Raw genomic sequence first — 144179 nt, forward strand, 5'->3', positions numbered from 1 at the left:
GCAAAGCTGCTGCAAGTGATTGGGCTGACCGCAGTTATTTTTCAACCTATTTTTGAATTTCTTTTTGAATAGCTGGAGTTACTACAACATTGAAGGTTGTTTGCAGACAGGGCGAATTTTGAGGTGTCTTTGGAGCTGATGCAATGTGACATATGCTGATGGTAGATGTTGGTGTAGGTTTAGAGGACAGTGGCTGAGGTAGTGTAGTTCCTGATGCTAGTATTGGTGATAGTACTATTATAGATTCTGGTTCTTGAGATGATGATGGCTCAGGTTCAGATGACGGTGTTTTGACCGTATTAGCAATTTGCAACTTTGACTGATCGATTTTATTGATGTCGAGTGGAAACAAGCCAGTATTCTGAAACCCAGTGACTATTTGGGTACTTGAAAAAACTTCACCAGATCTGAAAAGTCTTTTTTACAAGTGAATAAAACATTCTTTTGATAAGTTGCTAAAATTTGTCTCTGCATAAAACTGTTGAAGTAATTTGCGCCAAATTCTTTTGGCATGTCAATAAACACCGGCATCTAGTGGCCACAGAATTGAGTGAGTTGGTAAGCAAATTAACAAGATATAGTTTTCGATGCATATAAGTACGAACCGATAAGTGACATGTGTCACATGTCCATCTATGAATACCTAAAATTAGATAACTATAGTTAATTTGATATAATCTATTGTGAATGTAAATTTAGATATAATTAGATAACTAAAATTAGATTGAACTAATTACCTGGAGTTTTCTTAATGGCGGGAACATACACGTTAGTGAGCCACGGAACAAATTACTTATCCATCATCCATCCAGATGGAGATATAGCGTATATGGCATCATCTGGATTACTTAAACACCAATCTCTGCACAGACAAGCTATATTTTGCTTAACTTGATCATCAGAGAAGCCAATATCATCAAAATTCCACAAATGACATGAAGTATTCTCGTTGATACCTGCTACGTTGAATTCTGCTTGCAATGTGTTGAAATACATTGCTACTATTTCTTGCGTGCAAGAAGCGACTCTGAGTGATAAAATATTTCCTATGGCTCTGATGCTCAATCTATGACTCCACCGGTTTATAAAATGGTTATACCAATTTCTTCCTGGTGTACTATTAGTAAACAAATGAGATTGACCTTGGAATTGCAAATAGTCGGTAACAAGTGTGATGACGTTATTGTAAGTTCTACTAAAGCCCTCATCGGATAATTTGATGAGCACAGCTACCAAAACTGATTCAAGTTGTTTTGACATTTTCGTGCTTGAATTACTGCCAATTGTTTCACCTATGCCATGGACACGCCTGTGAAGAGTTGCTAGTGGTATGCTAAATGGTTTAGCAGATTAGTTAAGTGAAAAATTTACCGCTTTGTACTTTAACCACTGCAAGCGCAAATTGCTCTTCGGTGAATAGTTTTTCTTCTTTCTTTGCATGCAAGTTGTTTCGAGGCATATTTTATATTAAAATAGATTTAACAATAATCCATTTGAAATTTATGCACAAAAAATATAGAGATAGCTTGGTCATTGAAGACTTTAATTAAAAAATAATAATAATAAAAACTGCATTTAACTTGCATTCATTCATTAGAATCATTTAATAAAAGCAGTCAATAAAAGTCATTTAAATTCAGAAAATTTATTTTTCATTTAAATTCAGAAAAATTTGATTGAAAAAATTTATAGTTGGAGATTTTCTGGTCACTTGAGATTTAATAAAAAAAAAGCCGCAGTTAAGAAGTGAATTTATTTATTTTAATTTAAGAATGAAATTCGCTAATAAGTAAAGCAATCTTCACTTATCATTAGCGTATTTCACTCAACCCCACAATTCTCCTTTTCCGTTTTTTACTCTTTTATTATTTTTTACTTTAATTACCTTTTTACTTTTTTTTTTACTAACTTTTTTTCTTATATAGCAAATTGAATTTTGAAAAAAGATTATTGTTTAGCGTAAAAAGTTATACCGGAAAACTTTTTAAGTTTAATGATATCAAATTTAATTTCCGAGAGTTTTAAATTCATTTTTCAAAATAATAAAAAAAAAAAACGTATAACAGAATTTTTTTCATCAAAAATAAAATTTGATATCATCTTACGCAGTAAAGTATTCTCTACAACGTGATTTAAAAATATTTGCAAAAAGATTATCGTATAGCTTAATAAAATACGCAAATCTTGGTTTTTTGCAAACTTACTGATGCATTTTGATACTTTTAATGTATTTTGGTATTTCAAGAATTAAGTTTTTTTTCACAATAATGAAGTACAATAATTTAAAATGTTTTATCAAAAAAAAATTTGAAAAAAAGATTTTTAGCTAAGATGTAAGACTTCAGGCATAACTGTCCGTTATACCCCACTGTACTGATATGCCCCGCTCTACCTAAGTATAATTTTTGCACAAAATATGATAAAATATCACTAAGTTTGAATGGTTTAAATTTATTTAAATGACTACGCAAAAAACGCCTTGAAGCAAAAAGTGGTCAAAGGTGCAACAGTTTCCCCTAACTTTTAACACATACAACTGTAGATTTTTCATTAAATAAAAAATATTTCGATAAAGTTAGTATTTATTGTGTTAATAATGTTAGCGATAATGAATTGAAATCAAAACTTTTTTTAATGTTGCCATAGCTACTAATACTTATATTAATTTAAATTTCTTATCACCAATATTTATTATTTCTGTTATTATTATGATTTTTTATGTAAAATATTGTTTTTAGTAAAATGAAGCAATGTGTTCTAAATTTAGATTAGATTAAAGCGTAATTACAGATAGTCTTTGTAAATTGCGATGTTAAAACTTTCATAGAGTACGAATTGTTTAATCTCCACTTTTCGAAAAACTTGAGTTAATGATTGTATTATGTACCTCAGAACAATGTTTATCTACTGTAATGAAACCTAAGTTGCAGAGAAAACATATTTTTAACAGAAAACATATTTTTAACAGAGAAAGTAAAAAAAAATCTTTTTATATTCAAGTCTCCTTAATACTTTTTTTTTAACTCGTTTTATTTCAAAACTCAAAAATGTGGAAGCAGAACAAAAAAACCTAACGAAATGTTTTTATAGAGCTAATAGTTCTTTCGCAATTTCGCAATCATCGAAACCAAATGTACCCGAATCCGGGTATAATTATTGTAGTCCTAAGTGTCGTTACGCTAGTTATCAGAATCGTATTGCTTTAAGCAGCGAGACAGCTTTAAAAAAATAGTAAATTCATTAAAACTGGATTTAGTCTTACCTTATCGAAAAGGGCGAAAAAAATTATTTTTATATTTTTTGACACACACAAGCAAAATATATGTTTTTTAATCCAAATTTCTAATACATATTCTTTTTAAATAGTTGAAATGTTTTTTAGTCTAAATAAGCTTAAAAACCATTTTACTGCCAAGCAACTTAGGCAAGCAGCACATGGCAATAACGGACTTTTAATGCTTTTTATAAATAAGTATTTAAATAAAATTATTTCAAAAAATGACAAAATTCTCGTTTCAGAAACTATTATTATTATGGTAAAAATCGATTAGTTTGTTAAGTTAAGGTTTAAAAAGTTTTGTTAAGTTTAATAAGGATGTTAAGTTAAGGTTTAAAAAAAACATTAAAAATAATTACTTATTAGTAAAACCAACTTTTTCCTTGGCTTAAATTTTATAAAAGTTGTTCATTTGAAATTTTAATATAAGTTTTGAAAGCTTTATATAAGTTTTTAAAGTTTGAGTAAATTTTTTGAATCTGGTTAAAAACTGTAGCAACAAAAAGTTTGATACCAAAGTTAGAAGCCTAAATTTTTTATTTTAATGGGAGAGGGCCCAAGCAATATATTTTTTATTTAGAAAAGCTGATATCTTTCCATATTCTCTGGAAGCTCATTGTTACTATGCAACTAGATTTAAATAAAAAACATTTTTTTTTTTATTTAATCTTATTGGTTTCTGAGTAATTAGTTTTATTTTTGCTTAGCTGTTTTTGATGTAACACAATTGTACTGATACAATACAATGCTTAATCTAATCATCAACCAATCATAATAGTATAACCGTTTCTATTTTTAAATGAGTTTATTAAAAATATTTTTTGAAATTTTTATAAACTGAAAGTTTTTAAACCATGGGATAAAATACTTAATTATATATATATATATATATATATATATATATATATATATATATATATATATATATATATATATATATATATATATATATATATACATACACAATATACAGGTATCTACACTAATTAAGATCGGATATTAAAATAATAGGGGTTCCTCCTCTAAAGGAAGGGGAAGAGAGGTGTTAGTTTTGTGGGGAAAGGGAAGGGACTTGTTACTGAAGAACTACAATGTTGTAACGAGGGGGTGGGGAAAGAGTCAAAAACGGTCAAAAATTGTGTGACGTAATTTATGGACAGCCCCTAATGATGTTTTATTAAGTACGTTTATTTTATGTATAATAATATTAATAAGTAAGCCATTAAGCGAGGTTTTAATTTTTTTTTTAAATAATTGTCGGTCTGTCCGTTCAAGACCGTCTATCTATTACGTCTGTCTAGTTTTTCGCAATAAAAAAGCTATATATATATATATATATATATATATATATATATATATATATATATATATATATATATATATATATATATATATATATATATATATATATATATATATATATATATATATATATATATATATATATATATATATATATATATATATATATATAGTATTAAGGTTTTAAAAAAAGTTTATATATTTACTCAGTAAGAGGAGATTTTTTATAATCTGTTAACACATTTATACACTTTAAATCAGTAATAATAAATTGCGTACACGCCTCTAGTGTGGCAAACTAGCTACGTACCACAATTGATTTGTCGTGTACACGCCCCTAACGTGGCTAATTAAATAGCCGCTAATATTATGTACATAAACTTAGTGAGGCAACTAACCAAATTAGCAGCGCAATTGCACTTTGAATAACGTAGTATGGACAATAATAACAGTAATAATAATACCAACAAAAATATGATAAAACCATTTTGTAACTAATACTATTATTATTATTATTATTATTATTACTATTATTATTATTGCTAATATTATTATTGCTATTATTATTGTTATTATTATTTATGCTAACAATGGGGTTGCACTTTTCTTTTATGGCTAAATACTCATTTTAAAAAATTACAGTAATTTATAAGAATAATTATAAGGAATAAGACCACCATCAGTTGCATTCTATAAAAATATAAAATATACTTCAATGAATTCCATTTTTTTTTTAAATTCATTTAAATTAGCCTGATTTGTCTACCCTATTAGTATACAATAAGTAATTCGCTGTCGTGCGAATTACTTCGTCGTCGTTGCTCAGTTGCGTGTGACATCGCAAAACAACGAGTACATTTTTCATGCATCATTCAGGAATTAATATAACGACCAATAAACATTTAGTAAAATAAAAATGTCAAACATGTAAAAAAAAAAAAGAAAAAAAGAAAAAAAGAAAAAAAAAAAAAGCAGTAATAAGCAATACACATTTTTTATAAAAAAAAGTTTACCCATCTTTTGCTTAAAGTAAACAGTAAACTGGTGTTATTATTAACTACATATACTAAATCGGTTAATTAAAACTCTAATAGTTAAACAAATTTTAAAATTGTTGAAAATATTACAGTACAACTTAATTTAGACACCAACTTATACTTAAACTTCCACACTGTTCCAGAGCACATGTTTTTTCTATGTATTTTTAAAACCATTTTTAATAAAAATAACAAAACTGCGATTCTTATCTTTAAACAGCTGAGTGTCCACCAACTTTGTAATGGTTACATTAGCTAGCATAAAACAAATTAAAAAACCCCAAAAGTTAAACATTATCAACTCAAACATCATTAAATCAAAAATTTGTAAAGACAATAATTGAGATATTTTTAAAAAATAATTTAAATTTACTTTTTTTAAAAGCCTGCTTTATTTTTAAAGAGTTTACCGTTAACAATAAATAATCTTTCCTTTAAACAAGAAATTAGAGAAAACAACTTTTTTTTAAAAACTATTTTTATTGAAATGGGAGTTTCTGACAATATTCTATAAATAAATAAATTGTTTTTTTTATTGTATTTTTAAGCCTATTAACTTTTTTATTATTTACACATTACAAAATGTTAACATAAGTTATGATTTTCATTTACCCATAGCTTTCTTCATTACCCAAATCTCTTGCGTGTTGCGCATTATTGTTAGAAGCCCAGGTGAAGTTTATGTCTAAATCTAAAGACGACCCTCCGACTAGCTTTATTTGTTAAGCTCTAAAATTAACTTTTTTTATTTCAATTTATTTATTTATTTTGTGTATTGTTTACTGCGTACTACAGTTTGTTTTCCTTTATTATGTCACTGATTTATTTCACTCAATTTCTATACTTTGAGAATAAAAAATAAAATAAAAAATAAAAAGTATAAATATTTATACCCACTATGCTTACGATTACTTATTACCGTCAACTACTTGCTACCTTAACTTATGGCTACTTCAAACTGCGGTTACTACAAAAGGTGGCAAATGGAGGTTACTAATTGCTTCCTTCATTACGACCACTAAAAAAAATAAAAAATAAAAAAAAATTATTATCGTATTACTAAATTGTTTTCAATGGCATAAATAATTTGAATAGGTTTATTTTTTTTTTTTAAAGCAATGAAATGTTATTATTCTATTGACAATATTTCAAATTTGATAGTCAAAATGAGCTACGTTAAAAATAAATTTTTTGATGCTAAAAAAATTAAAAAGAAAATGTTTCCAATAAGTTGTTTTCTTAATAATTTCAACCCTCTTTTATTATTTTTTATAGAAGTCAATACCAGAAATTAAACAAACTATAGGGCGTGTAGAAAATGTAAAGATTTTCAACAAATGTTAAAGATATGATTTAAAAACTGTGATGTAAAAAACTATAATGAAATTTTTATTTTGAAAGATAGCAAATATAAGTTTCAATTTAAAGAGATTCAAAAAAAATTTTAAATTAAACTTTAAGAGTTTTCTCATAAAGCTTATATCAGCCTTCGTGTATTGTTCCCTCAATATACATAATAAATAAAATGTATGACATAATAAATAATAATGTAATATATTAAATGCTAATATAATAAATGTTTCAGATTATTTTATTAAAAAAAGTGAAATAAGAAAGCAGCTTTAAAAAAAAGTAGAGACGGAAAAAAAAAAAAAAATTACAGACGCAGTTCGAAAAGATTAACCGCTCAAATGATTAATAATTATTAATGCTCAAGATGTTTCAAATTCTTTTAAAAAAGTATTTTAAGCTTAAGAATTTTCTATTTCGAGCGTCTTCGTAGAGCATTTATGTAGCCACCAGCTATCAGAACGCAATACTGTATACGGACGCGCTATTATTTTTATTCTGACTTGTTTCGTACGAATAAACTACTTAAGCAGTGAAAGACGAACCGGATATTAAAAACTGTTGCTAATTTTTTTTTTATTAAAGAAAGCAACGTGATTTGTATTTAAAAAAAAAAGTATTTTTTTTCTACTAACGCAACCAATACCCAGTAATACACTAATACACGTACATCTAAATTCTTTAAATAACTTATTTGATAAGAACTTTTTTTTATTGAACAAAATTGGTTCTAATATTATTTCTACTACATTTCATACTCTGATTAAATCTATTTATCTTTAACTGCTATAATCAGCATTTTAATTATGTTTTATTAATTTATATATTTATGATTCATATTTCTTACCATATTCACGCGAAATTACTACATACACGCATTAAATTGAATAATAAAAACAGAATTGTAGGTAACAAACAATGTTTAATTGCTATGAGTAAAAAACAAGTAAGGAAAGCGGGGCAAGATGGCAAACATTTTGAAAGCCCTAAGTTATTGCAAAACTATCAGTCATGAAGCAGTAATGCTTTGTCAGTATGTTCATTTTATCATAATGATTCATTGTCTGCATGAACTTTTAGTTAAAAAGTAGATAAACTTGAAATAAAAATTAAAATAAAAAGTTCATAAATGTCATCTGGTCACGTGACCGGGTAAGATGACTTATTATGCAATTTCTGACTCCAAATTTATAAAAATTCAAAAATTACCAACTAATCTAACTAAAGAAACATAAAATAAACACGCGTCGAAAAAAAATATTCTTAAAAAAGTTACACTCAAAGGACGCCATTCGTTATGAATAACCGAAAGCAAAGTATCTTTTTTTGAAGTAAACTTATGCGTATAAAATTGCATTAATTAGTATTTTAAAAAACCATTTGACGTTTTAAAATACAAAGTGTACTATAGTTACGTTTTCATCCAATTTTTAAGTTTTTTTATCGAGTTGCTATATGAAAAGCCATCTTACCCCATTCGCCATCTTGCCCCGCTTTCCCCTATACTATTCAAAGTACGACTCGTAAACTCGACAAATTTAAAGTTCCGTACTTATATCTAATCTGTTAATCTACAGTTATAGACGTATAACTGTAGACCTACATATTTCTGTTTGTTTATGTTTTTATAGTTATATTTAAGATTAATTTAATTGTTTTTTTATTGGTAGTTTTGGATTAGGGTAAACTATCAAGTCTTAATTTTAGAAAATTTAAGGCACAAATTTTAAGAGATATCAAAAACTGTGTGTCTTTATTTAAACTCTCGCAGTTTGTAAAGATAAAAATGTAAAAATGTGCAACGGCAGAAAAATGTTATCAATTTAAATTTATTTTTATTTTTTTAAACCTTCCATTATAATGTGTATATATATATATATATATATATATATATATATATATATATATATATATATATATATATATATATATATATATATATATATATATATATATATATATATATATATATATATATATATATATATATATATATATATATATATATAAAGTTAGGTAAACGTTTTTTCGTAAAATCTATAAATAAATTTTACAAATAAATGAACACTTACGGCATTAGCGTTATCGGGGACATTTTAGTGTATCCGTTAATTTTTTGTCCCCGTAAGCATCGTTTTTTTGTAAAAAAAATGTCCCCGTAAGCAACTTTTATAGAGAACGAAAAGTACTTACATCGACTATCAAATAGCCTGACTCGCAGCGGAGTGCTGCTACATCGACTGAGGTTTTGGTTTGGGTCAGCATCAAGGTCAGGCTTAGAATTAGGGTTACGGCAAGGTTTAAATATGGTTATATTACTGTAATTAATCGTTTTTGTAAATATATGAAAATAAAAATGAAATATAATATATACTAAATAAATAAAAATAACAAAAATAAATATAATATACTTATAATAAAAATAAATTTAAATATGAATAAATAAAAATAAAAATATGATAAAAATTAAAAATATATTATATTTATAAAATAGTATAGAAAAAAGGAAAAACAAACAACATTATATATATACATATATACATATATATATATATATATATATATATATATATATATATATATATATATATATATATATATATATATATATATATATATATATATATATATATATATATATATATATATATATATAACTTATCATTAGAGTTAATAAAAATATAGAGTTTCATAAACTTGCAAAAATATCAACAGCAAAAAAAAACAATTCAATATATATATATATTTTAACTCGATAGTTTTTAAAAAAAATGTTATTTAAATAACTTATTTTTAATAATAAAGATTTTTTTTTTCAAGCGGAATTGTTTTTTTATTTGTTGTTGTTATTTTGCAAACTTATGAAACTTTATATTTTTACTCTAAAAAAAAGTTTGTTAGTGTCTAATAATTGACTAAAGTAATAACTATGCGACTGCCAACTATAAATTACAGTTTATTAAATTTTAGAAGTTAACGTTATTTTTTGTTCAGGAATCTCGCGATTGCCAGTTTGCGCGTGTTTTCACACTTACAGTCATAGTAAGTGGAAACCATGTCAAAATAACAACAATATTTTAATAGATTAATCAATATCAAAAGTTTTTGCGAGTGGTTTCTATCGGTATAGAGACTTTGCGCTAAACTTGAATTCGATTTTTAAGAAAACTAAGGGTTTGGATCATTACAAATATTGAACACTCCAATTATAATTATATTCCTGAATAAAAATTAATTATTAAAAAACTAAACAATTTTCTATAGCTAAATTTTGTAAAACACTAAAATTAAACGATCTCCAAAAGTAATTTAAAAAAATTATGAAATATAAGTAATCTAATTAGGAAATAAAATAAAGCAAAAATTATTCTTAGAAAATGCTGCTATGAAAATTATTTTAAATTGGCTGATAGTTGAAAGTTCTTTTAATTTCGTTGCAGGATGGCAAGTTGTCAAGTACTTTGAATAAATATAATTTCTGAAATCGAGATATAATCAAAATGCAAAAGGATTTTCAGAAATAAAATTAAATCGAAAAATTTGTTTTTTGTACATTCTTTTTGATATTTATATACTTTTTGAACAGGCAGGGACTCAGGGCTGATCCCTGATAAAGTCCTACCTCCACTTTAAACCTGTCTGTCATTCCTGTCTAAAATAGCAGCGGTTTTAACTGCTTTTTGAATAAAAACAAAACATAGTAAAAAATTTCAATATTTTAACAATACTAAATATTTTTTTGTAATTTAAATTTAAAAAATTTTGAATTTTTAAGGTTTGAGTTAATAAAATTGAAAAAATAACGAACTAATTTTTTTTTTAAATTTGACCTTTTAATGATATGTTTTGATAATACCAAAACATTAAATTACAAAAGTTAGCTCCAATTGTCAGGTTGGTTTTTTTTTACTTAATTGATAGTATTTTTTTGAGTTAATTTAAAGTGCTCATTTACCAAGTAGTCTGGGTAATTTGAGCACTTTTGCTACTTTTTCAAAACTTCGTGTTTTTAAGAAAAAATTTCGAGTGCCCAATTATCTAAGTGGATCCCTAGGGTCCCTAAAAATTTTTTATTCGCAAAAATTTTGGATCCAGCATAATTATTTTTGAAAATATTCCAATTTTCGCTTAAGGTGCTCATATTATTCTAATTTATCCTATATATCACGCATAAATAAAAATTTTTCAATTTTTTTTCATGAAACATACAGAAAGTTATATTGATAATTGATATTGTAAAAATAAAAAAATGAAAAATAAAAACTAGTATTCAATATTTAATTTAAAATGAAAACATCTACTTTGACCGAACTTTCAATACCATCTCGTAAGTTTGGCCGCTATATACTAATAACGTATCACAAACTTAACTTCACAAATAATGAAAACTAATTTTAAATGTTGTTTTATTATATAATTATGGTACAAGTTCAGATAATATCAGTAAATAAGGAGGGCGTTGCCCTGGGCTCATCAAAAAAAGTCTATTAGGGCAACAAAGTAAACAAGAAGGAGCATTTAAAAAAGGCCTTTTTAAATATAAGTGGTAGTTATTTAACTTTTATTGTAATTAGTCAACTATTTTATAACTTTTGCCATTATCACATTTGCTACGTCACTGGTTAATAAAGTTAAAAATATATTTTTTAGTTAATTTAAAAAGGTTTTTTCAATTAACAAAAAAACACTACTTTGCTTTAAATGAGCTTTGTATGTTTATTGGCAATTCTTGCGCTATAGTAGAACAGCAAGATCCACGCGACCAATCGTCACAAGATTCGCAACGCATCTTTAATTGTCATTATTTTATCTCCAAAAAAATGTCACAAGCTTGATATTTTTTAGTACTCAAAGAATCGTCTGTTAACTTTGAAATTATGAACAAATTTTTTATTACAAAAAATACCTATTGTAAAAATGTCAAACTTTACTTATAAATTTACAGGTGAAGTTAACGGTAAACTTTACATTCAAAACACTTATTAACATTTCACAATACTACTGTCAATTGTCTCCTTCGTTGGTTATCCGTGAATAACGTGAATGAAGTTAAAATATTTTAAAATTTCACTAATTTTTATAAAAAAAGTAGTTAATTTTCAAAAACTAATAATTTTTTTTTGTAAATAAAATTAATTTGGTGATTCTTATTAATATTAAGATTAAACTTGATCATTTGTTTTAATAATTTGCTTATTTTAGATTTTAATAGTATGCATTTTTCAAATTGTTGTTTTGCTGAAGAATTGTTTCAGCAGGTTCCATATCAACATTTTTTTTTTATTGATTCATATTTACGAACTAATTAAATATATTGTTTGAGAAAAAAAAGTTTGTAAAATTTGAGTTTTTGAGTTCATGCTTTTTCTATATTTTTTCTTAAATGGCCGAAGTTACATGGTGACCGAACTTAGGCGATTTTACGATATATACTTTATTTGCAAGCCTATACTTAAACTCAAATTACTTTGAAAATTTTTGTCAAAGTTACCCCATTACCGGGTAACTTTGGCTTATAACTGGGTAACTTTTGCTCCGCCTTCTTAGCCTATGAGTATCACGGCGTATGAGCGTAGAGCGTATGATTTTCCTTCGTGCTCGGTACGAAGTAAACTCGTCTAGATTAGCTCTACTATTACAATGTTCTCGACTAGTAAATAAATAATCTAGTTGAGAGAAAAGGTGGCTCAAGAAAACTTAAACTTAATGCAGTTCCTACAATCTTTCACCATGTTACACCAAAATATAAACGAAAGAATCCAGTTGAGTGCTTTCCAACACCAAAAAAAAAAAAAAAAAGAAGCTGTATAGAAAGTGAAGATATTGTAGGAAATATTTTAACTGAAGGAAATGATAATGAACATGAATCACTTTGCACTACTGAGGTTGATAAAAATTTACTTTTACCAGATTTTAATGAAAAAGTGAAAAATTAAAAAAAAAAGTTATTTAAAAGAAAAAGGATAAAAGTCATTATTTAAAAGAAAAAGATAAAAGTCATTATTTAAAAGAAAAAGATAAAAGTCATTATTTAAAAGAAAAAGATAAAAGCCATTATTTAAAAGAAAAAGATAAACATTTTAAAAACAAAAGCAAGAATAAATGCTATTCAAAAGTATAATCATAAAAGGAGAGATAAGTTTAGAGTAGTTAAAACAATATTTAAAGAAGATCAAATATTATCCTTAGGTAGAAAAATATGGAGTTTATTGAATGTTCAAATGATACTATAAATGAAGCATTGGAACCCAAATTTACATGTGGGCAAAATGTTATGAAAACTTACTTCAATTAAATTTACCATACCCATCACTACGTACCCTACGACGAAGGTTAGAAAATCTGGAGTTCCAAAGTGGTATTTTAACAGAAGTCTTTGAGTTTATGAAAACTAAAGTGAATGTTATGAAAATTCATAAAACAAAATGTGCTTTAATTCTTGATGAAATGTCAATTACCTAAAGTGTTGATTATGATACACCTGCAAGTTCATATTATGGAGTTGTTATTTTACCTGAACATTATGGCCAATGTTGCTGTGTGGATAAAAAGAAAAAAAATGGTTGCTGAAATGCAATATAAAGAGCTGGAACTGCTTTACCCAATTTTTTTTTGAAAAATTTTTTCTTTGGTTTATGACACTTTAACCATTAAAGATAAGCAAGATGCAAATGAAGGCAAGCGAGTTCTGCTGACAGTGTTCTCTGCGCATGCTTACAGTGCATATAAGTTTTTCATAAAACGAAAATTATATAACTGAGAGAAAGCTGATGTATTTTTCGCTGATTTGTAACAATTGGCTTATCTTGCTAAATTGTCTAAAGAATCGGTACATTTGACGTTTGTCATGTGATTACCTGAGGTTTTATTATCAAGATTTCGAACAACGATGAACTCAATCAATACCATGCTACCCAAAGTGAGAGCTGCTTTAAACAACATTAGAAAATATGACAGTAATGCTATTGTCATTGTGTCAGCAAAGTGTTATAAAAGTTATTTTAGAATGTTACAATTGCAGAGAGTTAAACAAATTGCGAAGAATTGTTTATACAAAACGAACTTATCTCCAAAAAAAATTATTTGGTGTTTTAAATGTGCTGACAAAATAAATGTGGCTTCGAGATGCCTTAAGATGCAGGGAAACGAGTGCAGAAGCAAAGAATCTGCGCAACTAGGATTGAATTTTGCGCCAACAATTATGAAATCCGTTGTGAACGCCATTATTGACCATGATGAGTTGGTGAAGAATAAAACATCCGCTTACGTGGATAGCAACTTTATCGATAAGAATGTGACGAGTCTTAATTATGTCAAAAACAATTTTAAAAAGTATGCTTTAGAGAGCAAAGCAGGTGAACAGGTTGGCGATAATGTGGTATGTGTGTTGAGATTATGTGTGCGAAAAGTTAGTGAAAAACTGATGTGGTTTCAAGAAAATCGAGTTCAAGAAATCCTGTTAACTAGGAGAGTTTATTATTTTTTATTTTCTTTTTACGTTTTCTTTTTTTCTTCTTTTCAGTCTGTGGACAATAAGTACATCATTTACTAGTGTGTGGTTTGTTAAGAATTTTTTTTAATCTTTTGAAAAGTTTGACACAGAGTTGGAAGAATTAGGTTCATGATGAGAACATGAAGGTTGAATGAGGTTAAATGTTGAGAGCCAGCTTGTGGTGATTGGGCTGCGCGTGGCAAGGAGAGAAAGGTATTGACTGATGCAAGTTTTCAAGCGATGGGTACTGTTTTTCAAACTGGTAATACAACTGTGGAAGATGCAATATGGCTGTGAAAAGAAAGGTCTGACGTTTATATAAACATGGCTGAGCTAGAAGTGGTGGTGTGACAAATAAAAATGGCTCTGGCGTGAAAGCTGGAGAAAGTGAGAACTTTCTCCAGCTTCCACGCCAGAAATCTGTAATTCTGGAATTTTGACGCACTTGCTGGTAAATCAAGATTGAAGTCAAGAGCGACTGGTGAAATGTTGATACAAAGAAGAATAAGTGTGCTGCAATAGTTAATTAAAGAATACAATATTAAAGTTGATGTAAACCTTGTCCCTTTGGAAGATAACTTAGCTGAACCATTAACGAGAGCCTGTAGCAGATGGTTGAAAAAGGTAACTGGGCATGACCTGTTAAATTTTTGATGAACGAGGAACGCCGTCTGAAATACTAACAGACAATGAGGCGACATTTAAGAATCAAGAAGTTAGAAGTTTTTTTGATAGATGGGGAGTAAGTATTGTATTTCAACCTATTACCTTGAAGGGGACATAATTATAGAAAGAAACCATTGCACAATAAAAAGAATTGCAGAACAGTTGAAAGTATTACTGCCGGAAGCAGTATATTGTTGCTGTCAACAAAAATCGCGAAAGACCAATGAAAACAATATAGAGTTATTCAATTGGTATTTTATGGAAAACAGTGAAGACCAAAGTAAAGATGTTTCAAAAGCAAGAGAAGAGCGCATTGAAGCCAAAAATAGTCTTCAAGGAACAGATATGTCTTTGAAACAAATTGATTAAGAGCAATTCATCCTTAAAAAATATATTGATTATTATTTGTATGACCTTTAAGGGTCAAAGAGGAGTGTGATTGTATTACGTGAAATGCTCGAATATTCTTTTATGTCAAGTAGATTGTAAATTAAGTGGTTTCTTAATTGATAATAATAGTAAAAACTTTGTACGGTTTAAGTGTAATTATAATATTTTTACGCTGGTTTTAATAGTTATTTTCGAGGTTTTTAAATTTATATAAATTGTATGTTTGCTAACAAATTTGGAACAAGTTCAAAAACTGAAAAATTCTAGAGAACTTGTGAAAGACATGTTCTCGTTGATTAAAAAGAGAAAAGCTTCTCGATTTTAGTGTTGTGTTTATGCGAGAAAATTACAAGGCTCAATCAGTGGAGTTTGTTGGATAAAAATGTGCAAGTCACAGATCAAGAAAAGCGTCATTAGACATTTCCCAACCTTTTTTATTCAAAAAGATGGGCTGTGCTTCTGTAAGGATGTGGCCTCAAAGCTGTGTCGATTTACAACAGAAACAATTACCTCTCCATTTAAGAAGATTATAGAATGTGACGAGTTTGCGAGGCTTCTGAACAGGACAAAAAGGGCAACTTAGAACAGATCTGCTGCAGTTGTTCACGGCTTCTTAGCCAAAATATGGTGCAAAAAGTTATTCAAAGTCCTCAACGCTCCTCTCATTAACTTCATAGAAAACCTGAATTCAGATGAGGAAGACAAGCGCTTTTATCAAGATATATTCAGCTATGTAATAAAAAACGATTTTCTTTATGTTGCAGTCATAAAATCAAAGTACGTTCTTAATGTAAGAGTTGGGTTAAGTAAAAGCCTTCTAATTTTTTATAATTTGGTTAGTAACTCAATTAAATTATTTTCTTAAGATAAAATTTAATTAGTATTTCAAATGACAGCAAAACAGAATCAAGTTCATGATGCGATTTGGGACCCTCTAGTGGAAAATTAAATAATGATACCAAGACATCAGTCTTATATAAAAAGGTAAAAACTAAGTGAAAAACAATAAAACTGAATAAATTCCCAAAAAAATTTGATTCGGCCAGCCTTATGTAAATTTGGATCGAAATCAGTTCTGTCGTTGGCTAAATGAGAATGCCGCAACAACAACAAAAACTTGATCAAAGTAATTTATCTTGTTTTGAAAAATAGATTTTTGCATAGAATTTTTTTTATTTTTTTTTATGTTTTGTTTACATTTGAGGTAATATATATAAATTACATATTTTAAAAATATAAACGAGGCTTCAAAAAGAAGATTACAATGATCTAATCGTCAGAAGTCTTTCACAAAAGAGAGTACGCAAAATAATACAAAAACGCCTTTTTAAAAAAAGAGTAAGGTAAAGTGGTGTAACATTGACACATCTTTAAAAAATTTTTTTTTCTAGCAAGCGACAAAAAAAAATTCCAAGTGTAAATACTTCGAAGTGTTTACCAATTATATTCTGCCATAAATTGTTTAAAATTTTCGTGTAATATTTTTGATAGATAGTTATTTTTTGTTGCTGTAGTGTTGACAGTGGCACTACAGCAACATGTTGTTACCCTCTATCTGGGGTATCTTTGACAGAAGAATATTTTATGCTTTAAATGTGTCTTATAAGGGCACATTTAAAGCATAGAATATTTAACATAATAATTGGAATTTCGACAAATAAAATAGAATCCCAATATGCCCCACTGTCTGTCACCAATTTCAGCAATTGTGGAAAAGTTGCTTTATCCGCATTTTTGTATCGTATTGTATCATAAAAGGTTTTCAAACAGTTCTTCCAAGATGGTTTGACCGTCTTGAAAACGCCTACATCTAAAGGCTGTAAAATACTACTTGTATGGGCAGGTAAACAAAGTAGCTTAATGTTGTTTGCCATAGCTAAGTCTACAACAGTTTTTGATATAAGAGAGTTATCTATGCCAAATTTTATAAGCTTTAATCCTTTTAATTGGTTTGTTTCGGCGATAAATATCTTTTCAAATCATTCAATGAATCGGAGAGATTCCATCCAACCTATATGAAGAACAGTTGTAACATACATTGTTCGGACCGCTATTACACCAGGCGCTGTAAAGGTAAAGAACTTTATAAATAATGTATTGCAATAAAAATTGACCAGTTGCAGAATAACGTATAATAACCTGCACTGTGAACATTGTTTTTGTTTAAGTACCGACCGTTTTATGTGGATTCTTTAATCCACATTTGCAAAAAATTTCCTGCTTTCCTATGTCGGTTTAAAATCCTGTTTCATCTACATTGAATATATTTTTTAGCTTATTCTGTAAATGAATTTTCTCATTAACAACTGCTAGCTTTTCAAAAAAGTCATCAACTACGTTAACATTGCATGCATACGCATGGTTAGCAGGAAGTGATTGTCCAAATAACGTGTAAGTTCGTTTTTCCATATCTCCTTTCCACGCATCCAATCAATTCCAGGCTTGCCATTCTTCAAGGTATTTGCTCTACCACTTCTGTTTATGTAATCTAGCACAACACTCACAAAATTGCATCGAACTATCACAAAGCTCCAGTCTCTGTTTCTAAATTGAATCAACAATCGACGTTTTTTCTTCTCTTGCCAAAATTGTTGGGCGCCCAGCTTGTTTACAATATACTTTCTTGAGATGATTAAATAATGTTGTTCTATTGATATTGCACATGAATACTGTTTTACTTATGCTGACATTGTTTTCACTTACATCATTAATGACTTTTGTCATGGCTTCCCGATCATACGATCAGTTTATTGAACTTGGTTTTATTTAATTATTTTTGAGGCATGATATCATGTAATCATAAACTCTTAAAAATCCATCATTTATTTATTTGCACTTAAAGCGTAATGACAATAATCACACATTATGAGTAAACTTTGACAGACCTGTAGGTTAACTTTGACAACCCTGTCAATGTTACCCCAAAACCGAAATGTGCGTTTTGAACGAAAAATACTAAAAAATCATTTTAAATGCTTAGCATTTAGAAATAGGATCATAAAAATGCATTTAAAATTATATCACTTTATATTTATTATTTATATTACCTTATAACTAAAGTTTTTAAACATTAAAAAAATTAAGAATAAATTTATTTGTGTTCACCGTATTAGGGCATGGAAACCGGTAATGAGAAACCGGTTTTTAACGGTAATTTTTATTCCCAAAAATTACCGTTGCCGGTTTTTACTCAATCTATTACCGCGGTTTTAAAAATGATATTTTGTTAATTAAATAATTTGGTATTTTACTTTCATTTTAATTTGACAACTCCTAAAAGATGCAACACAGTGAGAGAAAGCAGTTCTTTGATAAAAAAGCAATAAACACGAGGATGACATTCGTTGCAGGAAACAATAATTCCGAGGTATGGAAGCACTTCTTACATAGCAAGGATCTGCAGCTGGCGAAGTACAAAACTTGTAGCAAAGAAATCAAGTGCAAAGGTGGATCTACCAGTGGTATGAGATCTCATCTCAAATTAATGCATCATATCGAGGCCGATGCTATGAAACAAGTATCAGCCAAAGTTGAACAAAAAGTTGGAAAAATTGATCACTTCTTCGTGACCCAAAAAGATTCCTTGGCAGTTGTCTTGTCCGAGTTAGTCGCCATTGATGGATTACCAGCGGATAAAGCTGTGACCATTGTTAGAGAAACGCTAAAAGAATTTGAAATTTGTTTGGACTTTGATACTGTGGCAGCTACAACTGATGGAGCAGCTGTAATGAAAAATTCGGAAAAGCTATTTTACCAACCCATCAATTGTGCTTGGCACATGGCATCCACTTAGCAGTCTGTGATGTTTTATACAAAACAACTCCGGTCCAAGAACTCATTCCTGATCTCGATGAAGAAGAAGATTTTGGACTTGATGATATTTCCATCTCTGATGACAGCGATTACGAAGATGAAGAAGGTGTTGGATTACAAGTAAGTATTATATATAATTATTCAAAAGTATAAGGCATCTAAATAAGATTATTTTTATTTAAAAAAATCATCTTAATTACTGACACTTTCAAGTAGTAGTTGAAGATGATCAACCCCCTGAAGTCCGTCAAGATCTAAGGCACATTATTTCAAAAGTAAGATGTTGTGTACGCCTGTTTCGCAAGCCCCCCGTCAAAAACGATGATATTCTTCAAAAGAACGTTCTTGCTAAGTTTAAAAAAGAATTATCACTTATACTTGACTCAAAAACTAGGTGGAACAGTTTGGTGGACATGATGTCTCGATTTGTTACGCTAAAGAAGCCTATCAAGATGTCCTTGATCGAAATTTCTAATGAAATAAGCTTCTCCGATGAAGAATTTAACACACTTGAAGAATTGATTGCAGCCCTAGAACCAGTAAAAGTGGGAACATAAGCTTTATGTAGACGAGATGCAACATTGATTTCAAGTGATCAGATTCTGAAGTTTATTTGCCTTAAATTGGGCATGCAGAATTCAACTTTCAGCAAAGAGTTATTAGAAATGTTAGTCAAAAGAATAAAGGAAAGAAGAAATCCTGATATAATAAATCTATTGATTTATTTAAACGATTCAGAGACCTTGGACAAGCAAGGGGAAAGTATGGATGTCTTTGACACTCCACAAATGAAACGAAATGCCCTTGCAAATACTGCTGCCAAATTATTCTGTCGTTTGTTTGAGGAGAGCTAAGAAGATGAAGATAAATCGGAAAAAGAATGTCAAGAAATACCCAATATTGATGAAGGACAATCTTCCTTGGCAGAACAATTGGAACAGTCTATCAAGGATGCTCTGAAGTGTCCCTCTAGTTCAAAGAGGATGTCCCTCTAGTTCAAAGAGGAAATGGCCGTTTTTGAGCTGACAAAAACTCGCACAAACAACTTAGAAATGCTGTATAATGCATTGATGGGTATACCAGTAACTAGTGTTGAAGCTGAACGTTCTTTCTCAGCCAGTGGTCTTTTTGTTACAAAACTCAGATCAAGCTTGAATGATAATACTCTTGATGTCTTATGCATTTTACGAGCTAATTTTCTGTTGAAAAAAGCTCAACAATCAGCAGTAATTTCTGTATTGAATGCCAAACAACTGTGTTAAATGTTATATCAGTCAATCTATAGAATTTGAGTTTATTTAAACTGTTTAAGATCTTTTTTTGTGATATTTAAATGTAATATCTGAAAGTGGATGTATTGTTTTGAGCTTAATATGAGATTAACTTTATGTGATATAAATCTGTGTTAATTATAAGTCGGTTTGCTACATTTCAAGCCTTTTTTTATTCCTTTAAAAAAACTTTAAATTACCGGTTTTACCGGTAATAAAAATGGCAAAAACCGGGGTTTTACCGTTACCGGTAATTATGAAAAACGGTAATAATTTCATCCTCTACACCGTATTGTGTCGTTGTTTATGTTTACAATTATGTGGATAAAAATAGCTATATATGTTTTTTTTGGTTTATATTTGTTAATCGTTGTACAGCTTTAAATAACAAATAAAAAAATAATAATATAAACTTACAATGATAAAAAATATAACAAATATAAACAAGGTATAAAGAAGATCGCAAAGATCTTGTCGTCAGAACTTTAAATAAGCATTTAATAAAGTTAAGATATAAAAATAATAAATTTTTACAAAGTTGCAAGATAAATAATCTGTGTCTGAAGAAAGATCAAGAGGATCTTCTCATCAGAATTTTATACTAGAGTAAACTAACAAATAAATATAAAATAAAAAGTATAAGAACAATAAATAAAATAAGTAGGAATAAATAAAAACTATTCATTCAACAGATTAGTTAGTTAAAATAATTTAAACAATAGTCAATTGGTGACTGGTAAAAACATTTAATATAACAAGTGTCAATGTTACCCACCTGTCAATCTAACCTCGTGTTACCTTACGTAAAAAATAACATTAAAACAAAAAATCGTACTTAAATAAATAAACATAAATTAATATAAATAAAATTTAAAAAAAGAACTCAAAACAATAAAACATTATTTTAACACAAGATAATTTTAAAATATTCAAAAATATTTTCGATAGAGAGAATGAAATCTTTTAATTTATTTTTAAAAACAGGATAAGTTATGGGTAAGTCGAAGTTAGTCAAAACAATTTTGTTTTAGAGATGAGCCGCACAATAACTGATATAAAATTGATCGAATTTTGTTCGACAGAATGGTTCATTTACATAACTATTATTTCTCATGTTAAAATTGCTTAATGGTTTCAAAATGTCCTTTATTTTTTAAAAAGGTTTTTAAAAAATAAAGGAGATAAATCATACTTCCACATATAATCAAAAAATAAATTTTTAGTTTATATATATCAGGGATATTCATTTGATCAAAAATATTGAGGACCCAGCCGGCTCATCAACGTCGATACGGCTCTAAATAGTAACGTCGATACGACGTCGTAATCGTGTCAAAAATGTAACAAACGCCGAGGTCGAAACTAACGACGTCGTTTCGATGTAACAAGAAAAGTTGATTCGACGCAATATCCACAATATTCGACACAACATTCAATATTAAGTGGTAAAGAGAATGTATAAATATATTTATATATTATTTAAAAAAAATTTTTAAAGTTTAATTTGAAAACTGTCATTCGAAATTATATTACCATATTGAGAAACTTAATAAGATTGTTCAATGCTATTTTTGACATTCAATTAGCAATTTATTGCTAATTTAAAACTAAATTGCTAATTGCTAATTAATAAAAACTAAATTGCTAATTGACATTCAATTAGCAATTTAGTGCAGCCGTGGCGCACTAAATTAAATAAGTGGTTAGAGCGCTTGCTTTATAAGCAGGAGATCCAGGTTCGAAACGAGCTCTGGACATATTTTCGCGTCACGGTAAGGAAGGAGGCGTGAACTTCCTGGTTAAATGCACTTCCGCGGTGCTCTGTGACAAGACCGTTAGGATTTCTTGGGGCACCTAAAAAAAAAAAAAATTTATGTAACTTGTTTTATTTCCCACCAGCTCTCGTTCTCACTTTCTTTAATACCATCTTTCCTGCACAATCTATTTTACTTAGTTTTTCCTTATTGCTGTATATCCAATACTTTTATCCAATACTTCAACATTAATCTTTTCATATTTGTTTCACGACTCTAAATTTTGTCGATGTTATTCCATCATTTGTGTTTATAGATTTTTTTAACTCAATATATTCAATATCTAACAAAATGCCTTATTGTTGAGTAATATCAATTTGATTTGAGAGTATTTATTTTCTATACTTTATTGTGAATATCTCATCCAATTGTATCCAGATAACATCTTCGTGAATGTTATTTTTATATTTTCTCATTTTAATATTAAAAAAGCCGACAAATAATCAAGTCTAAGGTAACTCTAAACATAATTCATAATTTGATAAAAAAAATTTCTTTTGCACAGAACAATTATTTTTTTAATTAATTTAAAACTCCTCAAACTTCTCTTCCCCATTACTCAACTCTCAAGAGACAATAAACTTAATAGGCGGTTTGAGTAAAATATTATTATATTAAAAATATTACTTAACTTTAAAAATATATATAAATACATTATAAACATATAATTGCAGGTCTAAACAAATTCACGCATATCATGCCAGACAGAAATTAACGACCAAAAAACGAAGCGTCTTTGAAATTCATAAGATTATTTCCATAACGTCACAAATCTAATAAAATCAAGGTGTTATTAAAAATCTTTATAAGTTTCATGGCAAGCTTCAAATTAAGAATTTATTATATACTAATTTTGATATAGAGCCTAATGCAATGGATGAATTTAACACATAGCAACTAGCAACGTAGTTATAAATTGCTCTCAGTTCTGTCAGCCATTATCTTATCAAAACAGTTACAAATTAAAGTAAATAAAATTTACCTGGCAAATCATTACAAGATTTTTTACATTTATTCCACTGAAATCCAACAACGAAAAAACAGGCTCTGAACTGCATTGGTTACTGTCATAATTTAAAAAATATTATTTAATATATAATTTTTAATATTTTTTAAAATTATGATGAGGCAGAGTCGTGGCTAAGCCCCGCCACTCTCCCAATATTAGGGAGCTTAGCAAATTTAGGGCGCCAATTGGCTAATTAAGGGGTCCTTTTGTAAATGTAAGGAACTTTTTTATTTTTAGTAACACCTAATGTAAAATTTATAAAGATTTAGGGGCCCTTATGAGAGTTTTTTTTTTTGAAGGTAGGGGGGGAAGGAGGGCATCGGACCCAGTAGCCACAGCACTGTGATCAATTAACTTAACCAAAGTTTTTTTCTGCAAAAATAAATAATTTAAAAAAAAAGAAAAAAAAGGAAACAAGGTTTATCAAACAATAGATATTAAAAATAAAGAAACTTAGAAATTGTGTGAAATTTTTACTTGTGAACAGTAACAGCCATATTTAACTGTTTGTGAAGAAAGTTAAGATCACAAGTCTAAAAAGCAACAAAATTAAAAAAATGATACTGCAATAAAAATATACAGAAAATTCATAACAAGTGAAAGATATACAGAAAATACATAACAAAAATACATAAAAAGTGATTAGAAGTTATATAAAAAGTTATTAAAAAATAAAATAACAAGTGATTAAAAGTAACATTTAATAAAAGGACAAAGAAATATAATACTTGATTGTCAATGAACAACCCACACGCGCATACGAAAGTGTTGTTTCTTTGAATTAGATTGTGTCTGTCAAAAGAACAACATATTTAACAAAGTTTTGAAACTAAAATGAAAATTTGTAGTAAAAAAAATAATTACTTTTTACAAATTGGACACATCACATTATCAGTAGTAAGTAAGTCAATAGTGGCACAAAGATAGCGCTCGTTAAAAGATACAGAATCTTCATACTTCAATAACATTAACTGTTCTAAAGAAAAAAAAAGGTTGATCAAACAAAATAGTTCAAATTTAACTTTTTTCAAAGTCTTAAAATATTGAACTATAAATTTTAAAGGTGAAAAAGAAAAAGGTAAACCTTCTTTAAGTAATTCTTGTTGAATAGTTTCAAAGACATTCAAAATATCTTCTATGTCTTCATACGTTTTATCAAATTTCTAATAAAAACACGAATATTTTAGTGATCATAAACAAATTATTCAAATGTAATTATTAAAAAAAATTTAATTAATATCTCAAAATTGATAAATTAAAAAAAAACATTGATGAAGTAATACAAATCGCTCATCTTTCATAGATGAAAAGTTCTGTGGAATTCTTGACAAATGCGGACTTTCAAGTGTCATTTGCTCCCATTCATGAATCATAACTTGTTGAACTAATTCTTGTGATGATGAGGGAAATCCTGGCAGTGCATTCCTAAAATTGTTAACCATTTCATCCCGACTGCTCTTAAGCCTCTTCAAACACCCCTATAATATATATATATATATATATATATATATATATATATATATATATATATATATATATATATATATATATATATATATATATATATATATATATATATTGCTGTTGTATGATTTAGTATTAAAAATACTAAACTCTTGATTGTTGTAAAGTGCTCAATATTTAAGAAAATATATATTTTTTCAAAAACAGAGCGTTTTATAATTAAATTTTAGAAAAAACAACTTTTAATGGAACTTAAAGTTTCATGCCTATCGGCAATCATCAGCCATGAAGTACAAAATCAAAAATATAAAAAACCATTTAAAAATTACAAACTACGGTAGAATGAGTTCTGACGTTATATTACAAGAAGACGTAATAGAAAACTAATCTCCGCGTTGACCAATTTTGGTTTTTGGTAACATTTTTACTAAATGGAGGGTTGTACCAGATTATGTTTTGTTTGCGGTTATTTTTTGGAACATTATTTATGCTTGGTTTATATGTCAATTTATAAATGTATCCCGATTGCTTTAATGCGTCATCATAAAGGTGTGTCGATTTATTAAAAATAACTTCACTTGATGAGTTGGCAGACAATCTTAGCTCAATATTTTTTGGAAGATTATTTTTTATGCTTGATGGATGGTTAGAATCAGCATGCACATAACTTAGGTTATTTTCAGGCTTGCAGTATGGTTGACAAGCATTAATTGACTAAATTACCTAATTGACAAGCATTTTCCTAAAAACCACCAACTACACATAATATTTAACAGAAACACAATTAAAATAAGCTACTCCTGTATGCCAAACATCAAATCTATTATCAACTTACACAACAAAAATATTTTATATGGTGATCTAAAATTATCAGAAAAAGCCTGCAATTGCATTAAAAAATCTCTTTACCCACTGAACAACATTTGCTTTTCTAACAATATCGTTTACCAAGCCACCGTAAGCTCAAATAAACCTCAATACAACGATAAAGTATACATTGGGATAAGCGAAACCTCATTTAAGCTACGTTATGCGAACCATCAAAAATCTTTTAACATAAGAAAATACAAAAACGACACTGAGTTGTCTAAGGAAGTATGGGAGTTAAAAGAAAACAATTTTACAACTTCAATCAAATGGAATATTATTAAACACTGTAAATCATACAATCCTGCGTCAAAAATTTGTAAACTTTGTTTAAATGAGAAATTCGAAATATTATTTTACAAAGGGAACAATCTGCTAAACAAAAGAGGCGAATTAGTTTCTAAATGCAGACACAAAAATAAATTTCTCCTTTCATTATTTGATAGCGGAGATTAGTTTTCCATTACGTCTTCTTGTAATATAACGTCAGAACTCATTCTACCGCAGTTTGTAATTTTTAAACGGTTTTTTATATTTTTGATTTTGTACTTCATGGCTTATGATTGCCGGTAGGCATGAAACTTTAAGTTCCATTAAAAGTTGTTTTTTCTAAAATTTAATTATATATATATATATATATATATATATATATATATATATATATATATATATATATATATATATATATATATATATATATATATATGGAACTCTTATGTTGTCCGAAAGTTTTTTCCATATTTTGTTGACAAAATGTAAAAATTAAAATGCAAGACCGGAATTTTTTTTTTTAATAATTGATAGACTGCCTGCCCCACCACTCAGTCAATGTAGCAGCACTCTCTTGCGGGTCAGGCTAAAAGATAGTAGATGTTGCAACACTCCGTTGCGAGTGGGGCTATTTGTCAGTCGATATACCAGCACTCCCTTGCGAGTCAGGCTAAAAGATAGTCGATGTAGCAACACTCCGCGCATGGTTTACAGTAAAAAAAACAAAAATAAAAACATTTTATTAAAAAAATTAAAAATAAAAACATTTTATTAAAAAAATAAAAACATTCAGAATGTTTTTAAAAACATTCTGGTCAATTAAATTTGCATTTTTGTGGTTTTTTTAAAAAACGATTAATTTGTAATTAAAAGTGACGTATGTGTTGGCGTAAGAATCACTTTTTTCCTTCCGTGCTTCCCAAACACAACAAACTACAGAACTATATATACATATATATATATATATATATATATATATATATATATATATATATATATATATATATATATATACATACATATATATATATATATATATATATATATATATATATATATATATATATATATATATATATATATATTTATATATATATATATATATGATATATGACCACTGATGTTATAGATTGGTTTTCTAAAATTAACAATAAAAATGAATGCACATTTATACAATTTGATATTATTGATTTTTACTCCTCAATTACAGCAGAAATTTTAGATAAAACAATAGAATTTGGAAAATCCCATTTAGAAATTACTGAGGACACTATCCGTATAATTAAGCACTGCAGAAAAAATTTACTCCATTTTGATAAGGAAACGTTGAAGAAAAAAACCACGCACGAATGCTTTGATGTAACAATGGGAAGTTACGACGGAGCAGAAATTTGCGAATTTGTAGGTTTATATATTTTAAATACCCTAGCTAAAATAATCCAAATTAATCAATTTTACTTTATCGCGACGACGGTTTAATAATAATGCATAAAAAATCAGGGCCACAACTCGATAAAATTAGAAAAGATATTATTAAAGTTTTTAAAAATATTGGCTTCCTAATTGAAATAAATATAAATTTAAAAATAGTGAATTTTCTTGATGTCACATTTAACCTCTCAGAAAGTTCCTATAAGCCCTACAAAAAACCTAATGACGAATTATTGTATATTAATGTAAATTCGAACCATCCCCCTCAAATTCTAAAACAAATTCCAATTTCAATTAACAATAGGCTAAACCAAAACTCTTCTAATGAAAATATTTTTAACTCCTCTAAACGCGTTTATGAAGATGCCTTTAAAAAAAGTGGCTTTCAAAATTCCGAGCTAAAATTTGAAAAGAAAATTGCAAAAAAGCGTAATAGAAATAGAAACATAATTTGGTTCAACCCCCCGTACAGCAAAAATGTTTCAACAAATATAGGTAAAATTTTTTTAAAATTAGTAGACAAACATTTTCCTCCCTCTAATAAATTACATAAGATTTTTAACAGAAATACCATTAAAGTAAGTTATAGTTGTACAAAAAATTTAGAAAGAATTATAAAAGGCCACAACTACTCGTTAATTAATAAAAAAGAACATATAAAAGAAAAAAATTATTGTAATTGTAAACAAAAAACCCTCTAAATGGAAAATGCCTTTCAAAAAATGTAATTTACAAGTGCATTGTTTCCTCACAAAACAACCCTGATAAACAATATATTGGCTTAACCGAGGGGGAATGGAAAAAACGTTATGCCAACCACAAACAATCGTTTAAACACAAAAAATATTCAAAAGAGACTATGCTGTCAAAATATATTTGGGATTTAAAAGAAAAAATTAAAAATTTTAATTTACAATGGTCTATTCTAAAATCTGCCCCTGCCTATAATAACATTTCCAAAAAATGTATGCTATGTTTGCAAGAAAAATTTGAAATAATTACTCATTTAAATCAAGAAAATTTATTAAATAAAAAATCTGAACTAATTTCTAAATGTAGGCACGAAAATAAATACCTCTTAAAAAATTATAAAAACAAATGACCAAATTAAACTATCCCCATTCCAAAGAAAATTATTTCATAATTACTTTCTGTAACTTCCCTTTAACAAAAAAATATAGTAATTAAAAATTTTTTATAATAATTTATAACTTCCTGTAAAATATTTTTTTCTATAAATTGAATTTTTTTTGAGATTTAGTAACTCTTCCTGATGATCCAGCAATGGTGAAACTTCAAGTCAAAGATAAAAGTTAGATAAGTGTTTTTTACTAATTAATTATTGCTCTGTTCTTTAAGAACATTGAGCACTCTATTTGTAAAATACACTAACATAATTTACATATATATATATATACATATATATATATATATATATATATATATATATATATATATATATATATATATATATATATATATATATATATATATACATACACACACACACATATATACTTATTTATAAATAAATATTTATATATATATATACTTATATATAAATATATGTAAGTTAAAGTATACATTTGAGATTTAGACTATATAAGCTGCTTAATTGAGCAACAAGTTTATGGCAAAAGAAATTAAATTTTCCACATTTATAAATTCAATTCAGTATAGGTAAAACTGGATTAAGTGCTGAAAGTGTACAATAAATGTGCAAAAAAAAAAAAAAAAATGCGATCAATTGAATGAAGTTTTTGACATTACAAAAAAAGATGGTGAATTGCTTTGCAGTGAGGGCAAAAGATATCATCTTCAGGTTGAAAGCAAAGGACAGGTTGGGTATACAACTATGAAAACTGCTAGTTAAAAAACTATACATCTATCCAAAAGAAAAAAAATGTTCTTGAAGCCTACTTTAACAACAGTAATGGCAGCATCAGGAACGCTAACTTCTGCATCCGAGTCTGAGGCAGAATATTAAGAGTCTGAAGATTCAGAAGAACAGCCCACAAGTACCAGCAAGAACTACAGCAAAACCAAAACTGCAACCAAATTAGTAACATTTTGAAAATTATCAACTAGCAAACCAGCAACCATTTGTCGACAGTTGCCTAAAGATGGGATCAACATTCTGACACCTCCACAGTCTGGTATGTTCAGATCAGATTAAAAACTTAAAGAAGAAATGAAGAAAACACTATATTTAGAAAGCTGGTCACTGCACTTTGATGTAAAACGCATTAGTCACCTAGAGTATAAAGTGTTAGTGTTGAAGAATAAACAAAGATAGGTTAAGCACTAGATCTACCAGATGGAAAAGTAAATACAGTTGTCAAAGGTATAATAGCTATTCTCACAGAATAAAATTTATTGAAGAGTATAAAGATGATTGTAGCAGACACTACGAAAGTAAACACTGGAAGGGATTGTCAGTCAGCTACAAAAGTATTTTAATGAATAGAAACTGAAAACCAAAGTCAAGAACATGATGTTGACAACCAATTCATTGGTTGTCAACATTATGTTCATTATTGAGTTCTTCACGTAGTAATGAACGAAGAATTTGGAGGAAACAACATGTCACCCAATATGGAATACTGCCTATCCGGGAACTTGTAAAGAACTACAAACAGCTCAGAAGAATTTCAACAATAGTAAAGAAGGGAGTACTGAAACAGCAGGATGGCCTGATTATATGAAATTTTTATTGCAATTAATTCAGGTATTCTGCTTGATTGAAGAGTCTGGAGTATTTCCTTAAGTAAAGTTTCAGAAAATACCTAAATTAAATAATGCAAGATGGAATTTTCAAGCAATACTAGCTATTTTGGCAAAAAAATTTTCTTCTTCAATTATTCAGACAAAAGAGACTAACTACTCAACATTTGTAGATTTGTAGATGGGCGGTTTTATCACAGAGCACCACAGTAGAGCATTTAAAAGGAAGTTCACAACTCCTTCCTTACCGATGTTACAAAAATTGCCCAGAGGTGGCGTTAAACTACAGAACTTCTAAGGCAAACATGCTAACTACTGCGCTACAGCTGCTTGTGACCTTTGGTCACAAAAAAAGACATGTTATTTTTTAATTTAATACATTCACAAAAAAAGAGCAGTAGTATATGTATATGTGTATATTTATATATATATATATATATATATATATATATATATATATATATATATATTTATATATATATATATATATATATATATATATATATATATATATATATATATATATATATATATATATATGTATGTATATATGTATATTTATATATATATATATATATATATATATATATATATATATATATATATATATATATATGTATATATGTATATGTGTATATATATATATATATATTTATATATATATATATATTTATATATACATATATGTTGTTGTTTTGATTAAGAGACAATAATCAACTCTTTTTCGATTTGAGAGTGATTAATATAAAGTGAAATAACCACAAAATAGATAAATAAATAAAAAATTAAAAGGTTAGATAGAAAAAAAAAAATTTTTTTTGATGGTACTTTAAATTTCATGCCATTTTCAGCACTTATCAGCCATATATTTAAATCAAGAAAAAACTGTTTAAAAATACAATAAAAAACCATTACAAAATTCTAAAAAAAAACAACAACAATGGAATGAGTTCTGACGTCAAATAATAAAAATAATAATAATAATAATAATAATATGGAAAAACATCTTTACTAATCGCCAGTGTCAAATTGGGAATAAAAGAATCTGTTTCTATGTCTGCCCTTGGAAACATTCTCAAACAACCTCCTTTTATTCAATAGATTAGTACTTGTATAATTTAGGAGTTGTTATTTTTGGTGAGACATAATTTAGAAGATTTAGATGCTGGATTATATGTTTTAAATTGCCTGAGAATTTTCCATTTAACTATAGGAATTAAATTAGCTTCTTTTAACTTTCATACCTGCTTTGAGAGCTTTGTATAACTTTTATATTTAGAAATGTTAAAAGATTTAATGTGATTAGTGTATCTTAATTTAAAAGGAGTCACACTTATACCAATGGAGGATTTTTCATTAGGAGAGGAATCACAATTAGCAGTGGTTACTGTTGCTTGATATACAATGTTACTTGTTAAACATTTACTGAACAATGGACAGAGATTTTTATTAAAGCAGTTACAGTTTTCTTGATTAGGGTTTGTATTTTTGCTTAAAATGTATTTTACACTTGGTATACAACTGTGACTAACTTTGAGTGTGTTCCTGTTGAAGATTTTATGCAGTTTGTTATAATTAGGAAAATGTTCATCAACTAGCTTCAAAAAACATTTTCTTATGTTGGTGCTAACATTATTAAATGGAGGGTTAAACCAAATTATGTTGCATGCTCTGTTCCATTTTTGAGTTGATATTGCTTTGGGATTATATGTTAGACTATATTTAAAACCAGACTTAAATAAAGCTTCATTATATAGAGAGATAGCATTTTAAAATTCTTTGTTAGAAGAATTTGCTCACAATCTAAGTTCAACCGAGTGTGCTATATGTTTAAGTGTACTTGGCAAAAGATTCGAATCAGCATGGATGTAATTTGAAGCATTATCAGGTTTGAAATAAGGTTTAAATGTGCACTCACTAAGATTAAGAGTTACATTGAGATAGTTGACAATTTTCATGTTGCACTGTATAGAAATCTGTAAAACATTGCATTAAAATATTTTGACAACATGTTTTTTTATTTTCGGGTTGCTTTTATTACTAAAAACTGCCTTGCCATCGCCATGGTATAAACCAACCAAAAATGCAAAATTAATAGTTTTTTAGAAGTGTTTTACTTATAGAAGAGTAGAAGTCAATAATACCAAAAATTAAAATTTTATAAAGGTGTTTATCTTTTAAGGCCTTAAACCATTTGATAACATTTCGAGTGTTTTTCCATCGGTCTGTATTAATTTTAAAAAGAATATCTTTACTAATTCTACCAACCTCGCTCCATTGTTTTTTTTAATTTTGTTACAGTTTTTTAATTGTATTTTTAAATGTTTTTTTTTTAATTTAAATATATGGCTGATGAGTGCCGAAAATGGTATGAAACTTTATCATTGCTTCATTTGCAACAAACAACGACCGACTGACAGATAACAACGAATTGAGGTACTTATGGATTAGAGCAAACTATGATGTCGTCTGAGCACGAATAATAGCCATCAATGGGACAAGTATCTTCAATTATTTTTCAGCTTACGACAACTATAAATTACTATTAGAAAAAATTAATGAAGCAATTGAAATCCACATGCCTGCAACTAAGTTACCCTTCAAGAGTAAAAAAGAACCATGGAACACCCCTGAAGTTATAGTAACTGTGAGGGAGCACAATGGCGCAAATATTTAGTAGCCAGTAGATGGACACATGAGGGAATTCGTAAGGAGCACAAAGTAGCATATAAAAGACTCAGCAAGGTGGTGAAAGCAGCAACAGTTGGCTACGAAAAAGAGATTGCAACACATTTCAACTATGACCCAAAATGACTTCATAACTAAGTTAAGCATAAGCAAATGAAAAATAAAATGGTGAAACCCTCAAAAACGAAGCAGGAAAAATAACTACAAGTATGCAAGAAATTTCACATTTACTTAACAACTATTTTCAGTCTGCATTTGTTGTTGAGCCTCTAGATCAAATGCCAAATTTCAGAGACCAAACACAAGCAAAGTGCAATTTAAATGAAACTACAATAACACATACAGCTGTACAGTAAAAGCTTGAAAAACTAATAGAAACAAAATCTAAAGGGTATGACAGAATGCACCCTCATGTACTTCGCTGCTGTAATCTCTGTACCATTAACAATGATCTACCGCAAATCTCTCTCCGAAGGCAAAGTACCCAATTTATGGAAACTGTCAATTATAACACTAATCTACAAAACGGGTAGCAGAAGGAAGCGCTCAAACTACAGGCTGATATCACTAACATCAGTATCATGCAAGATAATGAAGAGCTTCATTTATGAGTCAATCATGAAGCACTGCTTTAACAATGATCTATTCACACGAGCTCAACACGGTTTTTTTTAGCTAAGCGGGACTGTGTGTCAAATCTACTAGAAGCTTGTGACATTCTGACGGATGCAGTACATCATGGCTATGCCATAGGCTTGATATAAACTGACTTAGCGAAAGCCTTTGACAAAGTGCCGCACAAAAGACTTCTGCATAAACTTCATCCTCTACATAAATGACCTACCAGGCAACATAGCTCACCACATCAAGATATATGCCAATGATAGCAAAATTTTAGGTGTCATCAAAACTGAGGAGGACAAAGCAGGTCTCCAGCTGGACATTAACAAAGTAGTAAAATGGTCCAAAAAGTAGTTAATGCTCTTAAACTTGGACAAATGCAAATGCATGCACTTAGGTCACTCCAACAAATCAGTCTTTGTCTACACAATGACTGATCAGATGGGAATAAAACAAGAACTGGGTATGACTTCAGTCAAAAGAAATCTAAGTGTTCTTGCTTCAGAAGACTCGAAAGTCAAGCATTAAGTTGAAGCAGCAGTTGCAAGAGTAAACCAGATACTTGGTCGGCTTAACAAATCTTTCAGGTCTCATACTTTGGAAAGTCCTTTATAAATCGTATGTTAGACCACACCTCAAATTTGCCATCCAATTGTGGTTTTGAATGCTTTCAAGGCTCTCGAAAGCATTCAAAAGCGTGCAACAAAGCTAATCACTGACATCAAACATAAATCATATGAAGAAATACTAAAAATTCTAGGGTTAACCAAACTAGAAAATAGACTTGTTAGAAATGATTTAATTCAGTAATATAAGATTGTGCATGGTGTTAAGAAAATCGAACTTGTTGTGTCACCAGTCTATACGCAAACGCTTTCCCAGTATAACTTTTGTGGTAATAACTTATGACTAGTCAACAACTGTGTTGAAAGAGAAATCTTCACACACTGCGTAATCAACGCATGGAATGCTTTATTATTGTTAACTCCTTTTCATTGTTGTTAACTCCATTTCAACCAACACATTAAAAGTCGATTCGACGCACTAACAATATAAGCATAGACACATCGTGTGTCCCATATATTTGTATGGAGGTGCCTGGTGCTGCACCTCTTCATCAATATATTATAAACATTTTATCCTTCATGAAATAAATTAACTATAAATATTATTGATTGAATTAATATATATATATATATATATATATATATATATATATATATATATATATATATATATATATATATATATATATATATATATATATATATATATATATACAGTCAACATAAAAGTAACTAATAAATTTTACAATAACCTCCCTGAATCGATCTTTCCAGGCACCAGTAGGTGTTACAGATTCTTTAATTTTTAACTTTCTTCTTTCAGGTGTCTGATTCATAGCAGTAGTATCTTTTTTTAACTTAACTTTTTTCAATGGCAAGGAATGTTCTGTATTCTTTTAAAAATTTTTGCGTACAGCTTTCTGTTAGACAAAAACTAAAATACATTTATTTTGAGTAATATCATGTTAAATAATAAAAACTTTTTTTAAATGTGTCAGATTTTGTTAGTTTTAAACAATTGAAAGAACATAACAAAATATGAATTTCATGAAAATGTTTCTGATGTGTGAAATATTTCATTTTCTCAAATATGGCCCAGCCCGTCTCAGAATCCCAACCTTTATCAAGAGGTTTTTAGTCAGAAAATTTAAGAAATACTTGTTCTTTTTACCTTTTTTTTTCTGGCTATTTTCTGGGGAGAGGAATTTAATGAAATAATTAGAATAAAATCATAATTTATATACTATGATCAAATACATATAAACTACAGACACCAATCAAAAATCATAAATTTAAATTTATTTTTCACAAAAAACTTTATTTACCCAAATAAATCATGTTAAACAAAAGTAGATAAGTTGTAAAAAATAATAAGTACTAAGATAAATATTTACATTTTAAAAAATCATGTTTGTTTTTTAAGATTTGTTTAAATGTGTTAACAGTTAAACTAAACATATGCTCAGATATTGTACAGAGATGCCAATGCTGCAAAGTGTGTTGATAATTGGAACCCATCATCTAGTTAAGACAGCCAGAAAAGTATATTAGAAAGACTGTACTGATACATAAACTTCACCATAACATCTTGCTTGGTAAATTTCATTTAGTATACTAACTCAATAAAATGTATCAATAGAGTTTTTTATAAATTCACCTTTTTCTTTGAATAGCAGTAAGTAAAAAAAATACAATTTACCTTTTAAAGCTAACAGTGACTATGGATTCTGGGTTAAATTGATGATAGATCCTAGTTCCATGAATTGTCATACCAAAAAGTGATGCGCACTTTTATCAGCCATTCTTTTTCATTCATGAAGTCAAATACTTTATTACAAATGAATGTCAATTCATTTATGGATCGTTGAAAAACTGCCTCTGCAGTCAATCATTTTAAAGCGTGTACACAAAATAAATGTGAAGGAATAAGCACATCATTTTTTTTCAGTGGTTGTATTAAAATCTTTTTAATTGTTTTGTATTTTGTTTACAACGTGTTGTGGTTTCAAAAAAATATGTTAGTTTTTGGATTTAACTTGAAATTAGTTTTAAAAATGACAAAAGAAGAAGACGTAAGAAAAAAATTATGCACAAATATTTACAAAATATTAATACTAGCTACAATTCAATAGCAAAATCGTTGCAAATACATCCATACACCGTTAGTCGTGTTGCAAAAGTTAAAAACAAACACATTTTTCATTCTTTCAAAGCACAAAAAGTGCCCAACCATTCTGAAACTCAACAAAAAAGTGCAAGAACCCGCGGCAGAAAGTTGTATAACAATTTTATTTCTTAAAACTTCTTATTATTAAAGACCATGAAACTTATATCAAGTACAATCGTCAACGAATTCCTGGTGCTGTTTATTATATTGCCAAATATAGAGGAATAGCAGAAAAGAAATTTAAATACACAAAACATGACAAGTTCTCTAAAAAAGCTTTGATTTGGCAAGCTATTTGCAGTTGTGGCAAAAAATCAGCACCTTATATTTCTCAGTCCACACTTTCTGGTCAAATATATGTTAAAGAATGTTTACAAAAACGCCTTTTACCTCTCATTAAATCACACAATAACAGACCTGTGTTCTGGCATGATTTAGCTTCAATTCATTATTGTAAACTAGCTATGGAATGGTATAAAAAGAATAATATGAAATCTGTGCCTAAAATAGAAAATCCTCCTAACTGCCCAGAATTGAGAGTTATTGAAAAGTACTGGGCTATTATTAAAAGAAAAATGAAAAAAACAAAAAAGCTTTGCAGAAACATTAAAGAAATAAAAATATCATTTAAAAAAGCATCAAATAGTTTTGATTCTTATTCTGTGTCCAAGCTTATGGGTACCACTAAAGCAAAAGCTTGAAATTTTATTAGAATCCCACAAGAATAATTTTTTTTTTTTTAATGTTTGATTTTCTTATATTACTGTATTAAAATTATTACTTGGTTCGAAATAAAAATTGAGGAGTACTTTTTTTTAGTTGTTTTTCTACTTTCACATTTATTTCGTGTACACGCTTTATGTTACCAAAGCCACTAAATGGTTACTTGTAGCAAATAAATTCCACTTTGCACCAATATCAAAACTATCTTTATGACACAAAACAAGTGTCATGTTAATTGTTTCTCAACATAAAGCAAAACAATTTTATTTTGAGCTAGCTATTTTTGTTTGGAAGGTGTAATAAGTATTGACTTTTGTTCAAATGGTAATTTTAGATACCATCTTGAATCACAAACATTTACTTTTCTGCTGTCACCCAAAACAATACAGCAACCTTTAGACAAATTTTGCCTTTGTTGTCATAGATATATTGCTTGACATTTTGCAACGTATGATTGAGCTGTTATCTAGTTTATTGTTTTGGACATCACTCTGCATTTTTAATTGTTGTTTTGCATTTAATTGTTGACTGATTAATGCTGCACAGTCTGTAGTCTGCCACTGATTAAAAGATGCCTCCTCATTATTCTCATAGTCAATTAATGTGTATCAAGGAATCTGGGTTATTCCCAAATTACGTCATGCAACTTTCAATATTTGACCTCCTCCACCCTCATCACAACATTGTAACTTATTAGTAACAAGTCCCGCATAAGTTGTTACAAAACTTCTAAATCCCCTCTAGAGTGTGATATAATTTATGGATTTTTATGTTAATTTTATTACTAGGCATTTGTCAAGTAAACTCATTGTCATTGTAAATATTTAATTTTATTTCAGAAAATACTTTTCATTTTATTGCACCTGGAACTTCTTTTTTTGCCATTGTTTAATTTAGTTGGAGCGCAACAGATAACAGATGCTTTGCAGTGCCATGAAGTATGCGGGACGAACTTATTTTTTCATGACTAATGTTTAACACCTCTTCTGACTAATTCTTATTCATTAAATTTACCAATTATAGCCTTAAAAAAGCCCCAACAAAGATAATATCCAGGCACTACATTTGAAAACTAGTTTTTTAATTTTTTTTCTATACCTATTGTGATCACTTGACCACCTAAAACAAAATAAAAAAACAATTTTTTGCAAGTGGTTACCTATGAAGATAATTCTTTTTTCAATCTTAAATATTGCTATTAAGTTAATTCTAATCATTTCATTGTGTTTCAATAGCCATGAACAAATTTTTAGGTAAAGTTAACAAAAGTTTTAGTAAACTTATCTAGCTTGAAAACTGATTTAAGTTTGAGCTGGCTAAATTAACACCACAGTTCTGAGTGGACAAGAGGATCCTGGCTAATTGAAAAAAACTTCATACTTTAGATACTTCCTTGGAGTTAGAGGCTAAAATTTTAAAGGAATTTATATTTTGCTAAGTTCTCCTAATTTCTTACAAACAGAAAAGTTTGGGATATATGGTGACATGGTTTGGGTGGCATGAAATGTCTCTTCTTATTTTCAAAAAAAACTGCTCTGATTTAGGAACTTATCTAAAACATATCATTTCACATTAAATTTAATTTTTTTTTTCCATAACTTAAAAACTGTGTCATAAATTGTATAAAATAACATAATGGCAGAACTATAAATGACAAAATTGTCATCAGTCATAACTGCATTAATATGTTACATTATTATAAAATAAGTAATAAAATAAATACAAAAGAACACAAAGTAAGAAAAAAAAACACAAAACTTAATTTTTAGTAGTTAAATAAGAAAATTGCAGGTAACTGCAAAATTAATAAAAAAAACTTTTCAGAACTTCAATTTTGAAAATATTATTGAAAAAAAAAACTACAACATCAAATTAAAATATTTTTAAAACAATAAAATGCAAAAATAAATAAAGAATAAATATGTTTGGTATATAGCTAACATTATTTGTTATATTTATATATATATATATATACATAACATATAATTATATTCAACTGAAAAAAACTTTTACTTATTTAGTATATTAAATAGTGGCCCTTTTCAAAAATAACATTGATAATAAATAATAAGACATTCAATAAACTGAATTTTAAATTCAAATATGAAATGAATTATTAATTATGCTAAAAAAAACCATATACCACCAAATAATCTAAAATGTCAAGTTAAATGATTGATTGATTAAAGTATATAAACGATTCAATGTTATTCAATACAAATAGAAGCATTCAGTGTTCATTTTCATTTTTTTATTCAACTGTAACAACTTATATTTGTAACAATTTTATTTTCCTGGTCGGTAAATTTTGTAAAACTGTTTACAATATTAAAGTTATATTTTAGAATGCCTACTACTAATGGCAAATTTCAAGAAAGAGCCAATCATCATATGGATAATTAGTTGGCATAGAAATATGCTTTTCATTTAGTACAATATCCAGATTTTGAATTGTAACCACTAAAGAATCTTCTAAATTTATGATCAATTTATATTCTTCTTTTGTTATTAAATTTTCCTCATTGGAAACTTTATTTTCGATTAGTTCTTCAACTTGATCATTTTTTGCTTCTTTTATTAACTATGACATAGCAAAATACACTAATTAATTTAAATTAAAAACTTTAATAAATCTATATAGCACAATAAGATGTAACAATAATATTAATATCAGCAAAAGTAATAGCAATAATAATACACAAAAACAATTAGTTTATATAAAAATAACATTATCATTATAAAATGATTGTTTTGAACTATAATATTTTTGAATATTGATTACTTAAAATAAATTAATCAGCTATTAAAAACATTGAACAAACTAACCTCATTAGAACTAGACACTTTTTCTTCATTTTCACATGGTGACAGCAAAGACAGAGTTTGCATTGAATTTTTCTTTTCCATTGTATTAAACAAAAAGCCATCCATTCTCCAATTGTCCACTTCTGCATTTAAAACTACATTTTGGTTGGTTGAAAATATTTCTTGACTTTTTGAAATCTTATCTTGTGAAGTGCTTGACGAGCTAAGCTTGGAAGATCGCCTCTTTTTTCCAAAAGATAGTCTTTTCTTTAGAGAAAAAGATCTGTGTTTCTTTGGTTTATCAAAACTCTTTTCTTGACTGTCTGATTTATCAAACACTTCAGAGTTTGGACGTCGAGAAAAAAAGTTTTTAATAGAAGAACTTCGCCTAACCTTCTCATTTTCTGCATCAAAACCAATGGATGTTGTAACTTCTGGAAGCTCACCTCTGTTTTTTATGACAAAATTTTTTGATTTAAAAAGATCGTCACTGTTCGTGTCATTGTTATCAATCGTTTTTAAATTAATGTTTGAACAAATTAATGAACTACTGGATGCTGCATCATCAATTACTAAATTTGAATTTGACTGAGTTTCTGCTAGTGTATTATCATTAATACAACTATTTGAGATTTCTTTAGGTGTTGGCTCATTTTGGCTTGCATTCTCAACATATTCAACAACGTATTCAATAACTTCACCCTTTTTCGATCTTTTTGATTTCATTTGAAAATCTTTTAGTAAAATTTTGATTAAAACAATATTACTTTTGATTTTAACTTTTTTTTTAAATATAGCAAAACAAATTTAAAACAGTTACTTTTGTTTACAATATATACAAAATACAGTTTTTACAACTTTACAAGGTTGATTTATTTCTTTTTCTTTTTTTTTGATATGGTATAATTAATAAATTAACGCAATTTGATTTGAGGAAACTATCAGCAAATGTCCTCCATCACACTTTCATTAATAGAACCTTCTCAGTAAGTGTAATTTTTGAAATTAAGCCTTGCGGGAGAGATAAAATCTATCGTATTAAATTAAATATATTATGAATTCTGTCCGCTTAATTCAGTTAAAAATGTTGATAAAAACATGTTTTATAATTTTTTGGCTGGTTTATTAAAAAGATAAATAAAACTTTCGCATGTTATCAGTGACTTCAAACCATTTCATCAGAAAAACCTTAAAATTGAGACCATAATTCAAAATGAATCAAAAGTTATTGCGGTTTGAATTTTCACAAAACGTTGACTTTTCTCAGAGGAAGTGCTGAGTTTTTATAAAAGAATGTAATATCAATTTTTATATATTAAGGGATCGTCCATAAAGTACGGATGCTCGGATGGGTTGAGAGGGGATCTGCATATGGCGTATATGAGATGGGGGTAGGGGTTAATTATAAAAATAAAGGAAAAGCTAAATTAAAGAAAAAAAGATGATAAAATGTTTTCTAGGTTTGTTAAAAGCGTAGGTACTTTTAAGGAGGTGGAGGGTATTTAAAAAAAACGTAAGCAAAATGCAGGGTGGAGAGGGGGGGGGGGGGTAAATAGTTTTTGGAAAATGATTTATACACCTATATAATTTCAATAAATTGAAAGACTTCAATTTATTGAAATTATAAAATGGGTGGTTTGCCTAAATGAAAAAATGTTTAATTTAAAAAGACTTTTGACTGTAAAAAAACAATTATAAAATCATTAAATGAATATATAACAAAAAATGCCAATTCATTCGTAACAGTATTAGTTTATCAGTATCACTTCCATGTCATCTACGTTAGAAAGCAAAACGCTCCATATGTACTCGCTCAGGAATTTTTTTTGTGGATCTTACACCTGTCTTCGACAAATTCTTTTTGTTGAAGACAGGCCAATGAAAAGTTTTATCCGATATTACCATGAGGTTAAGAATCATCATCATCATCATCATCATCATCATCATCATCATCATCATCATCATCATCATCATCATCATCATCATCATCATCATCATCATCATCATCATCATCATCATCATCATCATCATCATCATCATCATCATCATCATCATCATCATCATCATCATCATCATCAACATCATCATCATCATCATCAAGTTTTGAGGTTATTCAACAAACAAAGTGATTTGTTTGATTTTTAAAAAACCTTGTTACAAGAATAAACTGCCAAACGTTAACATTATTTAGTTTCTCAACATTGGCTAAAATATCGTTAACTAAATTTTTAGTGCCATTTACAAATACGTTTACTATTAATTCTACTAAGTCCTCAATCGCTTCAACTTGTTCACGTTTTTTAAGCAAAACTTGCTGGTATTTTATGGACGTTCTGCTAAATGGAGAGAGAACTTGCTGTCGACTACGAACACCTTTTATTTTTCTAATTGTTCTTATTTTGAAGAGATTTTTTTCTAGTGTTGTCACGTTACAGCTATGAACTCTTCTTGAAAACTTCAGCTATGAACTCTTCATATAAAAAATCTTTCGGCTTGGTCGTAAATCTTGTATGCTTATGTACAGGTATAGCTAACACTGTAACATCGATATTGTGCTCAAATTTAAATTTGCTCTCCGTAATTATTGCTTCAGCGTCAATTCCTCTGAGAAATTTGGAGTTGGGTAAACAAATAAGCAAATCAGCATGATGTAATAAAGAGCTTTTGTATCAAAAAACATACGGCATGACAAATCACTGCAGAAAAACACCAGTGTTAAGACATCTATCCTTTCGTATCTTTTAATTTCTACTTTCCATAAAAATTTCTCCATTATTGATAGGTACCGTGTATGTTAAACCAGAAACGAATTCTAATCCTGAAAAGTGAAATGTTTTATTTTTACCATAATTAAAGTAATATCATAGCGTCATTACATTATCTTTTTATGAAACTAAATGGATTAAACTAATATTCGCTACCTTGCTATTATTAACTGATTTTAACTTGTTAATTTCAATTTATTTATTCTTATATGCTTATATTTATTTGTCTTATATATATATATCCTTATATTCATTCTTATATAGGCAAGTCAACCAACCATAAAATCTATATAGACAATATAGACTATTTAGACTATATAAAAGAATTTTATGTGTTTATATAGATTTATTCCAAATATAAATTATGTTGTTGTCACTGCTATTTATTTAAAAAATGGTTGCCGAGCCGGCGCTGGCCAGCTAGCTAACTACGCATATGATTGTAAAATAGAATTAAATTAAACTCTGTAGTACCCATAATCTTTTTAAGTTTCCTGATTACCCCAACAGTATTTCGATGCCTTTCTCTCTGTTTGTAAGTATGCTTTAAAGAAGAAGAAAAGTTTTCCTATTGGATTAAGCTGTGACGTGTATGCTGGCATATACTCTCATAGCTATGCTATGAGAGGCTATTGTTTGCCTAAGCAAACACCTCTTTCATTACTACAATGAAAGAGGTTTTTTATTACCTCTTTCATTACTTCAATGAAATTCATTTTGTACTTTCATTGTAGTAATGAAAGTACAAAAATGAATCTGCATTCCAGCCTCCAGTTTTTATTTTATAAGGCAGCACTGCCATTGTTGAAACAGCACAAATCAAACTAACACTCTTGTCACAACTTGCAGACGAGTGTAAAATTGCAAGCGCACCTCTTAGCGAATAACCATATGTGCTGTTAGTGTGCAAATTAAATCCAGTTTCATCCAAATAAATGTTTTTCATTTGAAATTCCGTTAACTTTGCTTGGAAATGCGTAGCGTGCATATACGGTAGTGGTGTAGTGGTAAGAGCGCTCGCTTTGTAAGCGAGAGGTTCGGAGTTCGACTCCCACCACGTCCCTGGAAGTACCGCGCTCAACTTAGTTTCTCCGCGCAGCGGCCTTGGTCGGCAAGGTTCGTGTTTCGGAGTTAAAGAGTTGAGAGAGGGTTGCACCACGAATAACATGTAAAAAAAAAAAAAAAATACTAAAAAACATTAAAAAAAAAAAAAAAAAAAAAAATGAGTAGCCTCCTCGAGCGTAGTGGCCCCCCTCGGGCCTTGGGGAGGTGAATAATCTGAAAAAAAAAAAAAAAAAAAAAAAATATACAAAACTCAACTCAACAAAACTAAACACAATAACTTGTGTTAAGTTTTGTTCTTCTGGTACATGCACAACACACTTTCTTAATAAATCTAAGCGTTTGAGTTTTTTTGAAATAGTAAGCTGAAATTGAAATTGAAAGCCTGCTGCAAAAGTCTGCTAAAATTGAAGCCTGCTGCAAAAAGATTTTCTTTTAAAAGAAAATCTTTTTAATAATAATATATTTACTTCTTTTAGTAATAATATTATTACTTCTTGTGTACAAAGATTGTTTTCTTGTACGCATAATTCATAAATAAGTTTTTGGTCTTTTACCTCGTTTTTTATCAGAAAACGACTTGAATGCTGTCATGCCGTTGAATTCTCCTCTGTTAAACTTAACAACAAGATTTTGAACTGTGTGCATAGATAAATTAAGAGAAGTGGAAATGCTTCTTGTAGATTCATTTTGTTCAACTAAATGCTTAAGCATTAAAATGTGCAATTTTCTAACATTTTTTCTTGTTTTATGATTTGCACAGCTATTTTCTCTTCCGTCCATAGGGTAAATATTTGAGTAATAATGATAATTATAAATAATTAAATTTAAATCTAGATAAATGAACATTTAGATAAATAGTAATTTAATCAATCAATAAATATAATAATAAAATTAAACAAAGATCTAATACTAAATTAAATTAACCATTATCAAATGTAAAAAGTTTTCGTCTTAAGTATTTTTAACCTCGTATACCAGGAAGCAAGAAACATTTGTTTTGAAAAAACTGTAATCGTGGCAAGAATGATAGCTTGATTTATGCTGTTTCACCAATGGGAGTGCTGCCTTATGAAATAAAAACTAGAATGCAGATTCATTTTGTACTTTCATTACTACACTGTTGGCACCAGCGATTAGGAATGCTGATGTGGAAGCGTTGGTGTTTGTTATGGCCAACTGTAAATTCCACTGGAGTCTTTCTGTTAGACAAATACTAGCCTCTCATGGCATAGCTATTAAGTATCTGCCAGCACACACGCCACAGCTTAATCCAAAAGAAGAATTTTTCTTCTTTTTTAAAGCATACTTACACACAGGGAGTTTTATTAACACATATATTTTTTTAATAGATAGTAGTGGCAACAACTTAATTTATATTTTAAATAAATCTGTATAAAAGTATAAAAGCTTATATAAAAGTTATATAAATTATTATTTATTATATAAAATTATTATATATTAGTCAAAAACATAAAAGCTTATATAAAAGTTTATATAAAATTATATTAGAGATTTTATGGGTGACTCGCCCATAAACGCGCATATAAGAATGAATAAATGCGCATAAAAGAATGAATAAATGCGCATATAAGAATGAATAAACACGCATATAAAAATGAATAGACGAGCATATAAAAATGAATAACCCTGTAATATCCTGGGTTTGAAATACAATTATTCCCAGCGTTGATATATGCATTTTTGTACCTCTTGGGCCGGCCTAAACACAAGGCTAAATGGGCTATAGCCCCAGAGCACAAGCCTTTTGGGGGCGGCAATTTTTATTTGCGATATCTATACTTTTTTGTTCTTATTTGTTATTTAGTTATTAGTCATTCATTTATCAGTTTTATAAAAAATAATTTTTCATTTTATTAGTTTGCACTTATTTTTAGATTAAAACCCTTTCTTAATATATTCAACTGATTTTTATTATATTCCAAATGTGCTGACGAATATTATTGATATTGATATTACAATAATTTAGAATGTCCTAAACTTCGATAGACAGCTTAAATATAAACAGACCACCTACGTATACTCGCCGCCCGGGTGTATTTATTTATCTAAACGTAAATTGTTTTATTTAATAAAAGATAGCAACGTACAATGGGTCACTGATGCGTACCTTAATGAAGATTACACGACATAAATAAAATTGATATAATTTTAGTACATTAGTATTTGTCGACTGAATAAGGTGAATTAAAAGTTGAATTGAAGTGGAAATTATTGAATTATATTATTATATTCCTAAGGTAAGTGCTTTTCCTTTTATATGTGTTAGCTAAAAATTAATTAATAATGATAAATATATACTTTTAACAATACTATAACTTAGTTTAACAAAATATTTAAATAATAAACGAATTAACCCCTTAACCGTCACCTAATTTTTGTTCCCAAGCATCGGGTTAGTACAGCGTCGGGTTAATTTTCAAAAACTATAAATATCAGATATAGGAAACAGATATATTCAAAAACAATCTTAATTTACATAAAAATCATAGCTAAACTTATTTCAAACTATATAGACCTTAATACTGTTAAAAATCATCTTAATGCAGTGTGATAATTATAAGAGTAAGGCAAAACACATAGTCCATCATCTCATTTGACTCAGAATTAACTAAAATTCATTTAGTTTTTATTTTAAACTATTATCCACACTGCATATGTTTTAGATGCCATCAAGCCAATCTTGTATTTAAAATTTACTTGTTGTCTAACATCAATAACTTTTGTTGCTGTTCGTCTTATACTAGTTGGAACAGCAACCAAAATAAGCTCCGAAACACGAACGGGTAACGCGAATTTGATCAATTTCAGCAACTTATATTTTTATAACATTATAATTATCCATTTCAAAGGAGATATCTATACCATTTATCAAATTATCTAAGTCACTATAATTAAAATCTAATATTTTGCAGTCACTTTTAAACATATAATCAACAATATCTTCATTTGATTACAGTTCAACATCGCTAGTTTTTTGTTTTTTTTACAACTAATTTTTTAAATCAGTACTAAAATTTGAACTAAATTAGTTACACTCATAGCAAAATAACCATTATGCGCTTAAAATTTCCGTCCAAGAATGTTCTAGAATTAATGATTGGTTTCACGTCTAATGGTTTGGTATTGTAAGTGTCACACAGATTCAAACAAATGTTTGCGTATATATACGTCAACGCCGTTTTTCGAAAGTTTTGTCTTGACGTATATATTCGTCATTAACGGTTAAAGGGTTAGTATGTAATAATTTTAAACTCCCCATTTGAAAAATATTTAAACTTATATTAAAATTATGAACTTTTATTAAATCTAGTGATTCAATATATTTCATATAAATTAACTACTTAAATCACACATTTAAATTATAAATTTAATTGTTTTAATAGTTCATTACATTTTTAATTTGTACAACAACTGGTGAAGCAACCTTTACTTCGTAGTGTTAATTATAAAAACAATTTTTTATTCTATTATGTAGGAAGTCTAACCATGGAACATAAACGAAAAAAAGTTATCTGGTTTTGCCAACCGTAAATTAAAAGAAGAGAAAGAAGTGAGGCAAAAAGCTTTCCTAGAAAAAATGCCTACATTAACAAAGTTCTTTAAAAAGGCAAAACACTTTCTATGGATATTACACAGGGTGAGCAACACAATAAAGGAAAAAAAAAAATCAACAACAGTATGACAATAATGCCCAGCAATCAAATGTGAAAGAAAAAGAAGAGGACCAGACACAACAACAAGAGGACCAGGCGCAACAACAAAAGGACCAGGCGCAACAAAACCTGCAACAGCCACAGCCAGAAGATCAAGAAAGAGAATATTTAGATAAAGATCAACTTATTAATATGGTGAGTACTAATTATGCTGACCCTGCATTATGGGGAAGATTAAGCGAAGATAAAATTTTAGATATAAAGAAGAACATTTCTAACTTAGAGGTAGATATTTAAAAACTAGACTTTACTGCATCTTAAGTGGTCTACAAATCACTGAACAGGTATGCTACAAAAAAGATATTTTATAGATATTTACTAAACGGAAAATAATAAAAAAGAAACTGGCTTTGTTTCTAGATTTAATGCGGCCTCCAAGCACGCATTAAATCTAGAAACAATCTTGCAATTTACTGTGCTGCATATTCTTTAAATTTAATTGGACAATCGGCAGCTGAATGCTGCGTACAAGCAACTAAATTTAATTGGATAATCGGCAGCTGAATGCTGCGTACAAGCAACTAAATTTAATTGGATAATCGGCAGCTGAATGCTGCGTACAAGCAACTAAATTTAATTGGATAATCGGCAGCTGAATGCTGCGTACAAGCAACTAAATTTAATTGGACAATCGGCAGCTGAATGCTGCGTACAAGCAACTAAATTATTTTTATTTCTACAAAACTTATACAATTTCTTTGCTGAGTCAACATCATGATAGAAAATTTTGAAAAATGGTTAACAGCAAAAAATTAAGTTCCCAAAAAACTAAGCGACACTCGTTGGTCAGCAAGAGCTGATTCAGTGGAAGCAGTGGTTTCCGGCAATGAAAATTTTAAAGATGCTTTGAATAAAATTTACAAAGATAATTTTCAAAAGCCTGCAACAAAATTTGAAGCTCAAGGGTTGTTAAATGAGTTCAACTCATTGGAAACTGCTATTATCCTTTACAAATCAGAAGATATAAAATTATCTGGCTGTGATGAATGCAAACGGATACGGAAAAGAAAAAGACATTTGACGAAAATACGTCGGAAGAAGTACAATTTGATGCAAATGACGAACTCCACATAAACACATATTATTATTGATGAAGTTCTAGCAGAAGTACAAGAGAGAAAATGCGCATATGATAACATTTATTCAATATTTGGGTTTCTAGTTAATTTAAAAAATATAAATGAAGACATAATGCTGCAAAGTTGTGCGAAATATCTCAGACTGATTTAGAAAATAACTTTATTGAAGAATGTCTACATTTTAAAAATGTGAATTTATTGGTAACTACCGAAAATATATCTACCGCAGAACTAAGTTTAAAAACAATAATCGAGTTAAAAATTGAATCTACATTTCCAAACGTAACCACAGCACTGCGCATAAATTTAAGTGTTACCACTACAAACTGCAATGGCGAAAGATCGTTTTCAGCAATCAAAAGACTAAAAAATTACTTACGATCTTCTTTTGGACAGAGCAAACTCAATGATTTAAGTATTTTATCCGTTGAGAGAGATTTATTTGATAATTTAAATATTAGCGATATTATTGATCAGATTGCCAGAGAAAAAGCTAGGAAAATAAATATATGTTACATTTGTTTAGATTATGGTTTTTTTTTGTTCTTAAATGTTTTTTGATTTAATTAAATTTCATTTTTGTTTAGTATAAAAGTAATAAATAGATTTTTCCTTTTCCGTAGACACCGCTCCCATTTGCCTGTGTATTTTCTTAGGAAGAGGTACGCATTATTTTTAGTAGCCCACGGGCGCCAAATTTCTTAAGACGGCCCTGTCTTGACAACAGTACTTTTGCAATCACAATGGTCTTTACCGTTTTGTGGCTCATTGTAATGATATCTTAAAAGGCGTATGCTTTTCACGTTACAAATATAAAATAAAGTTTTGGCATCTGAGTTAGCTGATCAATATCCTAAAATAAAAATAGACAGTTATTTATAAAATCTAGTATTGGAAAAAAAAAAAAGCAAACTATATCATTTTACATTACAAGAGCCTAAATTAATCCCCCTTCCACTAAATATGCAACTAAATTGCAAGGCTTTTATTTTAGCAATAATTATTATAATAGTAATTATATTCTTACCAGCATTATAACTTTTTTAGTGGATCTGCTTCATACTCAGAACATCTGTAAACTGGTCAACTACACGGTCAGCCAGACATAAAGTATCTCTTGATCCTGATCAATTTTTCATTTTTTTGTATGGTATACTCTTTTCTTTAACTCATTAGCATTATTTTTGTTTGACTTTTTTATGCAATGCTAATCTAATGTAACCAATACGTCTTTAAATATCGCTTTGCTTTTTCTATACGTCTTTCTATATCTTTTATTGTGATTGCATCTGTGGACGCTTTAGCAACACATTTTATTAAAAAAATAAACCCGTTCATACCTTCACATGTCGTTTCATCAAGACCTGGCAATGAATACTGTTGGCTTGGTTTAACTGATTTAAGAATTTTCTATATCAATGAGCTTGATAAAACAAATTGGTTTATTGATTTACAATAGTGTTAATACGAGTTTATAGTTTGACACTTTGCCATTGTTAGAACAGCTTCAGGAAGTATCTACGAAATAAAAATAAAAATTTAAAACTAAATAAGGTAATATTTAGAATAGCTTATTGATATTCTAAAGATAAAATTATTATTTGAAAAAAAAACACAAGAAGCTGTGCGTCAAAGGATACAATATAATCAATTTGCAAATGACATTAAAAACCATAAAGCAAATTATATTTTATGTCAAATATCTGAATTTGGCATGCCACAAAATAAGTTGTGCTCTGAATCTCATTGTTTATAACCAAAATGTATGCTGGGTAACTCAATAAAGCGTGTACACGAAATAAATGTGAATAAATAAGCACATTTTTTTTTCATTGGTTGTATTAAAATCTTTTTAATTGTTTTATATTTTGCTTACAACGTGTTCTGGTTTCAAAAAAATATGTTAGTTTTTGGATTTAACTTGAAGTTAGTTTTAAAAATGACAAAAGAAGAAGACGTCTCTTGTCCAGCGTCTCTTTACTAATTGCATTTAAAATGTTGGCTTCATCAACATTGATGGATCGAACTGCATCTAACGCAATCACTTAGAATAATTTTTTACTAGTAACAGGTTTTTGAACAAGGTTGGTTTTGAGCTTGTCTAGTCTATCAACCAGCTTCGTATTTTCAATTCTAGGTTTCATGTTGTCTTGAGACAGTACCGCTATCTTTATTTTCACCTCCTCAAGTGTCTTGGTCATTTCAGCTTTAAAATCATCAAGATCTTTTTTTAATTCTAGTTTTCTGACCATATTAATTCTCGATAAGAGAGCTACCACCCTTAATAACAGCAGATTACCTCCTGCCTGTGCAATGTATATTTATATATATATATATATATATATATATATATATATATATATATATATATATATATATATATATATTATTGTTATTATTATTATTATTATTAGTTGAAAACACCTTATTACACAGAGACTAAAAAGTTTCATTATAGTTTTATTTCTCTAGAAGTTTTGATTGTATAAAAAAGCTGTTCATTAAAATAAATAATTTGTTAATCTTAATTGATAAACTTGTTTTTTATTTTATTTTAATATAATCTTTGAGTAATTGTTTTTAAATTTAATCTTCCGATGCAGTTTTACCAATGCATAAATGTTAGGGGTTCCTTTAGCTAGAATCCAACAGAGGTTAAGTCATTTAAAAATAAAAGTAAATGGGTTTACCACAGAACTGCAAATAATTTTGTATTTAAGTGGCTCAACAGTGTTACAATTTGGAATTATTTTGAGTATTTGTCCGAGGAGATGACAACATCTGATGATCAAACGTAAAAATAACCTATTAAGATATTTGTCCAAACAAACTCTATATAATGATTGTGGTTTATACTACTCCTCCGTCTAATTGCCATACGGAAGCAATTGTTCCAACCATAATCAATATAAATCTAATAAACTTACTCAATGGTACCTTATTGTAAACAGAATAGAGGCAAATAGTTCAAGGCAATGTAGGTTGCATCGTTTTATTTTCCTAATATTATTATTATTTTATTATAATGGTAAATTGTGTGCAGCTTGTTTAACATTTGTCGCAAGAATCATAAATCTGATCAAACAGTTTTCCGAAAAATAATTATGTCAGTTTGGAAAGTCAATAATTTTTTGATGATATTTTTTTTATTTTGCTTTTTTTATTACTGACGGTTTTTTGAAAATTTATATTTTATTTTGTCAACTTGCACAATTTCGTGCGAGTAGACAAAATAAAATATAAACTTTATGTATTTTTGCTTATTTGTTAAAATTAGCAGATTTATTTTATTATTTATATTTATTATTTTATATTTATTATTTTATACATATTATTTGGGCTGCAGTAGGTAGTAGAAGATGGGAGTGTAGTTTTTTTCTTGCAAAACTCTCTGTCGTGTAAAAAAATATTTTGTCAGCGAGCTAATCATTCCATAATGATTTATTACACACCCGCATCATTACACATCCGCATCACAAATAAATATCTAAATAATAGCTACACACTTTTAGCACGTACCCGTATGAGATTATTGTTTCCAAAAATGCAAGGAACTATTGATAAACAAAATGTCCCCGAATGACGCTTTAACCTAACTCTTTATTTAAAACTTTGTAGAACTATTAAATATAAAAGTATGTGAAAAAAACAAAAAAACAATATAAATAGCATCTTCGGAACACTGACAAAGATATGAATTGATATGCTTCGATAATGGGGGCAGATATCCAAGTATACAGTAAACATAAAGCAGTAAAAAAATACAAAAATTAAAATTAAACAACAGTATTTAAAACTCGTAAAATAAATACATAAGTAAGTGCACTAGATTTGCAACAGTCAATCACAACGTCAAAGTGGATTCATGTTGAACTGTCTAGAAATCTTGAATAATCACATAACTTATTAGCCCGTAACAACATGTGTAAATCATCCATTTTGTTATCGCTCCATATTTGCTGTATACTTGAATATCTACTTAATAAATGAAGCATATCCAATTATATCTGCATATTTCGTCCATGTTGCATCTTCAAGCATTTTAGTTTTTAGAACAATGCGTTCAACCTAACACATTCAAACATCAATTCATTGTATCATGTATTTTGTTACACATATAGTTAACAACCTTGTCTCTAATTTGCTTATGTTTATCTTTATTTCCAGTTATGATAAAAGAAATTGCTCTAAAAACCAGTTTCCATTTTTTTTAATTTTTTGGATTCCCTGACGAAAAAGAGTTAGGTTAATGTTTTTACGGCAACATCGTGTTTTCTAACAGTTCCTAACTTTTCTGCAATTGATTTTATCATTTTAAAGTAGCAAATTTTTCTATTCTTTTGTCTAAAACATTTACATTGCTTTCATGTTGATTATTATCATATGTGTTACTTGATTCAACGTCTTTGATAATTGGTTAAGTTTTTACAACATCATCATTTGATAATTTATTAATTACTTCTAGTTGAATGCTGTCGTTATTTAAGGATTTCTCTTTGTATTTATTTATTTATATTATACTCTCTTTGTATTTATTCATACAGTTATTTGTACTTGAAATACTAGTTACCGTGTATAGTTTAATTCATGGGTTCTCCAGCTTTTCACCTTTTCTGTCATCACGTTTATGATTTTGTATCAACACTTTTGTTCCTAAAACAATACTATTCTTTATATTGATTCTTTTTCTATAGTCGCGTTTTTGCCTAATTTGCAACTTTTGGATGTCTTTGTTAGCTTTATCAAAATACATTTTTTTCATTCATTTTATTGAACTATTTAAAAATTGATTTTTTGTTATTTGAATCATCATCAATCAGAGTAGCATTCTAATTATAGTCTATCAAGTTCTGATTGATTTCAATCGGTCGAACAGGTTCTCTTTGATAAAGTAATGCAAAGGGTAAAAATCCATATGATTTGTATTTTTTAGTTCGCATTGAAAACAAAACACAGTCAATAATAAACGCACTCAGGAGCAACATCTTCAGGCATCTTTACCAATGTCTGTTTTATTGATTAAATTTGACATCCAACTAAACCAATTGGATGTGGAAGATCTTCACTCGTCATGCGTTAAAGAGTCCCAGTTTTCCTGTAAAGTTTATTAGACAGCTTATTCACAAATTCGCAGCCTTGATTTTTAATCTGTGTTTTAAAACATCTTTTGCGTAACTCTTGCGTAGCTGAGCAAAAGTTACGAAAAACTTTCGCAAAATATTTTTTGCGTAACTATTTTGTATTCACAACTTTTTCGCAGCATTTGCGTAAAGTTAAGGTTGCGCATGAGTTACGCAAAACTTAGGCAAAAACTTACCCAAAATTTAAGGCAAATAATTTATAACTATTTGTATAAAAGAAGTAGTTAGTATTACTAATTTTTTTTTATTAAGACACACAGGACAATGTGACCAAAAGTCACATTGTCCTGTGTGTCTTAAAAAAAAAAATTGTAAGTAAATTTAAAAAAGCGAATATTTCTTTTTTAAATTTACTTACAATTATTTTGGCATTCTTATATGAGGTGGAGGTGTTTGATAGTGTCACCAAATATCACATGGGAGAAGGGGTGGTTAGCCACAGTGTGATATGATAAAATTTTTATAATTTAAATTCTAATCACAGCGGAATAGTAAACCTTTAGCATAAAAGATATATTTGTTTAAAAATAATGTCACGTCACAAATAGGGCGGGTAGATATTGTTTAAAATGTGTTACTTTTTCAAAGAAGGGAGTCTAAAAACAGCAAAAAAGTGTTTCGTATTATTTGAATATCCTTATATAGCATATACGTGCAATTACTTTTAAAAGTAATAGCATATATAGATAAACATTCTTTCAATCTATTTTGAGTATCTAGTAGCAAAATAATCAAAATAATTAATAATTGGATTAAAAATGGAACAAATAGGAGTCGGTTGGTTTTTTAAATAAGATATTGATTATTAACAAAATGCTACACATCTATTATTTTAAATATAAACATTACAAGCACTCATTAAGAAATAATTCGGGCATATTTATTCAAATCCAAATGGGTAATATAAATTGTTTTATCCTGGGCTTATATAAGATAATTATTCGGCTTCCTGTATAATGCCATCATTGAATGCCCATTAGTTTTATTTAACACTAACTCTAAACATGCAGCGAACCTTATTTGTAAACATTACTGGCTAAATAAACTAGCTAAAATATACAGAAAACTAGTATTTGAAAGAACTTTTTTTTCTATTTCTAATATAAAAAGAAAAAGGAAAACAACATGAAATTAATATTTTGAAGCATTATTTTGGCGCCCATACCGGTCCTATAGTACCAAAAAAGGTCTGGGTTCACCCTTGATCAGATCATGCAACTTGTCTTGCATTGCTTCAGGAAGTTAAAACAAAATACTTTAGTTTAGCATAAAATTTCATGTTCATAAAATAATGGAAGTGCTAAACTAAAGTATTTTTTTTAATTCTTGTTTTCATTCTTACTTCTCTTACCCTAGGGTATAAGAAAACATCATGATAATTGTTAAATTTTCTTTGAGTGGTCTTTTTTATCATATAAGTGACTTGAATCAAAAACGCTTTTATTTGTAATATGACAGTTTCATTAAATAAAGAAATTGCTTCAATAAATTCAAGAAATACATTTGATTGCATTCTAGTATATTTGAAATTATTTATAAACAAAATTTCTATTGTCAGAAATATAAGGAACATTTTGAAAATATAAGCAAAAGTTCAACAACTTTTCCATAACATACTATGAAAAATACATTGTATTTTTCATAATATGTTATGGAAAATGTTTCAATTGTATTAATTAATAAAAGTTGAGTTTGAATTAAAACTCACTTGTTTTTTGTAAGTTTTTTTTCAGTGATATTTCAGATTGAGAATTTATGGTATCATCATTGCACGAATAAAAACATGATTTTTATATTTGATGGATAGCGTAAAGTCAATTCTGTGAATCAGGTACGTGTAGTATAAAAAAGTTTGACAGAGCAAGTATTGATTAAATCACAACAACAAGTATTGTAGTAGATTTTCAAGACAGCAAATACAGTACAATCTAAAAGCTACAACCAGTGTGAACAATATGCTGTCATCTCAAGAGTTGTAATACTATTTTCAACAGCAACAGATAATAATTCCACTGAATTGTGAAAAGCGCTATCACACCATTTGGACTAACTGGTGGATCAAGGAACTTTTTATGGAATTTTTGCTCTTTGCAATAACAAACTACAACAATGAGATTTTATATAGAAATACAAAAAAAAGATCTATCAAAACAATTTAAACTATTACAGAATATGTTTATTATTTGCAAATAACAATATTATTTACCAAGAAATTAGACTTTAAAAAACAATGCTCTTTTTTTAATAATTTAAATTATTTATAGATATTAACAATATCTCCTGACAATTAAAATAATCTTAATATTGTTAATACCTTTGGATAATTGAAATCATCGAAAAACATAGAATCATTTTTCAAAGTAAATTTAATATTTAGGTTATAATACTTTTATACTTCAATAACCTGATTACTAAGAGATAATTTTAGCATTATTGTATTATGAAATAGCCTTGTTCTCATTTATAAATTAAAAAAAAAAAAATAGATATTTAAAAAACTAATGAATTGAATACATATTTTTGTGAATATTGTATCTATATTAGCACAAATATTTTCTCTCTCCACAGAGAGAGTGAGAAAGACTCTTTCTCTCTTTATGCTAGTTATTCAAGTAAAAGTATATACTTCAAAAATATTATTGTATATATTTTTGTATAATATAGTATAGAAAGTATAGTAAAGATACAGCCATAAGTTAATATAGTATGGATACATCATATAGTTTTGATGTATGACAATAACTAGTTATTAAGTTAACTTAACTTATTTAATAAGTTATTGGCATGCTACAAAAATATATGATATATCCGTATTATGGTCGCCCTCCATGTTTTAGCTAGGCTATGAGAGAGTGAACCATTCATTATATAGATTGTGTGTATATTTTTTTAACCTTAAATTTAAGGTGAAAACAAGTTTTATAAAACAAGTTTATGTAGTACATCTAAATATTTGGTAAATATACTGCTATTGTTGTTGTTGTTTTAAAAAAAACAATAGTTGTATTATTTAAATAAATAACTTTACGTATAGCAGTATAAAATTATATTTTATTGGCAATAACAAACAAAATCTGAAATCTTTTATCATAATAAAAACGCCATTTTTAAATATTATCAGATGATTTAAAGTTATGCTAAACTTAAGTCAGAAAATAGCAGACGTAACTTTTCTTGCGTAAAGTTTGCTGAGCACTTTTTAGGAAAATGTTGTGAATACCGTTTTTTAGACTTTTTGCCTTAAGAATAACTTACGTAAAAACTTAAGAATTTCGTAAGTTTTCGTTTACGCAAGGTTTGTGAATACCACTTAAGCTTGGTTTCCAATAGTTGTAGAAATGTTGTGCAACAGTTTTGCGTTTATGTTGTACAACAATTGTTGCCGAGATTGGTTTGATTCTTTTTTCGCAACCTTTGTTTTACAACATAAATTTTGTTGTACAACCGACGTTAAGTTGTGCAACTTACGCAAGAAAATGTTTCCATTATAAAGCATTATTGTTGTACAACTGCTGTACGACATTTCTACTACTATTGGAAACCAAGCTTTAGCGTAACTTTGAACTTAAGCAAAACTTACGCAAACTTTACGCAAATTTTGGACTTACGAAAGTGTTGTGAATCCGCACCCAGATTTTACTGTTTTATCAAAAAGAGGTTCTACCCGTTTGTTGAAATAATCGACTAGCACTATCAAATATTTATAATCATTCACTTCTAAAAGTAAAGTTATTTCAACCCCAAACCTGTTTCATGTTAACTTTTGGAATTAGTATGCTTTGTAATAATGGTATAATAATAACTTGCTTTGTAATAATGGTTTAACTTGAATTTTCTTGATTTTTGCTTTTTAACAGATTCTAAAGTAATGTCATTTACCATTCCAAACCAAAAGTAATGTCATTTACCATTCCAAACCAAAATATTCTATTTTCAACTGATGTCATTACTATCATGCACAGACTTAATTATATGGTGTTGCTCTTCTTTACACCGAATAACTGTTTTCTGTTAAAAATAAAAAATATATTCATTTCTAATATTGAATTTTAAATAGGCTTTAATTTTTATATTATTTTTTGATAAAACTTATTTATAGGAAATAAATATTAAACTAGTATTACAAAACTATAAAAGAATTGGAAATTTGGAAACACAATCTAAATATGTATAACGTAATTTAGGACTATTTGTTCTAAAGGTATGTACACTATATATAAAATCTTACATACTTATAGAATATGTATTTGTAGATGTATAGAACATCTATTGTACTAATTAAGTAAATAGCGTAGTTACACCTGATGAACATAAAATGTCATTTTTAATGTTTATTTGGTTTATAATGCTTTTATCACAAAGCATCGTCATATGAGGAATAATATTTAATGAGTAGGTTTTCCATTTCCAACCTAACCGCTAACATTTATGTGCTTTGAGATAGTTACAAACTCGGAACTCCTGGATTATAACTACAATGTTCTAACTACTGTGCTACGGCTGCTAGTGGCTTCATTATCATGTAAAAGATGATACACGATTACATAAAAATGAGTGTACTTATCCCGAATCATTCTAGTATAAAATGCCATAATTGTATAAACTGCTTACCTAAACACTAGATTTACCCAGATCATATATCTCATTATCTTCAATTACAATGGCTTAGTTTTTCTCTATATGTTTGATTTATCACCTTTACTAATAGCTGTCTTTTTTACCAGGATAATTATTGGAAGCATTTAACTGAAATCATAGATTTCATTTATTTGCAGATTTACATATTTGTTCTCAAATAGTTTGATGCCCCTAATAAAGAAATTTTTCTAAAAATAGGCTTTTTAATATACAGTATCGGACAAAACGAGTGCAACCAAATAATGCTAATTTAGTTTCTTTATATAAAAGTGCTGCATTTTTTCAATTTAGAGAAATAACTATGTAACTGTTTAGAGACAAAGTTCTTCAAGTTTTATTCATCACAAAGTTCATTATTTGTACACGAAAATTAATAAATTAATCAAAAGTATTAAAAAAAGTTGATTTCCTTCTGGACAAAACAAGTGCAACTCAACAAAATGTTGACCAAGCTGTATTTCGCTATCAATATTTCGTGGCGAATCCTTTGTTGTCGATCACAGCCTTGCATCTTCGAGGCATAAATTCGATCAGGTGATCAATAAAACTTTGTGGAATCGCTGCCCAGGCCTTTTGAATTTGTTCAAACAGTTAATCCTTATTACGAACACCTTCACGATTAATTCTGCGGTTGACGATCTCCCACAGGTTCTCGATAGGGTTGAGATCCGGAGATTGAGGCGGCCAATCCATCACCGATAGGTGGTTGTCTTGAAACCACTGCTTGACTACTTTTGCAGTGTGTTTCGGATCGTTGTCTTGCTGAAAAACCCATTTTATTGGCATATTCCATTCAGCATGAGGTAACATAACATCTTTCAGGATATTTTTATACATGAAACGGTCCATTATTCCATCGTTTCAATGTATTGGACCTAGACCGTTTGCAGAAAAACACCCCCAGACCATTACATTGCCTCCACCATGCTTCACGGTCTTATGGCAGGATCTGACGATCATAGAATCCTCTCTAGAAGTGGTGGAACGCGGTCTTCCACCTTTGTTATCTGCTGCCAACTTCATTTTTCACGCGATATTTATCACAAATACTTTTTTGTGACATTCCACTTACGTAATCACCAATAATTTTCTTTCTTAGTTCCAATCCAAGACTGCCGGGAGCCATTTTTGCACTTGAAGTCATAAAAATAATAAAAATAAATAACCACGCTTCTCAAGGCTTACCGTGTTACATTTACTTTGTGATGATACAATAATGCTCTGTGGAACACAACGTCTTGGTTGGATATGGACTGTATTGATGTAATGAAACACTTGTTGTATTTCACTTCTTGTATTGATGTTCTTCGATAAAACACTTTGATAAAACTCACTTCGATAAACTGTCTTGATACTGACTGAATTACATGTCGATTTACATGTCTCTTATATAGTAAAATGAACCTGTGTGAACCTGTTCTGGAAGATTCTAGATGCTTCTTTTCGATGCTTCTGGAAACTTCTGGATACTTCCTTTAATTATTAAAAAACTTCCGTGACGTTGACACGGACCAGACTTAAGAAAATGAAACAAACCAAAAAAGTTGCACTTGTTTTGTCCGCTGAAAAATGGCACTTGTCAACGAAATTCTGCCTGTGTGCTGTCACCTGTCAGCTGATTGCTCAGGTCATGACATGCTATGACTCCAGACTCCTGAACTGTTTGCTGTAGTAGTATAGTTCGTTTCGTTTTTAAGACATGTAAAATTAGGAACACTTTTTAGCATTGTTCGATGTTGGTTGCAAATATTTTGTCAAATACTGCATATTAAAAAAACTGCAAATGAAAAGTTAATGTTTGGTGAATGATTAAGGACACAAGGTTCGGCCACCAAAATAAAAATTACAGTTCTTTCAGCGGGTAAATATTTCATGAATAAACAATAAAATGGTACAACCTAACAAAAATATCCGCAGACATAGGTCCGAACCAATTTATTTCAAGAACATTGTAACACTTAAGATAAACTAAGATAAACAAATTTATGCAAAACTTGAAGATAACAGTTTATACAAACTAAATTTGTAATACAAAGCATCACCGTTTTATAAATACAACGGTTAATATTAACACTTCACGAAGTTACAACCATATATCTGATGAACAATCACCACCCGGATAGCGAATTTCATGAGCAAGAACCGGTCCATCAGGCTCCAATCCACAGTCAATAAAAAAATTTTCATTTAATTTTAGGCCACCATTCAAAACATCTACATCAACTTGCAACACAAAACTTCCACTCCTGCAATTAACGAAATAAATATAAATAAAACTATCTTTTAGTTGAAAAAATTAATTAAATTAAAAAAAAAATATTTATTTAATACAAATTAAAAAAAAAAAAATTAATACATTACAAGTATAACTTAAATGATAACTTTTTAATAATTTCACATAATCATTTTGTTATAAAAAAAGTAAAACTAACATTATCATATTAGGGTAAAACTGTTTGTCCCAGACTGAAATCAGTGAGGTGGAAACATATAAACGTTTGCCATCTAAGCTCAACTGAATCATTTGAGGACCACCTTCAACTCTTCTTTTGTTAATAAAAATTGGTTCTGGTTGCTTAAAGTTCTCATCTAAAACTTTTACAGAAGAGTCTTTCGCTAAACTGCCATTAATAAATACCTAAAAACAATTAGATGCACATTAGCATTCCACAGTTAACATTCCACAGTTGCATATTCAACAGTTAGTTGCGCTTACGCTCAACTAACTGTTGAATGCGCAATTAATTAAATAATTTTACTTTTTTACTTAAGTTGCGTGTAACTGTTGAATGCTGTTTTACCGTGAAACTGTCGAAACTGTTTTGCCTAGTAACTGTCGAATGCCGAACAGCATTCAATAGTTACACGGCAAAATTTAAAAGCAGTTGCACATTAAACACAAAAATAATTTTTAACTTTTTATTTACCATCAAAATATCAAACTAATTCAAATGTAATTTAAATTGCTGTTTTTTTTAACCATAAAGTTAAAAATTACAAAATTAAATTTAACTTACAAAATTAAATTCGTTGTCACTCATATAATTTAAATTAGGTTTGTTGTAACTCAGGTAAATAAAATTAGGTTTATTGTCACTCATTTAATTAAAAGGTAGTCAATAAAGTGCCACCGTTGTAAAATCAAAAAATAAAACTAAAAACAAACGGCCACATAACAATTACTAAAATATTAAATATTAAACGACCAAACATAAATAATTTAAATAATAAAGACGGAGACAAATAACAAAGATAGTAAACTAAAATAAAAATAAAAAAGGAACAAGGAAGTTTTTTGTTATTATTGGAACAATAATAACAAAAAATAATAATAAAAAAGCAAGACTAACAAACAGAAGAATTAATCTGATGACATAAGAAAAAATAAATGTATGGGATAACATAATGTTTAATGAGATATGCTCAGAGACATTATTGAAAAGTAGCAAAAATGAGCAAAATTTATACAAACATACACAAACAGATTTAAAAAAGGGCCGGCGCGGGGAGGTGTCAAGTGGGGAAGCGCCGGTCCTAGGGATTTTGATGATCTAAAAGTCCTCTAATTCCCTAATTTGCCAATTGAATATAAAAAATGTTCCAACTTTCCGACTGTAGGTACACAAAGTCTAAATTTGCCAAATAATGGTATAAAAGTTCATTGAATAGGGGAGGGGAAGAAGGAAGGAACAGGGTGTCACACTACCCCCTCCCCCCTCACACACTCACTCCTTTCCGATTGGCTATGTTTTCATGCAATATTAAACCCTGTATCATACATAACATATATTAATTAAACAGCAGTTAACAGCAACACGTATAAAAAGCGAAATGTACAGAAAAATGTAAAAAAATAAAAATATTTAACATAATTCATCCACAAAAATACATGACATATAAGCAATACACAAATATACATGCCAATATAAACAATGTACTAAACTAATAAAAATTAAAAAATTATTCTTTTACATTTTTTTAAGAAAAATCTGTTGCTTTTTACAATTTTTCTTTTTGAACATTTCTTTTGAATTAAATATTTTTTTATGTCTTGTTTTGTTTTTTTCATCTTTCAATTTTTTGAATCTTTTAATTTAGTTTTTACTTCTGTTTTTTCTTTTCTTCATTTATTATATTTTTTTTTTTCCTTTTTTTTTTCGTTAAATGAACGCCTTGGCTATTTGCTATGACACTGCGATGTATCAAATGTCATTGCAATGTAGAAAATGTCATTTTAAAATTATACGAGCTATTATAATAGATATATTAACTTACCTGACCAACCAATTTAGGATTTCTTGAATCAGTAATGTCATACTGGCGAATGTCTCCCTGAAGCCAATTAGAGAAATACAGATATTTGTCATCAAGCGAAATTAAAATATCAGTTATAAGAGCTACAAAAAAAGAAAAAAATTTCTTGTAAAATTAACTGAAATTACATTTTTATTTATAAAAAGAACGAATAGAATTTACAAGGTACTTCAGGCAATGCCCAACCCTTAACTTTAACAGATGGAACATCTATAACTTTTTCTGCATCCCATTCATTTTCCTAAAAAGATCGTAAAAAAGATATTCAAAAATAATTAAAATCTTAGAAAGATAACTTTCTTATAACATGGTGAGTCATATTGAGTCATATTGCAGGTATTCATATAGATCGATGACTCTCTGGCCTAAGCGAATACCTTAAAGAAGCAACCAATTATTGCAACTATGCATACTGACTTGTGTTCAGCTGCGCCTCTGATTTAAGAGTTGTCCATCAGATAAGTTTCGATGTCAAACACTTATTTTGAGATGTTTGAGTAAGAAAAAATAATTGTATACAATAAGTCCCAGTTTTTCCTATCTACAAGTTTAAAATATGCTTTATTTAAAAACATTTTTTTTTACATCGTTTAAAAAAATTCTAAATATATTGCTGCTAAGTGCGCATCCCACAAAACCTTCTGACGAGTCTGGATTGTGCATAAAGCGTAACTCCAAAGGAATTTGGCCATCTGCACCTAAATCTATAGATTTGATATATTTGTGTTCTTTCCATTTCCAAAAGTGGAGAGAATGGCCATACTTTCCTAAATTATAAAAAGTATTGTTCTACTTTTAATAATAAAATATTTTTGCAATTACAAACAATAGAGAGCAAATAAAATTTTTTTTATCAAAATTTGTTAAAAATAAATAAAACCTTCAGCAACATGAGCAGGATTAAAACCAGCCATAAAACATTTTGGCGATCCCCATTCCGAACTGACCATAATATTATGCCGAGGTTGATACCAAAAATCATATCCAAATGGTACTTGATCACCCACTTTTTCCCAATTACCAACAACATTTAAAGTTTTACCATCAACCAAGGCAAAGCTTCCTAATGAATGATACAAAAGGGTTTTTTATTTGAATTTTTTTATTTATCTTCTCTTATAACAACTAGCTCATAAATGAAAATAATTTAATATAAATTTTATTGTGAACTTATTTATATGGCTTTATTGCTATAACTTTAAACTATAATAATAAACCCAATTCTAAAAAACAGTGTTTAACACTATTTTTTTATTTTTATCAAACTAGTATGTTTATGTATGCATATATATATATATATATATATATATATATATATATATATATATATATATATATATATATATATATATATATATATATATATATATATATATATATATATATATATATATATATATATATATATATATATATATATATATATATATATAGGCCCGTAGCAACCGGGTGGGTAGCAGGAACATTTGCCCCCCCCCCCCAATAAATTTTCAAATAAATTATTTTGAAGAAATTAAATGAAAAAATGACTAAAAAAAAGAAAAAGGTCCTTAAAATTATTTTGGGGTAGTCTTCCCCCCCAATATAATTTTTGTTCCTACGGCCCTGATATATTTACATAATACGAGTATTTAAATGTGAACAATTACCGCTCTTTTCATAATCAAGAAGTTTAGGAGGCAAACCGCGAACAATATCACCGTACATTGATCCAAATTTTATTTTCACTTGCAATATTCAGATTTAATATGAAACCCTATATAATGTTTATGTCCAATATTATTATACAGAACTTTTTTTTAAACGCAGAAATTTTACTTAAAAATTTACAATAATAATATTTCTGTAATTGTTTATACTTTAGTCACCTGTAGCTTGGGGCTTAGAAGTTTCAAAAAATTGGGTAACATTTTTAATTGAGCATCTAAAAGATGAAATCTTAAATTGTCACTATATAATTGTTTGGTATTGTTAGGAATTTAATGACATTTGTTGAATGCTCCAGCGAGTACTTTCTCAATATCTTTAAATACATTTAAAGCTTTCTGATGACACCGTCTTGATGTTTCTGAAAAATAGTTGTCTATGATAGTAAAAAATTGACTCCGCAAATATTCTTCCGGAGAAATCCATATATGTGGTGCTACACCGTCATCATATTTTGAAGGAGGTCTTTGTCTAATTGCATTACAAGGTAGCTCTGGATTTCCATCAAAATCTGGCTGAGTTGCATCAGATGTAACATATACAAAGTTAATTTAAAAGTTTTTTAACAACGAAGAGTTCCCAAATGTGTACTTAATGCTTCTATGTTGTTGCAGGCATATTGGGCATCAATATCTTTTGCTTGAAGAACTGTAGCCACATTTTCTACCAAAGAAAACACTAATTGTGGTACTTTTAACCCAAGAAACGTGTTGAGCTGCTTCATTTGATCAAATATACCTAGAATTTTTTTGACAGTCTCAATTTATTCTCCTTCAAGTACTATCCCTTATAGATTATCAAAAATTGCAGTGTAGTTCTCCTGAACAGATTCTATTGACTTAGCACGCGTTGTCTAATGCGGAGGACATAGTAGCTTTAGTTACTTTTTTGAGCCAATTTTTTCTTCAAGAAAATCACATCGAATGTTTTAAATTATGTGTCGTGTGCTAAATTTAGCGCATTTCTAACCATTAAACAGCTGCTACCTACTTCATGAAGTATCAGATTAAGACTGTGGCTTAAGCAGTGAATAGATAGGGCTTTAGGATTGTCATGCAATATTTTAGTTGCAAGAGCAGATATTTTACCTTGAAAAGCAGAAGCCTAATCATAAGTTTGTTCCCTAAGATTATTTAAATTGAAAATTACAACGAATTAAAATATCTTTTTAAGCTTTAGTTATGGGCTCTGCGCCAGTCTTTTCAAATTCATACATTCCTATAAAACTCTTTATGTACTTCATATTGATCTGACATCCATCTACTTGTTTAAGTTAACTGTTCTAATCCAGAAACGTCTCTAATTTCATCAACTAAAATAACATATATGAGAGCTCTTCGAATGAGATCAAGTATACGGTTTTAACTTTCAAGATATCTTTCTCTGGTAAACCCATTAACTATATCATGTGCAAAATACTTTGCTTCAAAAATCTATTTGCCTTGTACATGGCAGCAGACAGTGATAGCTTATTCTAGATATAGACAAACATAAGTTGTGTAGAGATTTTGTGTAGAGATTTCAATCTATAAATATAATATGCATACAGAGGGGTGTAGACGCTTGATTTCTACATTATCATTAATGAAATAAATATCAAGAACAGATTTGGTTTGGTTAATTAGCATAAGTTTAAATTTATTGATGATAAGTTACACGAGCCAAATTTGAACCCAATTGACAATACTATTAATGTTAGCTTGCAAACAAAGTTTGCTTTCTTAGGTGTTAAATAAGAACTTCTTTTCATCAACATAGATTATGCAAATGCTTTTGTTGCCAATGTGTTCTGGCAAATCGTTGATATAGATTACAAACAGTGTTGGACCGAAACCTGAGCTATGCGGAACTCCTCTAGTAACCTGTTCCTATTCTATTAAAACGTTGTATTAATTTTATATCAAATCTCATACGATTCAAACTTTTTAAGTAACTTTTTGTTGTGAACTTTGTTAAATGCCTAGGAAAAACCAAGAAAAAGAACATCAGAAGGAAGCTTACGAAATGCAGTGTAGGTTAAGAAATCTATATCTAAGTTTCAAGTAGATTTGTAACATTTGTAAGACTTTTTGATGATAAACCTTTTTTGACATGAAGAGAAGATTGTAATAAATGATACATATTATTCTCTTTGATCATACTTTTCATTATTTTAAAGTGCCTCAAAGTAATTTAGAACAGAATTATGATCGAATGAAATGTTAAAAAAAAGCAATTCAAGGTAAATTTTGATTTTGAGATTTAATCGTAAAGTCATATTAACGGGTGACAACTAAAAATCCGGAATGAGAAGAAATGTTAATTTTGATGAAATAATTTATTCATAACAATTTTATATGGTTGATATATTATATATATAATTGATGTATAATTATAATAATATAATTTAATAATATATATTGACATAATTGATGACAACTTAAAATATACAATAAAATTAATGGTTTTCCAAAAAGGGTCCTTTATCCGCTACTCTTAGCAACTTTGTTTTAATATTCGCGCAAGCTGTTTGTACACCGCTTGAGTTTTGAAATATTTCTAGCTTTCCAACCATCCTTGTACACTAAAGAACGTAGTTCTCCAAAAATATCTTCAATTGGTCTACATTGAGGAAGATTGGTGGGGTTAACATTCTTCGGTACAAAAAGAATGTTTTCGCTTTGGAGGAACTCAGTAACACTTTTCGCATAGTGTGACGATGCTTTATCGGCCAAAATATGTAATTATCATCTGAATGATATTTATTAATAAATGGGATTAAAATTTTAGTTAAGCATTGGTTTTTGTAAACTTCTTGGTTGACAGCTAGACCACATTCCTTAAAAATGGCTCTGAAATTCCTCTGTCGGAGACAACAATATATAACATTACTTTCTTCTCAAATTTGCTTCGCATTTTGAATTTAACATCAGGTGGTGTAACAGAAGATTTGTCTGTGTAATAAATTTTGTTACATGGCATTTGGGGCTTACTTTAAGTAAAATAACTTTCATCATCCAAAATAAAATTTTTGTCTCGCAAGATAAGGACAATCTTTTTTCTATTCCATATTTACAGGGCCGGTTTAACCACTAGGCGAGTTAGGCGGCCGCCTAGGGCGGCAAGTTTCCTAAGGCGGCACTAAAACAAGCTACATAAAAAATTAATTTATTAAAAACATTGCTAAAATCTTTTTTAAGTCTCTTTTAGATTAAATTTAGGAGATTTGAAAAAGTAAAACAAAATCGTCAAATAAAACAAAAGTTGAATCGCGTCAAATAAAACCTTAGAATAAACTTGATACTTCTGTTTTATTTGACGTGATTTTTTTTAAATACTTTTTATGCAGAATGAAATTTTGCAGTAATTAATACAGTGCAAAGTTTTCCTTACTCATTTATAGAAAATTTTAGCACGTTTAACTTTATTGTGAAAATTGTTTTTACTAGCGTGTTAATTCAGAAGTAGTAAAAATTTTAAATAAATATTCTATCAGGGTTATTATCTGTCAAATATGTCTGAGATATATTTTCTGCCAACATAAAATATGTCCCACATATTTTCTATCGATATATTTCGACATAATTTTATGTCTGAATTATTTTCTGCTGACATAAAATATGTCCCACATATTTTTTATCTGAAAAACATCTAGCAAATTTTCAGTCATTGAAAGAGTTCGAGCTGCGACTGTGTTACGATGAAACAGTTGATGCCGAACATTTGCACCTTGTTAAAAAAGAAGAACAGTATTGGCAGCAAACCTTGAAGCGGCGGATAACTTTAATTAGAGTTCTTGGTATAAAATCTTTCTTTTTGCGGAACACATGAGAAACTGAACACTGCTGATAACGGAAACTTTCTGAAATTTGTGGAATTTTTAACTTTATTTGACCCACTCGGACCCACGTATGACTCGGACCCACGTATGACTCAAACTATGATTAAGCAGTTTATTGCAAACGTTATTTCTAGTTTTAAGTTGATAGAAAAATTAAAAATTAATTTTTACTTTGCTATTTTTGACACAGCAATACAATTGGTTGAAGAAAGATTTACTCTTATGTAAACAATAAGTTCGCTGTTTGGTTTTCTATATGATGTTCGCAGTTTACAGAGTGTAACTAGCAAAGATATCATGGAACATTGCTTGAATCTTGAAAAAGCTTTGCAATATGGAGAAAAAAATAAGCTAACACAATTTGTTAGATTATTTTTTAATATATAATTTAGTAAATATTTACTCTCAAAACCCAAACTGATAAAAATATTTTTGAGAACGTCTATGCAGCAAGAAAGACTTGCTGGATTAGCTACTTTGTCAAGTGAACATGATATTCTAGAAACATTGAACCGACGAAACTTGTTTTTATATTTGCAAAAACAAAAGCGCAAAAAGTGAAGTTTTGAAGTTATTTATTAATATATTCAAAAGTTATACAAATATACGTTTATTTATGATTATGCAAATATTCATCTGAATGTAAATACAAATGTGAAAGTAAGGTAAAGGAGGGGGGTGGAGGGCACAGTGTGTCAGATTCGCCTAGGGCGCCATATACTCTGGCGCCGGCCCTGGGTGGGGATTCACAACTTTTGCGTAACTCTTGCGTAGCTGAGCAAAAGTTACGAAAAACTTACGCAAAATATTTTAAGCGTAACTGTTCGGTATTCACAACTTTTTCCCAGTATTTGCGTAAAGTTAAGGTTGCGCATGAGTTACACAAAACTTAGGCAAAAACTTATGCAAAAATTTACCCAAAATTTAAGGCAAATATTTTATAACTATTTGTATAAAGGAAGTAGTTAATATTACTAACTCTTTTTTTTTTTTTTTTTAAAAGTCAGGGCTTAAATTTACTTACCATTATTTTTTTGTTGTTGTTGCTATATTTAAAAATGTAGCAAAACCATATAGGGGCTATTCAAATAATACGTGACATTCTTAAATAGGGTGGAGGTGTTTGAAAGTGTAACCAAATATCACATGGGAGAGGGGATGGATAGCCACAGTGTGAAATGACAACATTTTTAAAATTTAAATTCTAATCACAGTGGAATAGTAAAGTCCAAATAGTAAGTCCAAACTCAAAGATATATTTGTTTAAAAATAATATCACGTCACAAATAGGGTGGGGAGAGATTGTTTAAAATGTTACATATAAAAAGAAGAGAGTCTAGCAAAAAAGTGTTTCGTATTATTTGAAAGCGAAATAGTGTTTTGCATTATTTGAATAGCCCCATGTATCATATAAACGTGCAATTACTTTTAAAAGTAATAGCATATATAGCATAAACATTCTTTTAATCTATTTTGAGTATCTATTAGCAGAATGATCAAAATAATTAATAATTGGATTTAAAATGGAACAAATAAGAGTCGGTTGGTTTTTTAAATGAGATATCGATTATTAACAAAATGCTACACATCTATTATTTTAAATATAAATATTACAAGCACTCATTAAGAAATAATTCGGGTATATTTATTCAAATCCAAATGGGTAATATAAATTGTATTATCCTGGGCATATATAAGATAATTATTCGGCTTCCTGTATAATGCCATCAGTGAATGCCCATTGGTTTTATTTAACACTAACTCTAAACCTGCCGCGAACCTTATTTGTAAACGTTACTGGCTAAATAAACTAGCAAAAATATACAGAAAACTAGCATTTAAAAGAACTTTTTTTTCTATTTCTAATATAAAAAGAAAAAAAAACAACAACATGAAATTAATATTTTGAGGCATTATTTTGGCGCCCATACCAGTCCTATAGTACCAAAAAAGGTCTGGGTTCACACCTGATCAGATCATACAACTTGTCTTGCATTGCTTCAGGAAGTTAAAACAAAATACTTTAGTTTAGTAAAAATGTCACGTTCATAAAAAAATAGAAGTGCTAAACTAAAGTGATTTTTTTTTAACTTCTTGTTTTCATTCTTACTTCTCATACCCTAGAGTTTAAGAAAAAGTCATGATAATCGTTAAATTTTATTTTCAGTGGTCTTGTTTTATCATATAATTGACTTGAATCAAAAACACTTTTACTTGCAATAGGGAATGACAGTTTCATTAAATGAAGAAATTCCTTTAATAAATTCAAGAAATACATTTGATTGCATTCTAGTATATTTGAAATTATTTATAAACAAAATTTCTATTGTCAGAAATATAAGGAACATTTTGAAAATATAAGCAAAAGTTCAACAACTTTTCCATAACATACTATGAAAAATACATTGTATTTTTCATAATATGTTATGGAAAATGTTTCAATTGTATTAATTAATAAAAGTTGAGTTTGAATTAAAACTCACTTGTTTTTTGTAAGTTTTTTTTCAGTGATATTTCAGATTGAGAATTTATGGTATCATCATTGCACGAATAAAAACATAATTTTTATATTTGATGGAAAGCGTAAAGTCAATTCTGTGAATCAGGTACGTGCAGTATAAAAAAGTTTGACTCTTTGACAGAGCAAGTATTGATTAAATCACAACAACAAGTATTGTAATAGGTTTTCAAGACACCAAATACAGTACAATCTAAAAGCTACAACCAGTGTGAACAATATGCTGTCATCTCAAGAGTTGTAATACTATTTTCAACAGCAACAGATAATAATTCTACTGAATTGTGAAAAGTGCTATCACTCCATTTGGACTAACTGGTGGATCAAGGAACTTTTTATGGAATTTCTGCTCTTTGCAATAACAAACTACAACAATAAGATTTCATATGGAAATACAAAAAAAAGATCTACCAAAACAATTTAAACTATTACAGAATATGTTTATTATTTACAAATAACAATATTATCTACCAAGAAATTGGGCTTTAAAAAACAATACACTTTATTTAAATAATTTAAATCATCAATAGATATTAATAAAATTGGAACATTTTCAATTTTTAATTCAATATGAAAATTTTAGCAGTTGTTTATTTATGCATTATTATAGTTTAAACCATGCCACGATCTTACCTAAGGGGGTCAAACAACCATAATTAACTTCATTTTTTCAAAGGTCTGTTCCCCCATTTTTGTTAGTAATGAAAGTGTAAGAAATTAATTATTACTTATTGTATGTTTCATAAAATTCTAAGCATTTTGAAATGGATATTAATAGCAGTGTGAGTAAATTTGAAGGTTCAATCACAAACTTATAAAGTTGATCATTTCGACAGCAACAACTCTCCTGCTCATCAAAATGATTCAAAACCTCAGAATGATAACTGTTCGAATGATTTTGAGCAAAACATAGTTAGATCTGATCCTCTTACTTGCGGTAATGAATCTACTATTGAGAGGGACTGTCTTTCAACCAATCCTGGAAAAGTGGGGCAGCATTAAAAAGATGACGTGAGTTTTTGGATAACCAGTGGTCCACAAGAGTGCCAAAATCATTCTGGACCGCTTGAGTGTTCTCATAGATTTTACAATACACAATCCAAGACACGGCATTCTTCAGAGAGCACATTTTATGAAAAAAAAACAAATAGCGAAAATATTTTTTTTGAGTTATTTTTTCGGCTCATTTATTCCCCCAACAACGGTTGTGTGTATTGTTTCCCATGAAAACTTTTTGTGTCACAAACTCACTAGCAATGGATTTAATGATTGAAAGAATATTTTTCAAATACATCAACATGAAAACGCAACGTATGCAGATAAAGGTAAAGGAAATCTATCTTACTTAACAAAAACAATATGCAAAGAAATGATTAAAATAATGGGAGAAAAACTGCGATCTCAAATTATACAAGAGATTTTAGTCGTTCGCTATTTTAGTGTTTCAGTCAACTCAACTTCAGACATTGCTCACATTGACCAACTGAGTATAGTCATACGATATGTTTTGCCTTAGTACGAAAAGCCAGTCGAACGATTTTTTACATTTTTAATTATGAAAAGTCACCTCGGTGCGGTAATTGTAGAACAGGTTTTAAAATTTTTATTCGAGACTTTTCATTTAGATTTTGAATATTGTAGAGGTCAGTCTTACTACAATGCCGCAAATATGTCGGGAGAATACAGAGGGATGAAAGCGATAACGTCTTATCTCAATGAGCATGCGGTATATATACCACATTCTTTGAACTTAGTTGGACAAACTTCTGTACAATGCTGCTTGTTTGCAGTTTATTTTTTTCTATCGGGCAACTATTGTATACGTATTTTTTAAATTTGACGTATCGCTGAGATGTCTTAAAACAACACATCGGGAACAAAAAAGTACTCAAATCATTATCAAAAACGCGTTGGGAGGCTCACTCAAATACCACCGAAGCAGTTTTCAATTCTTTTAAAGCAATTTTGACAGCATTGAATGAGATTGCTGAAGATCCCTCTCAAAAAAGTGAAACTAGGCACGAAAAAAATGTATTGCAAATAAAATGGGAACTTTTGAGTTTTTCTTTATGCTCGTATTGTGGAGCAATATTTTAATTAGTTTTTGATTGACAAGCAAAACTTTTCAGTCAGAACAAATTTATCTCAAAATTTGCGCTTTGGTGTTCTCATCGTTAGAAAGTATGTTAGATAAAATGAAAGACAATTTTGACGAATTTGAAAACAAAGCAAAATCAATCTTGCCAGGTATTGATTATGCAAATGTTACAACGCAGATTTGCCTAAAAAGAACAACTTCTAAAGAACTTCATGCCCTGTTACCTGCGCAAAATAATTTTTGTGTCAACAGGTTTATAGTAATTATTTATAGGTTTTACTCTAACAACTTAGAAGATTTATATACAGAATTGTGGCAATATCACAGCTACGTAAAATTAAAATTTGCATCAAAAACTCAGTCTTCTTATTCTGAACTTTACGAAACTTTAGTTCATGACAGCCTTGCATTTGTTTTTACCAGATTTATCACATAACTTTTTATACTTATGAAGAAAAGGCATATTGGTAAATATTTACATTAATGTATATACGTACTTTATTACTCAATAATTTTACAAAAATAACTTCTTTAATGCAAAAGTTTTCTTTAATCCAGCACTGCTTGCAATGGAAAAACTGGAAAACACTGTAGCTAATACAATTTAAAAAAAAAAAAGAACTATTGAGACTTTATTGTCGAGAAAGGACTCTAAATGATATTAAATTTTTTTTTGGTTGTTACGGTGTGCATTAAGGTGTCCCAAAAAAATTCCCATTCTCTAAGGTCCAAATTCTCATTAAACCTTTCTCATTAAGAAAAGAATTTTTTTTCAAAATGCTCTAGCTGTTCTCCCAAACAAGAGTTAAAGTTAAAGAGTTCATTTGAATTTCATTTGTAACTGGCTGTTTGAAAAGTTTGTTCTCGCAAACAAGAGTTAAAGTTAAAGAGTTCATTTGAATTTCATTTGTAACTGGCTGTTTGAAAAGTTTGTTCTCGCAAACAAGAGTTAAAGTTAAAGAGTTCATTTGAATTTCATTTGTAACTGGCTGTTTGAAAAGTTTGTTCTCGCAAACAAGAGTTAAAGTTAAAGAGTTCATTTGAATTTCATTTGTAACTGGCTGTTTGAAAAGTTTGTTCTCGCAAACAAGAGTTAAAGTTAAAGAGTTCATTTGAATTTCATTTGTAACTGGCTGTTTGAAAAGTTTGTTCTCGCAAACAAGAGTTAAAGTTAAAGAGTTCATTTGAATTTCATTTGTAACTGGCTGTTTGAAAAGTTTGTTCTCGCAAACAAGAGTTAAAGTTAAAGAGTTCATTTGAATTTCATTTGTAACTGGCTGTTTGAAAAGTTTGTTCTCGCAAACAAGAGTTAAAGTTAAAGAGTTCATTTGAATTTCATTTGTAACTGGCTGTTTGAAAAGTAAGAAACTTGTAGCAAAGTTTTTTGTTTTTCCTCAAAATATAGGCAAATAAACATGTTTTTAGTTGTGAAGCTGTTAAAATTAACATATTAAATCAACTTCTAACTAATAGTACCTTGTGTAACTGTTTTAATTTTAAACTAAGTAATTTTTAATTTAAATTATCTACTTAACTATCTGGTCACTAGCGCTTAATTAGCACAAAATAAGCATTGTTTATGACAACAAAATGCCTTAATTGACATGTTGTGTCTAAAGTAACTTGTTTAATATTCGGTTTTTTTTGTTAGTCAAAAGTAATTCAATATTTTTACGAAGTTTAACTTGTAATGGAAAAAAAAGAAAACGATATAGCTAATACAATCAACAAAAATATAATCAACAAATACAATCAACAAAAAAAAAATTCTGTTCACACTTAATAAGTAGCTCTAATTGATGTTTAAAAAAAAAAAATTATCAATTTTATTATGCAAAAATAAAAACCAAATACCAGAAAATATTATGAATAGGCATTTAAAAGATAAAAAAAAAAAAAAAGAGGAGTTGAAAGTGCAATAACAAAGAACGAGGGGAAATCATTAGTTGGTTGGCTTGTAAGTTGTTCAAAACATCCAATAAGTTGATTGAATTGATAAAAACTGTGGCTGAAATACTGATGCTAAAAAATGATAACTCGTTATCTAAATTCAAGGAATTTTTTAGAAGGGAACAACAATTAGCATTAAGAAAAACATATTCATTGAGTAGAGCAGCAGTTAATGTTGTAATAGATATTAACGAGTATCTTTTGAAAAAAATCTATGACTTTTTTAGAAATCAAGTATTTATAGAATCTCAACAAACCAACTGCTTTTATGAATCTTGACAAAACTAGCTTTGAACTAAATCCAAGACTTAAAAAGGTTTTGATAAAAAAAAGCAGTTCTATTATTTACTCCGTCGGTTCTGCAAGAGGAAATAAAATATTGCTGTTACCAGCTGTTTTTCTGCCAATTGATTAAAGTTTTGAACCTCAAACCATATTTCTAATTTCATTCAGTTGGATGTTGCTTATTTTTGCAGCAAAATTGTTGTTGTAACCGTAACACCAAATTTGTTATTTAACTCAAACACATAATGGATAGCAAACAATGAAGTGTTTCCTAAATTACTTGATGAAAATAAAAAAAGAATTAGTGAAAAAAATTTGAGCACTGGTGTTTTTTGTAAATATATTTATGATAACCAGAGCAATCATATAATCTACAATTTGTTTCAATGGTGAAAAGCAAAAGCAAATTTAGTTAATAAGCAAGCTTCTTTCTAGCTTAATTAGAAATTCTTGAAATGGTCTTTGCAAGAACACAACGCAGATTATCTTCTGAAACAAGTCTACTTTTGTAGACTTGTTGCAGAAGATTAGCTTCATTAGATTTGATTACCAACAAGCATGAAAATCCTGTTTCACAAAGGTATTTTGTTGGAAAAGGAAGAAGCAGGTGCAAAACGTTCTTAAACAGAACAGGATGAGACTGCAAACAATTATCAAAAATTTATTAAATGACATTGAAAAGAGTCCGTTAATGTTTTTTGGATCATTTCTTGCTGCATTCCTTGTAATTAGTTCAATAAACTCTTTTTGCGTTTTTTCGGGAATATCATCAACTCTGACGGTGAATGGAATTCTAACAAGTGCAAATAGTGTGTCAGGTAGATTTGGGGAATGTCTTAAAATCTCTTCTTCCAGAATTTTAGTGTTCTTTGACAAAAAGTATTGTCTTTTTTATTGTTTTAAATTCAATGTCAGTTTCCTCAAAGATTACAGATAAGTTTGACAGCATATACAAATTTTTTTCATCCAACATCGTTGGTTAAAGTTAAAATTTTAATTGAAATGCTCGGATCTTTTTTACAAACCCAGACATGTTGCATTTAGACTTTAAAACGATAAATTTAATTAGTTTCAGATTGCAAAAAAAAGTAAGCCTTATAGGCTCAACAATACTAAGAGATTTATTTTTTAAGGCCTAGGATTGAAAAAAAAGTAGATTTAAGGCCTAGGATTGGAAAAAAGTAGCATTGAAGATATGTCAATTCCATAAGTCTGCTATGACTAAATACTGCAGGTAATTTGCTTAATAACATGACATTTTAGAGCTCCCATAAATAAAGGGCATCTAGTTTCATATAAGGGTTTTAAAAATTGAATAATATTTTTTACCATACCATACAAATGTCGTTAGAGTGACTTGAGTTTTTTTTAGCAACCCTAAATATTTCATGCCAGTCTGAAGGTGTGCTAGCATGTTTCTTGCAATTAGTGAGATCCGTGTCGTTATCACACTCAAGGTAGGAATGACCTCTTTCAGGAATCGATGTCTTCATTGAATCTAATCTATTTATTTGATTAAATAAGTAAATGAGAAAACAAATCACTGCCTAATTTATGTTCTGAGATGCACATCATTCAAAAAATATATTATAAGTGTTTAATATCAGCAATTAAGTTATTTATTATAAAACGAAAAATAAAAGAGGTAACCTCATTAACGCTTTTCTTAGCAACAGTTTTATCATATGTATGGGAAAAAACTTCATCTTTTAAGAGCAAGTGAATACTTTTTTTACCTATAATACCTATAAATTCATAAAATGATCTCTATAAATAGTTCAATTGTAAATAATATATTGAAGCAACATTGAAACTTGAAATAATTTAATAAACGTGTTTAGACTTGGCCCTACTTATTTTAGAAATTATATTTAAACTTAAATATTGTACACTGTAGATCCACTTATAAAGGAAAGCTCCATTTTATAGTCTCCTTTCTTGTTACCAAAAATCAAAAGAAAAGCATTGAAGCACACTTGGACATGTCTTTGTCATTTAAAAACCTTTGTATTTGTAGCTGTTACTGTTTAATTATATAGAACATTTTTTTGTGGTCATCTTTTTGTGGTATTGCACACTGTTATAAGCCCAGCTAGAAAAAAGTCTTGCAAATCTTTAGTGGACATTGAATTAAACTTAGTCAAAATACATACAACATCGTTTCTGGAACAATATCAAAACATCTAATTTAATTTTTTAACTATTGTTTTCTTCTACGGTTTATTTTTAATATGAGCACATTCGTCAACATCGACATTTTTTTTATCATCATCATTTTTCTTCCCTAAATTTCTTAGATTATATTATAATTTTTTTCATTTAAAAGGTAATAAAAATTATTTTTAAGTATTAATAAAACTTTTTTGTTTTAATAGATTTTAAAATGAAAAAGATAAAAATTGTATATAATCAAACTAACTTGCGATAGAACACTCAGCGTACAATCAAGAGGTTAAATATTCAATTTCAGTTTACGCCTCTTTAAGTACTGCGGTCAACTTGTTTCTCTTCATGGAAGTTTGACAAGGTTTCATAGTTTAGAGTTAAGATAAAGTTTCAAATAAAAGTAAAATGTTTAATGAGTAGCTTCCTCAATGGTAATGGCCCTCTTTGGAAACTTAGCAGATGAATTTATTAAAAAAACAAATAAATAAAAAAATTTGAGATATCAGAATGACACAAAAATGACCTTGTGGGTTTCCATCTTTATCACCCATGCCGCTAATCATTATATTTCCATCTGCAAGACAATGTGTTGTATGTAAGAAGCATAATTTTGCCTTTTTTAACATTTCATCATTCTGAATAACCTAAATTTATAGAAAATATTAGAACTATTATTGTTAAAGAAATGGTCACATAAAGTAAACTCTGCAATTAAAACATAACTTCAATTTTTAAAGGAAATCTACATGGTTATTAGGGTGTGACACCCGCCCCCTATATTCTAAAAAAGATCTGTTCGTTTTATAAAAACTTTATATTGGTTCTCAAAAGCAACTTTGTTAAATTTTTTCAAAATTTTATTGGATTTAGGTGGAACACAAGACCCTTGAACACTTACAGGGCCCCTAATATTATATAAAAAAAGTTTTCGAAAAGGATGTCATGTTGGGTCTCAAAAAAAGCAAAATTAAATAAAAATTTTGAAAATAACAATCATTTTATAAAAAAAATTATATTTAAGATTGTTTTTGCAATAATTATCAAAAAAGTACAATTTTTTTATTTTTAGGTTAAAAAATGTCATTATTATTTTTAAAATTTTTGTATAAACTTTCTTCTTTTGATACCCAACATACCATACTTAAAATTTTCTTATTTTAATATATATTATATTAGGGACCTGGTAAGTATTAAAAGGTCTGGTGCTCCCCCTAAATCCAATAAAATTTTGAAAGAACTTAACAAAATTGTTTGTGAGAACCAATAGAAGGTTTTAAGAATATGAACAGATCTATTTTAGAATATAGGGGGCGGATGTCACACCCTAATGGTTACAGCAAGATTGTATAGCAAGGTAGCAAAAAAATATTCAAATTTTGCAATATTTTTCTAATGGTGACGTAACAGTTTATGTGCAAAAAATAATGTTAAATAAAAATACTTTAAAAATGCATGTTTAAATATGCATGTTTAGACGTTTTTAAAAAAGAAAGAATATAATTAGTTGAAGAAGCTAAAATATGGCAACTGTACTCCATACAATGATTAATGAAAAATTTATAGAAGTAGACAACAGAATTAAGAGAATGAAATCAGCAAGCGTGATAAATAGAGGTAACATTAACAGATTCTAAGTTGGAAATAGCTTGCATATAATTTTTCAATAAGATAATTTCGTGATTTCTATAAGAAATCAGTATTGAAAGATATCTCGTAAAAATGTTTATAAGAGAAAACATGTTAATAATGAAATATATATATATATAAAGACATATATATATATAAATATATATATGTATATATATATATATATATATATATATATATATATATATATATTATATATATATATATACATATATATATATATACATATGTATATATATAAATATAATTTATAATATATATATAAATATAATATATAGATATATATATATTTATATATATATATATATATATATATTATATATATATATATATATATATATATATATATATATATATATATATATATAAATATATATATATATATATATATATACATATATATATATATATATATATATATATATACATATATATATATATATATATATATATATATCATATATATATATATATATATATATATATATATATATATATATATATATATATATATATATATACATATATATATATATATATATATATATATATATATATATATATATATATATATATATATATATATATATATATATATATGTATATATATATATATATATAAAGATTACCGACTGTGTACCACTAGTCAGTGGTACACAGTCGGTAATCTTTCTTAACTTTTTAATCACTAGTCGTTGGTACACATGCGTACTGCATGCACACTAACAAAGTTCAGTGAATGATTATAGCATGTTATAAAATAAATTATGGGGTTGAATTCCAAGATTTATTTTTGAACCCTGCTTATATATCCAGTAATTGTAGCCGCTTTGTCGTATACTTGACCATAACAATCCGATTTCTAAATTAAAAGCAACAAGCTTGCTGACAATTTGAGAAGTGTCTTTTTTGATGTTTTTTCACTTAAAAAAATCAATGAACAACTCAAATACTGCCACTTCTTCATTTTTAAAATGCAAATATCTAATTAACTTATAACTTGAGACAGATGATTAGCGTGACATATATTGGGCCTGCTAGAACAATATTTTACTTTCCTAATGTCTCAGAATAGACATCATAACCTAATAACAACTAGAGTTGTGAACTCATTCTGTATTATAGGAGAGATATTAAACCATGTGGGATATTTTTTAGGTAAAACTTGTCTCGTTGATCTTGGCAAAATCATTACCTATCACTGCGTCATTGTTAGTTACCAAGAGCAAAGTTTCAAGAAAATTGCTGTTTAAAATTTTCTGAACTAAAAAAAAACATTTTTTTTTGTATAGCCTCTCAAAAGTAAACTTTGTTTTGCTGAAAATAATAAACAAATATCGAAATTAAAAATTTGTTTTAAAATGGCCTTCCATTTTTTGTTGTATTTATTTTGTTGCATTTATAAAGGTGCATCAATCATTGATTTATGAAGAAACATCATTAACAAATATTTTCACAGGGTTATTCAACAGATTTGATAAAAAGTTGTCTATTATCATGCTACTGAGTAGCATAACATTATAGTTATAGAATCGTAGGATTCTATCATTGAGGAACATGAGAATAGACAACTTTTTATCAAACCTGTTATATGTCATTTAAAAAATCCTTCCATGGTTCCAAAAGTGCTATTATTTACCTGAAAAAGTCAACAAGGAAAGCAATACATTAGTTAATTGTTATTTTTCTTTTACTTTTTTTATTAAAAATATAAAAAAAAGTTTAAGTTTCAAATGCAGTAGTAAAATAATGAATATCCTGTTTATTTTACAGAGATCATTTCTTCTTCAGGACAATAAAATGTTTAAAAAGTAATTACGTAATTAAAATTAGTAATTAAATTAGTAACTAAAATAAGTAATTAAAATCAGTAGTTAAAATAAGTAATTAAAGTTAGTAATTAAAGTTAGTAATTAAAATTAGTAGTTAAAATTAGTAATAAGTAAATAATTAAAATTAGTAGTTAAAATTAGTAGTTAAAATTAGTAATTAAGTAAATAAAAAAGCTTTATTTAGTTTAATAAGCCGGATGAATAAAAATGAGCAATTGCTTTTACTCAGTAATTGGTACTGTCGCTTAATTACTTACCGAAAGAATTAAAAAAAAAAAAAACCTATTATGAAAGTTAATTTAAAAACAATATGTATGAAAAGTTTGTTTTTCCGATAGAACATTTTTAAAATCATAACTTCGTTTATTTAGTTAACTTTTGTTAAAAAGTTAATTTTTTTTTTGGCAATTAAGTTCTCCAAGACTAAGTAAATAACATAAAACCTTTCAGCCTGTAAATTATAAGACTCTGGATAATTCCACAAATTACAAAAAATTTGCATCATTATGGAAAGTTTCAAGCCAAAAGTAATAACGGTTCAAAATTATCAAATATATTCAAGGTCGATATACCCAATTGGTTTGTGCAGCCCTTTTTCAGTAATTTACTGATCGGTCTGTAAATTATACAATAATTTCAAAATGATGTATTGTTTGAATTCCATGATTCCTTTATGCATACTTGCATTGTGTATTTGTAATACAACACTAAATTTTATTTTCCAAAACTAAGTAAATATGTAAAAAATCTTTTAAAATAGATGATTCTGGGCAATCACGACAGATTTAACATTAAAAGTTGTGGTATTTTATTTTCTCATAGTTGTTTAACCATTATGGAAAATCTCAAATGTCAAAAGAAACAATGGAAAAGTCAAATCTAACAATGTCTCAAAAGTTGTTCAAAAGTCAATATGACACCAAAACCTAGTAAATAATTAAAAACCCTCAGTCTTTAAAATAGATGATTCTGGACTATGCCAACAGATTTTATAAAAATTTTTTATAGAATTTTATATCCTTATAGTTGTTGGGTTACTATGGAAAATTTCAAGTCTAATTTAATAACAGTTCAAAAGTTATTCGAAAGTTAATATGACCCAAAAATACTCTCCTTGCCATCTCGGTTCCACAACACTGCAAATTTTTCATACTTAATTCCTATACCTTTTGATAAAAAATTATCAATTTTTGCATTACAAAAAATTCAATAAATTTGGATCTGCCTAACTTCTAAGGCTGATTGACCCTTCATTTTTTAAACCTTCTCAAGCTCTATTCAATGATATCAATTATATATAAATATCTGAACTAAAAAAAAACCCTGTGGAATGGCTAACTATTGAATATAATGCATTAAATAAAATAAGACAATTGGTTCCTTCTGCTTCATCTAATTGTAATCGACCAATAAATAAACGAAATTACAACATAATTTCTGATTTATTTTCTACAAAAACAGCCATTATACCCGCCTTTACTTGTAAAACTGTATCTGTGATTACAGCAGTTGATAACTTAAATAAATGCTAATTTGTTTAAAAAAAACTGTTTACAGTACTCTACTTTTAAAACTGAAATTTAAATTAATATTAGCAAAAACACTTCAGTAATGCATGATAAAGTTTTTTCTAATTTTTCATTTGGAATATTGGCAGGCAATCTTACTACTTTAGCATCAAAAAGTCAGTTTGCCTCAGATACTGAAAATAATATTCCATTAAATTAATACTGAAAATAATAATAGAAATAAAGAAGTTAAAAGTTGAAAGTATTAATCTACAAAATAAAATTGTAATGCAACCAGCCAAGCCTATATTTGTATTTAAGAAATTCCTTTCAAACAATAACATAAAGTTCTATACAAATCTTGGATCTTTAGAGTTGTTTAACAATTTGTATTACTTTATTAGCTCTTATGTGAAAAACGATATAATTCTGCTCCTGTTAAAAGAACTGTCATTGGAACACTAAAAAAATGAGACGTGCAAGAAAATTATGTTCACAAGATCAGTTTCTATTGACTTTAATGAAACTTCGATTAGGATTATTTAACAAAGATCTTGCTAGTTGTTTTAATATTTCTATTAGCACATGTTGCAAAATTTTGCATTCTTGGAAAAAAATATTAGCAAAGGTTTGTAGGCATCTATTACTTTTACCAGACCTTGGTACATTAAATACAACAAGCCCTTTACAATTTTAAATAAAAAATTTGGAAGCTAACATTGACTGTTTAGAAATTTTTATACAAACCCCAAGAAATTTGGAATTGCAACGTCTAACTTGCTCTGAGTATACACATCACAATATTTTAAAATTTTAATTAGGCGTTGCTCCTAATTCTTTTATTATTTATATATCAAAAGTTTATACTGGTCGCATTTCAGACAAAGCATGAACTATGGATTGTGATGTTTTTGATTTATTATCTCCTTTTTCTATAGTTATGGAAGACGAAGGGTTTAGTTTGCACGATAAATGGACTGCTCGACATATATTTTTTTACTGTACCACCTGGTTGGCGAGGAACATCACAAATGACACCTTTTGAAGTTAAGAAAACAAGCTCAATTGCTAAAATTAGAATTCCTGTTGAGAAGTTATTGAAAGATTAAAAATATTTTATACGTAATGAATTGCTGCTAACTTTGCTTCCACATACAAATGATATATATATATATATATATATATATATATATATATATATATATATATATATATATATATCTATATATATATATATATATATATATATATATATATATATATATATATATATATATATATATATATATACTATATATATATATATATATATATATATATATATATATATATATATATATATATATATATATATATATATATATATATATATATAGAACAATTCAGAAACAACCTTGTTACACCAGTTTCGTAAGCTTTTTCTTGCAATCGGTCTAAAACATTTATCAATAATAATGCGCTCACAAAATTGTCCGTTAAATGAAAGAAAAGACAAACATCAACAGTCATCTGACCTTGCATTTAGTACTAGTACAGTGAAGTGCATTTTACCTCGTTCAAAGTGAGCTTATCTAACTCCAATAAAGTCATGGAATGATATTTTTTAAATTTGATAAATTATTTACAAAGCTATTTTTAGAAAAATATCTGTGTTTTTTAAATAATTTGTTCTAGATTTAAAACCAAATTTTTAAAAATTGCTAAATAGTTATTAGATATCTTAATAACTAATTTGTTTATCACTTATTTCCACTTTGCATTGATTTTATCTACTTTTTTTATTTAAAAACGTATGGAAAAATATTTTTCGCCTTTTAAAATTAATTTTGAATATTAATAAAATTGAAAAAATAACGAATTAATTTTTTTTTTCGCATAAAACAAAGTTGTATTGTTTTAATTAAAAGTTGATCTTTTAATAAATTTTGTTAAATTTATTATTAAAAGATAAAATCTTTATAATTCATAAATTAGTTCTTATAGGTTCGTAATTTTTTAATCAATTAATGTTAACTATTTTGAGCTAAATTAAAGTGCTCAAATTATTATGTGATCTGAGTAATATAAGCAAATATCTGAGTTGATCAAGTGTAGTGATCCCTAAAAAATTTTTATTCCAATAAACTTTCGATTCAGCATAATTATTCTTGAAAATATTTTTGCCTAAGATGATTATAATGCCCTCATCTACATGACTATTTTAATTTTGCAAACGCTTTGCTATTAGTTGTCATTGATTAAAAATTGTCTCAAGTATTTTACACATTTAACAACTACTAAAGTTAAAATCACTTAAATATAGTTACTATATGTTTAAAATACTTTTAACAATTTTCAACAAATATTACTAAAAGGGTTATGTCAATTTTTAGACCTCAGCTCCAATTGCCCTGTGTGTATGAGTCTTTTAATGATAAACTTATAAGAATCTGGATCTTGATCTTGGTCTTCGCTTGACTTTTTAATTTCATGATTTTGGTATTGGTCTTGAATATTTAAGTCTTGGTCTTGGGACAAAATGTCATGTCTTAGTCTTGGTTTTTACTGTCTTGACTACATTTTTGGTTTTTATTATTATTACTTGAAAAAGAAATAATGTGCTACATATAATGAGTATAATTTTTATTCTTATTATTATTAAAGAATCATAAATGGTTCAATATATAAGACCAAAACAAGTTGTAAATAACTTACATGCTTTAGAATAGGTGCTCTAGGATTTGTTGCTACATCAAACGCATATACTCGCCCAGAGTTTACTGATGGCAAAATTAACAAATTTCGTTTGTAATTTGGATTATTGTAACAGCTGAAAATTTGAAAAGCAAAATATTTTATAAGCATAATATAAATACTAAAAAACCTTTTTTTTTTTTTTTTTAATAGAAAAAGTTTATTTGTTATAAAAAGCATAAAATAAAAATTTTGGAAAAATGTTCAAGCATTAAAATATGTTTTTAATAAACACCAACGTAAATCCATACCTACTGCAAGAATTCCAACCACTATGATGAAGCTCATCATCACTATCCGGAAGAAAAGTTCTGTGAATGATCTATTATAAAAGTTAATCTATAACTGAATCTAGATTAAATGTAAATAAAATGTTTATTTTTTAAGTTTTTTGTACAAGTAAATCAAGGCAATACGGGATTCTATGTAATATAAGAAAACACTTATACTTTAGAGAATATTGTCACGTTTTTTGGATCTTTGTTCACATTACGAATCAACTTAAATTAAATACTGTACACATTGAAACTTCAATTGAAAATAAAACTAATACTGTTAAAAGTTCAATTGTAATTGTTAACAGCTTATAACTCAAACTGGTTACAATCAAGTGATTGATTTGCGTTTCTATATTTACAATATATATAAAGATACTACGTTTCTATATTTACATTATATAAACAGATACTTATGGAAATGCTTGCCAGAAATATGCTAAAGAGTTATAATTTTAACTATAGCTTTCTACATAAACTTTTGCAAATTTCTAAATAAAACATGGACCAAGGCATTAGTGGCAACAATACTTAATCCTTCTTTCTAAAGCTTGTGGAATTGATACCTCTAATGAAAATATGGTACTTCGAGAAGTTTATTTACTTAAATATATAAAGATGGATAGCTTTATGTACATTTTTTTTCAAATTACTGAACACTGAAAAACTTAGCTATATTTCTATAGCTATGGATAAAATTGACAGACCTATCACATCTACTTTAGAGCAGATGTGGGTTTAGTTTTAAGGCAGACTTAATAAAGATTTGAATCTTATCCAATGAGTTTAATCCAAAAAAAATACTAAAAATTTGTAAGTTAAAGATTTTTTAGTGTTAAAAACTGACTTCAAACAACTTCTAAAGCTAAAAAAATATAACTCATTAGTATTTGCATGCTATAAATAGTCAAAATTCATATAGACTTTATCAGTCCATTTGAAATTAAAAGATTTGGCAGAGTACCGAATGTTTACATATTTACCATGAAAAACCTTTTTTAAAAACGTCCACCCTCTAGCAGCTAATAAACATGCGCCTCCTTAAAGAATAATTATGTAGCAAAAAAAATTGCTATCGAGGATGGTAAAAATATTTGCAGAGCATTAAATTTGGGAAATGATGGGTCATGCTGAACCTCGTGGTCTCCTAGAAAGAGATTTAATAAATCAAATTACAAAAAAATAAAAAGACATTTTAAAAATCGATATGATAAACAATATTTTAAAATAAAATGTGTTTTATTTAACATCTCCCGTTATAAAATGCATCAGATGATGTAAAAATTTATACAAATTTTTAAAAACAATTTATAAACTGTTATAAAAATAAGCTTCATTTTGTTGTTTCAATCGACAAAATGGCCTAAACAATGAAATAAAAGCAAGTATCAAATCAGGTAAAAAAAAAAAAAAGTTGAAAAAAGTACTGTTAGGGTAACTACACCTTTAAATAAAATATATTTAGTGCTTCAAAGAAATAAGGAATACTTATAAAACCATAAAACAGAAATTAAAAACAATTAACAAATTTCAATTATAAAAAAAAAAGTGTTAATGTATAAACGTCAATTTAACTTGACAACTTTAAAGTATTCAGAGATGATTATTTTTTGATTTTGGTGTAGAAAGTTTGCAGTGGTTTTTCATAAAAATGTTGACAGTATATTACCATGATGTCGTTCCATATCAAAAGAGTAAAGCTGTGATATATGCATAAAGGTATTTGCACAGGGATGTCCGGCAAACTTTATCTTTATTAGAGTTAAAGAGTACAAATGAGAAGAAAAACTATTGAGCAACCAAAAGAAACTTTTGACTAGCCTCTGATTGAATTAAAATATTAATCATACTTCTCAAAAATAAAATTTCATCATTTTGAGACTCATTTCGAGCAATATAAATTGTCAAAACCTCAGCTGAATTTTCATCAAGTAAAAATGTTACATGGCAACAAAAGTGACTTTTTCAAAATATTAAATTTTTCAACTATTTGAAAAATTCGATACTTTGAAAAGTCACCCTCTCCTACGTGACACCTACTTACACCGGCCCTGGAGTGGCCATCCTCAATTGTTCTTCCACCGATATTGACCAATTCAATAAAAATACCATAAAGCAAGTCAAGATCAAATTAAAATTTATGAACAAATAGATTTTCTTGGGCTGTATCTATTGCCCTCACGGCCTTAAAAACTCAACACTCAAAGAAATAACAAGCTAAATCAGCACTGCCTCTAAAAAATGCAACTAACTTTAATGCTTAATCTTACTCGTGTACTTTAACTTTAGTAAAACTATGTATTAAATTGTCGACGTTGGAGGTGGTATTGTGACTGTTGCATATGTGCAAAATAACCGACCAATAGATAGTAAATCTCAAGACTGTCCTAACAAGTATCATTTGACATAACTTATAACATTTCCAACCTACCGCTATTTCGTCAAGATTCTCCAAAAATACACTTCATTCAATTCTAACTAATAAACCATATTGATCAACCAACGTAAAAGAAGAAGCCAGTCCTCTTGGCTATTTCATTAAGTAGAGTATAGCTTTTCTTGACCAAGAAACTGTGCCCTAATCCCTCGATGAAACGACTAATATGAAACAAACCCAAATTCGGCTCATTCTCTACACTCGTTGCTTCGTTTGACTGAAAATTAACTTTTGACGGGTTAAAAATTTCCAAAAAATATCAACTATTCATCAAAAAATATAAAGAAGCAATATCACATCCCTTCATACGTTTCCTTGAACGACCATCCTTTATACTATGAAGCACAAAATTTGTGTGACCAAAGACGTAGCAAACGCTGAAAAGATGAAAAGCAAACTCTGGAACAAATTTATCGTAGCTAGTTGAACAAACAAACTTACGTAAACAGCACAAAAATGTAAGTAAAATAGTAAAAAAGCTAGTCAAAACTGCAGTTTTTTTTATGAAAAGAAACTGGTCAAAAATAGCATGCAAGACTCAAAAGTTATTCAACCATACGTTAAGAGCAAGTAAAAAATACACAACCGCATTCTTCAACTTGAAACAATAAACTATCAAACAACAGAAGAGCCTAAAGTAATGTTTGTTGTGGACTAATTGATTAGTTTCAATCAGTCCTCGAGACCAAGCCGACAGGACCTCTCCCGATATTTGACCCTCGCTTCACTAGCATAAACTAACCAAATACCTTCAAACCATATTAATCTTTCAAAGAAACGTTTTCATATCTGATCAAAAGCAAATCAATGAGATATGATAGTATTCACTCACGCGTTCTTAATTACTGTGCGACAATTTTTGCTATCCTACTTGGCATCATATTCTCTAAGTCGGTTGAGGCCGGCACATCACTGATCACTTGACCACAAATAAACTCATCCGCCCTACTCAACACGGAGAGTGGTCAGTAAACAATTATTTACAGCCGCCTCAGCTAGCAACCGTATGCTTAGCAACCGTATGCTTAGTTTAAGAGTGCTGTGGAGTTTCGAGGTCGTAGCCTTGTTCTATGGCACACATTGTATATTTCATACGTTCGCTCTTACTTGGAATTCGCAGTAAAAGCCATCATTTCTAGCTCAAGATATAACGAAACTAAAGCAAGTTTAACACCGAGCCAGGAAACACATAAAGCACTTGCACTACACTTAGGGGCTATCAAGATTAAATCTGGCAATCCAGACCAAACGACGAGAAAAAGCAGATTTTATTGAACAATACAAATTAACAGCAAAATTGACATTTTGAGGGACTGCAAAGTTAACTTTGCAGTCCCTCATCGTCAACCAAACTCAATGTCATCAAAATACGGTTTTCGAGCTTACAAACGGAAAACAACTTCGCAGACTGCGCGGAAAGAAGCAATTTCTTTGCCAACCATGTAATCAAACCATGGAGCACTTTAACACAAAACGAGAAAATTCAACAAATTTAAATAACTTCAAACATGTACTATCATTATTTTAGCACTTAGCTGTAAATTGAAACTTAAAGACTATTTTTATTTGAAAGTGAGACTGTATTTTTATAACAGAGGGGCCTAGCTTTTTCAATAATTTTTAAGCTCTAGCTCTTTATCAATAATTTATGAATTTTACTGATTGTGAATAAATGAAAAGCAAAATTAAATTAAAATATACATTTGTGGTAATCAACAAAACTTATTTGGGCATCATTTTGTACAAATATGTATACACGAGTTTGAACAACAACAAAAGTATATACATTTTGTTCAAATCATTATATAATAAGGTATATATATAATGCATATATATTTGTATATATACAAGTATATACATTTTGTTCTAATCAACAAAACTCCCTAGGGCATACTTATGTAAAAAAAGAGCTCATGACATTTAAATTATTACTACCTAATTTACAATAGCTTATTCAAATAAGCTATTCACAAAAGCTAGGAAGAGTGTCGGAAACTTCCTTGGACAGTGAATCAAAGTAAAAATAACTCTCCCAAGCAAAAAGTAGAGAAGCCAAAATACCACAAGAATGAGTCTAAAAAAACATCAAGGTTTGGATAATTGGATAGTAAGCACAAGCCTAATAATCTTGAAAATTTGATAATATTAGTTCTTCCAGAAGTGACGAATAGAAAGTCACTAAAGAAAGATTGGAAGCGTCTCTTATAAAGCTTTTTCTTATTGATAAAGTAAAATTAAAGGTCATTATCTAATCATTATCTAATCATTAGTTTTAAAAAGAACTAAGAAGAAACTTCAAAGGTTAATGATTTACTGCGCAAATGAAAATATATGCGTTGTACTAAGCTTAAAAAGACCTTATTGGTCCCACCAAGACACTTTATTCTAACCTACGAATATTAACAGAAGTATTGTGTACCCTCGTGAATTCATTTTGCTGCTGCCAATGCTAAAAAAACTTGGAAAAAGAACTTGGAAGGGAAAATTTCTTTTTCCTCAGTAATAATTTTAAAACAGGACAGCTTCTTAGACAAACATTCTTTTTACTGAAATCCAATCAAAAATATTGGTTTTTAAACATAGTTTTAAGCTGCTCAAAGTGAGAATTATACGGTTCTGTACTCTCCTAAGTAACTAGCCAAACATTCATTATACTTAACTCTGTTATATGATGTCTGTATGCAAGTAATAGCTAATAGTAACTAATTTCAATAGTAAGTCTTGCTCAGTAATCCAAATTGAAAAATAAATATGAAGATTATATTTATAAATCAAAGAAATGACTTCAGCTATTTGTTTATTTTTTTGTACTAAATTTATCATTTGGCCTTAACTTAAATTACCAAACTTTTAATCTTTTGCTTTTTCAGATTTAACGTTTTAAACAGGCATTTTACATTGAAATAAAAAAATGTATTATGTACTAAAAATCAAATGTATTTAAATTTAATACATATTAATTTAATTAAATTCAAATAATCTTTAATAACTAGACTAAAATTGAACAATTCGAGTTCCTCAAAGGTGACTTTCTGACTTTTTTAAATATAATATATTAAGTAAATAACTGTTTAAAATTAAGTATTCAATTAGGTACGTCAAGTTTTTAAATTAATAACTAAGTTGTAATATACAGTAAAAGATTTAGTATAATGCGTGTAATACAGAGCGGACTGCCCCCACGCTTCTAGAACAGTAAAATGGTGCTCGCAAAAACAGTAATCGTAAAAAACAATAGAAATGTTTCAAAAACTAATGACAGAAGCAACCTTGTTGTTAGCAAAACAAGGCTCAATATACAGAGGACACAGCTTTTCTTAAGTTTTTATGAGAATCTTGTTCTTATCAAAAACAAGATTTATCACACAGACAGATGATTTCTTGAGATCTTATGAGAAAAATTTATCATTGATTAAATTTTAATTTTTGACAATTGATTTTAAACGTTGGTGATATTGTGGAAAGACTCAGGCTTTAATACTTTTAAAAGCAGTAATGCTGCACCATTTGCTTAGGTAATTTTTGTTTAGGTACTGAAACAAAACATTGATATTAAACTCACTAGAGAACATATATATGATGATGTTTCAAGCATGTCAAGAAGTAATACTGAATTGTGCACATTCACCAATTACCATCTATGTACATTTCTGTGCTCGTATTTTAAATTCTCTTTGAAAACTCTTGAGCAATAAGATATTATTAAATAATTAAAACCTGTCGATGAATTTAAATTTATTATAAGATATTTTAAAATTTATTAGATATATTAAAATGTTTTATAAACTCATAATATTGTGGATCATTTGGATCGCGGCAATTTTTTACAAAATATTTTTATACGATTTAAGGATGAACCCACATAAATTTGCAGTTTTTAAAATCAAGAAAAAATCAAGATATGGCGGAATATAAAGACTTAAAAACATATTGATCGTCAACTAATAACTGAGGATTAAAGTTTCGAATGAAAAATCAAAAAGAAAATTTGAAAGAATAATTTAATTCTCAACATATTGTTTGATCCAAATAGAAGTTTTAATTTGTCCCAGGCACCCAACTCAACTCCCTATCATCATGTGGTCAAAAAAAAAAAATTTTTTAATAATTTAATAAAAATATTTTTTTTAAATTAGAATTATGTGCAGGATTTTAGTAATTTTCTTTTTTTAAAAATAGATCAATCAAATATAGACAAAATAGACATAATTAGTTATAATATAGGCTGTAAAAAATTGAAATTAAATTTTTCCCGATAAGAAACTTTTTATTATCCTGAAAAGAAAATTTTATTTCAATTTTTAACAGCCTATATTATAACCTTTCCAATGATATCTATTTTATCTATATTTCATTGGTCTATATTTTAAAAAATTGATTGTTAATAAAATATTATAAATTTTGGGGCCCGAATATTTTTGAAACAATTATGATCTTTAAAACAAATTAAAGAAAACTTGGTCGGAAAATAATTTTTTTCATTAATTACTAAAACAAAACAAAAAAACAACTTTTAAGGCATGAAAAACTAAAGTAAACTTGTTTTTGAAAAGAAAAAAGTTATTTTTTCATTTATTTTGAAGTTTTTATTTTTTTACAGTTCATAACTAAAGTACAATTTTGGTTTCTAAACCCCTATCTCCCCTCACACTTTTTTTCTAAAGCACTTTTTCTTTTTTTTTTAGAAATTCCTTGATATAGAAGACTTTTTTCAGCAAAAGACAATTGTGCCCCTCCACATCAAAATGTCGTTGGCCCTTAAGGTTGTTAAAAAGTTTTATTTTAGTTTGCAGGTATACTGTTGTTAGCTAAGAAAACAAAGGAAATCAATTGACTTTTTAGGTGTCGAAAAACACTTTTGATAATGTAGATAGTGTATTTAAATACAGTATGACTACGAGATGAGTTTGCTAGAGTATGCAGCACGCCACAGTGCCACATTCTGTTGCAGAGTTTGTGGCACTATGGCGTACATTACATCGAAACAAACATATATTTAGAAGAATTCAGGTTTGACTTAATCAAGTTTTTAAAACAAATGAATTATCTGAATCACCAGCAAACCAAGAGGGTTTAATAAATGAATAATTTTTTTAAGGGCAACAACAACAACAACAAAAACAAAAACAACAAAATTTTAGGTGTCCCAAGAAGGTCTTGCTTATAACAGAGCACCGACGAAAAGCATTCGGTAGGAAGTTCATGATATTATAAAACTTTACCGATGTTATAAAACTTGCCCAGAGGTGGCGCTGAACCACGGGTCTCTAGCTTCTGAAAAAAAGTCAAAAAAGAAATGTTAATTTTGCAATGAAAGCATTTAATAAACGCAATATTAAATTATTTAAATTTCTTAGACCCTTTATAAAGAGACGACACGAATCGTTACAAAGAGACGACACAAATCGTTACAAATATTGTTTTACACTCAGCTAACAACGTTGCAAAAGAAAATGACGTCTGAAGAAGTTTTTTCATCCTTCTTGGATGATAAATTTTCAAAAAATCTTTATGAAAATACTCGGAGTGTAAGAAAATATACAGCAAAAAGAAATTTTAAAATACTTCAACAATAAAAAAAAAGACTCTGATAAATTAATACTAATTAAAATTTGGGTTATGGGACATTAAACCACTCTAATAACCATAAATGTTTTATTATTTCCAATTAAAATAACCTTCAAAGTTCTGATCTAATAGCCACAGCAACAGAAAATGTTTATGTCAGTAGCTTACTATCTCTTTAACTATGTGTACATTCAAGTTCAAACAATATTTTAATGAACGACACAATGCCTCAGAGTATTAGATTCTGTAGACCAACTATACTGGAGTTTATAAAAGAAAATAAAGAAGTGTTATTAAAATTGAAAAATTGAAAAAAAAAGCGTTTTTGTGTTTACTTTGATTTACTTTGTTATTGCTTTAAGAAAAGTTGTATATATGTTTTAGAAACTTTATATTTTACATATAATATTTCACAATATTAAGCACAACTTTTTTTTTACACAACGTTTTATGAAAAGCTTCCTATTGCTCCTTCTTAAAAAAACTGTAAAAATTTGTGACGTAAGTAAATCTGCGGTATTTATTGTGTTATAACATTTATTGTTATTTAAAATTACTATCATATTTATGCCAACTAGTGTGGCCCGTACCCATTGGTACAATTGGCATGTACCCATTGGTACAATTGGGTTCTCACATTTGCAAAGATAGAACTTTTATAGTTTTAGCTTCGCTTGTGACCCATTTTCAAAAGTAATAGGTTGTTGAAAGGGGCATACTCAAGGCTTTCTAACGAGTTTTGGCACTTGAAAGTACGTGATCAAGTCACACGCTTAAAAAATATTACTGTTCATTAGCAGAATAATAGAGTACTAAGAAACAAATCAATAAAAAATTACGAGTCAGAAATAAGTTATTAATTTATGACTTTTATTTCAGTTATTAAATATTCAAAAAAAAATTGTGTTCTCCACGGCTTCGGCATTATATTTTAAATTTAAAAGGAGTCAACTTCTCTTAGAAATTTTTCAATATTTATATTAGCAATCTAATAAAAGTTATTTCTTTTTGATATCATGATATTTTTCCATGTTTGCAGTGTTAAGAATACACTATCAAGTGTGTCTTGATCTAATTGTTGGAAGCTGTTTCTACTTCACTTATTAAGTCATCAATATTTTTATGGACCATCTGGTGTTGCAATGCTTGCTTTGAATTAAAAAACCCATAATTCAAAACATTAAAGTCTAGATTATTCGGAGGTTGAGATTCAATTGCAGACTCTAACCTTTTACAAGTTCTTTTTGTAAAGCAACTGTTTTAAACAGCACTTGAAAAGCACTTGAAAAATCTTTACACTGTAAGACAATATAAGACACTTGAAAAATCTTTACACTGTAAGACAAAATATGACAAGTAATTGACGTAATGTGGAAAAAAAAAGAAAAGTTGAATGAGTAGTACTTTGATTATCTAATTTATTAATCAAAAAAATTTTTTTAATTTATACTTTTAGAAAATAATTAAGACAAATTACGCAAATCTTTAAAAAAAATTACTAGAATAGCATAAATTTTCAATAATCGGACCAAAAGTATCTAAATGTGACAACTATTGTGGAAAATTTATTCATTAAAGATTTGGAATTTTACGGATTATAACACTATTTAGGCTTGCGATTATGGCTTTGAAAAGGTTATTTTTTGTTTGCGAAAAAAGGTAAACCAATACCACCAATTGGTTTCAGTTCAACTTTATAGTCGCTAATTTAGAAAAGTTCAAATACCTTTTAGTTGGCTTAAAAAACCGCATGATAAATCTATTCTGCTGTTTAATGCTTTTATTTTATCAAACTTTTCTTATTGTCCACTAATTTGGATGTTTTGTTCAAAAAAAGAAGACAAACTAATAAATACAGTTCATATGAAAACTTTTGAGCATAGTATATAAAAGGTTTGATTTGTCTCAAGATGAATTATTAAATTCTGAAAACAGTCCAAGAATCCACTTAAAAAATTTGAAATTTATTATGATGGAAACTTTTAAATCTATTGTCTAAATCCTGGATTTATAAAGAATCTTTTCAATATAAAAAATCTAACGTATAAAGTTCTACCTCCTGAAGGCTCCACATATATACATAATGCACGTTATATAGAGCCACCTTATTTTGAAACACTCTAGATAACGAGATCATGTGTGCAAAAAGTCTTGAGGTGTTCAAAAAACATATCAAAAATATTGTTTTATTTTATACTGACCTATATCGTTAACAAGGATTGTATTATTATTCGATTTTATTTTTATTGAAACAACTCTTATTTTTTCATGACATTGTAATGTCTATAAAGTTAAATGTGTTGATTTCAATTAGTTTTAATGCTAAAAGTATCTGCTAAAAATCAACTTGAAATAAAGATTTTAAATTGAAAAAAGTTAAGTTAAAAAAACGGGATTATAATATTACGTTTTCTTAATTTTAAAACTAATGATAAAAGATTAATGTTCTATGTGATGTTTTAGTAAATAGTAATAGCTTATTAAACCTAGGGGTAACTTTCATTGGCTAGATATCACAAAATATTTAACAAATCAGATGTATCTGGTTTAAACTTTAGCAGTTTATCACTAGCTACGCACATAGTTCGTCACTGGCACAAAAAAAATTGATGATTTGTTTAATACTACAAAACAAAAAATTCTTAGACAAAAAAAGCGTTAAAAAATATAATTTTATAAAATTTAAATACTCAAAAATACCTTGCTGTAAGTATCCGACTCAACATTTACATCTGCTGTTGCCAAATAATTAGATTTTCCTTTCTCTACTTGTATGCATGGGAAATAAATTAACTTTTCTTTTTCTCCTTTCATTGCTAACAAAGGAGATGGATAACCCGGACCACAGTTACAATCCATTTTTTTTTTTTTGTTTGTTTGTTTGTATATTGGTTTTCTTTGTAAAAACAAATTTTAACGAAAATTTATAAATTATACTTATACAAAAAATTATAAATTAAAATTTCTAACTAAACGTTTTTGCGTTGATACAATTAAATTTATATAATCATTAAAATTGAAACAAATAAAACAAATAAAATTTAAAATATTTAGAATGAAGATCTCTTGGGGGTTATTCTAAATAAAGAATCTAATATAAAGTTATGACTAAAGTTTAAATCTCAGAATCTAATATAAAGTTATGACTAAAGTTTATTAAAAAACAGATCATAATTATAAAATAAAGTTTTTGAAAATATAAATATTTTTTTCATTTCAACCAATGCAAGATTCAAATTATTAAAGAACTAATTACGAGGCGAAGGCGACACTTAGACGGCACTTAAACGACACTTAGATAAATAATAAAGTGGTTACACTTTAATTGTTAAAAACTCTTAAAAGTAAAACAAATGTACAGTAAGCAATCTTCTCAAGCAGGTGTCTAAAATGTCTTGAAATGACACTAACCTAATTGTAAAATTAAGTTCAAAAGGTACCAAAATCGGGGAAATAATTCTAAAAATATTGATAAACAGAGCCAAAAATCAATAAACGTAAAGTTACGCTGACAAAAATGTTCAACAAAAATATACAACACAATTTTGCTGTCTTATGTTAAAAGATCATTATAGCCCCTCACTATCCTCTACCCTCTATCCTCTATCCTTTATCCTCTACCCTCTACCCTCTACCCACTATCCACTACCCTCGCTAACTAAAAATAAGTATTATAGCTTATATCAATCAAGTTCGCTAATTAAAAAAATTAGATGTGAAAATGTGAAAGACATGTCTTGAAACATTTTTAATAAACCCAATGATATGTTATATGACTAGATGTCTAACTTCGATCTTTTTTACAAATGGCAGATTAAATATGTAAACAAATATTTTTAACTTTTCTTTTCTTAAATGAAGTAAATATACTTTTAATTTAAATACTACTTACGTAAAAGCGGAAATTATAATACTTATAAAATAATAATTTATGATTCCTTAATTTATTTTCGATTAAAAAGGGATTAAAGTTTTGAATAGAAAAGTAAAACGACAGACGCTTTTAAAGCATTTTTATGAATTATAATACTTTTTAATAAACATAGGCTCATAAACTTTTATAACTATTTATAAGTATTTTATAACTTTTATAAGTATTTTATAATTATAAAAATTTGTTTTTGAATTATCTTTAATTTTTTGGGAACTTTTGACTTTCATTTTAACTTTTATTCCACACTTCGGCTTCAGTTTTTTCCCTTTTTACAAATGACGGACTATTGTTATAAACAAAAAAAAAGCGGCTTTATTTTTTATCCAATAAAATCCCGCAAGTTAGACATCTAGTTATAAAATATATCATTGAAAAAACTTTTTTCATTAAAACAAGGTACTAACCACACAGCTAATGTTAACAATGTCAACTCCATTCACTATTAAACTTTTTAAAATACATAATCTACTGTTAATCTTAACCTTCCGTGCTATTTAATTTATTTTAAAAGCGGTTTTGTGGGCACTTGTTAAACGCTCATTTATCTTTAGTACTAAATTTGTGATAAATAGTTTCTTGCGTTATACGTTTCTTAGTAGGGAAGACCGGGGCTAGTTGGCTCGGTTTTTACTCTATGAGCTCTGTAGCCCTAACAGTACATTTTTTTAAAAATATTAAAGTGTAGTCTTAAAGAGTATGGATTAGGGTATCTTATAAAATTTGCATTCATTTAAAAAAAAAAATTCTTGGGGCCTTTCCGGACCCTCAAAAAAAAAAAAAAATTTGCGCCAACTTACCCCACCACGGGGTAAGTTGGCGCAAACTATAAAAATGATTATTAATGCACTATTAAGTGCAAAATTAATAGAAATTTTTTTTAAATTAATTTTTGCAACAATTTTATCCCAAAATTTAATATTACTTTTAGCTGGTACCAAATATTAGTCCGTATAAAAGCCAAACAGTAACCCACCTTTTATCTGTGGAAAAAAAAACTAAACAAAATTTTTTTTTAATTTTTTTGTAAGAATAAATATTTTCAATATTGTTAAAAATAAAAAAAATAAAAAAAAATAATTTTATAAAAATAAATATTTTTTTCCATAGTAAATGCTATAAGCCAACTTACCCCGTAAAAAATTTGTCAACTTACCCCGAAAGCTTTTTTTTTAATAAACAGTCTATAGATCCTGAAAAACGGCAGCTTTGAAAAAAAAGTCTGACTGGATATAGTAAACCAATTGTGACTGGAACTTTTACAATGATGAAAGGCTCTAAAGATAAACGCAGTTCGTCAACTTACCCCTGCGGCCAACTAGCCCCGGTCTCCCCTACACATCTTTTTTATAAACTATTTCATTACTTAAGTTTGAGCTTAAATCATTTAACACTTTGTTACCTTCTCCGAATCATTTTCTTTTGTACTTTTAGTGTTAAAAAAATGAGAAGACACAGTCTAGTTTGGTTTGTGAGTTAAAAAATAAAAAAATTAAATAGACGGCATATAAAAACAATTTTATAACTTATGTTTTCTCAGCAATTTTCATAGGTTTAAATACAATAGAAAAACATATACATAACACATATCAATAACTCAAGTTTTTCAAAAAGTTGAGTTTCTACTGTTGAAACATTTCAAAATCTATACCTAAGTGGCTGCCAGTTACAAAGAGTTCAATTAAAAATTTTTATTTCACTTAAAACGTACGCTGAAAGATTTTAGAACTTAAAAAAAAATATAACCCTGTAAAAAACAAAGTTCAAAAAACGCCACGTTTAAATTTTCGACGTCATGTGTTAATCTTTATTGTTTTTTTGTAAAACTGTTATTTATTATATAGTTAATATAAATAATACGGAGAAATATATATGACATAAGTAGTTTATTTAATAAACTTATTACGTCATAGCTTGCACTACATAACTACGGATAAGTTAGGGTTAGCTTTCTGTAAGGGCCAGGGTTGTTTGATTGGTTTGCTTAAATTTGTCTCTTGCACCTATACTATATCTTACGATTTAAAAAAAATGATCGGAAAAGGTTACCAAATTAAAACAGCCTTTTTAAAACAAATATGTTGCCTGCCTAACCCAAAACACTAAACCCGTGCACACTCTATGCTTACGCTTTAAAAAATCAGTACACTATGTTTATATATATATATATATATATATATATATATATATATATATATATATATATATATATATATATATATATATATATATATATATATGTATATATATAAGTATAGTGTTACACACACACACACACACACACACACACACACATATATATATATGTGTGTGTGTGTGTGTGTGCTATATTTATATAACATGTGTGTGTATATATATATATGTGTGTGTGTGTGTGTGTGTGTGTGTGTGTGTGTGTGTGTGTGTGTGTGTGTGTGTGTGTGTGTGTCATCAATAAAGACTCATCAGAAATAATTCAGAATGATATGATGATGAGCATTTCTGATGAGTCTTTATTGATTAAACACAATGTTAAATGAAAAAAATTTTTGTTAAGTGATTTACTACTTTAAAATTGCTCTTTTTTTTAAGAACATTGAGCAATCTATTTTGTAGAATACATTTTAAAATTGTTTAAATATATATATATATATATATATGTACATATATATATATATATATATATATATATATATATATATATATATATTATATATATATATAATTTAAGTGACATCTTTAATTATATATGGAATAATATTATAAGCATTAAAACATCATATACGTTATCATAATATATATATTTTTTTAATCATATTTCGGCTCATATTGTGAGAGCCATTATCAAACTAAGAAAACCGTTAAAAAAACCGTTTAAAAAGTTATAATTAACATAACCAAATGATGTTATTGCAACGTCAGATAATCAACATTTTTTAATTTTCAAAAAATGGTTTCCAACGGTGAGTTGCCATTGTCACGATTTAAAACGTTTTTTTTAGATTTTGAACATTCTACAAGTTTTATTTCATTGGCCTCACGAATTTTGCTTGTGCAGTTGTTTGAAATAACAGGAAGTGTTTTAGGGTTCTCCCAGTTTATTTTACCATTACAATGTTGTGAATGTTCTACTATTCCAGATGTTTCCCAGTTGGCTTTTGTAACATTATTTTTATGTTCTTGAATTTTTGTGGAAATTTTTTTTTTTGTTTCATCAATATATTTTATGGGAAGACAAAATATATATTTAAAAAAATTCTTGTCCAACAGGTCTATCCATAATGTTCGTCATGTCAGAAGCATATCTACAACATATTGAATCTAATGCTATTCAACAGGCTTTAAACGTCAATATTGCTCCAAAAACTTATAAATGTTACGTTGATTGCTCAATTTACTAATATTAATGACGCAAATTCTTTTTTAACACTTTTAAATTCACAAGATAAATCAATCCAATACACATGCGAATACGAAAATGCTCATAACCAATTAAATTTTTTAGATATTTGTATTTCAACCAGTCACTACCTTCTCAAATATGAGTTTTCCATACACCGTAAAGATGCAATTACAAACGTATTTATAAAACCGAAATCATCTATTTCACAGAATATCGCAGTTTTTTAGCTCGAACATACAAAATTTGTTCAGAACATAACATTCAAGATGAAATTAATTTTCTTATTAAGATTTTTACTGAAAATGAACATTTCTATAAACAGTATTCCGATATAGCTAAAAAATAAAAATACTCTACAAATCCATCTTGTTCTTAAAAAATTGATACCAAAAATCTTGTTATTTTACCATGGGTCCCAAAATTAAGTCTTGTTCTAAAAAGAGAATTTCGTAAAGTTGATGTTAAAACTAGAGATGCCACGAATATTCGGCCGAATATTCGGCAACACTTAATTATATTGAGGGCTCCAACCTGCTTTAAGTCAACTACTCTATGGGCATTTATAAATACGTTGTGTCACAGCATACATTATTTGTTGACTGATACACCAAATATTTTAATTATAGTTATGCCTAAAAGGTATATCTTGCACTTCTGAGGTAATTTTAGAAAATGCTATAGATTGAATTAGTATAGAAAACTCTAAACTTATTAAAAATGTTATTTTCACGACAAACTGAACTTAAAGCATGGTTTAACTTTAATGGGAAAGACGATTAAACGATTGCCTTTTTTATAAAGTCGCCGAATATTCGTGACATCACAAGTTAAAATAGTCTTCCGTTTTGGTAATCGCTTGATCAATATACTTTGCCGAAACAAGTCTAAACTGCCTCCGAATAGTCATCCAGGAGTGTACCTAATTAATTGCACATGTGGTGCATGTTATATTGGTGAAACAAGAAAAAAGATTTCCACAAAAATTCAAGAACATAAAAATAATGTTACAAAATCCAACTGGGAAACATCTGGAATATTAGAACATTCACAACATTGTAATGGTAAAATAAACTGGGAGAACCCTAAAACGCTTTCTGATATTTCAAACAATTACACAAGAAAAATTCGTGAGGCTATTGAAATACAACTTGCACAATGTTTAAAATCTAGAGAAAACGTTTTAAATCGAATATCTGACGTTGGAATGACATCATTTGGTTACGTTCATTATAATTTTTTAATCGTTTTTTTTTAAACGGTTTTATTAGTTTGATAATGGCTCTCACTATATGAGCCGAAATATAACTTAAAAAAAATACTATGATAACGTATATGATGTTTTAATGCTTATAATAAATATATATATATATATATATATATATATATATATATATATATATATATATATATATATATATATATATATATATATATATATATATATATATATATATATATATATATATAGCAGATCTTATCGAGCAATTCAAAATCACTCGTAAACTCGAGCTTGTTAGTTTTGTTGTCCCGCAAAAAATTTTAAAAAGTAAAGATAAGTATATTCTAAGAGGCCATAACCATAAACTAGAACGTCAGATGGTAAAAAACTGAGAGGAGCGGTATAACTTTTTTTCAAATAGAATTGTCGCCCCATGGAATGCGCTTTCGCAAGAAGCAGTGAACGCTCAATCCATCAACGCTTTCAAAAACAACATAAGAAAGTAACTTTATAGATACAATTGCTGCTTTGTCTGTAGCTTCTGTATCTCCATGTTCGTCAGCATAGGGGGGCCAGGTGTAGCACCTCTTCATCAAATTATAAATAGATTATTGTATTTGTATTTGATCACTGAATAATAATAATAATAATAATATATATATATATATATATATATATATATATATATATATATATATAAATATATATATATATATAAAAGTAATAACAATAATAATATTATTATTATATTGTTTAAATGAGATTATATATAACATATAATCTCATTTAAATAATATCAAAAATTCAGAAACAAATACAAATATACAGTTTGAAGATAAAATATTTATAGTAACACTTTACTAACTTAAAAACACTATTACTTGAAATATTGTAATTAACAAATTCTTAACAATTTATAATAAAATAAAATTACCTATTTTTACTTGATGAGCTTAAGTAACACCTTGTAGAAAACTGCTAATGTAATAAGGAAATCATAGGAATATGAGTAGATACTGATCTCACTTATTTAAATTATTACTTTTTATTCGTTTAAAATATTTTAAAGGTATTAACTGTCATTTTTAATACAAACATTAAAGTTCATGAGAAACCAGTTAAACCGCACAAACCATTAAAATCTTAAAAGGTTTTTTTTTTCTATCAAAAATTTCAAAGGGTGGATCTGAGGTGTGTTTGTTTTGGCTTAAGCTACAAATATGAAATGCCGAATATTCATAAATAAATATAATAACAAACTTTCGCGTAATTTTCAAAGTAGAAATAGTAACGAATACATCATAACAGTAAAAATAAATTTAGATTATGTTTACATAAGATTTTATCTTAAAGGTTAAAAAATAAAAAAGAAAAAAAGAAAAACCTTATATACTTTATAAGGTTTTATATACTAGTCGTTTATTTTTCTATAGCGCGTAGTTTGCGTAATCAAAACAGTAGTTTGTAAGTAAAACCAAAGTATAAGCATTTATTTATACTAGTCGTTTATTTTTCTATAGCGCGTAGTTTGCGTAATCAAAACAGTAGTTTGTAAGTAAAACCAAAGTATAAGCATTTATTTTTAAGACATTGAAATACGTAAAACTTAGACAAGTTTAAGACATTGAAATACGGAAAACTTCGGCAAAGTACATAAAGTAAAGCGTAAATATTATTTTATACGATTATTGAATTATGGACAATACTTTAAATTAAGGTATTGTCATATTTTGTTACAATCTTTCCGACATTTTGAAATTGCCAAGTTTTTTTTTTTAATGAAATACTCGCACTTAAAAAAAAAAAGTTATATTAAGGCTTTATATAACTTCTTTTTTTTTTATTTAAACTGCGAATATTTCATTTTTAAAAAAAATGGCAATCGAAAATGTCAAAAAAGATTGACGTTGGAAAACGTAAATTTTAAGTGAGGCTATTTTTAAAGTTAAAACTTTAGGCAAGTTAAAAAAATTTTTTTACTTTATTTTGTAATGAAAATAAATATGTATTTAAAACTTAAATAATAAATTTTTTTTTATAAACTATTAAATTAGATAAATATCTGAATAAAAACATATGGTGGAAGGTGGTGAAATTCCAACCCCCTTTAAAAATATGAAACAATACAGAGGTTCTATAAAACTATAACAACTACCTTTGATTTATGTTTTTGATTATCAATTTTCTGTTCCTTACAAAGTGTATACTTCCTGTATCAAAACTGCTTTAGAAATTTTATTTACAAAATCTTTTTTGACGTCTAAAATGCAAGTAACATATATGTACTTTGAAGTATTTTAAAAAAATGTTTTAGATGAGCTTTTTTAATCATTTATGTTTTGGATGTTTTTAATCTGTAGGGTATTTTTATTTTGTATAACAAAGCATATAAGCTCAAATAAACTTTATATTTGTATAAATTTATTATAAACGAAATACCTCTGAGAAATTTCACTTCTCCCCCTAGATGGTGAAATTTTAATCATAAAATTTAGCCTTTTTCTTGTAATAAACCTTAAGCTAAATGCTAATTATAAAGCTGCAACATCTATATTTAGTATTAGATACAACATTATCCATAATTTCGCAAAATTTAGTCATGGGGCAACCTTTCAGTAAAAAAAAGGAATAAGGGAAGAAAAAAGTACAGTTTGATAATGCCAAAGAGGGACTTGAATTAATTTGCGCGTTATGTGTGGGATCAATGTCGACGATTGAGTGGTGCTAAGATGCTCTCAGTTATCTGCAGAGGATGACAATAGTTCGAATAATACAATAATAATAATAATAATTCGAATTATATAATAATTTACAATGATGAATTAGTTCGATTAATATAATAGTAATAATAATTCGAATTATATAATAATATACAATGATGAATTAGTTCGAATAATATAATAATAATAATGATAATAATAATATGAATAATAATAATAAGAAGAAGAATAACTCGAATTACATAATGTCATTTATATAACATTATGTAATTCGAGTTATTCTTCTTCTTCTTATTATTATTATTCATATTATTATTATCATTATTATTATTATATTATTATACACACGCTACAATGCCCGTTATATTGCTCCAGCGGTAAAACATTGTCCTGCAATTATGATTTGGGGAGCAATTACTGCCAGAGGTCGAGCGAAAATCCATCTCATGCCGCCAGGTGAAACTATCAAAGCTGTTAATTATTTGCAAATAATAAAGGAAAATGTTCTTATTTGGCTCAGAACTCACAACTGTGACATTTTTATGCATGACGTCGCGCCATGTCATCAGGCAAAGATTGTCAAGACATGGTTTTAAGAGAATTTCATCAATGTTCTTGCTCCGTTACCTGGCTCGTCACCGGATTTAAACCCGATTGAAAATTGCTGGGTAAAATTGAAAACAGAAGTGTCAAAAGCAAACTTGACGTCGGCGACAACTTTGAAGGAGGCTATACTGGAGGCGTGGTCCCAAAAAATAACGTCTGATTACTGTGACTCTCTTGTTGCCTCTATGCCTCGAAGAATAGAAGCTGTCCTCAAAGCCGCAGGAAGACATTCGAGGTACTAGAAACCTTTTCTGATGTGAACTACTTGCTGGTTTCTTTGAAAGTGTGTCATTGACTTATGTGAATGTTGTTTGTTGCATCATATTATCATTAAATTGAAGTGGTATAACGTTTCTGTCTAAAAACCTTTGTGGTCGGATCGTTTTGGCCAGTACTGTATCTGCAAGTTTAGTTTACTAATATTTAGTTTGACAAGTTCTAACTAATAGGTAAGGGTAAACCCTAACAGCAGACTATTTCAAATTTTTTTCAGTTAAATATATTATAATAGAAAATTTCATGCTCATTAAAAATCATTTAAAAACATTGGTCTCAATATCAAATGTATAGTGTTCTAGTATGACCTTGATGTAAAAACTAAAAATTACAAAACGCTTATATTCGCTATTTTTTATAAATCTTTTTAACACAACAAAAAGTTTTGGTTTCTATCAGCGTTCTATTAACTATTAAAAACAAAAAATAAATAGATTTTATAAGGCAAAGCTCTTTTTTTAAATTTAATAATGGCAATTCAGTCTTCTCACAAACTTACCTTTAGTCGATGTAAGTACATTTTGACGCACATATCCTTAACTGTCAGTCAATGTAAGAACGTGTAAGTGTGTCTAGCCCCCAGCGGTCAGTCATGCATGTTCATTACCCATTGCTTATCTCTTACGCTCAATTATGAATATATAATTTTGAATATAGCTGATTAATAAAATAATATAGTTTTAATTTACTACATCATATACATTAGTACTATTAAAAAAATTGAACAATTTTGTAATAAAATGTTTATTAGCAATGTTAAAAATGCAGGCTGTGTTATAAATAAAAAAGATTTTTTATAATGATTTAAAATTACTGTAAATTAAGGTAGTAATGTTGGAAATGTAGTTATTTTTTATGAGAGAAAGCAAAGTGTGATTAACTTGACAGCATATTATACAACAACTAAACAACAATATTGAGCATTATGACTGAATCAATGGTGGACAATGCCGGCAAGCATTTTTCCAGTTCATTTTGCAAGATATTGGATGTTGCGGCAGATAAAAAGAGACATGAGCAATTTAGTTACTTGATTGCTGCGTCTCTCAAAATTGGAACAGTATAATATCAAATAGTGAGTTACATTTTTAAAGGGAGATTCTTAGCATTAACTTAAGCACTACAAAATACTTACTCCATTGTCATTTATGTGTTTAGAAAGTGGATCATGCGCATAATTAAATTAAAAAGCTCACAATGATAGCTGATTTTTATAGTCCGCTTAGACCCTCAAACAAGTTAACGGAAAAAATCGTTATCATTATTAATATGTTGTTTAAATAAATCCACAAGATATCAAGAACTACTGTTTAACACCAAAGCTATTATTACAAGTTAGTTACTTTTTTTAAGATTGCTGTGCTAAAATTCTCCATCCATAATTGAAATGAACCTAAGACTTGTGCTAATGTCAAATTTAATGAGGAAACCTAACAGAAAAAAATGAGGGGAGGAAACCTAACAGAAAAAAATGAGGGGAGGAAACCTAACAGAAAAAAATTAGGAGAGGAAACCTAACAGAAAAAAATGAGGGGAGGAAACCTAACAGAAAAAAATGCAGTCACTAGCTCATCAACTTCTAGAGTTTTGAATGTTAAACTAAAAATTTAAACTTGCAGAACTTTAAGGCTGTATTTCTTTTGTGCCTCTCCAGGACTGAGATTACTAACCAGTGGTTCTTAGGTGGTTTAGGTAGTGGTTCTTAAGTGGTTTTAGATGGTTAAGTAGGTTAGGTGGTAACCAGTGGTTCTTAGGTGGTTATTACTAAACAGTGGTTTTTAGGATAGATGAAGACCTATAAAATGATAGAATGCGATGAATTATTTTTGTTACAAATGGTGATACTAAAGGCAAATGCTTATGTTATCGTGGGTGAAAAATAATATCAATTAATACTAATAAATTTTTATGGTAGGAACATAACAATTTTTGACATCGACTTACTCAAAGCTACTCACGGATCAGTTAGAACCTTGTCAAACCAACGCGACGATGTGTTAAATTTTCAAAGTATGATTTTTTTTTCTTTTGTTAAAACTTGATTTGTGCATGCAAATTTTGTTTGATACTTGTAAATAAAAGGAATTCTAGATATTTTTTCACTTTTGTATAGTTATTTTTAAGCATTTTTGAAAAGTAAGATGGGTAATTATCTCACCTTATACGACACATTACTATAAAAATTTACCGTAACTCAAACAAATTAATTTACACATTAGAGATTTTATCTAAAATATTAAGGATTTGATCTAAATTTTTTATTATAACCAAATGTAATATAAAAAAGATAACATATAGTAAAACATACTTTTTGCAAAAAAAAAAAGTAAAAAAAAATCGTGGTTTTACTATTGAGATAAAAAATTTTAATTTTGAAAAACGACCTTTTTAATGACCTGATCTAAAAGACGCACTAAATAGCGAACGGAATCATAAACACAAAAGTATAAAGTACTTGAGAAACTTGTATATTAGTAATGTTATTAAATTCTTCATTTATGTTTTGCTTAAAGTATTGAAGATATACTGTTTATTTTGTTTTCCTTATTAACTTTTTACTTATTTTACAAGCATTACTATATGCGGTTATAAATGGTACAGGAATAATTTTTGTAATGCTAAATTAAATTGTTGAACTAAAAGCATACTTCAAGCTTATCTGGTTTTTTTCTTATATATAATGTTATTTTTAACCGTTTTCAAGGGGTGACACCATCGATGTCCGCCCCGGATGTCATTCATGCTAGCTACGCCACTGCGTCTGTAGACGTACCCCTGAAAACAATTTTTTTTTTCATGTGATAACTAAGAAGTGAAAAAAATTGCAATGGCATCGCAAATTATGAGTTGAAATGCACTAATAGACGTCCTAATTTTGTTGCATTATATGATTTATTATCTTTCATTATATATTTATAATTCTATACAAATTTACTAAAAGAAATTTGCATAGATTTGACTTTTTAATGCCGTCCCCATTAACATACTAACCTAAAATATGTAAAAGTGAAATAATAAGCTTATTTCATTTATACAAATATTTAAATGGTCAATCGATGTGAAAGCTTTAAAACCAATCTAACATTCACATCGATTTGAAACTCCATTGTTTTACACAGGTTTAAATAATAATGCTATCAAATTGCGAAACAAAATTAATTTTAAAAACTTACACAAATATATTAGTTCTTGTAAAAACACAATTCTAATCAATTCTTGTAAGCTCTTAAATTTTATCTTTCCTCAAAAAGTTTTCAAAAAAATTTAATTGTTATTTGAAGATTTGTCGCAAATTTCTTTAAACAACATTTTACATTTTTTCATTTTTTTATCTGACTATTGTGTTCAAGTTTAAAAATAATAACAATAAATTTATATAAAAGTTTATTAAATAATATACTTTACGCACATCATAGGTTACAATCAAATAGCAATTTTCTGTAGCGTCCAATAGCAAATGTTCTGCGTACGCCTAGTTGGCACGGTACGTTTCTTAAACGTTCTTTGGACGTTTTTATAAGATTTAAACCTAATAAAAACGTCCAAAAAGCGTTAAAATAAAAAAAGTACTGTGCTCACTGGGCGGGTTGGAAATAGGCTTGCATCTAGCTTGCGACATTCGTAACGATAAATATGGCATTTTCGTAACAAGAACCACTAGCTACATAAACTAGCGAATAGTTTGTAACAACTCATTAATATAAAGATAATGAAGATTGATTGCTACGTGTCAGCTAAATTTTATAAAAATTTGGATGAAAAGGGTATAAACTGAACCACTGGTATTTAACATTTTTTAACATCCAATATAGACAATACTATTAAAATGAATGTTGGTTGTCGACAATAATATTAAACATTAAAATTAGCTGGCAAAAATAATATTAAATATGAATGTTGGTTGCCAGCAGTAATATTAAATATAAATTTTGGTTGTCGACAACAACATCAAAACCGCTGGATGTCGAAAATACTACTACAAATGAATGTTAGTTTATATTTTTGAAAACTACTTTGCGTTTCCATATCTTTACATTCTACTAAACCTTTTTTTAATATAACTTATAATAAATTTTTATTATTTATATTATATATTGTTACTAAATTCACTTTCTAATTTCTAAATGAATACACTAGATTACTGTTTATAATAACCAAAATATTTTTCATTTCTTAAGTTATAGCTATATCTACGAAGATATTTTATATTCGGTAGGTTGTAATTATATTGCTAATTAAAGAGATGCAATATGGAGTATTTATACAATATTGGCTTGCTATAGATTTGTCGTTATGTTGTTTTGTCGTCTTTTCTGATGTTTAAGGTGGAAAATTTCTATATCGAGTAAAAAAAAAGGACCGTTATACTGTGAGCAGTAAACCTAGTATAAATTACCCCTTTCATTTTGCCCATGAAGAATTGGATTTAAAAAAACCTGCAGAAGTAGTTACAGATTGTTTAACTGACTGGCTTAGATAAAGATGTTTGCATTTGACAAAGGAAGCAATAGGTTGAATACTTGTTTAAACTCTAGATGGCAGATTATTGATAGTGTGGGTTGACAAAAATCTAAAAGGAAATTTCTATATGTTTATATGTAACCTACAAACTAGAGAATCAGGGTTTAAAAGTCATTTTAAGTTTTTAATAGCCCTACTAAAGTCTAGGATCATTGATATGGACTACTTAGTAAGATGTCGAACAATGCTACTAATCTTAAATTTTTTTAAACATTTATAAAAGTTTTTAAGCTTCTCCATTTATCTATTTTAGTCCTGATATTACTAAAGGTCTGAATATCAATCAAAACTATGTTCCAGTCGGCATGCGTCGTCGGACGTCTCGCGGACGTCTGATGCACGTGCCTACTGGGGTAATTGAGATCTCTATTTAAACTATCTTACTAAATCGTGAAAACTTATTAAAACTGGAAACATTGAACAATAATTGGTACTGTAAATCATTGCAGATGGTTAGATACAGCTATAGAATTAAGCGTTTTTAAAAAAATAAACTGAAATGTTAAATAAGTTGAGAATGATGGTCGAGTACGTTGTAGATGTGTATACGATGGTTGAGTACATTGTTGGCACGTATTTTCTTAAACCCATTACTTTAGCGCTGATTTTTTATTTGAGATCTCGATGCAAACCGATCCACCATGCTAAAAAACTTGGATAGTTCAGTCGAAACAAGAAGTGATACTGTAACTTACGAAATCGCGGGGATTGTGTACTATAGTACACTATCCCCGTGGTTCTTCTTATAAGAAGAACCGACGTGCCAAGAAGAACCAACGTCCATCGGTAAATCCAAGTTGAAAAGTGGTGCCATTTAATTAAACGGATGATACACCTGTGTTCAGTGAGACCTAGTTCTAAAGTTTTCTCATATTATGACGCAAGCAAAATAATGGCGCAGGAACTATCCGACATCTGGATATTGAAGAACATCTATCTGCTATGTCAACAAGACATAACCAAGAAGGTAAGAGCCGAAATACCAAACTTTCATGGCTCTGGTTAAACAACATAAAAATTCAAGTTACAAGAAAGCAATTAAATGGATACAGAAAGCTCAAGATTTCAACATGCGTACGACAAGCAGAGCTTACGATAGTAGAACTTGTGATTTGGCACACCAACGGAAGTAAGAAAAGCCATTCGGCGTTAAAATGGCAGATGAAGACAAGGCATTCCATTATGATAATTGATACGGGTCTTGTTTGGTAATTTGTACATCGACAGTTTCACGGAAATAGAAAAATCAGGTGAAGAGAAACGAGGAAGAACATCAGTCAAATGATAAAAAGCGGAAGGCTATAGAGGAAACCAGTAAACAGAAAAAAGCATCCAAAAGTCTGCAGTATACAGATGCTCTAAATACGGATGATGTTTAAAGAACCAACACTGTAGACCAAGATCGAGACTTCGTTGTCGCACTTCCAATTATGCTTGAAACACAGTCTTTAAGTTATAGAAACAACCTTACTGGAGACATGTTTCCAAAGATTCCAGTAAGAACTAGTCGTATAGAATGGTGGCAAATTTAATTTACACCAAATTCTTTTTTTTTTTAATTTTTTTTTTTTAATTGAAAAAAAAAACATAATTGAAAATTTAGTAAGTTTGATCTCATTATGAAACAGTTTAAATATTATAAAAAACATTATTATTTGACTAATTTTTACTAATTACCCCAAATTTGTTTTTTATTTTCAAAACAATTTAAAACGCAAAACATTATTATCGGCGATAAAAATACGCTATTCAACAAAAAAGTATTTTTTTAAGGATCGGTTTTAATATATGACCAACGTGCCCTATTCGTTTGGGCCGGCCTTACCCGTCTTAATGTTTAGAGCATAAACGCTTTTATTCTCAAACCATTAACCAATACTATTTAACATTATATACTTAAATAATACTTAAACTTTAAGTTTTAAATTTAGAACTTAAATAATGTGGTTCTGCTGGTTTAAGTGAGCATATTAACGCCAAACAAATTGTTTAAAATTTACTTTGATGTACCAAAAGTTGTTAAAACGGCAACACACTTCTAACAATGATCCAATAAAAAAATTTTTATGAAAAAAGGGTTGATTTACTACCATTCTTAATCAGCTCGCTAAAACGAATTGTCAACAATACCTAAGTTATAAAGAAGAATTTATAAACGATGTTATCATAAGGTTATCGAAAAATTGCATTTTTGATACAATTGAGGCTTAAACATATGCTGAACCTTTAGCCTATTTCTTATAAGATATACTTATTGCAATACGTTTTGGAAAAGTTTGCGTTATTAATAACACATTTTCAAAATATTCTCAAATAGAAAAAAAAATGTTGTAATAAAGCAATCAAAAACAACACATATAAACAATAAAATAATATATAGGGTAGACCAGGGCAGGTTGACCCAAAAATAAATAGTTATATTATTTTATAAATATTATGTCAATAAGTTTATATTAAAAAAATGCTTCGTTTTTGATAAAAAAATATAATTTATATACAATAAGTTTATATACAACATATCATTTCTTAGTATTATTAAATAATAAAATCATAAACAGCAATTTAAATATCCAACAGCATTATTGATGCTCAATAAAAATTCAGCGATGGCTATGCAATATGACCCTGTAGGATAGTTAAACACGTTGTAAAAGTAAATACACTGTGTGGGTGAGGCTAAAGTATCATATGGGCATGGAGGAGTAATGCATGATCCATCTAGTTCTATACCATCTAGTTCTATACCAATGCTGCAATTGGCAACCATATCAACAACTGTTTTAAAAGCTTTTGTAGCGCATGGAATAAATGAGTTAATAGTAACCTCTTTCAAAGCGTCGGTATTTTGGTTTATGCCACTTGTAGGCGTTTTTTCTTCGAGTAAAGAAAACGAAACAAAAGTTAAGAAAACAATGACTGTGATATTTTTCTAGAAAAAAAATAAAAAACAATTAACAATTTCTATAATTGGAAAAGAAAACAACAATGAACAAAAAACTATACAGGGTAATGTTTAAAATTTTTAAAGTTTTTTAAACTTGTTGCAAGTAAATATTTTAACAAGATGTTGAATGTATGGCACAAGTGATCAGTCTTAGCGTTGTATCAACATACGCTGCGATCGGTTGTGATTGGCTGTGATCGGTTTCTGTCAATTACCACTTATTGTTTTTAATTATTAAAGTTTACAGAAATAATCATCACATCATCACAAAAGATCACATTTTATTTATTATCTACAAATATGTTAACTGCATTATTAAAGTAGGGCAGGTCGATTTTGAAACTGAGTTATTGGACTGGTAGAAACGGGTGTATTATTGCAAGTTAAAAAATCAATCTGAAGGAATTTTAGTATAATTGCTTAGTTTTTTGAGGAAAGCTAATTTTTCATGCATTTTAATGTATAAAAACAAGGCTGTTAAAAAAGTTTCAGGATGCTTTGAGAGAAAGCATTTTAAAAATTTATTGATTTTAGCATATTATTTAAAACAAAAAAAGTTTTTATTTAAATTTTATATATATATCTAATCAAATAATAATATTTCATATTTTTGTGATAAGGTTTATTAAAATAAATAAACTTTTAAATCTAAAATGACATATAGAGTAACAACTTAATTTTATTTTCCCCTAACATCATCTCAGTTAACAAACACGCGGTTGCGTAAATAACTCTGGTTAAATCAAAAATCTAAATAATCAGTAAAAAATATTTGGTAGAAATTTACTTTTGTGTGTGTGTTTTGAGCTCAAAAGCCTGATTTAAAGAAGATGTAATTATTGCTCTAAAAATCAGCCTGATTTTAAAAAAGTCGCCATCAAATGCTGAATTCAATTATGTGATTTTTATTTAAAAAAAAAAAAAAAAATATTTACATATATATATATATATATATAGGCTTTACAATATTTAAAAAAACACCTATTTGAGATTTTCAATAGAAAATATGAAAAATAGATATTTTTCTAGGCGCTTTTTTGAAAATACTTTTTAAAAATAACTTTTTTAAACCATAAATTTTATTTTTTTGAAATCACCATAAGATTTCCTATCTTTTAAGGTCCAGGTTGACTATATTTTGAATAAATTTTTTTTTCCACACATTTAGGGCCCTGTCAAATATTTGGGGCAATTTCTTTTAATGGTACTAAATTGCACTCATCTCAACTCAACTCAACTAGTACAAGATCCATTTTCCAAAAAAAGGTTAATAATCAAACTGCCCTAGTTATTATAATATAATACTACGTAGTATTATATTATAATAACTAGGGGTCACTGTTTCGGAAATGGTTTCACCGTAACGGAAACCTACGTTTCCGTAACATTAATATTTCAACTGGTAAATAATAATAGTTTTCATGGACATTTTTTCGACACGTGTTATTCTTTTTGTTCTTAACCATAGTCATAAGAATACGTAGTCTGGAGACACGGACCGCTTCCATTGTGTTTTAGTTTTAACTTGAAAACTACGCGATGACCCGGCAAACCTGCACAATTTTATAAAAAATGGCAAGCTTTTATCATAAACAGTAATTTGGAATGTTTGTTTGATATGATTAAAGGAGATTTTTTAAACAAAGACATAAAATTAGCTAAAGATATAGATTCCCTTGCTTCTAAAGCCAATAATATGTCGAACAACATTTATATAATTAGTGTCTAAAGTAAACAAGTCTTTGCATCAAGACATTGTCTAAAAAATTCTGGAAAATATTCTTTCAACATTTATAGTAGAGATACCTTTAATAAAATGTTACCGATAAAATTAAAAAGAATAAAGAAAAAATATTGCAAATATTGAAAATAGACATGTATCGCCTTTTGTTACAAGAAAGTAGTTCTTAACAAAAATCTGGTGCAAGAAATTTAGAATATCAATAAATGGTATTAAATATCTATAGAAAAAAAAAATTTAATAAAGTTTATTTTATTAGGAGTATTATGAATTTTCGATAAAAAATTTACTAGTTTCACACTTAATATAACTTCCTGTAATACACTACTCATGAAATGTCTTCTGTTATATTAATTATATATTGAGAAAAAGTTTACAATATCTTATTGAATATATTTTTTAAAGATTGGCAACACTGTGCATCAGTTTTGCTGTGCTGCAGTGTTTTGGAAGATAATGCTCTGACTTTAGTTAATACTGCATATAAGAAGTATTGTAGAGTACAAACAATTTTAAAAATTATATTGTACTTTCTCTTCAGAAACAAGCTTGAAATGATCCAGAATCAAATAAAGTTTGTAAAAATTTGCTATAGCACTAACTTACATTGTTTGTAATAGTTCGTTCCTTTTTTTTATGTCAAAGACATAACTAAAAAACATAAAATGATAAAGAAAACTAGCAAACCCTGTGCAATCTCAATCAATCATGTTAGAATAATTGATTGAGGTTGCACAGGGTGCAATCTTAATCAATCATACTAAACCCTGTATCAAACCTATCAATCATGTTAGTGTATTCTACAAATAGAGTGCTCAATGTTCTTAAAGAACAGAGCAATAATAAATTAGTAAAAACACTTGCCTAATTTTTGTCTTCATCAAGTTTTTTAATCAATTTAAAATGTCAAGAATCTTGACGATTCTTCCTGATGAACCAACTAATGGAGAAACAACTTATTGAAGACAAAAATGAGATAAGTGTTTTTACTAATTTATTATTGCTCTGTCCTTTAAGAACATTTAGCACCTTGTTTGAAGAATACAAATAAAACATTATATATATATATATATATATATATATATATATATATATATATATATATATATATATATATATATATATATATATATATATATATATACATATATATATATAAAATGTATATAAGAATTATATCTAAGATTAAATTTTTATTAAAAATGAAGAATTTTTTTTTGCTTCTGTGATTGGTTTAGTTAAAGTAGTTTGGTGAAACGACCCTGAATCCAGAACTATGTTAAATTCTGTTGAGGTTAATCATAGTCACGAAAAAAATATTCTTATGATTAATTAGCGATGGTGTTACGCTTTCTTTTGATAATGTATTTTTGGGAAACTAAAATTAGATTTAAATAATGTTAGGTAAGAGAGCATCCAAAATTATGTAGACAAGTTCATATTGGGTAGATTAGGGTAATATGAGCAACTTAAGCAAAAGTTGGAATATTTTCAAAAAAAATTAGGCTGGATCCAAAATTTTTGTGAATAAACAATTTTTAGGGATCCCTACTCATGATCCACTAAGATATTTGGGCACCGGAATTTTTTTTTTTAAAACACAAAGGTTTTAAAAAAGTAGCAAAAGTGCTCATATAAGCCAGACCACCTGGTGCACTTTAAATTAGCTCAAAAAAATAACAATAATTAAATAAAAAAATACCAACCTGATAATTAGAACTAGTTTTTGGAGTATAATAGTTTGCTATTAACAAAACTTTTCATTAAAAGATCAAATTTTAGGCCACTTTTTGTTGAAACAATACTACTATGTTTTCCGCAAAAAAAAATCAGTTCGTTTTTTTTTCAATTTTATCAACTCAAACCTTTAAACGATAAAAATTCAAATTTTTTAAATTTAAAATACAGAAAAATATTTAGTATTGTTAAAATATTATAATTTTTTACTATGTTTTGTTTTTATTCAAAAAGCAATTAAATCACTGCTATTTTAGGAATTTTAAATAAGGTAATTTTAATGAAAAACACTGGGTAGTTTGAGCATGCTCATATTACACAAAAATGACATCTTTAAGTATAGTCAAAACTAAATGTTTTTATGTATTATTTTTCAAGCAAAAATGGATTGGATATTTAGCTAACATATTTTTCCTTATGAAAAAATTAATTTCATTCTATTGGCACCAAAATTTCGTGGCACAGATTTATTCATGCGTGATGATATTATTTTAACAACGCATAAAATTTAACTGCGTTTTAATTAGACGATAGCCGCTAATTACTATATATAAATTTACGTAAATTGTACTGATTCCTGTTATCACCACATAAAGTCGATTCGAAAAATACAAAGCAACTTTAATTTCACTGCTTACATCTAAGAAATCTTTAAGTATGCTCAAATTACCCTAATCTACCCTAAGTGGGTTACCTAAAAGCATACAAGGAAGAGGAGTGTTAGTTTCTAGGTTTGTTAAAACTAATACCTTATTATTTCTGACTACTGACAATTATAAAAGTCAATAGTTTCCCTTTTATATTTGCATGTAAACAGTTATGGAAGAAAAGAAAAAGTCAGCAATAGTTATTATAACTAAGTTAAAATTAAAAGTTTTAATTTAGTTTGTTTATGTTTTGGAATTTCATAGCGGATTGGGGTTATTATGTAAATACTAATATAAATCACAAATAACTTTTTTTTTAAATTTTGCAGTTATAATTATCACTATATTTCTTTTGTTTATTTACTTATAAACAAATGAGGAAATATAGAGCTCAATATTGGTCTTTAATTTGAATTGACAACTTTAATTTTTACTCTGATAAAGTTTTAATGTTTTCATTACATTGAAAATTACCAGTAACTGGACAAACTGAAAACTGTGACTTGATTGCATTGATATTGTAGTTAAAATCTCTGATATATACATCTTTATTGCAAATCTTTCAGGAATAAATAATTAAACACCATTTTGAAGTAAAACTTTAACAACTTCTATGAAATAATTTGAAAAGCTTTGTAAATTTGTAAAACAAACATTTTTTGATTTCTAGCACTCATCAAAGCTTCTTGTTGATCTATAGATTCTTTCTACAATTTATCATTCTAGTGATTCAATCAACCAACAAAATTATCTACTGGTTAATAAGGTTTTAAACATAACTTCCTTTTCGTTATATTTTCAACATTGTTCTTTACATTTAAACAATCAAAAACATATCCATCATAAAACAAAGTTCTGTAGTTCTAGCTGCTTTTAGTAACAGTTTAATACGATGATTCTGGTGGCATATTAAACAAAGTTCTGTAGATCCAGCTGTTTTTGTTTAAAAAAAATTGTTTCCATTGTGTCTCCTTAAAGCTGAACAACTACAAGTTGCACAATTTTTACAAGAAGATATTGAAAAGCAATTTCAAATAAAATACAAAAATACCTTGGTAAAATAACTGGCAAACGTTAACAACAATAGTTTTTCTGCGCAGGTTCGGAAGTCCGGAAACAAGGAAAAACAGTATGAAAGAGTTAAAATAATGCGCTTTTGTTTGCTTCCAAACTATATATTTCTTATAACTATTAGACACTAGAAAATTGGTCTCGAGTCTCGATATTTCGTCTGGTATCGGTGCGATACCATACAGTATCGGTATCGAAATCACAAAAGTATCGTTAGTGTTGGTATTGTTTGGTGTCGCTGCAATACCTTACATTATCGAAATCGAGATCACTCGACACTGGTGTCGAAAGCATTGTTTATGTTGGTATCGTTTGGTCTTGATGCGATACTTTACAGTATCGATATCGAGATCACGCGATGCTGGTATCGAAAGTATCGGTTATGTTGATATCGTTTGGTCTCGGTGCGATACCTTACAGTATCGATATCGAGATCACGAGATACTAATATCAAAAGTTATCGCTTATGTTGGTATTGTTTTGTACCGATAGTACCATTTGGTATTCCAACTCGGGTCATCATGAGAACTTTTATTTTTATAAACGATTAGTAATTTGAAATAATAAATTCGTATAATTAATGAGATGTATATAACTGACTCATTTATTATAAAATGAAATTCTCTAAGATAGTTGTATGACATTATGTTTATCATTTAATTTCTCATCTGGTATCTTTGTTTTAATTTAAATAACTTTGTGGTATCACTTCCGTATTTTATTTTCTCATTTGTTATCGCTATTACAATTTTTTCTATCGTGATTAAAAGGAAAGAAAAGATTTTGTTTAACATTTATTTCTATATTAAATTATTACAAATGATCAAATTTATGTTAAACAGTGTGTAGGAGGCGAACAAAAAGTAAAAAGGGACGGTATTCAGGGTTACTACCGACCCCCCTACCTAAGAAATGTCAAACTTCAAAATATTATTGATAAAATTAAAAAAATAAGAAAAAATACAAAAGATTGTAATTCAACATTTTATTATTTTTCTCATTCTCATTCATTTATATAACCATTCAATATATTTATTAACAAACTATCTTATAACCTTTCTAAAATCATTTTAAATGATCAAATGAAACAGTTGTTTTATTTAAAAAAAACGTAAATCTTATTTTTTATATATTTTTTGGTTGGACGACCCCCCTAGAACAATGACCCGGATCCGCCCCTGGTGTGTGTAGTTTCTCATATCGTTATTCCAACTCTATTGAATTTTTATTCCATTCCACAGTGGGACAGTGACTGGACAAAAGTATAAAAACCAAAGTCAGAATTTTGATGACTAAATGGTTTTAAATCATTTTATAGATATTATACATAATATAAAGCATTTTAAAAGTTTTAATGAATATACTAATGATGTGGTTAAATTAGACGCGAATGTAAATTAGAAAAAAAAAATTTTAAAGAAAAAAATGTTGTTCATAAAAGCGATGGAAATAAAAACATTTACATAAAATATTGCGCTTTTCAAAATATTATATTATAACTCTATAAATTATCTGGATTTTAAAAGTTGTTAGACTAAAATTGGTAAGTAATTAACATATTTATAGCAATTTTAAATATGCCAAATATGTTATACTTTATTGTCTAACTTTTGATTTTAATTGATAGATATATTTTTTTTATTGCTACATCTTGCTTTTATACTCAGGTATTTTAAAGCTCATATATGTTTGCTTTAATAATTTCATAAATCTGGCTACCACTAGGTGCCACTTTAATTTTCTGTTACGTTTGAACTCTTTTAACTAACAAAAAATCTGTGATTGCGCTCAAAAATTTTTATTTTCACAAAATTTTAAAAAACGCGGAAAACATACAATACGGTTCTACTCATACTAAACACGTATTACTGAACAATAATATATATATATGTATATATATATATATATATATATATATATATATATATATATATATATATATATATATATATATATATATATATACATATATATATATATATATATATATATATATATATATATATATATATATATATATATATATATATATATATATATGTATATATATATATATATATATATATATATATATATATATATATATATATATATATATATATATATATATATATATATATATATATAGCGGGTTTCTCAGGGTTAGGGTTAGGAGAGGCCGCTGGTGGCTCAAACCTGGCCAAAACCACCACTCAGGCCTACATAGTGCCTGTGCCAAGTTTGGTATTGATTGGTCCAGAGGTGTACGCCTATAGCTAACATCATACATACGTTTATAACATACGCCTATAGCTAACGTAGCTAACATAGCTATAGCTAACGCCAATAACAAACGCCTATAGCTAACATCAAACATACAAACATTGCCTTTTATATAGAGAGAGATTTCTATATATATTTATACAAATATCTAAATATATATATATATATATATTTTACAAATAGAGTGCTCAATGTTCTTAAAGAACAGAGCAATAATAAAGGAACTCTTCCTGATGATCCAGCAATGGTGAGACTTAAAGTTTAAGAAAAAAGTTAGATAAGTGTTTTTTACTAATTTATATATATATATAAATATATATATATATATATATATATATATATATATATATATATATATATATATATATATATATATATATATATATATATATATATATATTCCAATAGACCAAATTGTGAATCTAAACCATTCTCGAATTCACTTGAAAACACACAAAATTTTTTATCAAAATTGGTCCAGTCGTTTAGGAGGAGTTCAGTCACATACACACATATATATAAAGATATCCTAATTTAAACTGTATTCTTATTAATTTAGCGCTTGTCAAGTTAAATGGATTTAATAATCTGTTCTGGTTGGTTTGGTTGTGGTTATTTATTTTAGATGTTGAAATGCTGTTTTTATTAAGGCTTAATAAGTGTCACAAGAAATAAGATTCACTAATTTATTCGACTCAACAGTCTATCAATACATGAAAAAGAAGACAGTATACTTGTATACAACTTTATTAAAGAACAAGATTTGGAGTTTCAAGGCGAGAAGTTTGAGAGTAAATTACGTTTATTTTTTTTGATTATGGTAAGAGATGGATTCAAAGTAAACTAACTAGTGCAAAGTTTATAAGGAAGAACTCAGCTCGGCTTGAAAAAGATTTTAACACCACATTAATGAAGGATAGCAAAAATAAACAATTCGGCAGACCTACATTATCATTTAAAGAATCATCATTTAAAACAAAGAAAAGAAAAGTTGCAATTTTTTTAGCTTCAAATTCTTACGAGTTATTGTTTGCTAAGCTTGTACTACTTGTAGCATGCGTTGTCAAAAATACAAATTTATAAAATTCTCAAGACGCTCGTAAATTCTGCTAATTAGAAAAACTAATTAATTATGCTAGAATATAACTTTTTTTTTTTTACAGGAAAACAAGTTTATTTAGCAACGTGAAACAGCACGTGTAATAAGACCAGTTAATCATTTTAAACTTGAACAAGTTTTGCTTTACACGAGCGAGGATCAAAGCGAGGATCTCGTAATAAAACATGTGCAAAATAGTGTACACAGCACAACTAAAACATATGCAAATAATAAAAATTAGTTGTTGCGAATCAAAGTTAGGTATCCATAGAAACTAAATAAAAAATACATTACTTTTTTAAAAGCGCGACCTCATATTGTTACATATTTAAAATTTGGTGAATATAGCACTCGTAAAAAATATCTGCAAGTACCAAAACTAAATTTTTGCTATCCGAAATTTGGTACCATAGCAACGAAATAAAAAAAAAAAAACCTTCATAAGAAGCGCAGACATCATATTAACACTCATCCTAACTTTAATCAATATAGCCCTAATATTAAACTAGTTTAAATTAGATTTTGTCCAGTAAAAGTGAATTCTGGCCCACTGTGCATTCAGGCAAAAAGTTTCTGTACGGAATTAATCCCCAAGGAAATAGTTTTGCAATCATTAAAGATTGTTTTTCATATAACTCTCCAAAGGGAATTGCTTGAGATGCAATCGTAAACAATTATACTAAAAGAGTATTATAAATGATTGTTCAAAGGAAGTTTGTTTTGTAACTATCATTAAAGAGAGTTTTTCATATAATTCTCCAAAGGAAATTGCTTGTGATGCAATTGTTAATGATTATTCTAAACAAGTATGAGAAATGATTTTTCAAAGGGAACTGATTTCGTAAAAGTCATTAAAGTTAATTAAATTTAATTAATTGTGTGATATCACATCAATATTTTAATTTCTCATTTGGTTTCGTTACTTTAATTAAATCTCTTGTGGTATCGTAATTCTCGCCTGGTCTTTCGTTAAACATAAGTATACTTTAGTTATTAAAGAATTTTATCTTCACTCACTTTGCCTTTTACAACATCTTTAATCTGGGATTATTTCAAGAATAATATAGGTAAGCACTATTTACTAAGTATTGTTTATTCTTTATCTCAAAAAGTAATTGCCGGCTATGCCAGGAAATAATCCTGAGAATAATTACCAGCAAAATTGTTTTTATATATAGTTACTTGACTCTCAGACGCAATAGTTTGCCTGGCCAAGCGGATAAGTTATGGTCTAATAGTTCGGAGATCTTGGTTCAAGTCTTTCCGAAGGATTTAATTTTTTTTATTTTTTTAAATTAAAAATGCAGTTTATTTTTCACGTTTTTACGTTATAACTATTATTGTTTATTAACTATTAGAACTTTAAAAAATTTAATTTATTGGGTGGAGCAATAATTCATACATCGACTGAATTTTAGGGAGAACGTTTTTTTTTAAATAAAACAACTGTTTCATTTGATCATTTAGAATGATTTTAGAAAGTTTATAAAATAGTTTGTTGGTAACCCCGAATACCGTCCCCCTTTCCTTTTTGTTCGCCTCTTACACACTGTTTAACATAAATTTGATCATTTGTAATAATTTAATATAGAAATAAATGTTAAACAAAATCTTTTCTTTCCTTTTAATCGCGATAGAAAAAATTGTAATAGCGATAACAAATGAGAAAATAAAATACGGAAGTGATACCACAAAGTTATTTAAATTAAAACAAAGATACCAGATGAGAAATTAAATGATAAACATAATGTCATACAACTATCTTAGAGAATTTCATTTTATAATAAATGAGTCAGTTATATACATCTCATTAATTATACGAATTTATTATTTCAAATTACTAATCGTTTATAAAAATAAAAGTTCTCATGATGACCCGAGTTGGAATACCAAATGGTACTATCGGTACAAAACAATACCAACATAAGCGATAACTTTTGATATTAGTATCTCGTGATCTCGATATCGATACTGTAAGGTATCGCACCGAGACCAAACGATAACAACATAACCGATACTTTCGATACCAGCATCGCATGATCTCGATATCGATACTATAAAGTATCGCATCAAGACCAAACGGTACCAACATAAACAATACTTTCGACACCAGTGTCGAGTGATCTTGATTTCGATAATGTAAGGTATTGCAGCGACACCAAACGATACCAACACTAACGATACTTTCGTGATTTCGATACCGATACTGTATGGTATCGCACCGATACCAAACGAAAAAACGAGACTCAATACCGATTATCTAGTGTCTGCTAATAACTATGTTTAAACACGCAAAAAAAAAACCAAGTGTAAGTTTTTTCTGAGTAGTCCCAGCCGGTCAAACTATAGTAAAACTGCCCCTAATATACACGTGTTTTTGGTTTACGCCTAGATCGTAAAAAACACGTGTTTATACAGGTTTTCTTTTTTTCGTTTTTTAAGAAAATCGTAGTGCTGGTTGGTTAAATTAAAAAAAAGTTTGATTATTTAACAATACATAGTGGGCTAGTATGTTGACAAAATGAAAAAGTTTTTAGTTGTCTAATCACTTAAACTTATTTAACTTTTGTTTCTATATATATTAAGTGAATTTTATTGATATTTATTTTGTTTCTATATATATTAGGAGAAATTTATTAATATTTCATTTATATTAAATCCCTTAGCTACGGGAACTCTCTGAGCATTTGAATAGTGAAATTTGAAAAATAATTATAATTATATAAGAGTAACTTCGGAGAGATCGTTGTGTGATACTTAAATTACATCTGTGTTGTCAATCCAGCAAACATTTTTTTAGTGGATTTGCAATGGACTTATATAGGCATTTTGAGTATTTCATTGGAGTTTTGCTCATCGGTTACTTAATAGACCATTGGTGGCAACAGCTATAAATGACCAGCTGATAACTTTCCGAAATATTAATTGTAGCTGGTTATTGACTAGCCACCATTTGGCGGTTGCCACTAACCTGTCACTGTCCAGTAGTAGTGAGTTTTTTTTCCATTGTGCAGTGGCTTAACTATAAATTGGAAGCCCTCCTATTTCCTTCCTCCTGCCTCCTCCTAATGTTACAGGTGGTGAGGCCCCTTTTTAAAAAAAAATATGCAATTTTTTTATATCTACCAAATAAAACAAAACTAAGTATAAAACTAATATTTAATTTAAAATTAAAAAAAAAGAAACAGAAGTTGCATCTTAAATGCTAGAAGAACAGGTAATAGTTTGTTTAACTACCTTAAATGCTAATTTTTCTTGCTTTCTAATTGGCAAAGTTCAAAATTATAATATCTAACTCTAATTTTTGCGCATATTTGTTCTTTATTGCCATAATTGAATATTATCTTAGACGTTTATGTAATTTCTGATTTAACATGTAATTTCTGATTTAAGGGTTGCGCTTAAATGCGTGCGCTCTAGAGGGAGGGATGGGGGTTAGCAAATAGCGTTCAAACCGTGTAACGAGAGGAGTTAAATATAAGAGTACGTACGCACTAATTAAAAAAGTGTTCCTAATTAATGTACATTCAAAAATTTATTAGAAAAACAAACATATGTTTGTTTTTCTAATTTATCACAAATAACAAACACTTATTAATAAATAGATGTTTTTGAATAAATAAAAATATTTTTTTTAAATAAAACCATGGCAGTTAGTGGGAGGGAGAGTGTACTTACCCTTAAGTAAAAGGTCTAATTTTTTATTTTATTTTTTTATTTTTTTTGCGAACCTTAAATTTTTTTTTTACTAAGGAATTTAAAATTAGTAAAATAAGAACAAATTTAGCAATGAAAATGTAATAATTTGCAAGCGCTTGACAAAAATGCTTTAAAAAAGTCACAGTTTTTTTACATATTCTCAACAATGTCACATAACAAATTGCATAATCAGTCCATTTTATCTCGAATATAAGCACGTTGATCTTTTTGATAAATATATTATAATAAGAAACTTAAGATAACTGGAAAATTTTTTTAAATATTTCACCTAAAAAGATGCAACTTATGAATTTAGTGTTTTTCTCATTTTAAACTCTGAATATAAATGTGACAATGTAGGGTATTTTAATTAGTCATTTCAAAGATCATTTGCAGAAAAATAAAATAAAAAAGAATTTTTAAAAGATTCAAGTATTTTTGCTGTTAACAGGAAACAAACTTTCAAAATTTACAAACTGGTGAGGATGTTTGTTTTGTACCTTAAAGTATGGGTTGTGTTTGAGGGCAAGGTGTTAAAAAAAGCATAATTATTTTTAGCTCATGTATAAAAATTCCTTCAGCAACATGAGACATTAAAAAAAATTCTTTCTTTAAACGTTGAGGAAAGAAATTTTTACAAGAGATTTGTCAAGGTTTACAGCAATATCACACTTAACAATGATGGAATATCACATTTAACAGTTATTCAAAAGTATTAATTTTGTCTCAAATGATTTGCAACCCACTTTAAATTTTGTTTAGTTATTGTTGGCACTTGGGAAAGATCAACATATTCAGCACAAACTGAGTAATTATCAATTACTATATACGACCGTACCTCAGCTAGAGTATCTACAGCTTTAGCAAAGTTTTTTTTCTAAATTAACACCAATTGTCTTTCTAGATGCTTCAGATGTGTCCCAAAATGATCATGTGGTAAAACCAATCCTTCTAACTCTCAATTCATCATAATCGTTCGCCGATCAACCCAGTTATATGCTGAATAGTGATATGCAGGAGTTCCTGTAAGATAGGAACCAAAATCCCATTTAATAAATCTTGTAGTTGCAACTTGGAATTATTTTAGAAACCTTGGATTTTTATCATCCATTCATGCAACAAAAAATGTAAAGTCTGAAATTTTCAAATGAAACAAAACGCTCCAAATCACGCTCATGAGTAAAAGCAGTGCTGCAACTATGCTTCATAAGTCTAATACCATTATATGTTGGACCAGAGTATGATACTGCATCAGCAAACTTGACTGGGTCAATATTTCAAGCTGCATAAACTTGCATTATCAGCTTATGTCTGAAAATCATTAAAAAAAATCATGGTACTTGGTATTCAATAATGAAGATGTGACGAATAATGATTCTAACGAATATCTAATATTCCATTGCACCGAGTATTTTTGAGAAATTTGACCTGCTTTATTGAAGTGCATATAATAATGTATGTTTAATATTGAGGGCGTTTTTGTTTCATTTTAATTAGGCCATGTCACAGCGCGCATTATATGTTGATTGTTACATTAAATTGTTTCAACTATAGTTATGTACAAAAGAATTACGCTCTTCAAAAATTCAAAAAGGTTACAAGTAACCAGCTTAGGCATATCTTGCTTTTCTGAGGTAATTTCAGAAGTTCATATTGATAAATATTGCACAAAGATAAATGATATCTTCATTACAACCTGAACCTAAAGCATGGTTTAATTTTAATGAAAGTGCCAATAATACGGTTGTCTTTTTTTTGATGCTTTCAAAAACTAATTTTAAGGGATTAGTTAAACACAAAGAGCAAAAAAATTAATTTTAATGCTGTAAGAAAGATTATGTCGGTGTAAAGTTAATTCTTCTCAATGTAAGTCTGCTTCACACCGATGAACCTTCACGATGATTTATCTCCTCCTTTTAAAAAAAAGAAACGTAAATGAAAAAATCAAATCATACGGTAGTGGTGTAGTGGGTAGAATGCTCGTTTCATAAGAAAGAGGTTCCGAGTTCGATACCTACCACATCTTTGTCAGTACCGCGCAACATATTTTCTCTGCTTAGCAACCTTGTTCGTCAAGATTTGTGTTTTGGAGCTATAGCGTTAAGAGAAGGTTGTAACTACAATTAAAGTAGCCTCCTCAACTATAGAGGTCCTCTTGGCTTTGGGAAGATTAATTATAATGAAAAAATAATAATATAAAAAAAAAAATAATTTCTACAAAAATAATTTCATTGTCTAGGGAGTTCCATAGCGAGGTTTCTCTATATAAGTTACTTTTTGTGAACTTATGTTTAAAGACTATGGGTTGGAGTACTAATTTTTTACTATAGCGAAGACTTAACGACAGGAATTTTTTGATAAAAAGATCTAACATAAATTCTGGTTTTAAAAACTTCAGTTAATAAAAACCTTAAACTTATAAGGTGGATACTTGGGTTATTTTCTATTTTTTGAATATCTCCTAATGGGAGATCAAATCTTTTATAGACAATGCGAAGTTTTTTTTATGAGTTTTATTATTTATTATTTATTATACTTAGAACAAAACGTCCAAATCAAATAAACAATATGAAATATTTTATAGTATAAAAGCATTGAAAAATTGGACAGCAAACGGTAAAATAATTGTAAAAATTCAAGATACATCGAACTGATATTTTTCTATTTAAGATCCAGCATCTACATACCTTTGCGAGCTGTATTGGCAGTTCCGATCAATTTTACAGAAAATGTCTTAATCTAATGTTTTCCTCAAAGTGTGTTTGATTACATAGGCAGCAACCTTAAATAAGTTGCAGATCGCGATAGACAATAACTCGGTTTTAATAGGTCATTTTTGGTCATTAAGTGTCTTACATGAATGTAACTCCTGCAATTTTTGTCGTTCGCTAGCAGCGGCTTCTGTTAATGCGATGTTAACAATGACATTAAATAGATCTGGCTAATCTTCTTCAATTTTTTTCAATTACAGCTAGTCTTCCATTTTTTCTTTATTTAATTTAGAAATCTTTGATATTAAGTACGTCGTGTTATCAACAATATTATTAACTGTTCGTTGATATTGTTGATGGCATTTCTTTTTTTTTAAGACGGGTTTTATTAATTTGTATTTGTTTTTGTTTTTAATATCGATTTTATTTTAAGTTCGTTAGTTATCATTCCTGGCCGGTGCACATTTACCAATGTTAACAACTGCTCCTGTAGGTGCGAAACTTCAAATTAAATTTTCTCTTGTTGTATAGTATGAGTTTTTTGCCGGCTGATTAATTGGTGCTTCTGTTTTTAATTCTTGACTTTTTTGAATATCAAATTTAAAACAAGAAAGTAGTGCTGTATTGTTTTCAAATTCTATTTTTTATTCTGCATTTGGACCAAAAAGAAAATAACTGATTTTTACTTTCTAGCGTTTTTCGTGTTCTTTTAAAACTGATTCTTAAATCAATTCTTTTTTGTCGCATAGCTTTTGCTACTTGTAGGTAAATTATTTAGTTTCATTTTATTATTCATATTAATTAAACTAATTTTTTAATGACTACTTAAAGAACAACTTAAATTTTTCTGTCACACAAATTATAAATGGGGGTTATTTATTTAGTTTTGAAATGACTTATAGTGTCTTATTTTTATAAAATATTTTAAACATTATAAAGTTTAAAAATTATAAACAATACATTTTATATCAGGGGCAGATGCAGCATTTTTTGATGTTTGAGGTGGCTAACTTTTAGACATGGAGCAAACTCCAAACGTTAATATATTTATACTTACGTCAAAAATTCTTACGTCGATGAATATAAATTTAGTTAAGAATAGTAAAAAAAATTATTTTATCAATTTATTGCTGCCACGCTTGGGGTAGGCTCAAATCATTTCAGTTTTTTGCAAACCGTCCCTATTTGACAGTATAAACATATAAATATTCGAAGTTTGCTCCATGTCAGGAAGTTAGCCATTTCAAACATCAAAAAATGCTCCATCCGCGCCGAAATATCACCACTTTTTGATGAATTATAATCTTATTCAAGACCTTAAACAAGGTTGTACTTTATGGGTGACTGCTAATCAAATAAACAATTATCAAGACTCTACTTGACAAGGTTGGGTGTCCTGTTTACAACTTATGCGAACGTATTAAGGAATTAAACTTAATAGGTCTATTTTAGATCTTGAGTTGTGCCAACTATGAGAGGAAAAAAGAGGATTCATTTAATTCAATATTAACCTGTTTTCTATATTTTGGAGTAAATCAGTTCATTTCAGATTGCTGGGCTAAGATATTTTATAATGTATTTGGTTTTATTGAGTTCTTGTTTCATAACATCGTCTTTCTCGGATAATACGACGCTATAATGAAATAAACCTGAGACGGAAAATTATCATTGCAAACTTATTCTTCCAACATTTCACTCTCTAATGCAAGTGAACTTTTTATTACTTTAGGTGGAAATAAATAATCTTAGATCTAAAGGTGCTTTGTCTAACTGTAACAAATTTAATGATAAAAACTTGTATGATTTTTTTAATCAGTTAATTGATATTTATTTAGCCGGCAACATAATAGTTAGAATTAAAATATATAAAGACGGCTAGGACAAAAAGAAGACGTTTTGTCTTGTCACCAAGTTTCTTGTCATTTATTTATCTACACACGCCATTATATAAATCCATGTAAGTCGAAAATAAAAAATGAAAATGAAAATAAAAAGCAAAAGTTTGCGATGAAGTTTGAAAAAAATGCAAAAGAATAGAATATGTTAAGAATATTCAAGACTTTAAAAAAAAATTATTTTATTTTGTTTTTCAAAATTCTTTTTTCTTTCTTTGACGTTTAAAATTAAAAGTATGAATTATTATCAAGATAAAATTTTTTCAAGGTTACACCGTTAATGTTAACCACATTAATTTTCTTTGGCATAAAATAGAATCACATAAATAGTTATATCAAAGCATAGTCATAAGAATGAATTCTTTTATGACTATGAACAAAGACTTTATTCCTTCTAAATGACTTAATGTTTTGAATGTGAGTGAAGGTGCACATTTGATAATAATCTAATTGCATGTTTTTGTTTATTGAATAGTTTTTTAGTCTTACTTATATTGCTGCAACAAGAGGCGATTCTACAAATAAAATGAGGAGAAAGGGGCATAAAATCTTAAAAAGTACTAGGGGAGGTAGAACACCCATCCTCCCACCTCCTCCCCACACACACACACCTAAAGTCGCCTCTGCCAGCACTAAGTATATTTGCGTAATTAAGGTAGGAATGAGTAAATGAGAAGCATATGTGTTTTAAGCATAATTAATTTAAGAAAGGTTTCCCTTTATAGAGTAAACCAATACATTTATAAATTTTTTTTTTAATCATTTATGCTTCGTAAGAGAGAATTACATTCTCTCTTACGGTGTGATCACCGATAAAAGTTTTGGGAGTGTTAGAAGGAATTTATCTCTTTTATGAATGCAATGGAAAAAGCTTTGTTATAGTTTAATTAATAAACAGTTTATTTACGTTTAAAGCGATCTTATTTTAAGTTGATTTTCCCAGATCAACGCCGATAACTAAAAAGGGATGTAGCTAATGTTAATATACCATCGTTCGATCTCTGTTCTTCCTGTATTTTCAAAAATTTTACCTTTTATAACAAAATCGACAATCATATTTCTGTAAATAATATATTATTTAATAATCAATATCAATATGGTTTCAAAAAAAGTACCTCAATCAAACATGCAATACTTCAGTCTACACGTAGTATTAACGAGTTGTTTGATGAGTCTATGGAGAGATGATACCAAAAGCTTTTGATAATATTGACCAACAAGTTCTTATACCTCGAACTATAAGGAATCACAGAAATCTTTTGAAAATGTATAAAAATTTATTTAAATAGTCGTGAATAATATGTGCACATTGGCTCTTAACCTCTAAAATTTCTACTTAACATTGCTTGTGGCTTGCCACAAGGTTTTATACTCGAGCTTCTTCCTTTTCTTATATATGTCAATGATTTTTATAAAGCATCCCAGCCTGGGGACAATAATGTTTTCCAACGAAAAAACAAAAAACGAAACATAAACGAAAAAACGGTAAAACGAAATCTTTTTTCATAGTCAAAGTTATGACAAAATAAAAAAATAAATGTGATTTACAAAATGATGTTTTTTGATGCGACCATTTTTTAAAATAATTGTATCACTTTTGCATATCATTTCGTAGAGCTCATCTTTGGAACAACATTGTTTTAAATAATTTTGATTTTTGTTTTAAATGGAATAAAATATCTTCTTAAAGAAGAAATTAAAAAAATTTGTTTTTGAAATTGATGATATACAAATGTATTTTTAAAACCTTTTAAAATTCTGTTTATCTATTAATTAAATCGGTTATATAGGTTTTTTATGATTTGTATTTCTTAAATATTTACGATCCTAAAGTATATATTATCCTTATATAGTTAAATCGGTTATATAGTTTTTTTATGGTTTCCTAAAGTATACATTATCTTTTTTAATATATTTTGAGCTGGCCTTTAAGTGCAAATTTTATATAAAACCTTAAATTTTATAACAAATTTGTACACTTTTATATCAAACTTCAAATTTTAAATTTAATTTCTTAACAGTTTTTTTAACGGTTAAGTTTTTTTAGTTAAAAACAAACTAATAGGGAAAAGTGGGACATCTTTCTTATACAATGTTGTAAAATTATTAATTCCCAGCTTAATTATTGTTCCGTTAATCACACCTTTTTGGATTATATAAAGGAATTATGCAACATTGAATATAAAAAACAAATTGAAAATAAAAACTTAATGCTGGTTAAAAAGTAAGTTAACATTAGGGATCCAGAAAATATAATTCCTAAAGACACTTTTCAAATGTAGCTAATGTTAATATACCATCGTTCGATCTCTGTTCTTCCTGTATTTTCAAAAATTTCACCTTTTATAACAAAATCGACAATCATATTTCTGTAAATAATATATTATTTAATAATCAATATCAATATGCCTCGTAAGAGAGAATTACACTTTTATATCAAACTTCAAATTTTAAATTTAATTTCTTAACAGTTTTTTTAACGGTTAAGTTTTTTTAGTTAAAAACAAACTAATAGGGAAAAGTGGGACATCTTTCTTATACAATGTTGTATAAATCCTTAGCAGTTCCGACGCTAACTCACGGTCTAGAGCATTGTGAAAATAAAGATTTAACAAAGAAAAAACTTGACAAACCTGGAAGCAGTTAAATCATTTTTTTTAATATCTCTAAGTATAGCAAAAGTTACATACACTCTCTGTTTAAAGTTCAGGAAATGTCAACTTACATACAGCAAAACAAAATAAATTTATTTATTCGCCTTTAAAGCAATAAAGTAACTTTCAAAATTATTAATTCCCAGCTTAATTATTGTTCCGTTAATCACACCTTTTTGGATTATATAAAGGAATTATGCAACATTGAATATAAAAAACAAATTGAAAATAAAAACTTAATGCTGGTTAAAAAGTAAGTTAACATTAGGGATCCAGAAAATATAATTCCTAAAGACACTTTTCAAATGAAAAAATAAAAACTTAATGCTGGTTAAAAAGAAAGTTAACATTAGGGATCCAGAAAATATAATTCCTAAAGACACTTTTCAAATTTTGGTGCAAGCAGTTCAATCTTGCTATGACAAGCAACAGCAAACAATATTTTTAAAAATACTCTTGAAAAAAACATTCCTAAATGATTCTTTTTTCATTCCTTTTTATCTTCTTTTATTGTTGTTGATTTTAAACTATATTTGTTAGTTTGTATTTTTAACTTATAACCATATTTACAAAGGGTGATTAATAAAATTATAATATATAAGTATAATAATGTACTTAATACACTAAACAAGTTTTAACATATAAAGCATTATTTTGGGCACTGAATTCATTTCCTAAGATTGACAACAGGTTACAATTAAGTATATATATTTTTGGTTTTAGATGTCATTGGGGTGAAGTGAGACAGGTATGAGGTGAAGTGGGACTAGCGAGTAATAAACAACATGTTAACAAAAATTATTATTTATATAAAAACTATTAAACCACGTAATCTTCTTCAAAATACTAAAGAGGTTTTCACAATATAATTACATAAAAGTGATATGGGAGAAATGGGAGATTATTAAATTTTCTTTATCCCACTTCACCCATCAAACCCGGTGGGAAATCGGCTAGCGATATTCGTAACGATTAAGACAGCGATTTGGCCACGAGGATCGATAGCTTTTTAAGCAAGCGGATCGCTAGCTACAAGTCGTTACGATAAAGATAGCGATTTGGCCACGAGGATCGCATGCTACAAAAAATTGCGACTAGCTAGCGACAAGTCGTTACGATAAAGACAGCGATTTGGCCACGAGGATCGCTAGCTTGATAAGCTAGCGAATTGCTAGCTAAATAAGCTAGCGACCCGCTAGCTAATTAAGGTAGAGAATAGCTAGTGAAAACTCGTAACAATAACTACACTTCTAGGCTAGAAAATATCGGTTAGGCTAGAAGATATTCCTGAAAAAATCGCATGCTATATTTTTCAGGGGAATGAATTATAACCATTGAAATAAGATTGCATTTATAACAAATTAAATACAAAATGTTAAAACTGGTTTCAATAAAAAATTATAAATGTTAAAGTCATTATGAAATGTTAAAAGAAAATGTATGAATTATTTTTAAAAAATAAAAAAAGCCATTAACAACTAAATGATTTTGCTTAAATTAAATTAATAATATTAAAAGTTATTTAAAAATATATATGAAGAATAAAATAACTAAAAAAAAAAAAAAGATGAATAAATAATAAAACAAATTTAAAAAATAATTTAACTGGAATCACTACACGAGTCAGTGTTTAATTTTCGAATTTTTCTAACAGGACTGTTTAAATCATTTGTTAAAGAAGAATTTCTCTTTCTTGTTGCAAAATATCGATCTTTAGATTTTTTCAAGTGTTTCGCAATTAAGGTAGTCATACTGGATTCGGTGGCAGTTGGAAATAAACAGTAAGCTGCATCAAAAATCAAACTTTCGACTGGTCCTATAAACCTACGCTTTTTATCTGCACCAGTTCGATTGATGCTGCAACATAGCTTGTCTGTTATGCAAGTTTTTAAAGCATTTTTTAAAAAGTCACTTACATTTTTCCCACCAATTTGCTTCATCTTTCTGCAAATGATATCTTTATCATTAGAGTGAATTATTTTTTTTTCTAGTGAATCAAACTCTTCAACTGAATTTGCTGGTAAATAATCTATATTTATATTTTCGTTATTACCATGGTTAGTGTCTAAAAGTGAACGTATGGTACGCATTTCGGTTTCCAACCCACAAACTTTTCTGTAAATGGCATTCACTATAAATTGAATGTCTTCAACAGTATTGGGTTCAACGTTTGCTTTCAGAATAAAGTTATTTATTTGGTCTATCCCATTTTTTTGAGATGGCAAAGAAAAGGAAGAAGATGAATGCAATAGTGGTTGAATTTGTGAAACAGACTGCAACTCTGATGGAGACACTGTCTGTGTAACTGGCGAGTCATCTACTTGATCCATTGAGGCAGAGACAGACAGAAGGTTCTAAAACAAGATTAACATTGATTATAAATACTCTTAAATGAAATAAAAACTCTATCACTATATTCTAATTATTTTATACTGATTCTTTCATTTAAAAATGGTAACTAAAAAAACAACAAACAAACCATTCAAATGAAACCAAATAAAAATTCTTATTTTCACAAATGGGATAAAAAATTGTTAAAAATGTATACTGAATTGGAATTGGGGAGCTTTGGTGGCTCCTACAACGGCCATGATGGTAAAGACGGTTCTTCAGAAAGGCTTTTTCTTTTCTCTTTCCGTTTTGTAGATTTATAGGAGTTCTCTTGTTTTTTTGATGTATTAAATTCAATTTCTACTTCTGATTCTGCAGTGAGAATATGCTACAAAACAAATAACTTTTTTAGTATTTGTACAATCATAGTTTTATATGTACAATAAACGTATACAAAAATCTATATTATCAAGAAAGCCCACCAGAAATCAAAATAAATTTAGATCATAAAAATTAAAGTACCTAAATTAAATATTCAACACATTTTCTGCAATACTTAGTATATTGATTACAATATAAATAATTTATTAAATTGGTTTAAAAACACTCACATTCAATGGTGGAATGCTCTGCCTTTTGGTTTGACCCACACGATCAATAAGTCTAAGGAGTCCGTTTTTAGGAGTAAAATTTTTGTTTACTACAAGTTTTTGAATTTTTTGAATAAGCAATTTCGTATCGATTCCAACTGAAACGTATAAAATAAATAAAAAATACAATTTTGTAAGATTAATTTACTTTTAAAAAATGTCACTACTGAAACACTTTTTATTTTTTAATTCCAACAGGGTATAAAATACTTATCTGTAATATGCATGCCGCATTTATACCATCCTTATGCATTGCCTTTATTTGAAGGTCATCTTCCGTTAATGTTTGACCACGAGATCTCCAATCATTCATAGACCAATTTTTTAGTTTCTCTGACATTATTATGTCACAGTTTTTTAATTCCAGAACTTCACTGTCACAATACAAATATACAATATAATTCATCTGAAATAAAACATTTGCAAAATGTAACATAAAAATTATACATTTATTATTTAGAAAATACACAGTTAAAATAGTATAAAGACTTCAAATGAATTGATATATTTTTAAATCAACACAAAATTTTTTAAAAAATTAAAAAAAAACTAATCAAGTTCTGTAAATAAATTAAAATTATAACCCATAGCAACTTTAAAACTTTAGTTTAATTTGCAGACCAATGGGATAATTAGAAAGTAGTTTTCCCTACAAATAATCATGATACATTTTCGAATGGGTCTAACATTATAAGCATGTGTGCGACTTTTCTGATAATATCCAATTCTAAGGACTTTTGATGAGTACGGAAATGTATAAAGTGGCTTCACATAAGATAAAAGAATTCCAGATATATGTAAACAGTCAAGACTTGTACTAGTGCATAAAACAATGGAACCATCATCAATAACAAAAGCACAATCCGGCAGATCAGTAGAAATCTTTACTGTGTTCAAGTGATTATTAGTTACTAATCGAAGATCATTTAAGCAAACAATTGCGTGTTGAAAAATGTTTCTACCTGTTTTAATTCGTCTTTTTAATAAACCCAACATATTTTCGAAAAATTGCAGAAAATGAGTCCAAAGGTCCATATTTTACTACAAAAAAAGCTAGATGAATTAACACATGCACATTATAGACCATAGATCTTTTGCTAAATAATATAGGCATATATTCAACTAATTTTTTAACACACTCAGATGCAATAACATGATAAGCAACATATTCATCAGAAGCCAAAACATACATGCTGAAGTGCAACATAATAAAATGGTCATAATACCGATCTGGCAATTTATCATGTAAGAGAAATGGTCCAAGATATAAAACAAACTGTCGAAATTCAGAGGCTTTCCAGTTTTTAAAATTAACCAAAGAACTAAGTTTTCTGTGGAATTCTGATGGTAAATACTTCCTTATATCATCGATTTCAGCGGATAATTTACTCAGTAAATGTTGTGAAAGTCTACAAGATAAATGCAGAAAAGGTACTTTAGTGAAATAATATGTGCATAACTTTTTCACCACACCTTGGAGTACCAGATGCATATATTCTGGAGGACATGACGATTGCAGTCCACTTAATTGAGGAATATTCAAAAGAGGTGAAGGGCCATGCTGATTATTTTCTGATATACTTTTGTAACTTTCATCAGAACGTGGTGTACAATTCTGATCTGTAAAAATAATACGATTGTAACAATACTCACCTTTGATATTACAGTACCCACATCCGTAGTATGCATTGTGATTAAAAATATTTTGAGCAAATGAACGTGCAGGGGTATCGCAGATAAAATCAACATCAGAAATAACCATTTGTTGTCCTTTCAAATCAAAAGGAACACTTAAAATTTGCAATTCATCAACCAGTTGTTTAAGATAAAAATTCAAATTTGGTTTTTCTACACCACAGTGCAATGCTACAGGAAGTGCACCAATATGATTATAATCCCTAAATGACATTAGAATTGGCCAAAATGATAATTTAGAAGATTTAAAAACAGGCAAACCATCTAAATTAAAAAACAGTCGTAATTTTACTATGCCACTGTTGCCATCTTTATTTTTTAAACTTAATTGTAAATTACGATGGTCCATGCAATACAATAAATTGTCTTTGACGCCAATATATGACATCAAATTTTTTTTTTCAATTCTTTTTACCCAATTTTTAGACTGGTTGTAGGTTATTGACTTAGCTTTAAGTGTAGTAACAGATAATGGCAAAGTTTTATCATAATTGATGTTTAATAACTTTAAAAGAGCTTCCATAGCATTTCTAGTCAGATTATATCTTAAATAAAAGTCCAAAAGCTTTTGATTTATGTCGTAGATTTTTGATGTCATGCTAATGTCATTGTCCTTATCAGATGACTCATCGTAACTAATTACGTCGCTAGACTCAAATGAAATATCATTATTACAACTTGCATCACATTCATAATCATCAATTATTTTATTTTCAACTGCTTCAATGTTAGCATCTTCAATTAAAGATGCTCTAGCATTTTCAAAACTTTTTCGACGAGCTGTTCTTAACGACCTGATGAACTAAAAATGTAATTTTTATATTTGATAATGCTTTACGTATATGTAAAGCAATATCAAAAGAATAGACTACACACACAACTAAACTTATATATATATATATATATATATATATATATATATATATATATATATATATATATATATATATATATATATATATATATATATATATATATATATATATATATATATATATATAAATTTAGTACTGATATGATAATTATGATATTATATATATAAAAAAGATCTTATTTATATATATATATATCTCATAAATTGTATATATATATATATATATATATATATACACACAACATCATAAATATCCTATGAGATATAGAGTAAAATGGGTTAAAACTGAATAGCAAGGGAAACACTTATGGAATGGTAATTAATTTTCGTTAAAAATGAAAGCGTTTTGAAAAAAAATGGCGAATATTAGGGTTTTTAATGGGATTTTTTACAACTTTGACTTCGAATTAGAGCACTTTCCGTTGATTTTCAGGTCTACGTTTTTATATTTTTCTGAATCAGCATAAAATTCTCTATCATAATCAATCATAAAATAAAAAAAAAAAAGGGGGGGGGGTGGGAAAAACTGCAGTAGCGCCACACTTATGAAAATCTTTTAACTTTGATTACATTAGGTTTTAAACAAAAATATTTAAAAATTATTTTAGTTCTTTATTATAAAGAATTTTGTGCTGTTTCTAATGACATAAAATAAACAAAAATCAATTGTCAATAGTAAACTGACTGCGCTTATCTATCTTACCAACATCTTTTTCCACAAGTCTGGAACAGTGCGCCGAAACTACAACTGTATTAAAACATTTCGACTTAAAGGCCGGGTGAATAAAAATGAGCAATTTTTATCAAGTTTTTATTAAAGTAAAATTGACCAATTACTAAGTATACTGCTTACCTTTACGTAAACAAAAATATAACGAAAGCTCCTAAAGTTTTTATTCACGTAAAACTGACCAATTACTGATTAAAAGCAATTTGTGTAGCTGGCTACAAGATAGCCACAAATCAATAGCTAGTTGATAGCTACATATCGCAGTTTTTAATAAAGAGATTGTATTATAATTGCTCATCTTTATTCACCCGGCCTAAAATCAGTAGCTAAAAAGCTGCGATATGTCGCAATCAAATCGATTATTAGAGTCCTATTTACAGTAGCAACCAGACAATCTCTAATGGCCTTATTATAAAAGGACAAAAATAGACTTCGACAAAGCACTAATTGCAACAATTTTAATTACAACTATCAAAAATGAATTGTCTATAAAAAATGTTTGTCTTTCTAGACAATCATTTTAAAAACGGACACTAAATGAACAATCTCAATTTTTTAATGAGGTATAGAAGATCTATTTAATATATAATTTGGACTTATAACGAGTAATTAAATTTTCACTGCAGCATCGTTTCAAAAACTGAAAACGAGCACAAAATTAAAAATACAATTTTTCTAACAGAAGTTCATTTTTTAATTTTTTGTCCAGCGTGTGCTGTTGATTAAAAAGTTAATGTCTATTTAAAAACCTCAAAATGGACTATTTTGTGCTCAATTGAAGTTCATTAATTACTCAGTTCAGTTGTTTTTCAATTCTCAGTGAATGTGCGTGAAAATTTATTTTTAAAATGCCCTCTCCAGTTTGGGATTACTTCAAAAAAGTTGAAGGTAAGTTTATCATTTAAAAAATCTAATCAATCCTGATTTTCTTAACATTCTATCCTCAGACTGTGAATCTGACTATGATTGGATCTAAATTTTGGAAAATCAACTATTTGTGTAAACATTATTGTCATATTCCGTCCTAAAATTTGTCACCACTTTAAATTTGTCACCATAAAAGTCATTTTTACCATGAAATAAAATTCAAATATAATGTATCGTATATTTTCTTTTTTGTTTCTAAGGGATTTTTTGGATAATTTAGATTTTATTGGCAAAAATCAATATTTCTGGTTTTATGAAATCAAGTAAATTTAGACAAAATCATAGACACCAAATAGACAAAAAATTATGCTTTGTAGACTTATGAAGTGAAAATTATTTTTTAACTGAGCAATCTTAGGACACCATCAAAAATTTGATAGACACAACAAGGACAAAAAATTAAACATTTGTTGTGTCCATTACAACATACAGAATTGTCTATGTCTGTGTTGTAAGTCTATCCATAGACTAGTCTGGTTACTAATTTACAGAACAAATAAACGAAATGTAAGTTACCGTTTCAACTTGGCCCATCCGTTTAGAGCTTTGAAGAATTCTGGTGCATTCCGAATCATCTGAAGATATTTTAGATGCCATATTTGATATTGATATTGATATTTTAAAAACGATATGAATCGTAGTGTGATCGTGCAAAAAATGAAATAGCGATAAAATTGCAGGCTATGTATAGCAAATTTGAATATGAAAAGTTAAGTCGTTTGAGAAATTACGCCAAAAATCATAAAAGTTGTGTAAATTTATGTTGCGTAATTCGGAAGTATGTAAATTAACACTTTTAGACTCGTTTCTTTATCGACGCACTTTTATGATACGCAATTTAATCATAATTATGATTAAATTGCGTATAATAAAAATGATACTTTTATACTCGTTTTTTTACCCACTTACTTTAATGATACGTAATTTATTCATATGTTTGATTAAATTACGTATCAAAAAAGTGCGTGGGTCAAAAAACGAGTCTAAAATTGTTAATCAACATACTTTAGTATTCTGCATTACGGAATACCATGGTGTTGCGTATATGTCACAGCTTATTTCCAGGGACTTTATTACGATATCTCAAATACTAGATATCGTGTCTATATTAACTATAGGTAATATATAGATATCGTGTCTATATTAACTATAGGTTAATATAGGAGCGATATGTAGTTTTTGAGATATATCTCGATATCGTAATAAAGTCGCTGAACAAAAGCTACGATATTTAGTTATCAACTAGCAATCTATTTCTGGCTATCTAGTAGCCAGCTAGACAAACGCGATATGTAGCTAGCGTCATATCTTAATACAATCGCTTTCTTAAAAACTGCGATATGAAGCTATCAACTAGCTATCGAGTTGTGGCTATCATGTAGCTAGCTACAAAGCTACGATATGTAACTAGCGATAAATCGTTATTAAATCGATAGCTTAAAAGCTGCGATACGTAACAATCGAATAGCTATTGATTTATCGCTATCTAGTAACCAGCTACACCAATACGATATGTAGCTAGCGTCTTTTCGTAAAAAAATCGCTTTCTTAAAAACTGCGATATGTAGCTAGCGACATATCGTTACAAAATCGACATGTTTAAAGTTCAATTATTTTCATAATTATAATAGATCCAACACTAAAAATCGAATTTTTGAAGATGTTAAAGACATTACGAAAGAATAAAATAAGAAAAGAAAAATCGCTAGAAAATCGCTATAAAGCTAGCTAGTCGCTCGCTAGTCGTTAGCTCACTTCCCACCGGGGAAGTAATCAAAAATTAGATAAGTGTTTTTACTAATTTATTATTACTCTGTTCTTTTAGAACATTGAGCACTCTGTTTGTAAAATACATTAACATAATTTATATATATATATATATATATATATATATATATATATATATATATATATATATATATATATATATATATATATATATATATATATATATATATATATACATATATACATATAGAGTGGTCAATGTTTTAAAAAAAGCAAGGCAATTTAACGAAATTCTCCGGATATTATAATGAAAATTTCGTTAATTTGCCCTGTTCTTTTAAAAACATTGACCACTCTCTCTCTCTTTCTCTCTCTCTCTCTCTCTCTCTCTCTCTCTCTCTCTCTCTCTCTCTCTCTCTCTCTCTCTCTCTCTCTCTCTCTCTCTCTCTCTCTCTCTCTCTCTCTCTCTCTTTCTCTCTGATTTATATCATAAATATATTAATATAGAATTTAATATTAAAAAAAAATAATAAATTTAATAAAAATAAAAAAACAACATAGAAAAAAGTTGTAAATAGTAACTAAGACTTACTTTTAATAGTTTTCGTGATAAACAATTCGTTATGAAAATTGTTTGTTATTTTATCAATTTTAATAAAAGATTTTCATAGTTATGCAAAAAAATGGCAAACGCAATTAACAATTACCAAATGTTAAAATATCTACGGAAAGTTAACCATAAGAATAAATATTTAACAAAGTGATCATTATGGTTTTTAATTTTAATTTGGCTAGTTATTTGATCTGTACTTTAATGTATTTCTGCACACTCTCCTAATGTAATTCAGACGTTTTTTGAACGTTCCACGCTGACCAAAGAAAGTTACTTTGGTTCAAAGAAGGTTTAGGACGTTTAGAATGTAAACTGAACGTACAGTGTGCGTTTTTTGTACGTGTAGTGTTTGCTGGGGATACATGTCTATTTCCAATATATTTGCAATACTTTTTCTTTATTTTTTTTAATTTTATTGATAACATTTTATTAAAGGTATTCTCTCTACTATAAATGTTTAAAGAACATTTCCAGAATTTTTTAGACTATGCCTGGATGCAAAGACTTGTTTACTTTAGACACTAATTATATAACTTGTTTACTTTAAACATTTACAATTATATAACTTGTTTACTTTAGACACTAATTATATAAATGTTGTTCGACGTATAGTTGACTTTAAAAGCAAGTGAATCTATATCTGTAGCTAATTTTATGTCTTTGTTTAAACAATCTCCTTAAATCGCATTAAACAAAAATTTCCAAATCACTTTTTATCATAAAAGCTTGCCATTTTTTATAAAATTGTGCAGGTTTGCCGGGTCGTCGCGTAGTTTTCAAGTTATAACCAAAATACAGTGGAAACGGCTGTGTGTCCAGACTATGTATTCTTATGACTATGGTTAAAAACAAAAAGAGTAGCACGAGTCGAAAAAATGTTTTCATTTTGTGAATTTAACTATTATAATTTACCATAAATACCCGTTACGGAAACGTACGTTTCCGTAACGGTGAAACCGTTTCCGAAAACGGTGAAACCCAGAAACGGCACTGGGTTCACCGTTTCCGAAAACGGTGAAACCGTTTCCGAAACGGTGAACCCAGTGCCGGATTAACCCTTAGGCAAATAAGGCGCATGCCTTAAGGCCAGCAAAAAATTCAGGCCACAAAAAATTTTTAGTTAAGGTAGGATATGTGATATACCCTTAGTAAGGTATAATTTTCTACCTTATAAGGTAGAAAATTATACCTTTAAGTTAGAAAATTGTATGGGAAATAATTGTTTTTAATATAATTTTCTACCCTAAAAGGTAGAGAATTATACCTTACTAAGGGTATATCACATATCCTACCCTAAGGTAGAAATTTCTACCTTTTTTTTTTAGTGTGTACATAAATTTATACTTATGTCTTACCTTTATTGATGAAATTATTATAATTATTTCAATTATTATACACATTTGTTCATATATAAATTTTACGATGTCCAAAATTGTAACTAATTCATTCTTATAAGTGACTTTTTTTTTCTTCTAAAATATCAATTTAAAATATTTTAATGGTTTTAGCAAATGAATATACTTTTAGATATAACTATTGTTATAAAATTGTAATCCTTTAAATTTATTAGTAGGTTTAAAGATGAAAAAAGCATCACATTTACTGCAGAAAAGAACTGAGTATAGCTTTTTTGTTCAACATGCCATGTTTTAAATGTTTCTATCGAAACATATTTGTCACATATTTTATTTATTGTTGATAATAATATAATAAAGCTCACTAATATATTATGGATTAAATCCATGTATCTCAACTATAGACGTTTTCATAAATAAACATCCGCATAATTCCAAAACGAGGCTTAGGTTGTACCGTTTGTAAACAAAAAATGTCTTCTAATAAAAACCTAATAAGAAAATCATCTGGCAAACAATGTGCTGCCTATAATTGCTTTAATAGAAGCTATATTATCGAATTTGGAGAACGAAAGGCTTCTGAGATTAAATTCTTTCATTTTCCGAAAGATAAAAATGAAATTTCACTTTGGTGCAACTTGATAAAGCGTAAAAATAGTTTAGATAGTTTTAATGTACTAGCTCATTATATGTATGCTGCTCTCATTTTAAAGCGCAGGACATTTTAAAAGCTGCTGGAGGTACTAGATGCACTTTAAGAAAAGGTGCTAAATCATCACTTCATAGCTGGAATAATTTCAAAGCTAGTGAAAAAGAAAGAAAATCACCAGGTTATAGACAATCTCCCCAAAAAATTATAGTTTTGCCTGACAATGATGTTCTTAACAAAACAAGCAGTCGCTGAAATAGAGATCCACTCCTTTATAGAAAATTAAACATGAAACAGTTTCAAAATGAAAATAAGAAAATAAAAGAAACACAACCTAATGAAGGAAATAAATTTAAATCATTTCTGCCAAATACATAGTTTAAAAATTAAATGAAAAATATTACAAAAAAAGCAAATATTGCATATTTCGCTTATCGTAGTATTTAAAATAAATAAAAATGATGCATACTTGAATTTATATACAA

General features: G+C 28.1%; 5 protein-coding genes across 7 annotated transcripts; all 5 read right to left on the reverse strand.

The window, feature by feature from the left end:
• Positions 1-23005: 23005 nt before the first annotated feature.
• LOC100208953 (RPA-interacting protein B) lies at positions 23006-35021 on the reverse strand. The gene is made up of 8 exons (XM_065807651.1): positions 34805-35021; positions 24705-24899; positions 24506-24584; positions 24286-24397; positions 24150-24213; positions 23899-23954; positions 23395-23476; positions 23006-23185 (listed from the first exon to the last, which is right to left on the reverse strand). The coding sequence occupies exons 1-8, from the start codon at positions 34886-34888 to the stop codon at positions 23156-23158; spliced, it is 702 nt and encodes a 233-aa protein (XP_065663723.1). The 5' UTR covers positions 34889-35021; the 3' UTR covers positions 23006-23155.
• Positions 35022-38842: 3821 nt separating this feature from the next.
• On the reverse strand, positions 38843-40639 carry LOC105846793 (uncharacterized). Its single transcript, XM_065807652.1, has 2 exons — positions 39769-40639; positions 38843-39523 (listed from the first exon to the last, which is right to left on the reverse strand). The coding sequence occupies exons 1-2, from the start codon at positions 40471-40473 to the stop codon at positions 39299-39301; spliced, it is 930 nt and encodes a 309-aa protein (XP_065663724.1). The 5' UTR covers positions 40474-40639; the 3' UTR covers positions 38843-39298.
• Positions 40640-60163: 19524 nt separating this feature from the next.
• LOC100214327 (methanethiol oxidase) lies at positions 60164-102734 on the reverse strand. Its single transcript, XM_065807653.1, has 11 exons — positions 102494-102734; positions 95728-95923; positions 84999-85069; positions 84709-84823; positions 77551-77671; positions 63364-63546; positions 63069-63250; positions 62646-62724; positions 62445-62566; positions 60602-60807; positions 60164-60415 (listed from the first exon to the last, which is right to left on the reverse strand). Exons 2-11 carry the CDS (start codon positions 95884-95886, stop codon positions 60253-60255), a joined length of 1401 nt encoding a protein of 466 aa, XP_065663725.1. The 5' UTR covers positions 95887-95923; positions 102494-102734; the 3' UTR covers positions 60164-60252.
• A 30879-nt stretch (positions 102735-133613) lies between these two features.
• LOC136085877 (uncharacterized) lies at positions 133614-135228 on the reverse strand. Of its 2 annotated transcripts, none has more exons than XM_065807656.1 (3): positions 135085-135228; positions 134691-134861; positions 133614-134496 (listed from the first exon to the last, which is right to left on the reverse strand). In XM_065807656.1, exon 3 carries the CDS (start codon positions 134470-134472, stop codon positions 133744-133746), a length of 729 nt encoding a protein of 242 aa, XP_065663728.1. In that variant the 5' UTR covers positions 134473-134496; positions 134691-134861; positions 135085-135228; the 3' UTR covers positions 133614-133743. The 2 variants fall into 2 exon arrangements, with proteins under 2 accessions (XP_065663728.1, XP_065663727.1); XM_065807655.1 differs by having other exon boundaries at positions 134622-134861.
• Positions 135229-135293: 65 nt separating this feature from the next.
• Positions 135294-138863, reverse strand: LOC136085876 (uncharacterized). Of its 2 annotated transcripts, XR_010641238.1 has the most exons (3): positions 138396-138863; positions 135708-137620; positions 135294-135529 (listed from the first exon to the last, which is right to left on the reverse strand). XR_010641238.1 is itself a non-coding variant. In XM_065807654.1 (2 exons), the coding sequence occupies exons 1-2, from the start codon at positions 138399-138401 to the stop codon at positions 136091-136093; spliced, it is 1536 nt and encodes a 511-aa protein (XP_065663726.1). In that variant the 5' UTR covers positions 138402-138863; the 3' UTR covers positions 135613-136090. The 2 variants fall into 2 exon arrangements, 1 of the variants encoding a protein (XP_065663726.1); XM_065807654.1 differs by lacking the exon at positions 135294-135529 and having other exon boundaries at positions 135613-137620.
• Between the last annotated feature and the right edge of the window lie 5316 nt (positions 138864-144179).

This window comes from Hydra vulgaris, chromosome 10 (assembly GCF_038396675.1).
Source record: "Hydra vulgaris chromosome 10, alternate assembly HydraT2T_AEP".
NCBI classification, from domain to species: Eukaryota; Metazoa; Cnidaria; class Hydrozoa; order Anthoathecata; family Hydridae; genus Hydra; species Hydra vulgaris.

What these genes read in the sequence shown, in the direction of transcription:
- LOC100214327 (XM_065807653.1), bottom strand. Translation starts at nt 95,886, where the DNA reads ATGGATTGTAACTGTGGTCCGGGTTATCCATCTCCTTTGTTAGCAATG. An exon ending in GAGCACCTATTCTAAAGCAT is followed by an intron (nt 77,672 to 84,708) that starts GTAAGTTATTTA and finishes CTATAAATTTAG; the next exon opens with GTTATTCAGAATGATGAAAT. An exon ending in GGCATTGCCTGAAGTACCTT is followed by an intron (nt 62,567 to 62,645) that starts GTAAATTCTATT and finishes CTTTTTTTGTAG; the next exon opens with CTCTTATAACTGATATTTTA.
- LOC100208953 (XM_065807651.1), bottom strand. Translation starts at nt 34,888, where the DNA reads ATGAATCAGACACCTGAAAGAAGAAAGTTAAAAATTAAAGAATCTGTA. An exon ending in GGAAAGATCGATTCAGGGAG is followed by an intron (nt 24,900 to 34,804) that starts GTTATTGTAAAA and finishes TATATATTATAG; the next exon opens with GGGTGTTTGAAGAGGCTTAA. An exon ending in CTATGAAAGATGAGCGATTT is followed by an intron (nt 24,585 to 24,704) that starts GTATTACTTCAT and finishes TGTTTTTATTAG; the next exon opens with AAATTTGATAAAACGTATGA.
- LOC105846793 (XM_065807652.1), bottom strand. Translation starts at nt 40,473, where the DNA reads ATGAAATCAAAAAGATCGAAAAAGGGTGAAGTTATTGAATACGTTGTT. An exon ending in AAGTGTCTAGTTCTAATGAG is followed by an intron (nt 39,524 to 39,768) that starts GTTAGTTTGTTC and finishes GCTATGTCATAG; the next exon opens with TTAATAAAAGAAGCAAAAAA.